At 46.2% G+C, this 127,375-nt stretch overlaps 7 protein-coding genes across 10 annotated transcripts in view; 6 read left to right on the top strand and 1 right to left on the bottom strand.

Moving 5' to 3' along the window:
• map3k13 (mitogen-activated protein kinase kinase kinase 13) overlaps nt 1-9,962 on the top strand; it is a 44,664-nt gene extending 34,702 nt beyond the window's left edge. For 2 of the 3 annotated variants that reach the window (XM_084457296.1, XM_084457297.1), the window contains exons 10-14: nt 3,163-3,330; nt 3,591-4,305; nt 4,488-4,558; nt 5,609-5,900; nt 6,287-9,962. In XM_084457296.1, the coding sequence (XP_084313422.1) occupies nt 3,163-3,330; nt 3,591-4,305; nt 4,488-4,558; nt 5,609-5,900; nt 6,287-6,388 (1,348 nt within the window). In that variant the 3' untranslated portion in view covers nt 6,389-9,962. The remainder of the gene's footprint in view (nt 1-3,162; nt 3,331-3,590; nt 4,306-4,487; nt 4,559-5,608; nt 5,901-6,286) is intronic. The other variant, XM_084457298.1, reaches the window with a different exon arrangement.
• Nucleotides 9,963-11,636: 1,674 nt separating this feature from the next.
• Nucleotides 11,637-19,591, top strand: LOC311324888 (histamine N-methyltransferase-like). The gene is made up of 7 exons (XM_084457485.1): nt 11,637-11,765; nt 12,053-12,208; nt 12,427-12,476; nt 13,095-13,202; nt 17,225-17,355; nt 17,467-17,560; nt 18,852-19,591. The coding sequence occupies exons 2-7, from the start codon at nt 12,072-12,074 to the stop codon at nt 19,205-19,207; spliced, it is 876 nt and encodes a 291-aa protein (XP_084313611.1). The 5' UTR covers nt 11,637-11,765; nt 12,053-12,071; the 3' UTR covers nt 19,208-19,591.
• Nucleotides 19,592-22,799: 3,208 nt separating this feature from the next.
• Nucleotides 22,800-33,905, top strand: LOC311324877 (histamine N-methyltransferase-like). Its single transcript, XM_084457474.1, has 7 exons — nt 22,800-25,005; nt 25,293-25,448; nt 25,694-25,743; nt 26,304-26,411; nt 31,354-31,484; nt 31,596-31,689; nt 32,985-33,905. The coding sequence occupies exons 2-7, from the start codon at nt 25,312-25,314 to the stop codon at nt 33,338-33,340; spliced, it is 876 nt and encodes a 291-aa protein (XP_084313600.1). The 5' UTR covers nt 22,800-25,005; nt 25,293-25,311; the 3' UTR covers nt 33,341-33,905.
• A 2,523-nt stretch (nt 33,906-36,428) lies between these two features.
• On the top strand, nt 36,429-39,404 carry LOC311324899 (histamine N-methyltransferase-like). The gene is made up of 7 exons (XM_084457496.1): nt 36,429-36,549; nt 36,789-36,938; nt 37,137-37,189; nt 37,355-37,462; nt 37,949-38,079; nt 38,457-38,550; nt 38,773-39,404. The coding sequence occupies exons 2-7, from the start codon at nt 36,805-36,807 to the stop codon at nt 39,123-39,125; spliced, it is 873 nt and encodes a 290-aa protein (XP_084313622.1). The 5' UTR covers nt 36,429-36,549; nt 36,789-36,804; the 3' UTR covers nt 39,126-39,404.
• Nucleotides 39,405-41,422: 2,018 nt separating this feature from the next.
• pfkla (phosphofructokinase, liver a) lies at nt 41,423-53,899 on the top strand. 2 transcript variants are annotated; one of them, XM_084457322.1, is made up of 23 exons: nt 41,423-41,536; nt 42,443-42,532; nt 43,174-43,247; nt 43,372-43,449; nt 44,456-44,645; nt 44,798-44,963; nt 45,558-45,602; nt 45,815-45,923; nt 46,021-46,116; nt 46,514-46,606; nt 46,809-46,934; nt 47,139-47,203; nt 47,376-47,439; nt 48,066-48,212; nt 48,581-48,651; nt 48,784-48,871; nt 48,986-49,138; nt 49,264-49,428; nt 49,663-49,724; nt 51,885-51,996; nt 52,109-52,208; nt 52,320-52,425; nt 52,542-53,899. In XM_084457322.1, exons 2-23 carry the CDS (start codon nt 42,448-42,450, stop codon nt 52,687-52,689), a joined length of 2,343 nt encoding a protein of 780 aa, XP_084313448.1. In that variant the 5' UTR covers nt 41,423-41,536; nt 42,443-42,447; the 3' UTR covers nt 52,690-53,899. The 2 variants fall into 2 exon arrangements, with proteins under 2 accessions (XP_084313448.1, XP_084313447.1); XM_084457321.1 differs by lacking the exon at nt 41,423-41,536 and having other exon boundaries at nt 42,357-42,532.
• Nucleotides 53,900-59,251: 5,352 nt separating this feature from the next.
• Nucleotides 59,252-113,653, top strand: rnf17 (ring finger protein 17; the record flags this gene model as incomplete). The annotated part of the gene is made up of 36 exons (XM_084461454.1): nt 59,252-59,312; nt 59,792-59,910; nt 64,005-64,102; nt 64,212-64,287; nt 64,447-64,533; nt 68,258-68,361; nt 71,612-71,783; nt 73,502-73,578; nt 74,185-74,259; nt 77,852-78,114; nt 81,272-81,373; nt 85,663-85,824; nt 86,257-86,428; nt 86,701-86,842; nt 88,237-88,427; nt 89,866-90,016; nt 90,197-90,362; nt 90,482-90,597; nt 92,612-92,732; nt 94,141-94,267; nt 97,576-97,779; nt 98,133-98,280; nt 98,532-98,644; nt 99,699-99,789; nt 99,949-100,070; nt 100,254-100,340; nt 100,443-100,588; nt 100,777-100,940; nt 103,421-103,540; nt 106,516-106,596; nt 106,730-106,852; nt 107,825-107,932; nt 108,168-108,285; nt 108,467-108,602; nt 113,197-113,383; nt 113,558-113,653. 36 exons carry the CDS (start codon nt 59,252-59,254, stop codon nt 113,651-113,653), a joined length of 4,626 nt encoding a protein of 1,541 aa, XP_084317580.1.
• Nucleotides 113,654-114,111: 458 nt separating this feature from the next.
• On the bottom strand, nt 114,112-126,976 carry cpap (centrosome assembly and centriole elongation protein). The gene is made up of 16 exons (XM_084461588.1): nt 126,900-126,976; nt 125,942-126,366; nt 125,616-125,745; nt 124,667-125,062; nt 124,443-124,581; nt 124,257-124,350; nt 120,779-122,363; nt 120,503-120,638; nt 119,995-120,160; nt 118,292-118,564; nt 117,852-118,076; nt 117,663-117,755; nt 116,543-116,683; nt 116,339-116,423; nt 114,640-114,760; nt 114,112-114,472 (listed from the first exon to the last, which is right to left on the bottom strand). Exons 2-16 carry the CDS (start codon nt 126,350-126,352, stop codon nt 114,280-114,282), a joined length of 4,188 nt encoding a protein of 1,395 aa, XP_084317714.1. The 5' UTR covers nt 126,353-126,366; nt 126,900-126,976; the 3' UTR covers nt 114,112-114,279.
• Between the last annotated feature and the right edge of the window lie 399 nt (nt 126,977-127,375).

Below are 127,375 nucleotides of genomic sequence, written 5' to 3'. Positions count from 1 at the left end.
CTAAGACCCCCACTAGCACAGCTAACTAAGACCCCCACTAGCACAGCTAACTAAGACCCCCACTAGCACAGCTAACTAAGACCCCCACTAGCACAGCTAACTAAGACCCCCTCTAGCACAGCTAACTAAGACCCCCACTAGCACAGCTAACTAAGACCCCCTCTAGCACAGCTAACTAAGACCCCCACTAGCACAGCTAACTAAGACCCCCTCTAGCACAGCTAACTAAGACCCCCACTAGCACAGCTAACTAAGACCCCCTCTAGCACAGCTAACTAAGACCCCCTCTAGCACAGCTAACTAAGACCCCCTCTAGCACAGCTAACTAAGACCCCCACTAGCACAGCTAACTAAGACCCCCTCTAGCACAGCTAACTAAGACCCCCTCTAGCACAGCTAACTAAGACCCCCTCTAGCACAGCTAACTAAGACCCCCTCTAGCACAGCTAACTAAGACCCCCACTAGCACAGCTAACTAAGACCCCCACTAGCACAGCTAACTAAGACCCCCTCTAGCACAGCTAACTAAGACCTCCTCTAGCACAGCTAACTAAGACCCCCTCTAGCACAGCTAACTAAGACCCCCTCTAGCACAGCTAACTAAGACCCCCTCTAGCACAGCTAACTAAGACCACCACTAGCACAGCTAACTAAGACCCCCTCTAGCACAGCTAACTAAGACCCCCACTAGCACAGCTAACTAAGACCCCCTCTAGCACAGCTAACTAAGACCCCCACTAGCACAGCTAACTAAGACCCCCACTAGCACAGCTAACTAAGACCCCCACTAGCACAGCTAACTAAGACCCCCTCTAGCACAGCTAACTAAGACCCCCACTAGCACAGCTAACTAAGACCCCCTCTAGCACAGCTAACTAAGACCCCCACTAGCACAGCTAACTAAGAACCCCACTAGCACAGCTAACTAAGACCCCCACTAGCACAGCTAACTAAGACTTCCTCTAGCACAGCTAACTAAGACCCCCACTAGCACAGCTAACTAAGACCCCCTCTAGCACAGCTAACTAAGACCCCCTCTAGCACAGCTAACTAAGACCCCCACTAGCACAGCTAACTAAGACCCCCTCTAGCACAGCTAACTAAGACCCCCACTAGCACAGCTAACTAAGACCCCCACTAGCACAGCTAACTAACTGACTAAGACCCCCTCTAGCACAGCTAACTAAGACCCCCTCTAGCACAGCTAACTAACTGACTAAGACCCCCTCTAGCACAGCTAACTAAGACCCCCACTAGCACAGCTAACTAAGACCCCCTCTAGCACAGCTAACTAAGACCCCCACTAGCACAGCTAACTAAGACCCCCACTAGCACAGCTAACTAAGACCCCCTCTAGCACAGCTAACTAAGACCCCCTCTAGCACAGCTAACTAAGACCCCCACTAGCACAGCTAACTAAGACCCCCTCTAGCACAGCTAACTAAGACCCCCACTAGCACAGCTAACTAAGACCCCCTCTAGCACAGCTAACTAAGACCCCCACTAGCACAGCTATAAGACCCCCTCTAGCACAGCTAAGACTCCCTCTAGCACAGCTAACTAAAACCCCACACTAGCACAGCTAACTAAGACCTACACTAGCACAGCTAACTAAGACCCCCACTAGCACAGCTAACTAAGACCCCCACTAGCACAGCTAACTAAGACTCCCTCTAGCACAGCTAACTAAGACCCCCTCTAGCACAACTAACTAAGACCCCCACTAGCACAGCTAACTAAGACTTCCTCTAGCACAGCTAACTAAGACCCCCTCTAGCACAGCTAACTACAGTAGCTTAAGTCCTGGACCATCGACTCCCTCCAGCAGGGCTAACAAGCTGTCGCATCAGGAAGTGTCCATCTGCGTCTTTCCACATTGGTTTGAATCTCATCATTCTACTACGTGCTTGAGTGTGTATGACTGCATGGTCATTTGGAGTTGGTTACAGCAGGGTGAGGTGAGCTCCCTGGTCTCCGCAATATCTTTCTTATATTTTAACACTGCAAATCAGACTCAGACCAAACTCCTGACATATTAAAGGGGTATCGTATCTATGACTTTGTAGCCTTGAGCACATGTCATTTGTCTATGTCTCTTGTTTACAATAAACTTTTTTTAAAATAGAAAATTGCATTATTAGCGACCAATAAGATGAAGAACCAATATTTAGAAAGACTCAGATAACCAGCATGCCTTGCATGACAGCTGACCATGCATATATGCACATAATCAAAATGAGGAGGCATCCAAGATATATTGTTTCCCGTTCAGTTGATAGCTGTCAATCATACACCTATATGTTGTAGTCTGACTTTTTTTCACGCCAGATTCACTAGACGCGTTATGATGTGACAAATCCCAGAAGTGCAGACTCTGCGAAAATGATTCTGTTTCCATAGAGCGAGTCTGGCCAAGGGAATCACCATCTACTATCCTACTATATCTTTATATGGGACTCTAGTTTTTGAGCCGGGTGTTGTTTTCGAGTGCTGTTCCCCTTTAAGGGAAAAGTAATGCCTTTCTGTTTCTGTCTAAGCCTCTAAGCCAGCGACCGTGGCCTGGTTCTGGGCTCTCAGACAGCTTTACACACTAGTCTGTATACAATAGCTCCCTCAGCCTCTCTGACCCATATCCACACCCAAAATATACACACTTCACCCCACTTTGTTATATTTTTAACACCATGGTCTGACTCAATGGTTCATGTGTTATGTCATCAAAAATCTGTGCTGGCTTAGAAACGTCATTTATGAATTCACAATAAAAAACGTTTTTCACTTTGGGTCAAGTTATTGTATTTAAATGCTTAAACGTTTCATGGCAACGTTACTGTACCTACACACTACTTCCCCTCTAATGTACCCCTAACTTCCCCTCTAATGTACCCCTAATTTACCCCTAACTTCCCCTCTAATGTACCCACAATTTACCCCTAACTTCCCCTCTAATGTACCCCCAATTTACCCCTAACTTCCCCTTTAATGTACCCCTAATTTACCCCTAACTTCCCCTCTAATGTACCTCTAATTTACCCCTAACTTCCCCTCTAATGTACCCCTAACTTCTCCTCTAATAAACCCCTAATTTACCCCTAACTTCCCCTCTAATGTAACCCTAATTTACCCCTAACTTCCCCTCTAACAACATGTCTGTGCTGCCAGGAGAGAGCAGGCAATGGAGAAGAAGTATCCCGGGAACTACAAGCGCAGCCTGGTCCGGCCCATCGTCCGGCCCAACGCTGTGGAGAAGCTCATCAAGAAGAAGAGCAGCGTGGCCCACAAACCTGGCCTGCCGCCCACCAAGAGGTCAGAACTCCTCTGCCTCAAACGGTATTTATTCACACAATAAAGTCAAAGACAAATAATGGCCAAATAGCAAAAAAGACTAAAGGTGCGCAAGTGTGAATGGAAGAAAAGGAAAAAAGATTTTTTTTCCAAGTCATGAAACATAAGTAATCTTGTACATACAGAACAAGCTACAGTAGCTTTGGCTTCAGGTAGAAGATAGCGGAAGTAATCCACAATCCACACATTAGTGCCTGCTAACGTATCTGGATATAAAAGCCTAAAGTATGTGCTATCCCCTCCAGGCCGGACCTGCTTCGTTCAGATGGCATCCCCAGTGGGGAGGTCTTCCCCTCCCCCTCGCCCCTCAGTGGCAGCCCCAGGGTGGCCACGCCTCCCGGCAAGACGCGCTACCGTAGCAAGCCTCGCCACCGCCGGGCCAACAGCAAGGGCAGCCACAGCGACTTCCCCGGGGCGCTAAAGCCCGGCGCGGGGGCAGCAGAGGAGCAGCAGCCCCTCCAGGACCACTTCCCCCACCACCACCACCTGCCCCCGGAGGGCGCCCTCCTGCCCCTGCAGGCCCGACAGAGTGCCGTGGCCACCTGTGCCAACAACCTTCGCTACTTCGGCCCGGCCGCAGCCCTGCGCAGCCCGCAGACCGACCACCTGCACCGCCGCATGTCCGACGTGTCCGGCCCCGACCTCATCTCTGCCGCCGTGGACGCCGCCTCCCGCCAGCGGAGCACGGCTGCCGTCTGCGCCGCTGTGGCTCCTGGTCCAGGTTCAGGCGCGGGGACCCTCTGCCCCTGCTGCCAGGCCCACCCCTTCCCTGGCTGCCTCCACTGTCAGGAGACCCCCCCGACCCCCAGCCACCCGGAGCTCCCCCACTACTCGCTGCTCAGAACCTGTGAGAGGACGCCCCCGGTCGCTCCCCGGGCGGCGGACCCAGCCCAGGAGAAGACCCAACCTCAGGACCCCCACCCCCCCGGCCTGCCCCGGACCCTCAGACCCCTCAGGAAGGTAAGCATGGGAAGAGCAGAGAAAAGATTTTGACTGTGTGTATGTGTGTGTGTGTGTGGGAGAGAGAGAGAGACAGAGAGAGTGTGTGTGTGTGTGTGTGTGTATTTGTATGTTTGTCAGCTGTTCAGGAGCACTGAGAGGCTAGTAACAGACTAACCGCTGTAAATGCTTCTCTCTCTCAGGGTGGAGATGAGTCTTCTGAAGAGGAGGAGGGGGAGGTGGACAGCGAGGTGGAGTTTCCAAGGAGACAGAGGTGAGTCATCACCGTCAGCGTCACTAACGTCCTGTGGTTCATCTGTGCGAGGGTTAGGGTGTGAGATGTTGGGCCTCAGAAATCACGCTGGGTCTGGTGGTTCATCTGTGCATGTGTGAGATGTTGGGCCTCAGAAATCACACTGGGTCTGGTGGTTCATCTGTGCATGTGTGAGATGTTGGGCCTCAGAAATCACGCTGGGTCTGGTGTCTAGCTGCGACCAGCAGCTCCAAACATGCAGCTCACTTTGCTGGTCGCTTGGTTGGTCGGTCGGTTGGTCCACAAAGCTTTTCCTGGATAATTCGAAAATGCTCTAAATTTGCATGTTGCAACTAGAGACCATGCCAGATAGAATTACCATGATTAGTTCATAGGTGGTGCTATAGTAACCGATTCAAAACGCAAATTTCAAAATCCTGGCATTTCCACACCATTTGACGAAAATATACAGTATGAAACTTGGTAGGTCCACCATGATGGATTTTTCCGCAGCTTGAAATTTTGGCAAAACCTATTAAAGGTAACTCGTCATAAACCGTAGGTCTGAAATTTCACATATATGTGTATGGTGCATGTCCCTCTATAAGTAAACAGCTAGGGGTTCCAATCCAAGATGGTGGACAAATTGGCATAAAAACTTGGGTACACTTTTCAAGTGCGTAGAACTTTTTACAATAATCTAGGGACTTGAAACGGACAGGGCATGGGTAGCCTACTACCATGTTGTACCATATCTCAGGCAGGCATTTGAAAGCAAATTGGGAAGCTTCAGTCACCATCGCACATATATTTTGGGGTATTCTCTCCATCAAGGGTGTATACAAATGAGTGGCATTATAAAATTAGCACTTTACGGTATGCTAATAATTGGACCATTTTGACCATAAACTCATCTCTCCCACTCTTCCTTTTTGCTGTAACTAGCAGCTCTATAGCTCATTCTGTCGGTTGGTTAGTTGGCCCACAAAAATTGGGTCTGGTTGAACATGCACGTATGTGGTCGCAGCTATTTGGAATTTGCAGTTGTTCCTCTTTGTTGTGCCCCCCAAGGCCTCACCGCTGCTTGAGCAGCTTCCAGTCCTACTCCACCTTCAGCTCTGAGAACCTCTCCGTGTCGGACGGCGAGGAGGGCAACACCAGCGACCACTCCCACAGCGGGCCGCTGGAGCGCCTCAGCGCCAGCCAGGAGGATCACCTGGACGAGCTGCTGTCCCACACACCCGACATCCCCATCGACATCTCCACCCAGTCCGACGGCCTCTCCGACAAGGAGTGCGCCGTGCGCCGGGTCAAGACCCAGATCTCCCTGGGAAAGCTCTGCTCGGATGAACACAGCTACGAGGTCAGGACACCGCTCTGGCCAGCTGGATCTAGCACTGGCCGCTGTTTACATTAGATTACATACTTTGTCTGCCAAGGCAGAAATTTGTTTTGCATCATGATGCTCCTCCACAAGTGTAAAAAGGCGCTGTGCCAAGCAACACACAACATGCTCCAAAACATAGTACGACAGATACAAAGTGCCACAATAGATACACAACAACATAGCACAACAATGACCCAGGATCAGCACAACATAGCACAACAATGACCCAGGATCACCACAACATGAGCTGTGTGACGTATTGTCATTTGTTGAATTTGATATGTATTTTTGCAGCAGTCTGCAAGGTAGACAGACTGGGTTTTCTGTTCTGTACCTAGTGATGCTCTTCTCTCTGCCCCCAGAACCCGCTGCAGTACGGGGACTCGGACTGTGACTCGTCGGAGGCAGAGTGCTCCGACGCCACCATCAGGAACAACAAGCCCTGCGCCCCCTCCACCTGGTGAGCCCCGCCCCCGGCTGGGCCACACCCCTTGAGCCTGGAGACCACTCCTCCGCCTGCAGGAACTAGGGCAATAAGAGGACCCCATCCCCACCATCCCCATAATAGCCCCCCACAATACCCCCCCATGCCCCTCCTCTTCTCAGCAGCCAGCCTAAGGCAGGGATCCCTATTGAATCACACTGTACAGTAGATAGTGTAACATCCATACTTTATTTTTGTCTGAATTTGAGGGGAAAATCAGGAACTCTAAGACTTCAAGATGAACAAAAGAAAAAAGAAACAAAAATCACAATAACAACATTGTTAGTGACAGGGAGACGGAACAGAGTTGGAATGACGGGCGAAGAAGAATGAGCTCAGCTGAGTGGGTGAATGTTGAGGCTCCATCGCTGGGATCAGTGTGGGCCGGTTGTTGGACTGTGAGAACTCTGCTCTGGGACAGAACAGGGCTGTAGGAACACGGGAGAACAGGGCTGTAGGAACACGGGAGAACAGGGCTGTAGGAACACGGGAGAACAGGGCTGTAGGAACACGGGAGCACGCAGCTGAACTGGAACTGGCAGAGCCCCACCAGCCATCACTGTCTCTGACCACTGGGACAACCTACCTGCTTTATTATTAGTTTACAGTCCCAACAAATGCCCCTGGCGTCTCCCTCCCCCAGGGTAATGGGGGTAACAAGGAGAAGAATCCAGTCTGAACACCAGCATGAACAGACAACCTCCAACCCCAACTCCTAACAACCGTGTGTCAGTGGAGCCCCCTGCTGTTCAGTCCCAGCATGCTGCTGTGTGGCTGACGACCGAGGAGAGCAGGCTGGAGGATTGCATAAGTCAGGAAGATGAGCTGGCAGGAAGGTGGGGAGAGACCGGCAGAGAGACTAACTTAGACACCTCTCCTCTCCTAGCCACCTCCTCTCTCAAGACGAGCCTACTCTCTACGCACATCATCAATCAGATCATACGAGCTACAAGTATCAAGCAAGTGTAAGTGTTCTATCTACAGACTACTAAAGACATGGCCGTGTGTCTGGCCTCAGAGAGGCTGTGAGAGATCAGACTGGACCAGCGACCAGAGGCTTGTGTTTGTGTGTTTTCTCCTGGGTCAGCATCACAGATCTGATCTTTAGTATCATCATCATCATCATCATCACCCACATCTTAGTTCCCAGAGGTCTTGTGTTCCCTAGTCAGCACTGAGGTGCAGTGTCCCTTTAGCAGATCCTTTATGTCTCATCAAGTCTCATGTGTACCATGTTCTTCAGTAAGGTTGTGTCAGGCAGTGTGTGTTAGTGTGTGGTGTGGTTCTAGACTAGTTGTGTGGTTCTAGACTAGTTGTGTGGTGAACAGTGTGAAACCACCGCAGAGATCCAGGTTACTACGTTGTGATATTGAATGAAACAGCAATAAAGCAGCTCAGTCTCAGGTGACGGCCGGCTGGTCGTTAGCTCAGGACCAGTGTGTGGCCGGCTGGTCGTTAGCTCAGGACCAGTGTGTGGCCGGCTGGTCGTTAGCTCAGGACCAGTGTGTGGCCGGCTGGTCGTTAGCTCAGGACCAGTGTGTGGCCGGCTGGTCGTTAGCTCAGGACCAGTGTGTGGCCGGCTGGTCGTTAGCTTAGGACCAGTGTGTGGCCGGCTGGTCGTTAGCTCAGGACCAGTGTGTGGCCAGCGGGCTGGACGGACACTGATGTTAGTGACAAACAGCTTTTTAGATACATATATTTTTAAACCTGTTCGTAGTAGTTGTAAATGGCGACATTTTGGTCAAGTATTTTGCCTTTGCTGGTTTGATGCTCAGGTTTTAGTTGATAGAGAATAGGAGCAATATGCATCGTCCACTAGATGGCGACAACGGGCCACTACGGGGTATTCTGCCTTGTGTTATGTCAGGTAGAGCTCATTCCTTTTGATATTATAAAAGGCCAGTTGTCAGATAATATCATCTTCCTCCTGCTCTTCGTTACTCCTAGTAATTGACCTGTGTCATCCTCTTAAAAAAGGGATACTGCACCTTGAAAACTATGATCACTTGGAAGTATTTAAAAGATAACCCACATGTTCCAATGTTTGTAGTGCTCATAATAATGAAGATAGACAGTCAGGTTTGACGTTCACACTATTAAACTCAGATCAGGGTTGACGTTCACACTATTAAACTCAGATCAGGGTTGACGTTCACACTATTAAACTCAGATCAGGGTTGATGTTCACACTATTAAACTCAGATCAGGGTTGTGGGGGGAGGGGGGATTAATAGCAAGGAATACAAGCCAGAGACAAGCCCACCACAGAGCCCAGAGGGGCTGCTCTGCTAGACACACTCCTCTTAGTATTAGCTACTTCCCATGTAGAAGCCATCTATGAACATGGTATGAGCCCTTATGACGCACCTCACCAGGTCAGAGCTACAGGCAGCTGCCACTGACCAGCTGACTTGGGGGGAACAGGACAGGAAATGATGTCAGTGTTGTGGGGGAGTGTCAAAAAGCTTCATAGCACTAAGTTCATCTTCTTAAGTCCATTGATGGACAGGGACCCAGTGTTACAAAGCCTTTGATAGACTCCCCTCTGATACAGTAGTTGACTAGTCAGTCCTAACTAGACCTCTGTTTACCTGTCAAATAATAACCATGTATGCTAATCGCTGGGGATCAGAACACGGCGTTATGAGTGAATAACGTCTTTCTAGCATATATCCTGTGAAGTATGATTGTTGTTGTCATATTTTAATTTCATGTAGATCTCTTTTTTTTTCTTTGTAGCTGGCCTACACAATTACTGAATTAATTTATTATGAATGACCTGGCGAGTTTAGAATTGTTTTAATTTCAGGCAGCTTTAGAAATGTTTGTCATGTCTTCTGGTTTCTCCTGGTGAGTATTATTGTCAGGAAGCACAACTAGTGGGTGTGGGAGAAGGAATCGCTTGTCAACAGGAGGTGGAGGGAGATATTGGCCTTCCATAGATGCTAGGGATCATGTGGTCCATCTATGGCACATTGACTAATTATCTTAATATCTTCCTTATCTCCTCTGAGACGCAATGGACGGCAAGGGCATTTTCATACTTCATGGTCTTTCATATATGACTGTCTGATGGTGATGGTTGCTCATCACCTGTCTATATCTATCCTCTGTTTGTGTCAAGGCTCAGCTATGTAAGTGAAGAGTATTTCTCAAGCAGTAAAATCAGAAAGTAAAATGCCGTCTAGCTTAAGAATGATTCTGAAGTCCGCCTTGGCCTCCACAACAGGTTTCATTGAGACAGAACATTTTAGGCATCAGGCAGTTGTTGTCAGTGCTCTCTCCCTCTCCACTCCTCCTCCACTCCCCTTAGATCCCAGTTACTAACACCTGAGTGTTTCTGCAGCTGTCTAACTGTAACCATACAGTATGTGTCCTCACCCAATGTACCTGACCATCTGGTTCTTTGTTCCTCTCATGTCTCCTCCTCCCTCTCCTCTTGAATGGCATTGTGATCAACCAATCCTGACAGTTTCCTGTGTTATTCAGTGTACAGTGCAATGGCTACCCGCCGGGAGAATAAAATCAAAGCAAACAACCGCATGGAATAAACACTGATGTCCTGTACCTATAAGCTGCTGTCCTGTGATTGTGTCACTGTGTGTCAGATTGAATGGGAATGACTGTTGAATGTATGTGTGCTCAGCTACAGGTAAAACATGAAACAGATTAATTACTGCACAATGAATCCATTCATTCATTAATGAGTTTATGATGTGTGTGTGTGTGGGGGGGGGGGGGGTGAGGGAGAGATTCAGGGAGAGTGGTAAAGAGTGAGAGGTTCAGTGTGTGGTGTGTATGGAGGGGGAGGAGAGGGGAAGAGGAACACATTCGGAGGCACTTCAAAGGGAGAGAGGGATGCGTCTAATTGAAGGAAGCCAGTCTGTTTGCCTACCAGAGCAATAATGGACAAAAGTGAAAACTATGCAAGGGATGCAACTAAAGAGCTCAGCAATGTGCTGTCCTGGCACGTGTGTTCTTAACCTAGCGCTTAAAACAGAAAGGCTTTCAAATCTTGATCGTTTGACCTTTGTCTTGGTAAGAAAGCAGTAAAGGCAATGATTATCTATAAACATCACAATGATTATCTATAAACATCACAATGATTATCTATAAACATCACAATGATTATCTATAAACATCACAATGATAATCTATAAACATCACAATGATTATCTATAAACATCACAATGAGCAATCTGTTAACCTTATCAGTGTAGCCTACATTCTCGTAGCAACTCATAATGTAATAAAGGCTCATAATGTAATAACGGCTCATAATGTAATAACTTATTACATTATAAACTAACTAAAAAGTTCATAATGTAATAATCAGCTCATAATGTAATAAAACCATGCGCTCATAACGTAATAACTGATTTGCGCATAATGTAATAATGTAATAACGTATTACATTATGAGCCTTACTCGGGCCGCTCATAATGTAATAACAGCTCATAATGTAATAATGGCTCATATAGTTAGAAAAGTGTTAATTATCATCATTTTTACCTCTGTCATTCCTGTGAGGGAGGAAGGTAATCTTTCACGGGGAGCGGGGGCAGGGTCATGCACACTGCTCGGGTCCCTGGACTGGAGGTGGTTGGTCCGCCCAGGGGTGGAGTCTGGAAGAGCTGGTGGTGGGACTTACACCAACGGTAGCCTACATACTGAATGGGGTGATGGTTTTTGTGCCATAGCTGTTCTAGGGTCCCAAGATCTATCAGTCGAAAAGGCACTAAGAAAACCAACTGGGTCAGGGCATAAGGGAAGGAAAAGAAGAGAAAGAATTGGGAGTTAGGTGTTTACGCGAATAAACCTTATGTCAATTTGTATGCAGCAAGTGCACATGTGGGCCAAATGCATGACCATCAGTTCAGGAGGCTAAAGAACCAGCAATCAGGATAATCAGATCTGACTGTAGCTCAGTCAAATGTAGGCTATGTTTTTAGTTTATTTTATATAGTGCGCTCGCATTCCCCATCAAAGCTCAAAACAAAAATACACCCTTGGCTTAAACCTACTTAAGTAGGCTGAACACATCATAACATGCACATTTATTCTGTGTCATACATTCTAAAGTGAACCGAGATCCTTTTTAGGGCAGGATTCGTTCACATGCTTTTCTCATCGTTCTGCTACAACGCAACAGTTGATTCAGATCTGAATCAGTAGGCAAGCCTAGAAAGATCCGAACTTGCACCCTACAGTCCACCCTTGCAACAGGAAGCCTACTGAAAGGGGAGGAATTCGCCGTCGCGGCTGCACTTTCGCAAAGAGGGAACAAGAATGTGTCGCCTAGCCTGACTGGACTGGGCTACGGAATCAAAATCGTGTCATTTCGTCTCGGACAGAGCGTAAGTAGCATACAACTGCACATGCCTACAAAAATATCCAAAGCGCAGCTATGACCATCTTAAATCTAATTTGCCGAGGAGTTTTGCGCACTTACAAATCGTCTATTTCTTCTAGATCCCTTAACTTTAGGCGTAGCTGAGGTTATGCATCTGTACAGCAGAGATAGGCACAACACGACCACTGAGAAATACAGAGGAAGCCACCATCCACGAGATATATAGGCCTACTTGATTTGTTTGCAAGAATTAGCCCGGGTATAGACTTAGCCTATCTGTGTCCTTTTAAGACCGGACAGAAAATTCTTCATGGCTTCTCTTCTACGGAGTCTGGTTGAAGATGATGGCAGGTACCAAAAGTCCTTCCAGCTCTTCTTGGACCGCTCCTCTGAGCACCAGTGCATGCAGGACTTCATTCATGGCGTCCTCCCAGACATCCTGGCCAGGTGACTGCAAAGGCTCAGACCCTTCTGGACACCAGTCCCGATAAGACATTTTCTAATTCAAAGTCAAATTATAATGGCGTATTGAAAAATAGAAATCAAGACCTGTATGTAAGCACTGTACATTATGATATACTGTACATTATAACATTATGATTACATTATTCAAAGAACTGTCATGGCATAACATTGTCCTCTAAGTGTGAGTCTCTCTGCTGTAGCGTTGGAGAAGGAAACCATCTGAATGTCATGGGAATCGGAAGTGGAGCAGGTGAGAAGACTCACCTTATTAGCATCGAATTATAACCATGGAGGACACAGCCTTTGATCTGCCTGTTATACATTTGGTATGGTCTAATTTATAACTGTGTTGATGACTTCTACAGCATGAGACCTTGCCCTGTGGAACACCTGTAATCATTCTGAAGGCTGTCCAGCTGCCTTTATCGGTCTCAGTGTTAATAATCTCAATGTAACATTTCTCCAGGTTCATGGCAGTGCTTTTTCACTGTCAGTGTTACCAGTGGTAGCCTGTAGGGGGCACTACAACTATTTTTATGCCAATGTTCCTACCAGGCTACCTTTAGGAAGCTACGTGCAAAAGTTCAGTTCATGATGATACAGTAACAGTTCTGAATATTAACTAAATTTTGTTATTAACATTTTAGTATTCTCAAATCCAGTTCCCTAAACTGGTCACAGGATATCATGATAGGACCTGTTGACATATGGGTTTGAATACAAGCTTCTGTTTTGGGTCTCATGACCCTGTAGTGGGCCTGTGGCTGGTGTTCCTAGTGTGTGTGTATGTGTGTGTGTGTGTGTGTGTGTGTGTGTGTGTGTGTGTGTGTGTGTGTGTGTGTGTGTGTGTGTGTGTGTGTGTCCGCAGGGCAGATTGACCTGGAGATGTGCTCCCAGCTGCGTCTGAAGCACCCAGGGGTAACCGTGGACAACCAGGTGGTGGAGCCCAGTGGCCAGCAGCTTCACAACTACAAGGGTGGGACTACAGGACACAACACTACAACACTATTATAACACTAGAACTGGACTACAGGACACAACACTATAACACTATTATAACACAGGACCACTAGAACACTATTATAACACTAGAACACTATTATAACACTAGAACACTATAACAATATTATAACACTAGAACACTATTACATTAGAACACTATTATAACACTAGAACACTATTAAACTAGAACACTATTATAACACTACAACACTAGAACACTATTACACTAGAACACTATTATAACACTAGAACACTCGAACACTATTATAACACTAGAACAGTATAACAATATTATAACACTAGAACACTATTACACTAGAACACTATTACACTAGAACACTATTATAACACTAGAACAGTATAACACTATTATAACACTAGAACACTATTATAACACTAGAACACTATTATAACACTACAACACTAGAACACTATTATAACAATACAACACTAGAACACTATTATAACACTAGAACACCATTACACTAGAACACTATTATAACACTAGAACACTAGAACACTATTATAACACTAGAACACTATAACACTATTATAACACAGGACCACTAGAACACTATTATAACACTAGAACACTATTATAACACTAGAACACTATAACAATATTATAACACTAGAACACTATTACATTAGAACACTATTATAACACTAGAACACTATTAAACTAGAACACTATTATAACACTACAACACTAGAACACTATTACACTAGAACACTATTATAACACTAGAACACTCGAACACTATTATAACACTAGAACAGTATAACACTATTATAACACTAGAACACTATTATAACACTAGAACACTATTATAACACTACAACACTAGAACACTATTATAACAATACAACACTAGAACACTATTATAACATTAGAACACCATTACACTAGAACACTATTATAACACTAGAACACTAGAACACTATTATAACACTAGAACACTAGAACACTATTATAACACTAGAACACTATTATAACACTAGAACACTATTACACTAGAACACTATTATAACACTAGAACACTATAACAATATTAGAACACTAGAACACTATTATAACACTACAACACTATTATAACACTAGAACACCTAGAACTGGCCTCAGGACACACTACACTATTATAACACTAAAACACTAGAACAACACTAAAACTGGCCTACAGGACACAACACTAGAACACTATTATAACACTAAAACACTACAACACTATTATAACACTAAAACACTACAACACTATTATAACACTAGAACACTACAACACTATTATAACACTAGAACACTACAACACCTAGAACTGGCCTACAGGACACTATAATGCTGTGTTCACACCGGGCGCAAATTTTTCCGGCCGCGCGGCGAGTTTACATAGAAAGTCAATACAATTCGTGCAAACTGGGCGGCGGGCGGCACGGGAATCAGGCGAACTCGGCGGCGCGGCAGCCAGGACATTTGCAAAAGTTAAATTTTTTGAACTTTCTGTGGCGGATTCAGGCGGCAACCCATTGATCCCGCGGCGAGATTGGGGCGAACTGGGCGGCGTGAATTTTCTCGCCGCGCCCGGTGTGAACACAGCATAACACTACAACACTACAAGACTACACTACAACACTACAAGACTACACTACAAGACTACACTACAAGACTACACTACAACACTAGTATAACACTATAACTCTACAACACCTAGAACTGACCTCCACTCTGCTCATGTCCTGGGGCCGGCTGCACCAGCTGGACGTAAAAAAAGTCAGGTGTGAGACCTGCGTCAGGCTTAGCACCGCCCAGCGCTGTGATGAACATCTACACCTGTTCCACCATCTGAAACTACGACGAGGCGCAGCTCCGCCAGGCGGGAGCAATGCGCGTTCACGGATACATTCTATCACTCCGTTATGATACCGCTCACAGGGATACATTCTATCACAGCGGTAACTAAGTAACAGTGTTTTTAGGTTGAAAGGGGTGAAAATGAAGACTAAAAAACACAAGATGAAAAACACAAGATGAACTACACAGACAGATATATGCAATATTATAGAACTTTATAGCAAATATAGGCCAATTCTCACATCTAAACATAACAACACAATCATCAACGACAAGAAACAAGCAGTGTGGGCTTCAATTACGGCAGCAGTGAATGATTGTGCAGGAGGAGTTGGCTGTCGGACAGAGGAAGAGGTGAAACAGAAATGGAAAGATCTTATCCAAGCAGCAAGACGGGATGCCAGGTCTGATAAAGAATCCCCCAACAGGCGGCGGCCCGTTGCCCAAAATATCTCCATACAGCCCTATAATAATGGATTTGTTTGGGGGGGGGATAATGCGCCCACCTTCAACGGGCTTAGGGGCCCAGACAGCACTGTGATGATGCTGTCCCAGCCTGAGACGGAGTCGGATGACGGTGTGCAGACTCCCAGCATTTCAGCGCCCAGTAGGCCTACAGCAGCGACAAACAGACACCGGCCAATCTCTCCTGTAAGGGCCAGACGCAGTCCGGACCGTCAACGCAAGTTGGTTGAGAAAGAAATCCTAAGAGTGGAGATGGAAACTGAAAAACTGCGGGTGGAGAAGATTGAACTGGAGAAGCGTGAACTGAACTTGGAAATTCAACTACTTGAGTGACGGCTCTCCTATGACTCCTACACTTTTGAGGATGACAGCATATTTCTGACTTTAGATTAGGTCATACAATTATAGCCTATAGCCTACATGTGTATGTGAAGTAGATTTATTTACATATTAAAGCATAGGCTATTATAAGCCAATAGTAATAATAAGAACAATAGGCCTATAATAATAAAGCTGCAAGCAGCATTGTGGGGGCCAAGCGATGCAAACAATGTTTCAAACTTGACTCAAAACGAGGAATCTGACGGTACAAGCATTTCAATAATCAGAGATATGGTCGAACGAGATTCGAACCCTGTACCTTCTGCTTGCAAGGTCGACGTGCTACGCCTGTTCTTGTAACCGCGAGTCGCCCTAGTCCACATCCCATGTCAGCCTTCGCTTGCTCAGTTGAGTGAGAGGGAGGTGTCGTTTTTTAAATTGGCACACGGCTGTCATATCATAATATATATAAACTTCACCTTTTAAAGATGTTGAAATCAGGCATGACAGTTTTAGCAGATTGTGTTAACGACCTTAAAGGAGTAGTAAAGGGAAAATGCATGTTTAGCCCTGTTTTAAGGTTACTTATGATCATATACAATGGTTCAGATCAAAACGCTGACAAAACTAGCACTTTCGAGAAAGTCTTATAATTGCTCTACCACCATTTAGGTCATACAATGGATGTGGGTGGGCACCTTGAAAAATCATTCAAAAACATGTTAAACTCTCGATTTCAAAGACAAGAAGCTCACCGAGGTGTTAGTTGGCATTCTGACATATAATTCACCATAAAGTAAGATTGTAGTTTATCTGGGAAGGATTTTTTAAATATTTAGCATAGAACTATTTAGAGAAAGTTCATCAGTTCATTCAAACAGATCAGCCCTACTGAAGCCACATCCTTCTCTTAGCTCTCTGTCTCCATGTATATCGAGAGGTGTATTTGTGCGATCTCTCTAAACCCTCTGCGTCTGAAAGCCCGCTGGTCGTGTAGACTGTATATTAAACGCGCCGTACCGAAGTTTGACTAATATTTTTCATAAAAATGTGTCACCATGGAAACTAGTCAGGTATTTCTATCTTACACCTACTCAGGGGGAGGCGTGAGATTTAAACCCAGACGCAGCCCTGCGACCAGGTGGGGCAACAGGTATACATTTTTACGTCCAGCCTAGTCTCACATCCAAGTTGCGCCCAGCTGGTGCAACCGGCCCCTGGTGTCAGCTCACACAATTTCATGCTTAAAAACATGAAACGTTTTGTTAATGCTTAGAATAAACCATATTTACTATAATTAATTATGTTTTGTGGGAATAACTTAGACTTTACAATTTTTTTTGACTGCATCTGGTTTTGCCTAGTGCTCGTGTCCAAGACACCAAACTTAGATTATATGAACTTCACCTGGAATAAGATGACTGCCTCCGAGTTTGAAAAGCACTGGACAGAGAAGAACATGACCAAGAAGATGGACTTCATTCACATGATACAGGTCATATCTGTTACAGTATGCTGTTTTCTTGTGGCCTGTACACCTGAATAGCAGATTATAGAGTATCTGGATTATAATATGTCTGCATGTTTGTAATCCGGTGTCTTCCAGATGCTGTACTATGTGAAGGATCCTGGTGCCACCATATCCTTCTTCCACAGCCTCCTGAACAAGAACGGCAAACTTCTCATCATCCTTGTATCAGGTCAGTTGATGTCATTGAGAGGTTTTTGATGTGGTGAAATGTCTTGTATTTGGACAGAATAGTTATTGTTATGAGTCCGACCCTGGGAGGCCAAAGAGACGGCACGGAGCGGGGAGTCCTTCAGCCCGGGGGCGTGTTTATTCAGGGGGTTAGGAATCCTCCAGCCCAGGGGGGTGTCTATTCAGGAGGTTAGGAGTCCTTCAGCCTGGGGGGGTGTTTATTCAGGGGGTTAGGAGTCCTTCAGCCTGGGGGGGTGTCTATTCAGGGGGTTAGGAGTTCTTCAGCCTGGGGGGGGGGTATTCAGGGGGTTAGGAGTCCTTCAGCCTGGGGGGGGTTATTCAGGGGGTTAGGAGTCCTTCAGCCCGGGGGCGTGTTTATTCAGGGGGTTAGGAGTCCTTCAGCCCGGGGGCGTGTTTATTCAGGGGGTTAGGAGTCCTTCAGCCCGGGGGCTTGTTTATTCAGGGGGAAGAACAGAGTGAGGCTGGGGAAGAACAGGGTGAGGCTGGGGAAGAACAGAGTGAGGCTGGGTTCCACAGAAAAGCAGGCTAGTATAGAGAACACTCAAGGAGCTTGACTGTACCGTAAACATTAGGCTACGATCTGGCGACGAACAGCAGGTCTGACTGACTCTTGTAGCAGAGGAGCTGATCAGTGTCAGGTGCGCTGATTGCCTAATGGAGACCGGCTGTGTCGTCGCCTAGCCAACGCTCTCTAAGAGCGCGCAGGTGGAGGTCTGGTCAGAGGTGGAGGGCTGGTCAGAGGTAGAGGTGGAGGTCTGGTCAGAGGTGGAGGTCTGGTCAGAGGTGGAGCGCTGGCCAGAGGTGGAGGGCTGGTCAGAGGTGGAGGGCTGGTCAGAGGTGGAGGTCTGGTCAGAGGTGGAGGTGGAGTGTTGGTCAGAGGTGGAGGTCTGGTCAGAGGTGGAGGGTTGGTCAGAGGTGGAGGTCTGGTCAGAGGTGGAGGGTTGGTCAGAGGTGGAGGTCTGGTCAGAGGTGGAGGTCTGGTCAGAGGTGGAGGTCTGGTCTGAGGTGGAGGGTTGGTCAGGTGTTGGAGAGGCAGACTGGGAACGCGCTCAGCGCACACCCCACGACAAGTTATGATGTGATGACGATGTGTTGATGTGTGATATTGCATGTTGGTGTGTGATGTCCAATGTCGGTGTGTTATATTGTGTTGGTGTGTGATGTCCAGTGTTGGTGTGTTATATTGTGTGTTGGTGTGTGATGTCCAGTGTTGGTGTGTGATGTCCAGTGTTGGTGTGTGATATTGTGTTGGTGCGTGTCTCTGGGGTCAGGGGAGAGTGGCTGGGGGAAGCTCTGGAGAACCTACAGGAGCCAGCTGTGCAACACTGAGATCAGCCAGTGTGTGACCACCGGCGACATCAAGAGCCTTCTGGACACCAAAGGCCTTCGCTACCAGAGCTACGAGCTGCCCTCTCAGATTGACATCACAGAGTGCTTCACCGAGGGCGACGAGGAGGGGGAGCTGCTGCTGGACTTCCTGACCGAGGTGCTGGACTTCAGTAAGACGGCTCCCCCAGAGCTGAGGGCCGGGGTGCTGGAGCTGCTGAGACATCCTGACTGCAGCCAGCAGGCCGATGGGAGAGTCATATTCAACAACAACCTTGGAGTGCTGGTGGTTGAACCTTAAGAAATGTGTTTCAAACTACTGGAGCATGAAGCAGTTTTAGGGCCTGATGCTTCAGTCTGTCTGGTAGGAAGGACTACGTCTGAAAACATCACAGCACATTCACAGTTCAGCCACTATCAATTGCTATTATAATTGGAGCGTGAATTACACATTAATCATAGTTTTTAGACCTTGATAAAGCTGCTCATGAAATGTCAAATGCACACTTTGTCACCATGTTATAATGTGTACAGAGCCCTTAGTAATTCCAGATTTTTCTGAATTTGTCAGAAGTATAATCCGATACTTTTGTAAATAATCAAAGTAAGAAGTAGAAGCGTTATTGTGACTGTGATATGCTGTACAGTAAAGAGAATTTACTACTGTAGATTGAACTGTAGCTTCCTGTGCAAATACTTGTTAATAAACGGTTTCTCAAATTATCTTTGAGAAATGGAGAACTGGGGGTCTGTGGTGTTGTAGCGGTCCAATGCGTCGTGTTCTGGTGCAGCTGCCAATCCTTAGTCGGGGGTATTTAGACACTAGGGTCAGGGTCAGTTGGCTATCAAATTGGGTGAAAACAGGATGATAAACCAGGCCAGGTCCAGCCTGGCTTATGTGTGTTGGCTGGCTTGTTTCTGTGCGGGACTGGTAGGACGGTAATGTCTGATAAATAAAGATGGGTCTTGTCACCTGGACACATCAGTTCCAATGCTTCCAATGCTAATCCAGCACAATAAGAGCGGGGTAGCCAGATAGCTCATGGGCTCACAACAACTAGCAGTAGCTTCCATAACATTAATGGTAGCGGTCAGTGGCTAAAGCAGTTACAATAATGATAACATAAAGTCATCCCCACCAAGAACCCCGGTCTCCTGGGTGGGAGTCCAATGCTCTCACCACTACTCTACTTGTGCAGTGGAGATTGGCAGGTGGGTTTTGGTGTCCTTCTTCCCGTCCCTAGTGTGGGTTGGGGTTAGAATATGGGTTGGGGTTGGGACAGGATCTGATCTGTAAGGCAAGGGGTAAAGGTTGGAGTGAAAGGATGAACATGTGGAGGTTTGGGGTATAGTCCCATAAAGTCATCCCCACCGGGTCTTCAACCCCAGTCTCCAGGGTGGGAGTCCAATGCTCTCACCACTACTCTACTTGTGCAGTGGAGATCGGTAGGTTGATTTTGGTGTCCTTCTTGATTTTGGTGTGCTGGGACTACTGCCTCTTGTGGTGCCAACATTGAAATGCAGGCCAATATTGTCCGCAGTAACGGAGGGAGGGAGGGCCATTCCTGTGGGGGAGGAAGGTAATCTTTCACTTCTCTGCCTGCCTGCCTGTCTGTCTGTCTTTCTTTCTTTCTGTGTCTTGTCTGTCTGTCTGTCTAGTCTGTGTGTCTGTCTGTCAGCATGTAGAAGTCAATAGCATAATAACTTCTACACTATGATCACACAATAAGACCAATTTCTACAAAACGTGGTGGAGGATTGACCACGGGGCTGACCAAGGCCATAGCATAAAGGTCACAACGGGTCCTACTAATCACCACAAAGTACCACAAAGAACCACAAAGTACCACAAACTACCCCAAAGTATACCCCAAAGTACCCTAAAATACCCCAAAGTACCACAAAATACCCCAAAGTGCCCCCAAATACCACAAAGAGCCCCAATGTATACCCCAAAGTACCATAAAATACCCCAAAGTGCCTGGAAATATACCACAAAGTACCAGCTCTGTGGCCTAGTGGTAGAGTGTCCTAAATGTCTGACTCTTGGAAGCCTGTGGGTGTGACAGACTGGGCCAGACTCAGGTTGAATATCGCTGTCAGTGCAGGTCTTCAGGACACGCCCCGTAATGCCCTCTGGTCCTGCTACCTTCCTGGGCTTCTCACAGCGTGCGCAGATACAAGTGATGGTTCTCTCCTCCTCCTCCTCCTGCTCCTCCTCCTCCCCTCTCCTGTTTAACTCAGATGTCTGCCGCTGCTGTTCTCAAAGCGTCCATAGAAGGTGTTGAGCTTGCGAGCTCCGTGTCAGCACTCACTCACCACCTGGGGGAGGTTCCTTTGTAATCTGTCTATCTATATAGATCTTATTCGTAGCTGGTGAATATTACTCTCTCCCTCTCCCTTACTATTGAACCCCGTGTGTGTGTGTGTGTGTGCGTGTGTATGTGTGTGTGTGTGTGTGTGGTCGAGTAGGAGAGTGAGTTGGGTTTATGGGTGTGTGCCCATGGGGGAGGGTGTCTGTGCACGTCACATTCATCAACAGCAACCTGGAGGCTTTCATAACTGACCGGCAGCAGAATGGATTGCTCTGTCGGTCGCCACGAGTGCCCTGCACCCAGATAACAGTCCTGTGAAGCTGCACTTACAGAATTACTACATTATGTTGTAATATTATATTGAATCCAAGGCTGATATCACTAAATATACGGTATAAATAGTATAAAGTATGAGTATAAAGTATGAATGAATAGGGCTGGGTTTAAAAAAAGCGATTCATCGATTCGGAATCAAATGATTCAGAATCGATTCATGAATCCCAAAATCGATCTTTTATTTAATGAATGAATGAATGAATAAATGAAGGTATGAATAGTTCATTAATTAATTAAATGATTCATTCAATGATTCATTCATTCATTTTTGGAAATCAGTATCGATATCCAGCCCTAGTATTGATGTGTTGCATAACTTGGCAGTCATGTAATTAAGGTTACAGCTAAAAAAAACAAACAGGTTTTAGTATAACTAACCGAATTGATATTGAATCGAATTGAATCGTGATAATCGATTCTGAACCTTGTGAATCGGAATCGAATCGATTCTTGAAACCTGTGCTCAATGAACTGGGACCAACTCTGAGGTGAGTTCACAGTGCGCAGGAGATGCACTGATAATGGGGGCAGAGGTTGGATGGTTACTAATTAGAGGGTTCATAGAGTCCATCCAATTGTAGCCACGAGATAGACTAGGTTCGTCCAATAGTATCCATGTCCAGCTTTGAATCCAAGCCATAAACAAAGTTCAAGTGAGTACAATAAACTGCACCATATCTCATGAGAATACCACTCTGTGCAGGCGAAGTGTTTTTTTGATCAAGAGTGATGTCATCAGGGATGGACATTGGCCAATAAAACAAGGGGAGGGTTCACATGCTGAACCAGGGAGGCTCTAGCCAGTCAGACTGAGGGAGGCAGCAGCTCATTTCTCACTCTGCACACATTCAAGGTGATTTCCAATACATATTTCTTTCTATTTTCATATATTTCTTACTATAGTTTCTCAGTGAAATGTGTTTGTAGAGTAGTATCTTGTGCTTGTATTTTGTCGTCTAATTGTGTCTTGATTAGATTGATGTACTGCAGTTACCTGCAACATCTGGTTGACTCATACAATGGTACACCCTACTCTATCTGTAACCCAATGCAATAATGACTGTAGTCTGTGTCTATGTCTTTGCTGTACAGGTCACAAGCTGTAGCCATGGCTACTGAGCCAAAGCAAGCAGGATATGAGGGCCGCTACGTCCAGGGCTTCCAGTTCTACTTGAAACACTCTGGGGAGCACAAGGCTATACTTAAAGTCCCAGTTAACCAAAATCAGAGATTTGCTTGAAAACACATTCTATGTGTTAGTGATGCATTGCTGATAACATGTAAAAATGGGATGAACCATGCGTAGTACTGAATTGTGAAGTTAGACCAGTTTTGTGTTTTTGACCAGTTTTGATTTCTGGATTTTCTGGGCGGGTTTAAAACGGTACCGGATGACGTAGAGCGGTGTTCTTAGCATATCCCCGCCCTAACACTATATAAAGCTAGAACGGATTTGAATCTTCGGTTCTCCTGCTCAATCTTGAGTCTAGAATTAGCTAGTTTTAACCAACAGTCTAGAATTAGCTAGTTTTTCTTAGTCAGCAATGCCTATGCATAGAACTAAACGAAAATGTATCCTTCCTGGATGCCAGCAGGAATGGGATGATAAGATCTCCTTCTTTCACTCCCGAGTAAAGCTGAAATGAGAAGCAAATGGTTAGCATTTTTGAAGAGCCATGGTGTTACAGAGGAGTCTGTCACCGCTAGCGCCCGCCTCTGCAGCAAACATTTCACTCCCGAAAGCTTCTGCAATTATAATATGAGGCTTTTGGGTTTCACAGACTCACGACTGGTCCTGGTGAATTCGGCAGAGCCAACCATCTCCCTCCCCGGCCTCCATTCTCCTCCTGTCGCATCAACCTTTGGTGCCTACACCGCTGCCTTGTGTGCTTATAGCTAATTAACGTTATAACGTTAGCTAGGTAACGTAAGCAATAGGAAAATACACTGCTACGTTAATCTACAAAATGTGTCTTGACATTTATGTGGTAATGTCAGCTATGATGAATTATATGTAATCTTAGGAGGAATTATAGCTAACATTAGCTAGCTTGTTGCAGATGGGAGTGTGTATATAACCTTAGTCTAGCTAACATAGCTAGCAGCACCGACCAGGCGACCACCCACCAAATAACGTTACGGATGATATATGACTATAAGCGTTAACTATACAGAAACTGCCTGCCATATTTGTGGCACCTGATGTACGTATGGGTTCACCGGTAATGGTTACAGACAGTATATTTGTCCAGCGGGAGACCGGGAGGCGGGAGCGAGGGGGATGGTTAGGTAGACCAGCTGCAGCTGGAGAAAGACGCACCCTCTCCCAGTGAAGCGGTGCTCGGCGGCTACTGGCTGAACATTCCAGTTCTGTTGGATATGTTGCGGGAAAGTTGAAGCCGAGTGCTCGTTATTCTCACACATAACATTGCCAACGAGAGTGGATGAGTCTGTCCCGATTATCAACTCCGGTAGTGTACGCTTCTTCGCGCTATCAGCGCTGTTCAAGCCAGTGACTAAAAGGTACATTTTAAACAACTTTTTCCATTGATCCCAAGGGACGACAGGATCGCCTGGGAGGGATAGGAATGGGTCCGGAGGTGGCAGGGAGAAAATAGGGACCGACTCATACATTCCTCGTTGCCTGTTTTTGTATTTTGCATCTAAGGGTAACACTGGCGCGTTGGTATAGAGTAGCTACAGTTTTACCTGTGTTTGTCAGGAGGTAGGTTAGGAAGAAGCATCTGTGCGTTTGACTCATTAGACAAGTGTAATTTCAACTCCTCTCTGTTTTCACAAAGCTGTGCCTTCCTACCACAAAAGAGACGGCGTGCCAGTGTGACAATATGCAGACCAGAGAACGGTACTATTTGACAGGTTCTTCCCTCCACACCCCCTCCCCACGCAATTGGGTGTGGCTTCGGTGCCTCCAGCAGACACGCCCCCACAGTCTCAGACCAGAGAATGCTGCTGATTTTTAACCGATTTTGAAGCCTTATTTTATATACTTAGCGACATTTTTAATCACTCAGATTTGGCTGGGTGGTTAATGACATGTTTCCCTGTGGTGTGTGAAGCTCATAACAAAAATTTGAACTGGGTTAACCTGGACTTTAAGTAGGCTGCACACACAAATCATAACATGCACATTTATTCTGTCATACATTCTAAAGTGAACCGAGATCCTTTTTAGGGCAGGATTCGTTCACATGCTTTTCTCATCGTTCTGCTACAACGCAACAGTTGATTCAGATCTGAATCAGTAGGCAAGCCTAGAAAGATCCGAACTTGCACCCCACAGTCCACCCTTGCAACAGGAAGCCTACTGAAAGGGGAGGAATTCGCCGTCGCGGCTGCACTTTCGCAAAGAGGGAACAAGAATGTGTCGCCTAGCCTGACTGGACTGGGCTACGGAATCAAAATCGTGTCATTTCGTCTCGGACAGAGCGTAAGTAGCATACAACTGCACATGCCTACAAAAATATCCAAAGCGCAGCTATGACCATCTTAAATCTAATTTGCCGGGGAGTTTTGCGCACTTACAAATCGTCTATTTCTTCTAGATCCCTTAACTTTAGGCGTAGCTGAGGTTATGCATCTGTACAGCAGAGATAGGCACAACACGACCACTGAGAAATACAGAGGAAGCCACCATCCACGAGATATATAGGCCTACTTGATTTGTTTGCAAGAATTAGCCCGGGTATAGACTTAGCCTATCTGTGTCCTTTTAAGACCGGGCAGAAAATTCTCCATGGCTTCTCTTCTACGGAGTCTGGTTGAAGATGATGGCAGGTACCAAAAGTCCTTCCAGCTCTTCTTGGACCGCTCCTCTGAGCACCAGTGCATGCAGGACTTCATTCATGGCGTCCTCCCAGACATCCTGGCCAGGTGACTGCAAAGGCTCAGACCCTTCTGGACATTCTGGACACCAGTCCCAATAAGACATTTTCTAATTCAAAGTCAAATTATAATGGCGTATTGAAAAATAGAAATCAAGACCTGTATGTAAGCACTGTACATTGTGATCTCACTGTACATTATGATATACTGTACATTATAACATTATGATTACATTATTCAAAGAACTGTCAGGGCATAACATTGTCCTCTAAGTGTGAGTCTCTCTGCTGTAGCGTTGGAGAAGGAAACCATCTGAATGTCATGGGAATCGGAAGTGGAGCAGGTGAGAAGACTCAACTTATTAGCATCGAATTATAACCATGGAGGACACAGCCTTTGATCTGCCTGTTATACATTTAGTATGGTCTAATTTATAACTGTGTTGATGACTTCTACAGCATGAGACCTTGCCCTGTGGAACACCTGTAATCATTCTGAAGGCTGTCCAGCTGCCTTTATTGGTCTCAGTGTTAATAATCTCAATGTAACATTTCTCCAGGTTCATGGCAGTGCTTTTTCACTGTCAGTGTTACCAGTGGTAGCCTGTAGGGGGCACTACAACTATTTTTATGCCAATGTTCCTACCAGGCTACCTTTAGGAAGCTACGTGCAAAAGTTCAGTTCATGATGATACAGTAACAGTTCTGAATATTAACTAAATTTTGTTATTAACATTTTAGTATTCTCAAATCCAGTTCCCTAAACTGGTCACAGGATATCATGATAGGACCTGTTGACATATGGGTTTGAATACAAGCTTTTGTTTTGGGTCTCATGACCCTGTAGTGGGCCTGTGGCTGGTGTTCCTAGTGTGTGTGTGTGTGTGTGTGTGTGTGTCCGCAGGGCAGATTGACCTGGAGATGTGCTCCCAGCTGCGTCTGAAGCACCCAGGGGTAACCGTGGACAACCAGGTGGTGGAGCCCAGTGGCCAGCAGCTTCACAACTACAAGGGTGGGACTACAGGACACAACACTACAACACTATTATAACACTAGAACTGGACTACAGGACACAACACTATAACACTATTATAACACAGGACCACTAGAACACTATTATAACACTAGAACACTATTATAACACTAGAACACTATAACAATATTATAACACTAGAACACTATTACATTAGAACACTATTATAACACTAGAACACTATTAAACTAGAACACTATTATAACACTACAACACTAGAACACTATTACACTAGAACACTATTATAACACTAGAACACTCGAACACTATTATAACACTAGAACACCATTACACTAGAACACTATTATAACACTAGAACACTAGAACACAATTATAACACTAGAACACTATTATAACACTAGAACACTATTATAACACTAGAACACTATTACACTAGAACACTATTATAACACTAGAACACTATAACAATATTAGAACACTAGAACACTATTATAACACTACAACACTATTAGAACACTAGAACACCTAGAACTGGCCTCAGGACACACTACACTATTATAACACTAAAACACTAGAACAACACTAAAACTGGCCTACAGGACACAACACTAGAACACTATTATAACACTAAAACACTACAACACTATTATAACACTAAAACACTACAACACTATTATAACACTAGAACACTACAACACTATTATAACACTAGAACACTACAACACCTAGAACTGGCCTACAGGACACTATAATGCTGTGTTCACACCGGGCGCAAATTTTTCCGGCCGCGCGGCGAGTTTACATAGAAAGTCAATACAATTCGTGCAAACTGGGCGGCGGGCGGCACGGGAATCAGGCGAACTCGGCGGCGCGGCAGCCAGGACATTTGCAAAAGTTACATTTTTTGAACTTTCTGTGGCGGATTCAGGCGGCAACCCATTGATCCCGCGGCGAGATTGGGGCGAACTGGGCGGCGTGAATTTTCTCGCCGCGCCCGGTGTGAACACAGCATAACACTACAACACTACAAGACTACACTACAACACTACAAGACTACACTACAAGACTACACTACAAGACTACACTACAAGACTACACTACAACACTAGTATAACACTATAACTCTACAACACCTAGAACCAAGCCCCCAGGATTCGAAATCTAAAGTGAAGGCCTATTGAACCGCGCCATCTTGGCTAGATTTGTAGTCATTTGGCTATTTCCGGTGACTTTTGTACTTGCGCAGTTGAGCTTTTCTGTCCGACGCGCGTCCACGAAAAAGTTCACCTTTATGTGAAATGTAGACGCACGTTCCCGGCTCTCTCGGCTCTCCCCGCTTTGATTTAGCAATGAAAACCGGCTTGCATATTAATAATTGCTGTCAAATGATCACTCCAGTTTATCACCGTATCCCACTACCATTTCAACTATGCACAGGAGGTTGTCTTGTGGTCATTTTCATTAAAAAATGATTAGCCTGATCAGTTTGTTGTATGTATTAAGCCCTTTTTGGGCGGTGTGCTTTGACTACTCTCCTTTTTTGTGGTCATTTTCATTAACACATTTGATTAAACATCCGCACTGGCCTATGAACGGCTAAAGATTCCCCAGGCAGAGCTGGTTGATGCTAGGGAAAGGGATGTCTGGGGCCCCCTGCTGGAACTGCTGCCTCCGCGACCCGACCCCGGATAAGCGGATGACGATGGATGGTATTAAAATACTTTAGCCGGGACCCCGTTGATGTTAGAATGAATAGGCTACCTTTATTTGTGGTACTTGAACTTGTATCTGCGTTTCTGGCTTGCCATCATGGATGTATTGTTCATAGGCTATGTTTATCGGATGAGATGCAGTTGTCCGGGCAGGTCAGCTAATGTGATTTACGAATGGAAATGCATGCTTGGGAATATTTAGACATTTCAAACTTCCTCTGTTAAGGTGGTGCTGGGGACAGCGCAGACGGCCTGCATGGCAGTAAATTATCAAAAATGAGGCAAAATCTATCTATGAAAATAACCTCAGATTGAAACATATTTTGTGGTGAATAAGGCGATATAGGCTTAATGTGTATTTATACGGAGATAAGATTCGATTGATCAAGGGCGAGTGTGAAATAGCAGCCACGAACTCAGCGGGTTATCCGAGATGCGGTAGCCGCGGCCAAAGCTCCTGCTGGCGGGGAGGGAAGCTTTTCAACTCGCCGGTCACTGGCTCCCTGGAGGAATTTAGCCTGGCTGCAATAACGTTATCGCGAACGGAATGAATACCATCTACTAGCAAACAAAACATGTTCAGTTATATTTAACCTGTTAAAACTAAGATGCCTGGATGAAAAAATAATGTCTCCAATGGATATATTTGACAAAAACAGGTTAATATGCAAGCCGGTTTTCATTGCTAAATCAAAGCGGGGAGAGCCGGGAACGTGCGTCTACATTTCATATAAAGGTGAACTTTTTCGTGGACGCGCGTCGGACAGAAAAGCTCAACTGCGCAAGTACAAAAGTCACCGGAAGGCCAGAAAAGCACAACTGGCCAAGTACAAAAGTCACCGGAAATAGTCAAATGACTACAAATTTGCCAAGATGGCGCGGTTCAATAGGGCTTCATTGTTGATATCGGTCAGTGGATGGAGTGGCTGTATCCAGTTCTATTAATACATCCATGCCTAGAACTGACCTCCACTCTGCTCATGTCCTGGGGCCGGCTGCACCAGCTGGACGTAAAAAAGTCAGGTGTGAGACCTGCGTCAGGCTTAGCACCGCCCAGCGCTGTGATGAACATCTACACCTGTTCCACCATCTGAAACTACGACGAGGCGCAGCTCCGCCAGGCGGGAGCAATGCGCGTTCACGGATACATTCTATCACTCCATTATGATACCGCTCACAGGGATACATTCTATCACAGCGGTTACTAAGTAACAGTGTTTTTAGGTTGAAAGGGGTGAAAATGAAGACTAAAAAACACAAGATGAAAAACACAAGATGAACTACACAGACAGAAATATGCAATATTACAGAACTTTATAGCAAATATAGGCCAATTCTCACATCTAAACATAACAACACAATCATCAACGACAAAAAACAAGCAGTGTGGGCTTCAATTACGGCAGCAGTGAATGATTGTGCAGGAGGAGTTGGCTGTCGGACAGAGGAAGAGGTGAAACAGAAATGGAAAGATCTTATCCAAGCAGCAAGACGGGATGCCAGGTCTGATAAAGAATCCCCCAACAGGCGGCGGCCCGTTGCCCAAAATATCTCCATACAGCCCTATAATAACGGATCTGTTTGGGGGGGGGGATAATGAGCCCACCTTCAACGGGCTTAGGGGCCCAGACAGCACTGTGATGTTGCTGTCCCAGCCTGAGACGGAGTCGGATGACGGTGTGCAGACTCCCAGCATTTCAGCGCCCAGTAGGCCTACAGCAGCGACAAACAGACACCGGCCAATCTCTCCTGTAAGGGCCAGACGCAGTCCGGACCGTCAACGCAAGTTGGTTGAGAAAGAAATCCTAAGAGTGGAGATGGAAACTGAAAAACTGCGGGTGGAGAAGATTGAACTGGAGAAGCGTGAACTGAACTTGGAAATTCAACTACTTAAGTGACGGCTCCTATGACTCCTACACTTTTGAGGATGACAGCATATTTCTGAATTTAGATTAGGTCATACAATTATAGCCTATAGCCTACATGTGTATGTGAAGTAGATTTATTTACATATTAAAGCATAGGCTATTATAAGCCAATAGTAATAATAAGAACAATAGGCCTATAACAATAAAGCTGCAAGCAGCATTGTGGGGGCCAAGCGATGCAAACAATGTTTCAAACTTGACTCAAAACGAGGAATCTGGCGGTACAAGCATTTCAATAATCAGACATATGGTCGAACGAGATTCGAACCCTGTATTTTCTGCTTGCAAGGTCGACGTGCTACGCCTGTTCTTGTAACCGCGAGTCGCCCTAGTCCACATCCCATGTCAGCCTTCGCTTGCTCAGTTGAGTGAGAGGGAGGTGTCGTTTTTTAAATTGGCACACGGCTGTCATATCATAATATATATAAACTTCACCTTTTAAAGATGTTGAAATCAGGCATGACAGTTTTAGCAGATTGTGTTAACAATGACCTTAAAGGAGTAGTAAAGGGAAAATGCATGTTTAGCCCTGTTTTAAGGTTACTTATGATCATATACAATGGTTCAGATCAAAACGTTGACAAAACTAGCACTTTTGAGAAAGTCTGATAATTGCTCTACCACCATTTAGGTCATACAATGGATGTGGGTGGGCACCTTGAAAAATCATTCAAAAACATGTTAAAATCTCGATTTCAAAGACAAGAAGCTCACCGAGGTGTTAGTTGGCATTCTGACATATAATTCGCCATAAAGTAAGATTCTAGTTTATCTGGGAAGGATTTTTTTAATATTTAGCATAGAACTATTTAGAGAAAGTTCATCAGTTCATTCAAACAGATCAGCCCTTCTGAAGCCACATCCTTCTCTTAGCTCTCTGTCTCCATGTATATCGAGAGGGTTTGTGCGATCTCTCTAAACCCTCTGCGTCTGAAAGCCCGCTGGTCATGTAGACGGTATATTAAACGCGCCGTACCGAAGTTTGACTAATATTTTTCATAAAAATGTGTCACCATGGAAACTAGTCAGGTATTTCTATCTTACACATACTCAGGGGGAGGCGTGAGATTTAAACCCAGATGCAGCCCTGCGACCAGGTGGGCCAACAGGTATACATTTTTACGTCCAGCCTAGTCTCACATCCAAGTTGCGCCCAGCTGGTGCAACCGGCCCCTGGTGTCAGCTCACACAATTTCATGCATAAAAACATGAAACGTTTTGTTAATGCTTAGAATAAACCATATTTACTATAATTCATTATGTTTTGTGGAAATAACTTAGACTTTACAAAATGTTTTGACTGCATCTGGTTTTGCCTAGTGCTCGTGTCCAAGACACCAAACTTAGATTATATGAACTTCACCTGGAATAAGATGACTGCCTCCGAGTTTGAAAAGCACTGGACAGAGAAGAACATGACCAAGAAGATGGACTTCATTCACATGATACAGGTCATATCTGTTACAGTATGCTGTTTTCTTGTGACCTGTACACCTGAATAGCAAATTATAGAGTATCTGGATTATAATATGTCTGCATGTTTGTAATCCGGTGTCTTCCAGATGCTGTACTATGTGAAGGATCCTGGTGCCACCATATCCTTCTTCCACAGCCTCCTGAACAAGAACGGCAAACTTCTCATCATCCTTGTATCAGGTCAGTTGATGTCATAGAGATGTTTTTGATGTGGTGAAATGTCTTGTATTTGGACAGAATAGTTATTGTTATGAGTCCGACCCTGGGAGGCCAAAGACGGCACGGAGCGGGGAGTCCTTCAGCCCGGGGGCGTGTTTATTCAGGGGGTTAGGAATCCTCCAGCCCAGGGGGGTGTCTATTCAGGAGGTTAGGAGTCCTTCAGCCTGGGGGGGTGTTTATTCAGGGGGTTAGGAGTCCTTCAGCCTGGGGGGGTGTCTATTCAGGGGGTTAGGAGTTCTTCAGCCTGGGGGGGGGGGTATTCAGGGGGTTAGGAGTCCTTCAGCCTGGGGGGGGTTATTCAGGGGGTTAGGAGTCCTTCAGCCCGGGGGCGTGTTTATTCAGGGGGTTAGGAGTCCTTCAGCCCGGGGGCTTGTTTATTCAGGGGGAAGAACAGAGTGAGGCTGGGGAAGAACAGGGTGAGGCTGGGGAAGAACAGAGTGAGGCTGGGTTCCACAGAAAAGCAGGCTAGTATAGAGAACACTCAAGGAGCTTGACTGTACCGTAAACATTAGGCTACGATCTGGCGACGAACAGCAGGTCTGACTGACTCTTGTAGCAGAGGAGCTGATCAGTGTCAGGTGCGCTGATTGCCTAATGGAGACCGGCTGTGTCGTCGCCTAGCCAACGCTCTCTAAGAGCGCGCAGGTGGAGGTCTGGTCAGAGGTGGAGGGCTGGTCAGAGGTAGAGGTGGAGGTCTGGTCAGAGGTGGAGGTCTGGTCAGAGGTGGAGGGTTGGTCAGAGGTGGAGGGCTGGTCAGAGGTGGAGGTCTGGTCAGAGGTGGAGGTGGAGTGTTGGTCAGAGGTGGAGGTCTGGTCAGAGGTGGAGGGTTGGTCAGAGGTGGAGGGCTGGTCAGGTGGAGGTCTGGTCAGAGGTGGAGGTCTGGTCAGAGGTGGAGGGTTGGTCAGGTGGAGGTCTGGTCAGAGGTGGAGGTCTGGTCAGAGGTGGAGGGTTGGTCAGGGGTGGAGGTCTGGTCAGAGGTGGAGGGCTGGTCAGAGGTGGAGGTCTGGTCAGAGGTGGAGGTCTGGTCAGAGGTGGAGGTCTGGTCTGAGGTGGAGGGTTGGTCAGGTGTTGGAGAGGCAGACTGGGACGCGCTCAGCGCACACCCCACGACAAGTTATGATGTGATGACGATGTGTTGATGTGTGATATTGCATGTTGGTGTGTGATGTCCAATGTCGGTGTGTTATATTGTGTTGGTGTGTGATGTCCAGTGTTGGTGTGTTATATTGTGTGTTGGTGTGTGTCTCTGGGGTCAGGGGAGAGTGGCTGGGGGAAGCTCTGGAGAACCTACAGGAGCCAGCTGTGCAACACTGAGATCAGCCAGTGTGTGAACACCGGCGACATCAAGAGCCTTCTGGACACCAAAGGCCTTCGCTACCAGAGCTACGAGCTGCCCTCTCAGATTGACATCACAGAGTGCTTCACCGAGGGCGACGAGGCGGGGGAGCTGCTGCTGGACTTCCTGACCCAGGTGCTGGACTTCAGTAAGACGGCTCCCCCAGAGCTGAGGGCCGGGGTGCTGGAGCTGCTGAGACATCCTGACTGCAGCCAGCAGGCCGATGGGAGAGTCATATTCAACAACAACCTTGGAGTGCTGGTGGTTGAACCTTAAGAAATGTGTTTCAAACTACTGGAGCATAAAGCAGTTTTAGGGCCTGATGCTTCAGTCTGTCTGGTAGGAAGGTCTACGTCTGAAAACATCACAGCACATTCACAGTTCAGCCACTATCAATTGCTATTATAATTGGAGCGTGAATTACACATTAATCATAGTTTTTAGACCTTGATAAAGCTGCTCATGAAATGTCAAATGCACACTTTGTCACCATGTTATAATGTGTACAGAGCCCTTAGTAATTCCTGATTTTTCTGAATTTGTCAGAAGTATAATCCAATACTTTTGTAAATAATCGAAGTAAGAAGTAGAAGCGTTATTGTGACTGTGATATGCTGTACAGTAAAGAGAATTTACTACTGTAGATTGAACTGTAGCTTCCTGTGCAAATACTTGTTAATAAACGGTACTCATGCATACTCAAATTATCTTTGAGAAATGGAGAACTGGGGGTCCGTGGTGTTGTAGCGGTCCAATGTGTCGTGTTCTGGTGCAGCTGCCAATCCTTAGTCGGGGGTATTTAGACACTAGGGTCAGGGTCAGTTGGCTATCAAATTGGGTGAAAACAGGATGATAAACCAGGCCAGGTCCAGCCTGGCTTATGTGTGTTGGCTGGTTTGTTTCTGTGCAGGACTGGTAGGACGGTAATGTCTGATAAATAAAGATTGGTCTTGTCACCTGGACACATCAGTTCCAATGCTTCCAATGCTAATCCAGCACAATAAGAGCGGGGTAGCCAGTTAGCTCATGGGCTCACAACAACTAGCAGCAGCTTCCATAACATTAATGGTAGCGGTCAGTGGCTAAAGCAGTTACACTAATGATAACATAAAGTCATCCCCACCAGGAACCCCGGTCTCCTGGGTGGGAGTCCAATGCTCTCACCACTACTCTACTTGTGCAGTGGAGATCGGCAAGTGGGTTTTGGTGTCCTTCTTCCCGTCCCTAGTGTGGGTTGGGGTTAGAATATGGGTTGGGGTTGGGACAGGATCTGATCTATAAGGCAAGGGGTAAAGGTTGGAGTGAAAGGATGAACATGTGGAGGTTTGGGGTATAGTCCCATAAAGTCATCCCCACTGGGTCTTCAACCCCAGTCTCCAGGGTGGGAGTCCAATGCTCTCACCACTACTCTACTTGTGCAGTGGAGATCGGCAGGTTGATTTTGGTGTCCTTCTTGATTTTGGTGTGTTGGGACTACTGCCTCTTGTGGTGCCAACATTGAAATGCAGGCCAACATTGTCCGCAGTAACGTAGGGAGGGAGGGCCATTCCTGTGGGGGAGGAAGGTAATCTTTCACTTCTCTGCCTGTCTGTCTGTCTGTCTTTCTTTCTGTGTCCTGTCTGTCTGTCAAGTCTGTCTGTGTGTCTGTCTGTCAGCATGTAGAAGTCAATAACATAATAACTTCTACATAATGATCACACAATAAGACCAATTTCTACAAAACGTGGTGGAGGATTGACCACGGGGCTGACCAAGGCCATAGCATAAAGGTCACAACGGGTCCTACTAATCACCACAAAGAACCACAAAGTACCACAAACTACCCCAAAGTATACCCCAAAGTACCCTAAAATACCCCAAAGTACCACAAAATACCCCAAAGTGCCCCCAAATACCACAAAGAGCCCCAATGTATACCCCAAAATACCCCAAAGTACCATAAAATACCCCAAAGTGCCTGGAAATATACCACAAGTAAAGGTACCCTAAAATACCTCAAAAGACCAGCTCTGTGGCCTAGTGGTAGAGTGTCCTAAATGTCTGACTCTTGGAAGCCTGTGGGTGTGACAGACTGGGCCAGACTCAGGTTGAATATCGCTGTCAGTGCAGGTCTTCAGGACACGCCCCGTAATGCCCTCTGGTCCTGCTACCTTCCTGGGCTTCTCACAGCGTGCGCAGATACAAGTGATGGTTCTCTCCTCCTCCTCCTCCTGCTCCTCCTCCTCCCCTCTCCTGTTTAACTCAGATGTCTGCCGCTGCTGTTCTCAAAGCGTCCATAGAAGGTGTTGAGCTTGCGAGCTCCGTGTCAGCACTCACCACCTGGGGGAGGTTCCTTTGTAATCTGTCTATCTATATAGATCTTATTCGTAGCTGGTGAATATTACTCTCTCCCTCTCCCTAACTATTGAACCCCGTGTGTGTGTGTGTGTGTGTATGTGTGTGTGTGTGTGGTCGAGTAGGAGAGTGAGTTGGGTTTATGGGTGTGTGCCCATGGGGGAGGGTGTCTGTGCACGTCACATTCATCAACAGCAACCTGGAGGCTTTCATAACTGACCGGCAGCAGAATGGATTGCTCTGTCGGTCGCCACGAGTGCCCTGCACCCAGATAACAGTCCTGTGAAGCTGCACTTACAGAATTACTACATTATGTTGTAATATTATATTGAATCCAAGGCTGATATCACTAAACATACGGTATAAATAGTATAAAGTATTAGTATAAAGTATGAATGAATAGGGCTGGGTTTAAAAAATCGATTCATCGATTCTGAATCAAATGATTCAGAATCGATTCATGAATCCCAAAATCGATCTTTTATTTAATGAATGAATGAATAAATGAAGGTATGAATAGTTCATTAATTAATTAAATGATTCATTCAATGATTCATTCATTCATTCATTTTTGGAAATCAGTATCGATACCCAGCCCTAGTATTGATGTGTTGCATAACTTGGCAGTCATGTAATTAAGGTTACAGCAAAAAAAACAAAACAGGTTTTAGTATAACTAACCGAATTGATATTGAATCGAATCGTGATAATCGATTCTGAACCTTGTGAATCGGAATCGAATCGATTCTTGAAACCTGTGCTCAATGAACTGGGACCAACTCTGAGGTGAGTTCACAGTGCGCAGGAGATGCACTGATAATGGGGGCAGAGGTTGGATGGTTACTAATTAGAGGGTTCATAGAGTCCATCCAATTGTAGCCACGAGATAGACTAGGTTCGTCCAATAGTATCCATGTCCAGCTTTGAATCCAAGCCATAAACAAAGTTCAAGTGAGTACAATAAACTGCACCATATCTCATGAGAATACCACTCCGTGCAGGCGAAGTGTTTTTTTGATCAAGAGTGATGTCATCAGGGATGGACATTGGCCAATAAAACAAGGGGAGGGTTCACATGCTGAACCAGGGAGGCTCTAGCCAGTCAGACTGAGGGAGGCAGCAGCTCATTTCTCACTCTGCACACATTCAAGGTGATTTCCAATACATATTTCTTTCTATTTTCATATATTTCTTACTATAGTTTCTCAGTGAAATGTGTTTGTAGAGTAGTATCTTGTGCTTGTATTTTGTCGTCTAATTGTGTCTTGATTAGATTGATGTACTGCAGTTACCTGCAACATCTGGTTGACTCATACAATGGTACACCCTACTCTATCTGTAACCCAATGCAATAATGACTGTTGTCTGTGTCTATGTCTTTGCTGTACAGGTCACAAGCTGTAGCCATGGCTACTGAGCCAAAGCAAGCAGGATATGAGGGCCGCTACGTCCAGGGCTTCCAGTTCTACTTGAAACACTCTGGGGAGCACAAGGCTATACTTAAGTTCATAGACCAGGTTCTGCCTGGGGAATTTGCAAGGTAGCGTCAAACATACATATTCATATTTCTCTGTACAGACATTAAGTTTGAAGATGCCCGTTGGTGTGACTCTATTGTTCTGTTTCATTGTTTAGATTCTTCACAGCTGCATGATCAAATAGGCCTACTGAAGTCTCTATTATGTAACATTTTTGATGGTAACATCAACTGCATCGTCTTTCTTCTCTTTTCATATAGAATCGCAGAGGGAAAAGTCAACATGGATGTTGTGGGTGTTGGAAGTGGGGGAGGTAGGTGCTCATCAGTGTGGCAGACTCAGCTATGCCCCCTGGTTGGGTTGTCTCCCGGTTGGCTTGTCTCCCGTGGGGGGCGGGGGGGTGTCTGTAGATACTCTGTAGGCTGTAGTCCTACATGTGGTCTCTGGCTCAGTGACTCAGGGAGTTCCTGTGTTTCAGGGGAGATGGACATCCATCTGCTGTCCGTCCTGCAGTCCCAGGTCCCAGCAGCCCCCATCACCGCTGCTGTCGTGGAACCCAGCAGTGAACTCACTGAACAATTCAAAGGTTGTGCTCATTCAAACAGACACGCACTTACTCACATTCACTTAAACACACACCGTAAGACTCACACCCTGGTCTCAGCAGGGCAGAATTGGGCCAGGTTCCACAGGGAGGGTCATATTGGGCTAGCCTCCTGAGACCATCCTGATCTAGGGAGATCACTGAAAGTGATCTTGTGAGATCAGGATGGTCTCACAAGGCTAATATTGATCCACCACTCCTGAGGGTGGTTTGTAATTTGAGTGCAAGGGTCCGCCACTCAACAGTGCCCCCCGACCACTGACCCTCGACAGCAGCTACAGGGTACTATTGGTCAATTAGATTGGGTGTGTGAACCAAATTGGGTGGAAATGAGAAAATCAAAAATAAATATGTAATAAAAATAAAAACACATTGTGGTTTTGATCATCACTCATTTGACAACGTCTATCGGTTTAATCTTTGGTCTCACTTGGAATTCCCCCTCTTTGTCTGGTAACTGATCTGCAGCTTTGGTGACAAAGACCGACAACCTGCAGAAGATCCCATTTGCCTGGCACATCATGACATGTGGGGACTATGAGAAGCAGGTCAAAGACAAAGGACACATCAAGAGATTTGATTTCATACACATGATTCAGGTAAATGTTTTGAATCAGTTCTGACTTTCAGATTTTAGGCTTCCAAGTGTATTTTAATGAGGTAGCACGGGCCTCCTATATGGATTCATATGGAGGGTGATCCATTAGTTTGAGCAAAAAATAACAAATACTTGTTTTGTAATATGTGTAGGATTTTTGAGGGAAGATGGGGTCAGAAGAGTTCAGGAGTTCGCCAATGTTAGGTCAGTGGAGGCCTAGTCTTCTGAGCCCTGTTCAGCCAGACAATGGGCTAGAGACTTGCAATGCCCCTGTACAAGATTTTGCATTTAGTTTTATAAAAACAAAGTTGTGCGTCTTACCCCATCCTCCCGTATTTACAAAGCACCATCTAATAACCATTTTGTTTCCCTGTGTAGATGCTCTACTATGTGACAGACTATGCAGCAACTATCAAGTTCTTCCACAGTCTCCTGAAGAAGAATGGCAAGCTGCTGATTGTTCACGAAGCAGGTTGATATTCTGCAGCATTGATACAAGGCCCAAGACCCATTTTGTCACAGCTAGGCTATAAAGTCTAATGGCTGACTAATCTTGTAGCTGTATTCATACTATAGATTGTCTCATCTCCCTCAGATTTGACTGGTGCAGATCTGTGATAATGCATTTACAAAATATAATATAGATATTTGAATGTATCTCACACTCTAACCTCCTCTCATGTCCCACCTCCAGCCAACAGCGGCTGGGACATCCTGTGGAAGACCTACAGACGGGAGCTGTGCACCAAAAGCATCTCTGACTACCAGTCTGCTGGGGACATCAAGGTCCACCTGGACCAGCTGGGTCTGAAGTATGAGGAGCACATGGCTCCAAACACTATCGACATCACTGACTGCTTCACCCAGGGGAGCGAGTTGGGTGAGCTCCTGCTGGACTTCATGACCGAGCAGAACCACTTCCACCGGTCCCTCTCTCCGGAGCTCAGGGCAGGGATCCTGGACCTGCTCCGGAACAAGTGCAGCACTCAGAGAGACGGCCGGGTTCTGTTTGACTGCAGCTTGAGCTGCCTGCTGGTTGGAGCATGAGAGACATGTTCTAGTCACTGAATGGGGCTGAATGGGGCACACCTACATTGATAGAGCTGTAGACATTTCCTCTAAAGGTTTAGGTTTTACTGTGACTTATCACTGCATGAAGTCATTGTGTGCTTAAATCTGCTTGTTGACTGCAAGATACTACACCAGGTTTAAACTAAACCACATGAGACTACGCTAATCTTCATCCTATGCAAGCCTAATTCCGGATGATTTGCAGGTCCTCTTCACTCATTGATTTCTAATAAAAGTTTTACAGTTTTAATCATTTCAGTTCTGTTTTGGTATTTTGTTATAGAATTCATGAATACAACTAGAGACTTCATGTCTCGAGGGTGAACTAAATCAAACTTGCACTGCAGTCAATAAGCACTGAGGGCAGATTTTTTTTTTTTTTTTTAAAACAACGGATTTCCTGGCAACTGCAGAGGTCATGTGATTTACTGTCAACTGCAGAGGCGCCTCTTGCGGAAGTCGGCCATTTTGTCTGCAGCCAGATGCATCTCGAAAAACTGGATAAAACAATACACTTTGGGAGAGCTAACGAGCGCAGCAAACTATAGAGATGAATGAAATGCTGCCTACATTGTCCACCTCTCAAATGAAGTGGCAGGCGGACAACGAAGATACCTTTGTAAATAAAAGGCTTTACTGATAATAACGTAAAGTAATATATAAGTATGTCCATGGACAATAAACAATACAGGGAACAATAACACAAACAATAACAGGGGGTTTAACAAACAAACCAATACAACTAAACCGGGGACTGACAGAGGCAGGGATGGAAGGGAGAAGGACCGTGCGAGTGGAGGTCAAAACAAACACCGCCCTACCTTCCCCTGCACTCTAAACCACCCTACCTATAAGAATACCGCTAGCTACCTAAACTGAGTGGAACACATCACTGTCTATCACATGCTAACTTCAACCGCTCCTCGCTATAGTCACACCTAAACCTGCCCAGCATAGCTGTTTGTATTTCAAATACCTCAGAACCAACGCTGATTGGCGAGATAATTTTCTGATCTGGGACAAACGGATATCTATGGAGAGTATCCAGACCAATGAGCTTACAAAATCAGGATGGTTTCACGAGGCTACTTGATACTGAGGTGTGAAGGAAAAAACATATCCAAACGGTCTCGTCAAGGTCCCTTGTAATGGCCGGTCTGAGATGCCCCGGGGAGAGGGGAATTGAATCATCTTGGCTTAAATGTGATGGCTCACTTGTGATCACTTGGGAGTGTGGCAATAAAGTAGATGAAGTGTCTCATATCATTCAGAGATGACATGTACGTTGAGAGTTTAATCCAACAGTCAAAGTAGAGGAATATATTATGAAGGTGGAAAAAGTATTACAGTGTCGTCGGATTGCTGTACGTGAAGTGTGTACCTGTGTCATCTGTCCAATCCCACCTAGATCCAAGAGAATATGTAGTCCAGGGAGTGGGAACTCCAATTGAGGAGGACTGAAGCTGCAGGCAGAGGTCTCCCGGTCTGGTCTCCCGGTCTGAGCTTCCAGTGGGAAATCCGTTGGGTCCTGCCTGGTCAGGAACACAGAGAGAGGGAGGATGTGTGCATGACCAGTTGGGGAACACAGAATTGAAAAAAAGAAAGAAATTACCATTATTATACAAAACCCTATGGAGTCCAGATAAGCCCTAGGTACCGTGTTCCAGAGTGACTGAGTAGGCTCTCTGTTGTAGGACATGTGCTGAAGTAGAGACCTCACAATGAGTGAGTGGATAATGTGCAGTTTGTGCGGGCAGAACTAAAATCATGTGTGTGAAGTATGAGTACCTGAGTTCCATGTTCATTGGATTATCCACTGTGGGAGTCTGATGAGGAAAAACACTTCCAAGGGGTCCAAATGGCTCCCAGGTTCTTAAATCTCTCATGAGCATTGTGAGAATCGCACCATGTGTGAGGTCAATGTCTTTGGTCATGTGACCAAAGGGCTCTACTGAGTGATTTTTTAATTCACGATCTTAGCACTGCTCCGGGATGGGTAGACAGACAACAGCCATCTCACCATATCTGTATTGAATTGAATTGAATCCCAGGACACAGCAAGTGTTCACACCAAAGAGACGCCGTCCCTGGGGACAGTATGACGAGCAGGTAGGACACAGGAGACATGCACACACACAGATGATCAATAGCCTCAGTCCCTAGCCCCTGCGGTTTTCCAAAATCCTCTACACCTGAATGAAACAAGAAATAAATGTTAAATACTACCAAAGAAGCTCTAGTATTGTGCCATGGAAGGCTCTCGCAGAGGTCCATTTTGTCCATATCAAAAGCGGGTCTCTGTTTTCAGCTCCAGTCTGGTCCAACCCCATGGTGAGGTTCCCTGGGCTGACCGGACGTCTCTCTCCCCAGGAATCATCTCCCAGCAGGTAGGTTCCTTTCTAAAATCTATAACCATCTCTACTGTCTTGAGAGCGTTGAGCTCCAGCTTGTTTTGACTGCACCAGGACAGCAGCTGGTCGATCTCCCACCTGTTGGCAGACTTGTCGCTCTCGGAGATGAGTCCGATGAGGGTGGTGTCGTCCGCAAACTTCAGGAGCTTGACAGACTTGTGGCTGGAGGTGCAGCTGTTTGTGTACAAGGAGAAGAGTAGAGGGGAAAGAACACATCCTTGGGGGGAGCCTGTGCTGATGGCCCTGGAGTCAGAGATGTACTTGCCCAGTTTCATGTGCTGCTTCCTGTCAGACGAGACTGTGATCCGCCTGCAGGTGGAGTCCATGGAGGTGCTGTATATGAGGTGGAATCAGGCACGTGCAGCTGGGAGAGCATGCTCGCCAGTATGTGCGGGACCCGGGAGGATGGTGTAGAGCTGAACAAACAAGATACTGGCGTAGGTGCCTGCCGACTCCAGTGCTGGAGAATGTTTCCATGTTTACTGCATCGTCCACTGACCTGTTTGCTCTGTAGACGAACTACAGGGGGTCCAGGAGACAAATTAAAATTGGGGTAAATTCTAAAAGCCTAGCTAACGTTCGCTAGCCAAAAAGCAAAACATTCATGATGTGTTAGCTAGAACTAACCTAGCTAGCTAGTAGCCTACATAACATTATGGTCCAAAACTGGGAACGATTATCGTTGGCGCCAACCCGTGGACACCAGACTCGGACAATCTGGAGCTTCAGCTCCCGTTACGCAATGTGAGACCGGGGTGGGTGTGACCAGAAACAAGCAGCAGTCAAGTCAACAAGGAAGCTCATTCCATTTTGAAGATAGGAGAGACAGTCATATTTATCCGATAATACAAGTCTGCAAGTGAGATTTCTCTTCCTCCGCAGCCAAAATGTCCTCGATGGATTTGGAAAGATTGAAGATGACGGGCGCTGGAAGAGCAATAGCCGTCCTGACAAGTGGCGGAGATGCACAAGGTACGTTCACATAACAGCATATGTAATCTAGTATGATCTCACAACAGATCGCCACTCTGCAATTAAAAAGTGCAGTTTTCTATATTGGTATCACCATAGCGAGTGTAGCTACGTGACATAGCTAGCTAGCTAACAACAGTTAGCTAATCTTATCTCAAAATGTGCGTGGAGAAGTCATTTAGCTATTCGTTAGTGCTAGCTAATCGGGGCTATGCAATCCCGAAAGGGGCTAACAGCCCACCTGTCCCCCCATTAACATTGAATTTTAAATGATTTGTTTTATCTTGCCAGTTGTCACTTGTTGGATTAGTTGTAACAATTGTTATAAGTTGTCTCATTTCCCGAAGCTACTGTACTAGCCCAAGTCAGTGGGCGTGTTCTAACTTACCACATACTGTACTACTCGCATGGATACGTGCTCTGTGTCACGATCAAGGTTACAGCTCCATGTTCAGGAGGAACAGCGTGCAATTACTATCGGGTGTGTACTGTACAACATCCGGTCCGATTAAGGACTGTCAAGGTTACCGTTGTCTACAGAACGGATAATTGCTCAATACCTTTCTGGATTGACTGTTTAATATGATTGACACTAAACTTGACTGAGGTCATGGGATGAATCTGACCTCTGACCTCCATAGGAATGAATGCAGCTGTCAGAGCTGTGACCCGGATGGGCATATATGTCGGAGCCAAGATGTATCTCATCTATGAGGTACTTCAGCTATCTACCCGCCCCAGACCCCCCCACACACAAACGTTGTATTTACATACTACCTCTTTTTGGTCCACTAACTGTAACTTATTGATCTGAAGTCTATGCCATTTATTTTTCTCAGGGCTATCAAGGGCTGGTAGATGGGGGAGACAACATCAAACTAGCCCACTGGCAAAGTGTGACTAACATCATTCAGCAGGTACTGTTCTGTAATAGGCCCGGTCCTTGGGAAAGTCTTGCAACGTTGCTGTTCACCACAGGGGCCACACCTGTTAAAACGTAGCGGGCCACCATCACCTCAATGATTTCATTTGTTCACCTCCCTATTTCAATCACTTTCTCTTCACCTTGTTTATTATTATTTTTTAAATCAAAGTTCTTTCTTCTCCCTCATCCTTCTCTCCATGTCTCCTCTCTCCCTGCCGGTCTAGATGTGGTTATAAGGTGGTAAGATGTTCTGCTGCATGTAGGCTAGCACTCATCAGTAGATTAACTGCGTAGTAAGCAGTGAATTGCATAGTTCCTGTGATAGTAGTATGTTCTGCATAGGCTTTCATGAATATAGGTTACTGTATATATCAATAATAAAGTCTGGTTTTGTATATTGTGTGTTGTTGGGTGTCTTAGAGTTGTATTAGTGCCATGTAAGGAAGAGCTTGTGATAACCATTCCTTGCCAAATGAAGTGTAGAGTGGACCTAAAGTAACAGTGATGTCATTGTAACCATTGCTATTTGCTAGCTACTCAGTAGCTAACCAAAACTTGGATACAGCCATCGCATGGGCCTCTCACTGTCATCCATAGCTTGTGTGATACTTCATGGTTGTACCTACCCTTTTTGACATAAAACATAGTGTGATGATAGCTAACACACTACTAAGGCCAACTTTTTAAAAGCATCTGATTCAGCCTTGCAAATATCATTATCATTCTGTGGGCTGCTTGTGAAATGCTTGCTTCTTCCTTTTAGCTAACTCTTTGATATCATGCCCCATGTTATTGATGTCTCATAGAGGAGGATTCTGGGAAATCCAGGGGACGACTGATCCCACAATCAGATAATCTGTCCAGATAATCTTAAGTCTTCCTGTTAGAGCCATCAGTCTGAACTATCCAATACCCCCACAGGATAGGAAGGCCTGTACTCAGTGGAAGGCAGCCAGGGTGGTTGGTTTTGATGTGTTTGCGTGTGTCTCCCCCTGCAGGGGGGGACGGTGATAGGCAGCGCTCGCTGCAAGGCTTTCACAACCCGCGAGGGCCGCCTGGCAGCCGCCTTCAACCTGGTCAAGCGGGGCATCACCAACCTGTGTGTGTGCGGAGGAGACGGCAGCCTCACCGGGGCCAACATCTTCCGCAGCGAGTGGAGTGGCCTGCTGGGCGAGCTGGTGGAGAAAGGTCTGAGAGACACTCTGCTGGGGCTGCTTTCTCTTGAACAGGACATCTTGAGAATATATAACAAGCACTTGGGTATATGTAGTTTTAATGATGGCACGCAACTGTCTCGTGTGTGTGCGTGTGTGTGCGCGCGCGTGCGTGTGTGTCTGCAGGGAGGATCACTGACACCCTAGCCGAGAAGCACAATCACCTGAACATTGTGGGGTTGGTGGGCTCTATAGACAACGACTTCTGTGGAACTGACATGACCATCGGAGCTGACTCCGCTCTGCACCGCATCATGGAGATCGTTGATGCCATCACCACCACTGCCCAGAGGTTACTTAGCAACACACTGTCAATCAATACACAGCAAGCGAGCTTCAAAAGATCAACACGCAGTGCTGGTGATCTGGGCGGTGTCCTGGGAGAGCTGAACTGTGTCAGGAGGGGGGGTCTGTGGAATGTCAGCAGTCACGCCCTCAGACCATTGTTGCTTGTCTCTTCATGATCAAACTTGTCTCCTCAAACACATGTTCCCCTGCAGCCTCAGCATAGGGAGCAAGCAAGGACACATGCTGTGCAAGGAAAATAGGGTAGTCTTAGAAGATCAATAAAGCACTAGGTTAGGCTTTTAAGGTTATGCACTTATGAGTTCTGGAGCAGTTATTGTAAGTCGCCTTGGATAAAAGGATCTGCTAAATTACAGTAATGTCATCTAATGTAATAAAAATGGCACTGGGTTGTAGTGAAGCACTATAATCTGCCATAAAACAATTGCTTGAGCCAGTCTGTCCGTAGTCTTGAGCCAGTCTGTCCGTAGTCTTGAGCCAGTCTGTCTGTAGTCTTGAGCCAGTCTGTCCGTAGTCTTGAACCAGTCTGTCCGTAGTCTTGAGCCAGTCTGTCTGTAGTAGTGACTCTTCTCTCTCTCAGCCACCAGCGAACGTTTGTTCTGGAAGTCATGGGGCGACACTGTGGGTGAGTTACCATGGTTTCGGCTTAGCCATTCTCCCTACTGTACAGAGACACTGCAGACTCATCCTCTATCAAACAGACTCATCCTCTATCAAACAGACTCATGCTCTATCAAACAGGCTGTTTACTGTGATGTGTGGACGATACCAAAAATACCCTCAGAAACATGATTGATTAGATTCTGTGTTGACAGCGTCTGTGCGCCATGTTCCCAGATATTTGGCGCTGGTGTCAGCTTTGGCGTCCGGGGCGGACTGGCTCTTCATCCCTGAGGCGCCCCCGGAGGAGGGCTGGGAGGACCGCATGTGTGACCGTCTGGAGGGGGTGAGGCTGGGGCGTGAGGATGGGGGTGGCAGGCTGGGGTAGATGCTGGTGGTTCAGGGCAGCAGACGTTTGTAACACACGTGGCGTTGTTGTGCAGAGCCGCAGTAAAGGGTCCAGACTCAACATTATCATCATCGCCGAAGGGGCTATCAACAAAAACGGCGATCCCATCTCTTCTAACTACGTCAAGGATGTAAGTCTCCCGGAAGTCCCTCCCTAATCCCATTGTGAAGCCTTACTTTGTGTTTTTCATCGATGTATCAGACTGTGACTTTGTTTGTTTGGGACAGGCTTAATTGATTTAATGCTACAGTAGAAAAGAGCAACACATTCTTCTTCCTGTATTGAGTAAATTTGCGATGGACGTACCCCAGGTAACAGACGGAATGTTAACACTGCAAGGGGAACTACTGCTACTGGGGAGTGAAGATAAAATACCAGAGAAGTGGCTCCAGTGTGAGATGTTCAGAGAAGTGGCTCCAGTGTGAGATGTTCAGAGAAGTGGCTCCAGTGTGAGATGTTCAGAGAAGTGGCTCCAGTGTGAGATGTTGTGTATCTGACGCGTCTTCTCCTGTGCGGTGTTCCTGTAGCTGGTGGTGGAGAGGCTGGGCTATGACACCAGGGTGACGGTTCTGGGTCACGTCCAGAGAGGAGGCGTTCCCTCTGCATTCGACCGGGTTCTGGTGAGTTGAGAACATCCTGAACAGGCTGTTATATGTTACAATATCCATACCAGCAAACCACCACATCGCTAGTATGAAAGTCACTTGATACTGTGCACTTGGTACAGTACATCCCTACACTTGTCCTAGGCAGTGTTTTATTTTTGTTTTATTTTTGAAACTCAGTGTCATTGTGTGTGGGTGTGTGTACGTGCGTCTACAGAGCAGTAAGCAGGGGGTGGAGGCGGTGGTGGCTCTTCTGGAAGCTTCTCCTGACACTCCAGCCTGCGTCATCGGCCTGTCTGGCAACCAGCCCGTACGCCTGCCTCTTATGGAGTGTGTGGACATGGTGAGTCCCCCTCTGGACTGGCAGAGCGACACAGTATCACAGTATCCGTACACAGTATCCGTACACAGTATCCGTACACAGTATCCATACACAGTATCCGTACACAGTATCCGTTGCCTCATTCAGCTTACATCCCTGAGTGGTTTTTCAACGGCTCTTTCTTACTGTGTGTGGTGAGCATCCTTCCCCCCCTCTCTGTCCCAGACTAAGGAGGTGCAGAGGGCCATGAATGAGCAGCGCTTCCACGAGGTCATCCAGCTGCGCGGCCGGTGAGAGCTGTGGTCAGGAGTGATGTGTGCTCCTGAGAGCTGTGGTCAGGAGGAATGTGTGCTCCTGAGAGCTGTGGTCAGGAGGGATGTGTGCTCCTGAGAGCTGTGGTCAGGGAGCAGAAATGTGTGCTCCTGCACTACATCTGGATCTCACACTTCTGTCCTTTTTTAGGAGTTTTGAGAACAACTGGAACATCTATAGGCTGCTTGCCTTCCAGAAGCCTGCCCAGTCCAAGGTACCAACTCTACACACTGTTAAAGGCAGAGTACGCAATTGAAAAGTAAATTTTGCATGGTTATTTTATCCTGGCGTCACCGGGCTTAGGTTATTTACCATACAACAGTGCCACCTAGGGTTTGGCCGTTCGCGCCATCGCAATTCATTATTGTCACATCAGTGTTTCCCCAATGGGCAGTTATTTTCCATAACAACACTTATCATCTCCAAACTGGCTAGGTAGATTCTGTAGGAAAAGAGGAATCCAATAACTGATTGATTGATTGATTTTATCGATCTATGTTTTTATTCCGGCATTTCCTCACGTTCCAATAGGAAGTTTTTTCCTTGTGCACCAACATCAAGCTGACCAAAACAAAAATCTATTTACTTTTCAAATGTGGACTGGGCTTTAACATGCGTTTTCCTTGGGGTCTGCCCACACTGTACTGTAACATACATGTATATTGGGACTGCTGGACATTGGATATTTATCTCGGGTCACATTGATTACTGAATGCTAGTGTTACTGCAGTGTGATTTATGTATATGTATCTGTGTATTCATACCTTGGTGTTGACTAACCCTGCCCCTAACTCTAACTCTAACCCTAACTCTAACCCTGACCCTAACCCTGACCCCCAGAGCAACTACTCCCTGGCGGTCATGAACGTGGGCGCGCCGGCGGCAGGGATGAACTCGGCCGTGAGGTCAGCCGTCAGAGTGGCCCTGGCGCACGGACACAAGGTCTACGGCGTCAGCGACGGCTTCGAAGGACTGGCCAGTGGAGCGGTAACACCTCTAGAACCTCTAGATGATAGTCTGCTGTCCCATTCTCTAGCCTCTGTCCAGAAGTGTGAACCCAGTTTATGTACTAAACCAGTTATCTATGACTGTCAGATAAGGATTCTATGAGGAAAAGTGTCGCAAACTCTGGGTCCTACTATTGATTCTGAAAAAGGCCAACAGGCCAAAATGTCATCAATAAAAGAACTGCATATGGAACCAGAGTGTGCAACACCTTTTTTCTTATGATCAGTTTTTATCAGGAACTCACAAGAATACTTTAGTGTGCGATACCTTGTAGTTCTATATATGTCAGATAAGGATGAACAGATTGATGTTGATTGGTTGGTTGACATGCGCTCCCCTCCCTCCAGCTGACGGAGATGATCTGGCACAATGTGGCAGGCTGGACGGGCCAGGGAGGGTCCCTGCTGGGAACCAAACGGTAACACAGCTACAGTACAGACATGTGCTTGAACCTTCTCTACCATCTCCCTGTGTGACTGAACATTAGGATGATAATGATGATGTTTAGAGTTTTTGTCTCTTTTAATGTGTGTGTTCTGTCCTCCCACAGGACTCTTCCCAGCACCTGCCTGGAGCAGATTGTGGACATCATCAACCAGTACAGCATCCAGGCCCTGCTGGTGGTGGGAGGGTTTGAGGTACCAGAGAAAACCCCAACCCAACGCTTAATGATCTAGACCAGAAGATGATATACCACTTGTGTAATAACCACTGATGAGTGAGCTTCTGTGTCTGTGTTGGGGCTATGACAGGCCTATCAGGGCGTGCTTGAGCTGTTTGAAGCCCGGGGTCGTTTCAATGAGCTGTGTATCCCCATGGTGGTCATCCCCGCCACCATCAGCAACAACGTTCCCGGCACCGACTTCAGCCTGGGCGCCGACACGGCTGTCAACGCCGCCATGGAGGTGAGTCAGTGATGTGTGTAGAAAAGTGTTTGTGTTATTCATATACTGTTGATTGATAGCAGGTGACTCATTGGTAATATATCATTGGTGTATATCCTCTCTCTGCACGTTGACTTCCTCCTCAGGGCTGTGACAAGATCAAGCAGTCTGCCACAGGAACCAAGAGGCGTGTGTTTGTGGTGGAGACCATGGGGGGTTACTGTGGATACCTGGCAACCACCACTGGCATCGCTGTGGGAGCAGACGCAGCGTACATATATGAGGACCCGTTCAACATCCACGACCTGAAGGTGAGGACAAGCTGAGTAAACGTTTGGAATGGTGTAAAGCAGGGGCGCCCAATATGTTGATCGTGATCGGCCAGTAGATTGCAGAGGCTATGCTGCTAGGGTCGCAGGATGAGATGGCTGATCGCTGTGCTCTTCGTCGCTGCTGGGGTTTGTGTGTTTGACCTATTTGAACAGCATGACATTTTCCCTCTGTAGCTCCCAACAGCTCTATCTAATGAACTTGCTCTTTCACAGACTAATGTGGAGCATTTGACAGAGAAGATGAGGAAAGATATCCAGCGTGGTCTGGTCCTGCGGTAAGACACTTGTTCAATCAATCAAAGCTTTATTTGTATAGCGCATTTCATACCCAGAGGCAACACAATGCGCTTTACAGAGAACAAGGGAGGTGGACATACGACCCACTCTCTACATATTCCAGAGGGAAGCAAAAAAACAGTAATCACCCGGGGGCCGGATAAGTGAGCTGTAAAAATTCTTCCCTGACACATCTCAACAAGGCGATCGAGCAAGCTCCTGGAGTATGTTTGTCTACCGGCTAAGAACATTTATAAAGCAATACATTACATTAAATTACATTTCAGAGTAAGAGAGGCCAAAAAAGCATCATAGGAGAGACATGGCAAATACTGGTGTGTGTTTGCTATGGCCCAGGCCTAAAGCCGGAAGTGGGCTGGTGTATGTCTGTGTGTACGTGTGTGTGTGTGTGTGTTAACTAAATGCTACGACATCCACAGCAGACACGGGGGTATCTATCAGACTCAGGGTGGTCTGCAGGTGACAGTGGGGCATCCACTGGACCTGGTTAGAAGATAGGAGGGAGAGAGAGAGGCACTAGGGAGAGGGAAGGCAGAACAGGGTTAGTAGCACACAGAGCCATAAAAGCAACACTGATATTTAAAACAGGCAACCTGGAGCAAGCTCCTGGAATATATTTGTCTAATGGCTAAGAACATTTATAGAGCAATAAATAACATTAAATTAAATTTTCAGAGCAAGAAAGGCTAAGAGCATCAGGTCCAGGCCTAAGCCGGATGTGGACTGATGTGTGTCTGTGTGTACGTGTGTGTGTGTGTGTACTAAATACTACGAAGTCCACAGCTGAGACGGGGGTATCTATCGGACTCAGGGTGGTCTGCGGGCGACAGTGAGGCATCCACTGGACCTGGTTAGAAGGTAGGAGGGAGAGAGAGAGGCACTAGGGGAGGCAGAAAACAGTTAGTAGCACACTGAGCCATTGAATCAACACAGCTGTCAGAACAGAACTAGCCTGTTTCAGGGTAACCAGCATCTGTACACTACTTGATATACATACAGTGCATAGCAGGATAAATACCAATGTATACAGAGGATTCACAGGTAGGTTTGAGGCTGCCTTTCTGTGTCTCAAGGTCCTGGCTAGTGATTGTAGGCTAGGTCGAAAAGGTATGTCTTGAGATCTCGCTTGAAGACCTCCGTTGTTTCGGCCCTTCTTAGGCACTCCGGTAGGGTGTTCCAGAGGTTGGGGGCATAGAAACTAAAAGCTGCCTCTCCGTGTTTCTTGGTCCTGGCTTTTGGAACTGTTAAAAGTTCAGTACCTGAGGATCTGAGTGGTCTGTTGGGCATGTACCTAACAAGCATGTCTGAAATATATTCTGGTGAGTGACTGTGGAGAGATTTATAGACTAGTAATAGTATTTTAAAGTCTATTCTAGAGTTGACAGGTACCCAGTGTAGTGATTTTAAGGTTGGTGTGATGTGTGCCCTTCGTCTAGTCTTAGTGAGGACTCGTGCTGCAGCATTCTGTATCATTTGTAGCTTAGAAATTGCTTTCTTTGGTAGGCCTGATAGTAGAGCATTGCAGTAGTCCAGCCGGCTTGTGATGAAAGCATGCATTAATCTTTCGGTGTCAGCCTGAGAGAGAAAGGGTTGCGATGGGATGGGATCCAGCAGGCATGTGGAGGATTTGAGTTTTGATACTACTTTTTCAACATTTCTGTGTCCATCAGTGTAAACAAGCTCATATGTCCATTACATGGAGGGAGAGGATCTGTGAATGGGATGCATGGCCTTTCCTGGGTGATATTCCTCCTAATATTCATAATCTTATCTCTGAAGTAACCTGCAAATTCCTCACATTTGGAGGTAGAGAGCAGGTTATCAGGTGTTTTTATGGCAGGGTTTATTAGGCTATCAATTGTTGAGAAGAGCACTCTTGAATTATTTCGGTTGATAGATATCAATTTTGAGAAGTGGTCTTTCCTTGCATTTCTTATTGCTTTATTAAAGGCAGAGAGATGTTCTTTGAGAATATCATGGTGGACCTGTAGCTTGGTTTTTCGCCATATACGCTCAGATCTTCTGCAGGTTCTCTTTAGTTGATTTGTTCAGCTGCATGTCAGTTAGAAAGCCAGTGTGTTCCAGTACGCTACGCTAACGCTAGCCCTCTTACTATGTCTCTGACTGTGTCTCCACAGGAATGAGAAGTGCCACAAACAGTACACCACAGACTTCATCCACAAGCTGTATTCCGCCGAGGGGGACGGCATCTTTGATTGCCGTGTCAATGTGCTCGGACATCTCCAGCAGGTACAGAATGACAGATTAATTACATATTTGCGTGGTGTTACCAAAATTGGTTAATGAACCGTGGGGTGATCAAGATATTCCAACCCTGTACATAACTGTGGATCTTTTTCAGGGAGGGGCACCATCACCCTTTGACAGAAACTTTGGCACCAAGTTGGGTGTGAAGGCTGTGCAGTGGCTAACTGAGAAGATGGTAGAAAACTACAGGCAAGGTACAGTATAGCACCTGAGATGAATCACCTCAGAGCTGTGGAAATAGAGTAGCAGTGAGAATATGGGGGAGGTCACTGTAATCTTAATACATCTCTGCTTTACCCCTTCAGGTCGTGTGTTTGCCAACACTCCGGACACAGCCTCTGTCATTGGCCTAAACAAGAAGGTCCTTTCCTTCAGCCCTGTGACTGAACTGAAAGCCATGACTGATTTTGCGTGAGTGACACAGCAATCATGGTCAAATCCTATTAACATCCACTCTTTCAGTTGAGACTTTGTTTCTTTTTTTTTAACCATGCAGTTACTAATTTATCACTGTCTCCATGTCCTAGGCACAGGATGCCCAATGATCAGTGGTGGCTCAAGCACCGTATGTTGCTGAAGATGCTGGCCAAGTACCAGACCAGCTTTAATGAGTATGTCCCCGGAGAGATCGAACACGTGACCCGCAGGTCCCTCAGCATAGATACTGGGTTCTAAACATTCCTGAACCCTGGAATGTCACAGCGGAACGTCTCTCCTCACTTCATCCACTCCATCCCTGATCATTGCTGTGTCTTAAGACACAAGGTCCTCATCTGTAATGTGTGCCTCAGTCTGACAGAACATACTAGAAACCAGCTTTAACCTCTGGTCTTTGTATTCTTACACAAAAAGATTAGCTAACCTACATTATGTGGGATGTAAATTAAGGAATTGAATGAAAATATATTGAATGAGGAGCTTGTTAACTGCAAATAATCACAACTGAAAAATTGAAAACCCTTAATTGCACCTCAAATTGTATAGATAATTTGTGCCATGTTCCGTTATATGTAAAAATGTTAAAACACCCCATTTTTGGTACTGTAAAAAGATCACCCACACATTATAGGCTAAAAGGATGTTTTTCAGTGAGTGGTTGAGCTTGGTCCTTGATCAGTCCAAAGGCTAATTCATTCTAAATGTTTATGTCCCCAAGCAAAACTATGTTGTGTAAAGTAATTGTGAGAAGCACCTTTAAGAGTCATGCACTAAGTTGGTATTATAACATGCTTTTATGATGACTCGTGAAGAGTAGTGATGTCTATGAATAACTTTTTAATTGTTGAGTACACTATTTTACACTTGTATTTACAGTAGATTTATTTTATTTACAGTACATCTTTTGGTTGTCTGTGCGATTGATAAAAGTAGCCCATTGGCCCCCAATAGGCCCATCTATTGTTTGATATTAAACAAATATATTATTTTTATGATCTCATGGGACCAACACTAAGAGACGTCCATTTCCTACTCTTATATTATTAAGATGACTGAAACACTGGTTATGTTTTTGCTAATAGCCACACTGAACATGAAATGCAATAGGCATGTCCATTTCCTACTCTTATATATTATTAAGATGACTGAAATTGAAACACTGGAATAATCCTTATGATCTGAATAGCAAACTGATATGAAATGCATTACTGTAGGTTTGTAGTCACCTTTAAAGTATTAAAAACTTGCTTTTGGAGTAGTGATTGTCCTCAAAGCATAAATGAAAATCAATGTTGTGAATTATTTTGATACCAATGCAATGGAAGGTTGTAGCATCAATATAAACACTGTTCAAAACCATTTTTATTGACATTTTTATAGATTTACAGTTCAGCTTACAGTATGTGTGAATTATAAGTACTGTATGAAACAACTACCGTATAGTCAACAAGTAAGCCATAAAATGCTTACAAATACAATACAAAGTTAAGTATCTGAAGGGGAATTTCCCTACAACAGTAGATATTCAGGTGATAACTTCAAGTTTTCAATGGTAAAACCCACGGTAATAAAATTATTTCTCTATTTAAAAATGTGATTTCTCTATTTTCAGTACTGGACCTATGTGATTTTATGGCTCAGATAACGTCAGCTTCCTAAAATGAGCGAAAAGGAAGTGGACTTGTAAAAGACCGGTTGTAAATTAATTGAACCAGAATTATTAGAATTTCCCAAAGTTGAAGGAGAAAGGGAAAGCATCACAGTCTCCTCCCTTCTCAGGGCTGGCAGAGGTCTTCTCAGGGCTGGTGGAGGTCTTCTTAGGGCTCTTGCCACCGAAGGAGAACTCAAAGTCATCTTCTGACCTCTCTGATTGGTCAAAAGGAAAGCCTGCAGGAACACAATTCACCCACGTGTATCCAACCAGACAGTGAATACATTACAGAACTTCAATAGCAAAAACAATACTACTTGCCACTTGGTGACTTGGATTCCAAGGGTTTCTGGAAAAACAGGACAAGCATACGGTCAGCTTGCCAACAAACTTGAGTTCTACACTTTAACAAGACAAACAGAAGCTTGTCACAACTTCCTACACTTGGAACTGTAAAGTACAGAAAATGTACTGTTACCTTTCCACTGAAGTAGGAGCTTGTGAAAGTAAAAGGAGAGTCCTGCAAGGAAAAGTTTAACATTACATTCTCATAGAGGGAATCAGATAGCCATTGTTACTTAGCATTGATGCTCTGTTGTTTTTTTTGTCTCACCTCTTGGGCTGATCCCATCTCAAAGCCAAAGTTGAACCCTGAGAAACCAGGAGTGCTGGGCGTAGAGTTCATGGCGAACAAGAACGCTGGACTTTTGTCATCAGAGGTCTCCCGGCGGCTGGGGGAGCTGCTGGGGCTGCTGCTGGAAGAGAGGACCAGGACACATTCACACTCATCACATCCTTCCTGAGCTAGGAAGAGAGGACCAGGACACATTCACACTCATCACATCCTTCCTGAGCTAGGAAGAGAGGACCAGGACACATTCACACTCATCACATCCATCCTCCTGAGCTAGGAAGAGAGGACCAGGACACATTCACACTCATCACATCCATCCTCCTGAGCTAGGAAGAGAGGACCAGGACTCATTCACACTCATCACATCCATCCTCCTGAGCTAGGGCTGGGTGGGCTCATACTCAAGCTTCAAGTGTGAGATAATGATCTTACTGGAGTGAGAAGGTCGGGGTAGTTGACACAGCTTTCATTCTTGAAGGGGAGGTCTGAGGAGGGTAGGATCTGGCTGGTGAAGACTGAGGACAGGTCCTTGAAGGCAGTGAGGACTGATTAAAGGCTGATACCCCCTCGTTCTCATCCTCATCATTAATGAATGCTGCCTGCTCCTCGTCCACGGCCCTTCTCTCCTCTTCCTCCTCCATCTCCACCGCTAGACTTGGCAGGACAGGATGCTCCTCCTACTCATAAAATACTGTGATTATGAGTGCTTCTGACCGAGACCTTATAGGTGGAAACCTTGTACTTGATTGAAACACCTTGGGAGCATAAAAACAGTGTGCAGATATCCTGCTTCTACAGTCTGCTTCTCAACCAGAATAGTTCTACTACATTATTAACATTTATATTAATAGTTATATGTAGTTAATATTATTCCTATATCAAGACAACAGTCATGTATAGACTACCTAAGCAGAAGCAGGAAGTGCTGTCCCATGGGATCTTATTTCGGAAAAAAATAGGTACGCTAGTCAACGGCGTTTATCAAATTAAAATAGAATTTTTAAGGTCTGCGTTTCCTGCTTCCACTTAGGCATAGGCCCAGATTTCAAAAAGACAGAACTTGTTAAGGCTGATTTTACAGTATGGCAATGACATATTGTTTAATATCATGGAGAAAATACCAAGAAAAAGACCTGCACTTGCAGCACACTCCCCTTGTCTTGATCTGCACTTGAAACCTCAACTGGCCTCTGTTGTTCTGAAAGACAAATCAAAACTCTGTGAAGGATTTGAACTACACACAAGATTGAAGATCTACTCCCGATCTGCAATGTTGTAAGTGTAACACAACTTCTTTTTTTTGTTTACGTACCCATTGACTCTGGGTTCGACCACAGTTCACCACAAGCGTCTCCTTGAGATGAAGGGTGAACAGGCGTATCCCTGCCAGTGCTCTCCTCACGATTCTCTCCACTCACACCCTCACCAAAGTTATCATGACTATCCTGTATAATCTGCAGGAGATGCTTAATCATGAGGGTTAATATTGACAAAACCACACAGATACTCTGTGATTGTAACTCTCCATGGCATGAACAAAATAAAGCTTCAATAAATTAAACATCCATTTTACACCCATCACCACTATTAAGGCCCCTGGATAGAGGATTGGTCAGAGAGTGTTTAAGAGTTTGATTTCGGGAAAGGTCACGCCCTGTTCTCGCCAGATCCAAGTATGGAGCCGGATCCCAGAGGGAGTGGCACATTGGGCTGCCACTCCCTGAGGGTGGTTAATTTAATCTCGGCTCGAGGGTTCGTTGCTCTACAGTAACCCTGTCTGATGTCGGAGTCACGGTCACGGTCTTGAGAGAGCAGGTAGCTGGCTCTCTTTCGGATAGCCATCTGCGAGGTTGTGCGACGAATCCTCCAGTAACAAGGGACAATTGGACAATATACTGTATGTTGGATGTGATTGGCTACCAAAATGGGTGAAAATGGGATAAAATCAGAAGAAAAAAAAGGTTTATTGAGAGGTTAATGTGAGCCTGGTACTGGTCTGACTAAGGGCAGATATGTATACAGTAGTGATGGGACATACGACACCGAAGCTTCGGGGCTTCGGTCCTCAATGTGAAGCGCACTGCGCCGAAACCATGTGCCGGAGCTTGTGTCGAAAAACGATGACCACGTGATTGATGACGTCTGAAGCTTGGTGCTGCTTCAAACGTCATTGATGTACCGGGAAAGCTTTCAAAGCTTTGAAAGTTTTGCCACAACCTATGACAACGTGGCACATCTGTTTGGAAGCAATTCTGCAATGATGGAGGCACCAAGTGTGCATATTCACATAACAGTATGTATTGATTGCAGCACTTTCAATCAGTGAACACGGTTCTCACAAGATCACAATGAAGATCACACAATGAAAATACGTAGTGTGCAGTAGTCTACTAGGCTACAGTTGCAATGGCTGCTATGATTTCAGCAAACCACCAGATGTCACTGTGCTCTCCGTTTTCAATGCATCGGAGCTTCTGCTCTTTTCCCGACACAATCAGGAAGAAGCCCCAAAGCTTCATAAGGCATCCTCCGCCCATCCCTAGTATACAGTACCTTTGGCAGGGTGAGATGAAGGGAGGAGATGTTTACATGAAGATGAAGGTCATCTGTGTGATGATCTGGCTCTTTCTCAGGCTCTTCTTCATTCAGACCATCAGAGACACTGCAGGGCAGCATGGAGTCAATCAGAGACAGACAACCTTAGATGGGTGTTTGGAAGGAGCTCCATGATTATCAATTGTCATTTAAAAAAATAAAAAAAATAAAAAAATAAAAACTGTCTTACTAAATTATTACCTTTCAATTGAGTTCACAATGGGAAATGTACTACCTGTGTGTCATGGGGAAAACATATGAAGGACTGTAAGTTGTAAACACTAAACCTACAAATGTTAGACACTAAGACAACAACTACAAAAGATAGCCTTGTTACCATACAGATCATCCAGCTCTTTCTGTTTCAGGATCATTTGTTTGTCACAAGCTTTGATACGACATTCAATCTCTTCCTTCTCAGATTGTATCAGGAGGAGCTTTTTGGCAAGGGGACTTTGGCAGTAGTGCTCTTTGTGTTTCTGGAACACCTGTTTGTAGCTTTCAATTCTCTCTTGGTACGCCTTCCTTCAGGGACAAAATGGGAGTTGGAGGTACAGTATCAACCACTACAGGATAATCATGATTCTTGAGGGTCACTTCATTTTGTATCTAGGCCTGCGTGAAACACAGTGGTGCTAGACTCACATGTCTTGATTGCAGTTATCTTCTCTCCTCTCTATTTCTGACTGCAGTGTTTTCTCATACTGATGAAGGAGGCTGTTAGTTGCCTTCATGCTAAAAATAGACCGCATATCATTGAACCATCTGGTTAGGCCTAGGCAAATAGCTTCATCAAAGTAAATAATTGTGGCTTACTTACTGTGTTACCTTTTTGTATTGGATTTGAAATGCTTTACAACATTCTGTTTCTGACAGATTTCCTCTTCACGTTTCCTTAGATTACTTTTGGTTGTTTCAATGCAAGACTTGCTCTCAGTAATGGTGGCTTTGGTCACTGATGGAATAAAAAAAACAGATTGAGATACAGAGTTTGTATAGATGGAACTAACTAAAGTGCTTATTGGTAATGTTGCCAACTGGCAAAAGTACAATAAGACTTACTTGTTATTTGTTGATTTATCTCATCTTTCTTTTGAGATAGTTCTCTTGTCTGCAAAACTACAAGTTAATGGCATTATGAAGAAAAGAGAAGTTAGCTAGTGCCTGTAAGATAGTGATAGCAGTTAGCCGGCTTACTAAATGAACTCACCCAGCTGAAGCAGGAGGCTGTCAAAATTCGCCAACGATTCTTGGCCCTCCATTTCTGTCTTAACAGATAAGAATAGAACTTTCGATAGCCACCTAACATTACCTATCTAGCCAAAGACAATGGTATAGTGGCTAGCTAGCGTAAGCTATGATAGTGCTAGCTAGCTGACTGTTTATACAGTACTATCACGTTACGTTACAATTAAACTAGCACTAACGTTAGCTAAAATTATTAGATTCTGTCTGAACCATATCTCCTTAGCCAGGTAACACAAGTTACTTAAAAGGCAATCGCGAATTACCATTAGCAAATAATTAACAAGGTAGCTAGCTAGCTATTACCGGTACCTAATGTAACTAACCGTTAGCTAGCTCGGGATTTCACTTTCAGAATCTCACCGACGACAGATGGCGCCAAAGTACAATGTTCCGACTCTCTCGCGCTCTCTTCCAACACGTACACGAGCTCGCGCCACATACTATTGTTGGTGCGTACATAATCTTTCTTAATTGAACTGGTAAAAGGAGCATTGTTGATTAAATAGTTAGATAGCTACAATGCAGTTCCTAAATAGTTAATCGCTAGATAGTATCCCAGGTGCACCAGCCACGGTTACAACATTCAAAACAGAATACCACGTGATATAATTGAGAGCGCACTGAATGGTGCTGTCTGTCCCAGACGTCATCTGCTGCTGGAAGATCGTAGAATGTCGGACAGAGGAGACAACCCAATTTGTAACAAATGCGGTATTGCTTACACCTTACCAGGTAAATTGTCATATTTTAATACTTTCCATTCCTCATATTTCAGAGCTGTCTAAATTGTTTAGGTAGGTTGGCTAGCTAACTGCCAAACCGAACACCTGGCTTCACCTTTGTTAGAAGATGCACGTGGTGCCCCCAGTTTGCTAGTTAGCTAACTTAGTCGATAAGTTACTTTGCTAGTTAGTCTAGCGTATTTTATTGGTACGGTATTTGTAAGGAGAGAATGGACTTTCGTTAGGAATGTCATACGGTACAGTTATTTAGTTAGTCAATTCACCTATGCTAGCAAACTCAGATAACCACTGAGCTTTCAGGCATATGTGGCATACATGCTTCTACCGCCACGGCACATTGACCGCTCTCGCGCTTGCCACCTGGGTTGCTAGATGCAGGTTCACGTTGTCTGTTTGTTCCTGTCCTTCTCTAGCCCCCCCCAACCATCATCATTGTTTGAATCTTTGCATGTGCAATATTTATTCCAGATGAGGATGATGAGGTTGTGGGTAATCTTCCCCACGTGCTGCTGTGCGGCCACATATTCTGCACCGACTGCCTGCACTCCCTGGAGTCCAACAACGTCATCATGTGTCCAGAATGCAAGGTAGTCCCTGAAGTTAATCCCAGTTGTATTTTACTACCAGCATTTCAAATAATTAGCGAGGCTCACATGAGGTCATATTCTGTTTCACGCCACTGATCAGTCTGGACATCCATTCGTTCAAACTGATTTCCACTGGTAGGACTGTACTAGCCTCACGTCACCAGTCTCCTCGGGGAGAAGTAAATAGTGTCTATTTACTAAACTGCCTTAAAGGAGTAGTAAAGGGAAAATGCATGTTTAGTCTCTTTTAAGGTTACTTATGATCATATACAATGGTTCAGATCAAAAAGTTGACAAAACTAGCACTTTTGAGAAAGTTTGATAATTGCTCTACCACCGTTTTGGTCATACAATGGATGTGGGTGGGCACCGTGAAAAATCATTCAAAAAACATGTTAAACTCTCGATTTCAAAGACAAGAAACTCACCGAGGTGTTAGTTGGCGTTCTGACATATAATTCGCCATAAAGTAAGATTCTAGTTCATCTGGAAAGGCTTCTTAAAATATTTAGTTACCGTATTGTTAATATTTAACAATAGTTACCGTAAGTAGTTCCGCTTCCTGAATCCCCTCTGCAGATTGATCTACACATCTACAACGGTCGCTTCAATACAAGTCAATGGATTTCATAAAATGATCAATAAAACACTACAGGATTCATACTTTGCGGCGAATTTGATGTCAGAACACCACCGGACACCAATTACCCCCTCGGTGAGCTTCTTGTCTTTGAAATCGAGAGTTTAACATGTTTTTGAAAGATTTTTCAAGGTGCCCACCCACTTCCATTGTATGACCAAAACGGTGGTAGAGCAATTATCAGACTTTCTCAAAAGTGCTAGTTTTGTCAACGTTTTGATCTGAACCATTGTATATGATCATAAGTAACCATAAAACAGGGCTAAACATGCATTTTCCCTTTACTACTTTAAGCCTGCCCCTTCTTCCGGCTCGAGCCTGTAGAGCCTGCCTCCTACTTCCGCTTGCTTTATTTTTCCTTAACCGGTAGTTTTCCTTGCATCTTCTTTTACAATTTTCATCGGTGTTATGCCTGGTGATGCCATCGCAAATGTTATCTACTCGAAATTTCGCCATGTGCAGCCTACAGTAAAACATTACAACAACTGTTCTTCTTCCGGTCCAGACCGGAAGATTATGCAATGCGTCATCGCGCTTCCGCTCTAGACTGGCGAAACAGCTGCGAACGAGACGGGGCCAGACTAGGACTGTACCCACTTGATACAATGATGACTAACCCCTGTTGCATTGCTCTGATTGGTTGTAGGTGACAATAGATCTTTCCGACCTGTCAATCGCGTAGAGAATACTAACCAATAAAGTTGCTTGATTTCTTAAGACCACGCCTCTGATGTCCCACAAACAAAGCTTGTCCGCATTGTTCATAGATAAGACATTAGTTTGAAGAAAATGGTTCGTGCCGAACCGTTGTGAGCACGCAGGGTAACCGTTCCGACGGTGTTTCCACATGGGACCGGTTGGGCCCAGAACCGTTCGCAGAACCGTTCCCATGGCACGGTTGTCTAACCGTACTGAGTGAAGCAGAACCGTTCTTTAGTAGAAATGTGAAAGTTAGTTCCGCAAACAACATTCCGTGGAACGCAACAGCCCGAGAGGTGGAAACAGACACTGTAACTGTTCCCACGGGTCCGGAGCGGCGCGGTTGGAGCACGGTATCGGTTCGGCACGACAGTGGAAATTAGGCTTTAATCACCCTACGGGGGTTTTAGGCCCTCCGCTATCGCGTCGGGCCCAACAACGCCCTGTAGCTGTGGTAAAATCCCCTGTAACCCACTGCCTCGAGTGGTCAATTGCTTAAAGGTCAATGCTCGTTTTTGACAACCTGGACCTTATTTACGACATATTATAAGAAGTTTGACTCACCGAGATCACTTTACATATTATAAGAAGTTTGACTCACCGAGATCACTTTGGTGTAGTTCGGAGGCCTGTAGAAGAAATTTAAAATCCAGCGCGAGCCAGTATATCCATGTAATGACGGTGATCGGGGCACCGAGAATGCAGTTTCTCAAAATCTATTTTCGGCCGCTAAACGGTTGTTTTCATCAATCAGATTGGATGAATCGACAGTTGAGATTCCTCAACGCGAGGCATTGTTGTCGTTTTCAAATACGGGGTCTTTAGCCTCTGTAATATGATCTTTACACGCCTTTCCCCACTTGCTCCAGCACGCATGCGCACAGGCCAGCGCGCAGACTGGCTATTCTCCGGCTCACATTCTCTGCGCTACGATCGTTGTTGGTGCCGAGAATATTGTCGTCGTCATTCGTCAGCAACAATCCGATCGTAGCGCAGAGAATGTGAGCCGTTGTAAATATGTCGTAAATAAGGTCCAGGTTGTCAAAAACGAGCATTGCCCTTTAAGTAACACACACCTGGGACCGCATATCATTCCGTTTTCAGTATTAATGCGCTTCCCAGTTGATCTAATGCATTGTAGGCCTATTATTATGTTTTTTCAAAACAACTGAACATTCCATCCAATGCATCTGTTGCTTTGCAACCCTTTTGTTAGGGGAACTATTTTGCTTGGCGGAATTGAGGGAATGATGTTTCGTTTTGAATAAATGTTAATATTTTACATTGCTGTGTGTTTATTTTATACTAATAGCTGTAGTAACCGTTGTATAAAAGCAATAAACCACTCCAGGCCGTGTGTTGTAGTGCTTCTTCGCGTCGTGCCTAACAACGCCCCCTAGCTGTTATAAAATCACTATAACACACAGCCTCGAGTGGTTTATTGCTTAAGTAGACATTTTATTAACTTAGCTTGTGGGGCATAGCAACAGTAACTGGCGGGGCAGAACTTGCCCCCTGAATAGAGCGTGTGAGTGAGGTTCCACCACATTAGCATCGCATGTTAATTTCCTATAGGCTTTTAAAAAAATCCTTATATTTAGAGAATTCAGTCATTAATCCAGCTAATAATTCATCAGACAAATTGTGACCAGAAGTCCTTTTGATAGAAGCCAAAAGTCCATATGATATCAAGCTTGTTTTTTAAAAATCGCTTCTTTTTTTAAAAAAATTTTTAAACACTACCCACAATCCTCAAGCGGTGTTGTTACCATGGAAATGTGTATACTGTCGACGGTTGGGTGCAGGTTACTGACTGACATTTTTCATTCATTCTTGATCTAAGGGTTCTGTTGTATGTTAGCTGCTTATCCTATGCAGCTCTGGCAACTCACGGAATAGCTTAACATTAGGTATGTGAATGTACCTGCATCACAAATTCATATTATTAAAATGAGTAATGCCTTATCAGTGTGATCCACCGCTTCCTCGCCGATGCCTTCTCTGGGAATGTGTAGAACATCCAAGCGGTGAACGCAGTCAGGAACGAAGCATAGCACCATGATTCTGATGGCTAACGCATTAGCTAGCAAACGTTACACGCACACACAACACAAACTAACACATTAATATTATTAACAATATGAACACATAACAATGGCAAAGATTACATTTATAAAGAGGCAAGTTGGAATTCTGAAGCAACTTTGAAACTGTTTGAGCGAGATACGAGTATCATTCGCAATGGTTTTTGGAATGCATAGTTTTATTCACTCTTACAATAGGCTAATTATGTACACAGTTTTGTACCATAACTTTTTTTTCGTTTTCCCCCCCCCAAAAAATTGTTTAAAGGTCATAATTCATCTGATGAATAATTAACTGGGTTCATGACGCAATTCTTGAAATATAAGGATTTTTTAAAAAGTCTATGGGAATTAACAAACAGGGGGGGTCACTGACACGGTCTATAGGAAAGTCTACTGCGTCCAGAGGCATTTTGCTCTGCAAAAAAATTAATATATAATTTCCAGACCCTTCACATTTTTGCGAAATTGGGTCTGGTGAAGCCAGGCTACCATATAGCTGCAATTGTCTTGTTTATTTTCATTTATGCAAATTGAAGAGATATGTACACAGAGCTCCAGATGCTGATTAATCTGAGTCTGCTCATTCATATTCATACACCAGCCTGGGGTTCTTCCCAAACAATGTTATAATGCTGCCTAGTTGTGTTGATGAGCCAGGTGTCCTGCAGGTGGAGTCCTCTCTCTCAGAGGGTGGGGTGGATGGGCTGCATGTAGACAGTAGGATCATCGGCCTCATCTACACAGCCAGGATGAACAAGATGAAGAGGTGAGCTGCACAGCTGCTAGCACTGTAGTATTTATTAATTCAGACAATGTGTGGCTAAAGATGCACTGATCAATGCACTGAATATATAACAATGTTCTGTGAGTTTCAGCTTTCGGACTGATAAACCGAGACATCGCAGACACCGTACATCACAGCATTCTCCAGTTCAGGAGAATATTAAACAGGTATGCAGGTACCCTCTTTCGCGGGCACTGAATGCTTGCAGACAATCTTCTCGTCTATTTATTATATTTTTAGGAAATGATGACTCGTCTATTTATTATATTTTTAGGAAATGATGACTCACTTGTACTGTGTGATTGTGTGTGTGTTTGCATTTGTAGGCCTCAGACATTGAGAAATTGCGAGCGGTGGAAGAGGCTCTCCCTCAGGCATCCGAGAACATGGTCCTCCTGAAGAACATCCACCAGGTGAGAGGGAAGGAGGGGCGCCACTCAGGACACGCTGTAGTCTGCAGGTTTCATGTTGCATGTCTAAGTGTTTGGATGAAAAAGCTAGCAGTAGGGATGCCGTTGTTTGCCGGGTGATGCTTTTTGAGCCATATCTGCTGATACTGATCTTTGTTGTTCTGTTATAGCAGCTGGTACAGCAGTACAGTTTCCACTTAAATACATTTCATCCATCAGATTGAGTCCAAAATAGACTTATCAACTCTTTTTTTTCCTACCTCAATATTTACTTGATCATTATGTTACCATGTATTAGGTCACACATTTTTAGCAAGATAACCGGAGTAGTGATCATTCTACACTATCCTGAGTCAGAGAAATTAGTTAATTTCCATTGATTGCTCTCCAGCGAACAAACTATATAGCGCGCTGCAACCTAACTGAACTTTAGTTGCAAGTGAATTGAAATCTCCATCTGGGAACACATTTCCCTCAGTCCAGCATCTATTTTTTTCCACCGCAAACTACCTTTCAGACCATTTGCAATGTGTTTGCAATAGTGTTGTCACCTGCCCAAAATGTCTCGATACCGATGCTGAAACGATACCACGGCAAAAATCTAAAACATAAGGAAAAGTAATGTAATAATAGATGACAGAACATGGAACTTTAAATTGTTGGCCTTCTTTAGTGCTCTGTTCGTCTTTTTGAATCATTTGAGTCTTTATCATATTTCCTGTAGCTTTCAAACACAGCTGGAAGGGAAGGCTGCCTCAACTGGGTGGTTTGGGATTGTGCTGGCTTCTGTTTGTTTGTCTGTGTGGGGAGATATCAATACATTATGCCTATGTTGTTGCAAACTGTGAGATAATCAGAACAACTTATTAAGAGCTTATTATTATTATTAATTAACCCAGGCCTATTGAAGCATTTTTGCTATTCCAAATTATCAGAAGAGATAATTGTCTCACGGTTAAGTTCTCTCGCTCTAGGAGGTCGGAGCAGGTAGGCTATTGATTTTTTTGTCACGTGTGCTAGGCAGAGAGCTACGCTTGCAGCCAGGCTGCAGCTATGCTAGCTAAAAGTCTCATGCTACGGATGAAATTAGCTTCTCTAGCCATCATCTGGTGCAATAAATGGCATACATTCAAACATAAGGTAGGCTAAATATCCTTTGGTTGTATTCAGTTACAGTACTGGTGTTGCTGCTGTGTGTATCTTATCTTCTATCACATTCGCTAACCTGTCGCTCTTTGAATTGTTTGTGTAAGTCGGCATGTCTGTCTGCAAGATGCTTTGCCAGGTTGGTCGTATTGGCTCCCTTGGTTTGTATAGATTTGTAGCATCGTTTACAGATGGGCTTTGTAATGTCCGTGGGCTTGCCCTCACTGTCGGCTCTGTAAGCAAAATAATGCCAGATTTCGCTGCGTGCATCAGCTTTATCGACAAGCTGTGGATGGTCAACATTTGAACTTGTAGCCATCTCAGGTTAGCTACCGTCCTCTCGAAGATGCTGCGCGCATATGAGGGGGAAAAAAACTGTTGCGCTGCTCGCTGCAGAGTGACAGAGCGAGGAGAGAGAGAGAGTGCGCGCACACACCCACACACACACACACACTGCCCCGCGACTCGGGGATCTTGGGAGAGAGAAGCAGAGCGCTATTAGCCTACAAACAAACACGGCTTCACTGTCACATGAACGCAACTCAATATATACAGCTCTTATTAAAACACTGTCTTTCTTAAGTATCGATACTTTAAAGTTGGGTATTGTACCGTTTTTGACGACAGAGTATCGCGGTACTTTTCTAGTATCGATACACCGTGCAACACTAGTTTGCAAACGTTATGTGTCCTGCCCCAGCGAGAGAATAAAGCTACACACACGCCAGGGACAGGACGAGAGAGAGTGTGTGGGAGAGACTGCACGTTGTGTGTGGGAGAGACTGTGTGCACGTTGTGTGTGGGAGAGACTGTGTGCACGTTGTGTGTGGGAGAGACTGTGTGCACGTTGTGTGTGGGAGAGACTATGTGCACGTTGTGTGTGGGAGAGACTGTGCATGTTGTGTGTGGGAGAGACTGTGCACGTTGTGTGTGGGAGAGACTGTGCACGTTGTGTGTGGGAGAGACTGTGCACGTTGTGTGTGGGAGAGACTGCACGTTGTGTGTGGGAGAGACTGCATGTTGTGTGTGGGAGAGACTGTGTGTAGTTGTGTGTGGGAGAGACTGTGCACGTTGTGTGTGGGAGAGACTGCACGTTGTGTGTGGGAGAGACTGCATGTTGTGTGTGGGAGAGACTGTGCACATTGTGTGTGGGAGAGACTGTGTGTAGTTGTGTGTGGGAGAGACTGTGCACGTTGTGTGTAGGAGAGACTGCACATTGTGTGTGGGAGAGACTGCATGTGTGTGGGAGAGACTGTGCACGTGTGTGGGAGAGACTGTGCACGTTGTGTGTGGGAGAGACTGTGCACGTTGTGTGTAGGAGAGACTGTGTGTAGTTGTGTGTAGGAGAGACTGTGCACGTTGTGTGTGGGAGAGACTGTGTGTAGTTGTGTGTGGGAGAGACTGTGCACGTTGTGTGTGGGAGAGACTGTGCACGTTGTGTTGAAACCTTTGTACCTTCCTCCCCCCATGAGGCAGTCTTGTTCAGGCCTTGCAGAAGGCCTTGCAGAAGGCATGTCTCTTGCAGAAGGCCTTGCAGAAGGCATGTCTCTGGAGCTTGGCTTCGCCAGACCCAATTTGCAAAAATGCGAAGGGGTCTGGAAACTCACAACTCCTTTTTGATTCCAAAGGTGCGTTACCAACGGGTGTACAGTAGATCAAATTACCAAATCCTGTCGGAAGTACTGCAAACACATCTTTCTTATCAACAAAAGCTTTAAGTGCAGTTAGTTCTTTTAGAGAAAACGGACCGTTCGGTTTAATACAGTCGCGATGGAGGATTCTGCTGCATCTTAGTTAGAGATTCTGATGCCTGAATTTGGATATCTGCCGATAGCGATACAGATATATTAATATACACTTTGTACACTTTGCACACACCATATTCTTACTGTATTGCTAATGTACTGCATTGAACTGTTTTTATTAGGATGTCAGATGTTTTAATAGGATATCTTGTTGTTGAGGAGCCAAAACATAATCATTTTACTCATCAATTTTACCCAACATATGGCTAATTGTATATTGGATGTAGGCCTATCAATGAAAGAATCCTTGAATACTATTCATTTTCGCATATCAGCGCCCACTTTAATCAAATAAAAATAGCTAATAATTAGTCAAATAGAAACTTGAGATGAGACCCCCTGTCTGCTCTGCTCTCCTGTCACTCACTCTGGTCATGCTACAGAGGGGCTCAGCCCCAGTAGGGAGCAATGGTGTCTTATTTCACTCTGACACGACAAGAATAAGGAAAGGGAGAAATTACTCTAGTTTACAGATTGCCTCATTAATGTTATCAGGTCCCCTATTAGCATTGAGTTTAAATCTGAAATATTGCCATATAGGCACATTTGCTCCGGGAGGGCGCCACCGTCTACTGTAACCAACTCGAGCAACGCATGCAACTCAAGACTTTCACTCTGAAATGTTCTTTGCAAACTATTTTTACAGCTTAACATTTGCAAATATAAGCGACTGGTCTGAGAAGCTAGGCTAGGATGATGGATCTGGGCTCCCCTAGCTGGCAGTGCTCTACGTAACTACCTGTGTGTGAGTGTGAGGTCTGTGCTGCCTCCCTTAGGATCTGGTGAAGGGGCTGGAGGTGCAGAGGAGGAGGGAGAAGGACCGGTTAATTATGGAGGTAGATGAGGCCGTGGACGGGGCCCACAGAATCCTCAATCACAGGTAACACAGCCGCATCACAGTGTACAGGTAACAGCAGACTGCAATCTCAGCTCAGTCTACAGATAACACCACATTCCAGCCTCAACTCAGTCTACAGATAACACCACACTTTAGTCTCAACTCAGTCTACAGATAACACCACACTTTAGTCTCAACTCAGTCTACAGATAACACCACACTTTAGCCTCAACTCAGTCTACAGATAACACCACAGTCCAGCCTCAACTCAGTCTACAGATAACACCACACTTAAACCTCAACTCAGTCTACAGATAACACCACACTTTAGCCTCAACTCAGTCTACAGATAACACCACACTTTAGTCTCAACTCAGTCTACAGATAACACCACACTTTAGCCTCAACTCAGTCTACAGATAACACCACAGTCCAGCCTCAACTCAGTCTACAGATAACACCACACTTTAGTCTCAACTCAGTCTACAGATAACACCACAGTCCAGCCTCAACTCAGTCTACAGATAACACCACACTTTAGTCTCAACTCAGTCTACAGATAACACCACACTTTAGTCTCAACTCAGTCTACAGATAACACCACACTTTAGCCTCAACTCAGTCTACAGATAACACCACAGTCCAGCCTCAACTCAGTCTACAGATAACACCACACTTTAGTCTCAACTCAGTCTACAGATAACACCACACTTTAGTCTCAACTCAGTCTACAGATAACACCACACTTTAGTCTCAACTCAGTCTACAGATAACACCACACTTAAACCTCAACTCAGTCTACAGATAACACCACACTTTAGCCTCAACTCAGTCTACAGATAACACCACACTTTAGTCTCAACTCAGTCTACAGATAACACCACACTTTAGCCTCAACTCAGTCTACAGATAACACCACACTTTAGTCTCAACTCAGTCTACAGATAACACCACACTTAAACCTCAACTCAGTCTACAGATAACACCACACTTTAGCCTCAACTCAGTCTACAGATAACACCACACTTTAGCCTCAACTCAGTCTACAGATAACACCACACTTTAGCCTTAACTCAGTCTACAGATAACACCACACTTAAGCCTCAACTCAGTCTACAGATAACACCACACTTTAGCCTCAGCTTAGTCTACAGATAACACCACACTTTAGCCTCAACTCAGTCTACAGATAACACCACACTTTAGCCTCAACTCAGTCTACAGATAACACCACACTTTAGCCTCAGCTCAGTCTACAGATGACACCACACTTTAGCCTCAGCTCAGTCTACAGATAACACCACACTTTAGCCTCAGCTCAGTCTACAGATAACACCACACTTTAGCCTCAGTGTAGCCTTTGATTGAGGCGTGTGCACTAGGGATGGGAATTTCGACTAATTTTAAAACCGAGTAACCTAACCTGATCCTACTCGAGTAACCGATTACTCAAAAAAAAAAAGATTACTCAAAAAAAGATACCGTCCAGACAGAGCGCATTTAACCCCGGCCCCTCGGAGGGGAAAACGTTTTTTTCCGCCGTCATTACCGTGGAGGTGCTTTCATGCCTCTTCCATGTCCTTGCAAATAAACATCTTTAAAAGCTGATGTGTGGTTGGATGCATTACTTACCATCAGATTGAATAACCCACAACCAGGTTTTCATGAAGCTATCGGAATCGAAAAATGCAGCCTTTTAATGTGAATGCACTGCCCAGCTCATAGCCTATAAGCCTATCGTTAGGCTACTCTGAAAACAATATGCAACCAGACCTCTAATTTACTAATCAAAATTAAGTATTAAACCAACCCTTTACTGCCGATGCCGGATAACAAGTGAATGAATTTTTAGCGTTATCTAAAAAGCAGAAGAACCGCGGCACTCACTGCCTATTTCCAATTTATTGGACAATAATGGATGTTTCGGCGTCAAGCCTTCATCAGAGAAATGTCCGTGCAAAACTAAATAGATTTATTGAACAACAGGCTTATTCATTCAATATTTATTTATAGCAGGCTGGAAAACTATAGGAGTAGGCCTAGGATATACGCGCATGGGCCTGTGCTGGTACTCGCTGTCTTTTTCAGCACCACCTCAGGGCTCATTACCAACATGAGTAGCCTACCGCAAAATTATGGGAGTGCTGCGTGGAGCCAGAGTACAATTTAAGTTCACTCACACCACTGCCTACTATGCACAGTATGCAGATAAACAAAACCAGAGACCCGGTACCAGCGTTTAATTGCCACAACAAAACAAATGAAGTGGCATATATAGGCTATACTCACTGGTTCTCTCATAGGCTACCTACGCTGTAACAGGTTTGAAAGTCCGAGGCTCGATCCATAAAATGCTTTAACACTAAAACCATGGTGTAGTTTGATCCGAAAATGCTTAACAGTATGGAAAACCGAACCATGGACAGCTAGCATTAGCAAGCCCATGGGCTAATTATTGCTAGTTTTCGTGACCACGTAACTGCACCCAAGAACTGTGTCCATGTAAATAAATATAGCTTTTAAAACGTAACCAGTTAGCTGGCTACACAGTAGTCAACTAGTAATCAGTCATCACTGCCCCTGACAGCTGTCTGCATTTATTATTTTTACGATCGGTGCACTTTCAGATATTCCGTTTAATAGCCAGGCAGGGGGGTCCCCCGGGATCCCCAGACAGCTGACGAGTCATGCCCTATCTAATATCTGATCATTGGTTGCCTGAAAGAGCCGCAGTGACGTTGGCAGCGCCTTTCTGAAAAGTTGAGATGGCAATGTTTTCAAAAAGGCCGGAGCGCTCAAAAAAAGACTCCGTATTCAGCGCTTTTCTCCAGGCAGCCGCCAACGCTCCATCCTCATTGGTAACAATTGAAAAAGGGCACAGGCGCTCAGAAATGTGCGCTTTCACAGCCAAACATGCCATATTGTATAACCTTTAGATTAACCGAGTAGTGTTTATTTTCCGACTAGCAGATCGCCTTCTCGGGTACTCGAGTACTCGGTTAACCGTGCACATCCCTAGTGTGCACAATCATTTAGTCGCATCATGTGATGGGGCCTATGCTAATTCAGGAGAACTGGCACATGCTTTCACTTTATGAAACTATGGGATTCATCGATATGACAAGACGGGTGCGAACAAATTCTGCTGTGTACGAACACGTCATGAATCAGATGGAGGCTTTTCTTAGGAGCATTCTTAGGAACAAATTTACAAAGGGAACTTTGGAGGACTGGTGAATGAGGCCCAGACGTGAGCTCTAAGGCTCCATTGAGGTGTGATCCACCCCCACAGGAAGGGGGCGCTGCTGGGAGAACTGACCCACATGGAGCAGCACTTCCCGTCCAGCCGGCGTGTGCTCGTCAGCGTGGAGGAGAGGATGGATGCCCTAGAGAAGGCCATGCAGCAGGCCAGGCAGGTCCGTCAGGTGCCCTCTGTGGAGAGCTACGCTAACCTGGATCCTAAGGTACGCACACACACACACACACACATATATATATGTGTGTGTATATACACATACACACACACATTAAATCTCATTTTTAAAACCAAGTTTGTATCTAAATTTGAGAATTTGAATATTAATATTAAAGGTATAATATGTTATATGTGGATTAAAATAAACATATTTTCAAAAATAATACATCTGAGCCCCGGCGAACCGTGCGATACGAATCTCAAAAGCTCAGTGACCGAAGAAGGAGCAAAAGTCGGATAAATATTGGGCCAGCCTTTGCTCGTTGGACGGAGTTTATGGAGTTTCATGGGATAAAGTCGCATGGTGACATGGCTACTTTTCTACTAGACCGGTAAGCTAGCTAACTAGCTATCGTTATCTTTCTTGGAATCTGCATAGCCAGACCTAACGTTATCTCCACACTACAGCATCTAACATTACTTAATACATGGCACACTGAAATACTTGATTGTGATTACTGATTAGTGTAACGTTATGTTCCTCTCGGAGTGAAGATCTTATCACAGTATGACTGAAACCGTGCATTCTCTGGCATTTTGGCAACCAATACGTTGTGTTGTTGCAGTTCTTATCTTTAGACACTAGATGGGGGAAATAATCCACATACTACATATTATACCTTTAATAATATTAATACAGTATATTATTAATATTAATATAGGCATTCCATTTCATTTCCTGTATGCTAACTTCAAAAGTGAAAATGGCAGCAGCATCAGAAGAGTTCAGTCCATGGTTCCGTCCCATTAACCAGTAGTAGTAGAAGCCCTGTTTGGTTACCATGAGCAATCTAGCACTGTCTCACCGGCAGGAGTGAGAGAAGATGAACGAGCCACTGGCTAAACAATCCTAAACATTCTGCAAGAGGCTATAACAAATAAACTATATGAGTTTATCTACTAGTATGTGTCCTAAGTGTTGTTGATGGTGAGGGACTTTATTTATGTCACGAAATCGAACCAGAAAGAGAGGCAGGCAAACGGCTACGACATGGTGCCACAACCGTTTCCACGGTCAAATCGAGTCATATTGACATTTTGTAAATTAAAACTTTGACGGGATTTTCTATGTATGCGCCCCACAGTTGATCATTAATACGTTTTATAAATGAGGCCGCAAATGTAGTAACCTAACCTAACCTTAGCCTGATATCAGAAAGAACTCAACTCGTTACACTCTTCAGATCTTCAGTCAACTCGCGGGCGGAACTAGTGGGCAGAATACCTCCATGATTCAAAGGCAGCATGAAAGCTCACCGATGTCCTGCACCCTACTGGGCCCTTGTGTTCACCCATGTCCTGCACCCTACTGGGCCCTTGTGTTCACCCATGTCCTGCACCCTACTGGGCCCTTGTGTTCACCCATGTCCTGCACCCTACTGGGCCCTTGTGTTCACCCATGTCCTGCACCCTACTGGGCCCTTGTGGGAAATAACATGCAGGCCAGTTTAGAGGGGGCGTCATGTATTGCGGTTATTTTTGTGAATTATAGACAAAAATTATCTTCATTTTTGGGTATTTGAATATTATTTGAACCCTAACTAATTAAGTTTGAATATATTCGAACTCAATTTCTTAGCACTTTTGACAGCCCTAGTGCACACATCCAAACACATAATGTTACACATTCCTCTCTTCCTGTGTGTGTGTGCGTGCGTGCGTGCGTGTGTGTGTGTGTGTGTGCGTGTGCGTGTGTGTTATGAGCAGGTGGTGGAGACCCTGCGGGCCCCAGTAGATGTCCTGTCCTTTGACCTCAGCTGTCTGACCCTGGGTTCTGGACTGAGGTGGGACAGGGAAGTCCAAGTCGCCCTGTGTTCACACCAGTGTTAATTTTTATTTAGTTTTAGTCATTGACTAAAATGCTATTTAGTTTTAGTCATCTGAATTGTTTTAGTCTAGTTTTAGTTGACTAATAACATTAATATTTTAGTTGACTAAAATCGAACGTATTTAGTTGAAGCATTACTTAACCATTTCTCTGGAATTTCCAAACTCATACTCCTTGAGGAAACATTTATTATACTGAGGGACAAAGCTACTGAATTACATTTCTATGTGCCCTCCTTGCCTGTGTTCAAGTTTATTCAGTGTGAGCTACAACTTTCACGTTAATCTCAGCATTCTGATTGCATCTCTTCCCAAATCATCCCTCCCTAATATTTTTCTTGTTTTTATTAGTTGACGAAAATGTAAATGGACTTTGTTATAGTTTTTATCATGAATTTGTTTTGTTTTTATTTAGTTTGCATCTTGTGACGATAACTAAAAGGTTGTTGACGAATGATTTTCGTCAACAAAATTCACTGGCTCACACATTCAGTGTATGTTGGTGGACCGTCGTACTGCAGGGGTGTTGTGAACTCTACATCTCACTTGGGTGTGTGTTCCAGCTGTGTCCTGCATCCGGAGCAACTGGGCCAGAGTCTGAAGGCGTGTCTGAAGATTGTCACAGGAAACGTCAAGATGTGAGTTCTGAAGGGGACATCAGGGTTTGTCTCGCCCCCTTATCTATCAATCTATTAATCGATATATCTATCCAATCTATCTGCTCCATAGTGACAAACTGACTGGGGTTTGAAATGTTTTTGGCTTGTCTTGCTTGATCGCATATAAGAGTGCAGGTGTGCTCAATCAGACACTGCTGGTTCCAATTTGGCCGCTTGTAGTCCTAGGATCGGCCATTTTGGGCAGGGTTACCAACAGCAACGTGTAGATTGCTGCTACCATGAAATTAGTTGCACTGTTGCACTAAAGACTGTGGGTAGTGTTTTTCTTGTCCATTGTTATCAATAGCTTACATGGTGAAGGTAAATGGACTGCACTTAGGTATATAGTGTTTGGGTGAAGGGAAAAAAAGTTAATTTCGGGCCCTGTAGATGATGCGTCCGTATGGATTTGGCCAATCTCGCCAATGCGAGCTATAAAGTTTTAGCTTTCAAAAATCTTTCGCCCGCATTCTGCACATTCTATACAAGTTATAACAGACAGTGAACACGTTCTTCTCGTTTTCTATCTGTTCTGACTGACCTGTGTGGCCAGGGCTAGTGTGTCTGTGTTAATGCTGGCCAGGACTCCAGGGCTAGTGTGTCTGTGTTAATGCTGGCCAGGACCCCAGGGTTAGTGTGTCTGTCATACCTGCAAACTAGTCGCCTTTCGGCTACAATCTGCGTTTTTTTTGTCAATTGGGTCATTCATATGAATCGTGCAGATTCGGGGAGTTTTCCAAAAGGGGTGGGGGGGTGAGGGGAGAGTGACTGCGTTTGATGTTCAGGCTAGAATAAACCTTATTGGATAATACTAACTGGTTAGCTTGGCATAGATATAAGTAAAAACTTCGATGCTACAAGCTAAATGTTATAGAGTGGTGGGTCAATTCAGAACGTGAAATAGTGACTAACCACAGCAGACGAGGGTATAAATACAGATCCTGTTGTTGGATGTAACGTTGCTTGATCTCCAGTTGAATAACGTAAACGTCATGTCAACAGCGTCCAACATCCATTCAACATCCGGAGTTTTCTCCCAGGATCTCCTCATACAGCGTTTTTTCATACAGCCCAAATATCTCCAAAGCTGCTGCTGCTAATCACTTGTTAACGAAATCTCTGATCAGCTGTAGTTTGGATATTTTTGCAGTTTAAAATTAGGATAGAGGACACTACTGAAGCCCCTCAAGCAGAAACGATACGTATGTCCGGTAGCTTTCTTTCAGGGAATTCCAAAATAAAAGTCACGGAAAACAATTACACAACAAAAAACACAACTTTTTTTTTTTTTTTACTCACTTGGCATTGGTCCGAATGGTATACTGTATACTGAAGTATGAAGTCTACTGAATCTGATATATACAGAATAATATTTGGAGAGCCTATTCATCAGTTAATAAGTGATAATAATGGGCAACCTTAATCTAAAAATATGCAAGCAAAGACAGTGTCATCATATCGATACAATAATATGGGTAAGACCATTCTAAGAGGAGAAGTCGTTTTTTGTGTGTGTTTTTTTTATAAATCGGTATCGGTATCGGCTGAGCCTGAGGAAAATAATCGGTGATCGGTATCGACCCAAAAAAATTAGATCGGAGCATCCCTAAAAGCTACAGTATCATGTCTCCCTGTCTCATTCTTTCCTGCATTTCAGGCAATGGAGGTTGGTTGTCTTTTTTTGAGAGGCAACAGGGAGAATAATGTGTAAAAAAAGTAATTGTTTGGTTGCTTAAATAAATAACTCACTTTTAATGAGATCTGTTCTCTCTTTTTAGGGAAAAAGAAACATTGAAATTCTGATAAAAATGTTTCAACTGTGAATCTGGACATCTACATAATTGTATTTGGGGTTGTAATTGGGATGGATATACTATGCGCCTCGCAAGAGCCATGTATCTACTCGCACACAGAAATTCTAGTTTCAAAACGCTCCAAAAAGCATCATTTGCATATTAAATCACAAAACATTTATTCCGGGGACGATGCCCCCGGACCCCCCTACCATAACTTGGTTTCGGATCTGTCACCTTCTTCACTCTCGGGAGTTTGCAGGTCTGGTCTGTGTTAAAGCTGGCCAGGGCCCCAGGGCTAATGAGTCTGTGTTAAAGCTGGCCAGGGCCCCAGGGCTAGTGAGTCTGTGTTAATGCTGGCCAGGGCCCCAGGGCTAATGAGTCTGTGTTAAAGCTGGCCAGGGCCCCAGGGCTAGTGAGTGTGTTAAAGCTGGCCAGGGCCCCAGGGCTAGTGCGTCTGTGTTAATGCTGGCCAGGGGCCCAGGGCTAGTGAGTCTGTGTTAAAGCTGGCCAGGGCCCCAGGGCTAGTGAGTCTGTGTTAATGCTGGCCAGGGGCCCAGGGCTAGTGAGTCTGTGTTAAAGCTGGCCAGGGCCCCAGGGCTAGTGAGTCTGTGTTAAAGCTGGCCAGGGCCCCAGGGCTAGTGCGTCTGTGTTAAAGCTGGCCAGGGCCCCAGGGCTAGTTCGTCTGTGTTAATGCTGGCCAGGGCCCCAGGGCTAGTTCGTCTGTGTTAATGCTGGCCAGGGCCCCAGGGCTAGTGCGTCTGTGTTAAAGCTGGCCAGGGCCCCAGGGCTAGTGAGTGTGTTAATGCTGGCCAGGGCCCCAGGGCTAGTGCGTCTGTGTTAATGCTGGCCAGGGGCCCAGGGCTAGTGAGTCTGTGTTAATGCTGGCCAGGGCCCCAGGGCTAGTTCGTCTGTGTTAATGCTGGCCAGGGGCCCAGGGCTAGTGAGTGTGTTAAAGCTGGCCAGGGCCCCAGGGCTAGTGAGTGTGTTAAAGCTGGCCAGGGCCCCAGGGCTAGTTCGTCTGTGTTAATGCTGGCCAGGGCCCCAGGGCTAGTGAGTCTGTGTTAATGCTGGCCAGGGCCCCAGGGCTAGTGAGTCTGTGTTAATGCTGGCCAGGGGCCCAGGGCTAGTGCGTCTGTGTTAATGCTGGCCAGGGCCCCAGGGCTAGTGAGTCTGTGTTAATGCTGGCCAGGGCCCCAGGGCTAGTTCGTCTGTGTTAATGCTGGCCAGGGCCCCAGGGCTAGTGCGTCTGTGTTAATGCTGGCCAGGGGCCCAGGGCTAGTGCGTCTGTGTTAATGCTGGCCAGGGGCCCAGGGCTAGTTCGTCTGTGTTAATGCTGGCCAGGGCCCCAGGGCTAGTTCGTCTGTGTTAATGCTGGCCAGGGCCCCAGGGCTAGTGAGTCTGTGTTAATGCTGGCCAGGGCCCCAGGGCTAGTGAGTCTGTGTTAATGCTGGCCAGGGGCCCAGGGCTAGTGAGTCTGTGTTAATGCTGGCCAGGGCCCCAGGGCTAGTGCGTCTGTGTTAATGCTGGCCAGGGCCCCAGGGCTAGTGCGTCTGTGTTAATGCTGGCCAGGGCCCCAGGGCTAGTGCGTCTGTGTTAAAGCGGGCCAGGGCCCCAGGGCTAGTGAGTCTGTGTTAAAGCTGGCCAGGGCCCCAGGGCCCCAGGGCTAGTGCGTCTGTGTTAATGCTGGCCAGGGCCCCAGGGCTAGTTCGTCTGTGTTAATGCTGGCCAGGGCCCCAGGGCTAGTGCGTCTGTGTTAAAGCTGCGTCTCTCCCCAGTCTGACTGAGGACCCGGCCCCCAGGCCCCAGCAGCAGGGGGGGCCCAACAGAAGGTCTCCCTGGCGCAGCTGCACCCCCCCAGGGGGGGGGAGGAGAACCAGCCACGGAGAGCCCCCAGCCCTCCAGCACAAGCCAGACAGCCCCATGAGGATGAGGCCTTCCCGGGGAGCCACCCCCGACCCGGCTTCGGACTCCAGCCCCAACGTCATCATAGAGGAGGTCATAGAGGACGGGGAGGACACAGAGACTGAAGGAGAACAAGGTAATGTCCAATTCACACCTCGTCAAGGGCCGCTATGAGATTTAGATGGTATGATAACCTTAGGCAAAAGTACCATGGTATCACAGTAAAAAAAATAATTAAAAATAATTAAAAACCAGGCCAGGTCCAGCCTGGCTTATGTGCGTGGCTGGCTTATTTCTGTTCAGGGGCCTCATTTATAAAACCTTGCTCAGGATTCGCGTACTAAGGGTTGCGGACATCTGCAAGTTCCAAAAGGTACGCACAACAATTTTCTGATTTATAACGAAGTGCGCAAGCACGTCCCCATTATAAATCTCAATCAACTCTTAACTTGGCGCATGTGAGCGCACGTGTTGTCCTCTTAAAGCCCATAAATGGCCAGTGAAACACCTCCAATTCACAGAAATCGATACAGCCTAAATCTAACGTGACGGCAAACGTGACGGCAAAAACGCGGAAGCGGCTCATGAGCCACTTGTCGTCATTGGCCAGTAGGTCTCGCCGGTCCCTGTGACTCGGTCTCTCCAAATTCCTTCATCCACATCATCCAACAGTAGTACATATAAAGCAGCCATTGTGCGTCATTACGCATTGGAATTACATGCCTTTATATACCCACCCACGGACATGATTATATGGAACAGGTGCGATTGTCAGTGACAATATATGAACCACGCACGTGATTGTTTGATTTAATTTCTGGGTATAGGAGACGACACAGGGATGACATGTAGAGGTGAGGGCACGTATTACCGACAATGCTGGATGTCATGAAAACAGGACAGCCGATGACACATAACATCTAAGACAATTAACAGCACTCTTATCTGCCCGACTGAGGCATCGAACACGGGATCAGTTTAGCCTACAGTATTTCATTCATCAAATAGGCTATGCATGGCGATTTCTAAATAGCTTATAATAATGGGCGCCCTATGAATGTGGATTCCCGAGTCAAACAATGAGGCAATGAAACACCACCAACAAATGCAGCCTATTTCAGTGTAACACAGCTTACAGTGAATCATATTATCCTTATAATATATGAGCCTACACATTGCCTGAGTAAATATGTCATGCGCAACAGTGCACACTTATTTCTTGTTGCGGAAGGCTAGGCTGCGTGTTGGCACTGTCACTTACCCCGCAGTGAGAGGGCCTTCTCTACGACTAGAGTGATTGTTGTTGTTGCTCTACCAACATTGGGATTCACAGCAGTGTAAATATGAAGGCGTTCACAAGTCATTCACAACAGTATTTGAATTATAGTGATTGCTTTGAGCACTTAGCCTACACTGTCCACATGATTATTTATGAGATTAAATAAATAAAGGACTCATTTATGAGAATAAATAAATGAATCAATTGTTTAGCGATGACAGATCCAGTTGATTATGATTCCCGGTTGGACTGTACAACATATTCGAGGTGTTATTTAGCAATATCGGATATATTTATTGTTCACAATGGTGTCAATTTCAAAGCATTTCTCGGGTTTCACCTCTATGCCATTAGGATCGCAGTTTCTCATTTTGCCAGAAATGTGCGTACGCATGGGTCAGTGTGCTTGGAGGTGAGCACATTCTCCGCCATGTTTGTTTTTTATAAATCCCAAAGTTTGCTCAGGAGTGGCGTACGCAAGCTTTATAAATGAGGCCCCAGGACTGGTAGAACGGAAGCTAGTCATGCCACTGAAATAGCTGTGAATTGAAATGACATGAAATAATGTCTGATAAATTAAGGTAGGTCTTGTCGCCTGGACATATGTTTCAATGCTTCCAATGCTAATCCAGCACAATAAGAGCAGGATAGCCAGTTAGCTCATGAGCTCGCAACAACTAGCAGCAGCTTCGATAACATTAATGGTAGCAGTCAGTGGCTAAGGCAGTTACACTGATGATTCCTGTAATGTTAGCTATTTTGCTGCAATTGGTTCAACTTCTGTTTCTGGAGGGGGGTTAGGGAAACAAATGTTCAAGTGTACAGAAGAGTTCAGTTGTGGTAGATGGGGTGTCTTACTATAATTTACTGTCCAAAAATCATAGCCTACTCAAATAATTTGGACAACAACTGAGCAATCAATTCATATGCCGTTTAGTCGCTTACGCTCAACACTCCTTTACGCGCGGTAACCACATCTGTCCCTAGAGCATTTTATTCCCTTGCCAGTCAGGCTCACTGGGCAACCGTTGCTGTCCATAATCAGTTGCACGTTTGGACACTTTACGAGTCAAATGCCATTGGAAACCTACTGTAGTGCGCACAGCTCAACAGCGCAACAGGGATGTTTTCAACCAGTCATGACTAGACATTTCAGAACGAAAGAGGCTACTTCGCTTTTGAACTTCTATTCCACTCAGTTGATTTTTAGCCATTTATTCGCCAGGTGAAAACACAAGGAACATTTTGGTAACCAAGCTGTGGAGTTGAATCTACATGGTTCTCATGATGCATATCAGAAATAGGGCTTAATGTCCAAAATAGCACACTAGTTTGGAGTAGTGAGGGGAGAGGATACAGTATGTTCACTGGAATGTTTTCATAGTCAAATCACATTTGTTTTGCATGACCTTTTTTTTTTTGAAATTCCTGGCAAGCATGCAACCGAGATTAGTTTTGTTAGGCTAGGCTCGCTTTGCTGATGTTTTGTTAGCACACTTTGTCATGTATCCCTTACATGTTAGCTGACGGATGACGGGTTGTGCACAAAGTCACTGCTGCACCACGTTTTGGGGGATTGGTACTGGGAACTCAAAATTCCTAATTTGAAGTTATGGAATGTATACCGTTGGCGCATACCATCAGAACTTGTGGTTTTGGAACCGTGACTTTTTCAAACCGAGGTATACCTTCCAATGGGTAAACGGCACATGCCTATTCACACCAGCTCTACAGTTAGCCGAGTGCTTCCGACTGCTCCTGACCACTCGTTTACCAGTGTCACAGAAATTAACATCGTCATAATCAATTAACAAATCATTGTGAATCACATTTTAATTTAGTGTAAACCAGTCATTTAAAAGCGTACACAAATATCCTTATTCCCTTAAATTCACATGTGCTTTCTGCCCAAGGTAACAGTGACGGCAAACTTGTGCACCCTGAGTTTAAATGCAACATTAATGCCAATGTAAGACTTTAAAGCTTGATAAATAAGTTTGTTTGATGTTGATAGTGGTCCTGCCCCCCGAAGAGCCGCAGCTGGCCAACGACAGACAGGGGGCTTGGGGGAAGAGGAAGATCCCACTGGACACCAGACCTGTCAATCAGAGACAAGGTAGGAGAGCACAGCCAGAGGGCTGAGACCATCCCGATCTGGTGAGTTTACTCTCTGCAGATGAGTCTGGACATCCAGCTCTCCAAACGATTTTCTCAGATTACTGTACATTGTGACCGGCCAATCGGGGACTGTGTTCTGACTGCTGACTAAATGATGAACCAAATGGCTACGCAGACCCGTCACTGGTCATGGAACTGAATACTACCTGATATTTCAACCTGCTCCCATCAGTGATCAGGTTGTTTACATGATTTTGGGCGCAACTGCTTGCTTGCATCCATGAATATCCGACGCAATGACGTTCCATAGAATCCGGAAACTGTTTAAAGTCGCACAGAAACGTTTGAGATAATCTAACTTCCGTAGTTTGGCGTATTTCCGACGCAAACAAGCTATGAGGGTGAGACGTATGTTTAGAGGAATTTGATTGGAACATTGACAAGTGGACGGGTTTTAAGAACTTTAGACAGATTCGATAGAAGGATAGCGTTGATTGATGGGTGGATGTCGTGAGATTATTTGCCTAAAATCTAAGGTACCTGTTGTCGTCATTGCACGTGACCTACTGTTTTCCAGGAAGCAGGGCTCTAAGCTAACATTTTTCACTAGGAGCACAGAAAGAAATTTAGGAGCGCAACGGAAAATTTTAAATAACTGATTTTTATTAGCAACACACTATACAATAATAACCTGCTCACCATAGGAGCTCTCATCCTCTCCTACTATACTATTCCCACACACTTCATCAGGTGCATTGGTCCTAATGAAGACTACTATTCCCACACACTTCATCAGGTGCATTGGTCCTAATGAAGACTGCAACGTTATGCCAGAAAACCGAACCCAAGTGACCAGACGGGAGGCAGAAGATATAAAAGAAAACCCAGAGGGTTCTTTAATCTACAAAGGTACAAGTCCAGAATCCAAACTCAAAATGATAATCAAGCAGGGGTCAGGCGATCGGCAAACACAGTCCAGTAATCCATAATCCAAGTCCGCAGTCAAAATCCAGAAGTGGGGGGGTCGAGGAATCCGAGTGTCAGTCCAGAGGTAATGGCTGGCAATCCGCCGCACAGCACAACAGGTCTGGAGGGGAGAAACAACGGAAAACTGGTGAGTCCCAAACAGGGAACAAACACAAAACAACAAAGCGCTCCTGAACAATGGTAGACTAAACAGCTAGGTACTTGCCACAGTAAACTGAGAGAAGATCTGGCGAAGCCCGTCGAGATGACCAGGGTTCTTATAGGGAGCTGAGTAGGAGTTAATTGGTGTCAGCTGTGAAGATCCCTCAGAGCCAGCCATCAGTCAGATTGCCATCAGCTGTGACGGGCGAGAGCGCGACGGGATGTGCAGAGGTGGATGGTCGCGCCGGTGAGGGCGAGTGAGAACGCGCCCCAGCCTCCACCGAGACCGGAGGGAACTCAGGGGAGGCGGAGCACTGGAAAGCCGTCCACGCCGAGCCGCGCGCAACGTCGGAACGACGCACGGATGGTGAGGGTGGAGGCACGGGACCCCGAGCCGTAACAGAAGACTACTATTCCCACACACTTTATCATGTGCATTGGTCCTAATGAAGACTATAGCCTACTATTCCCACACACTTCATCATAAGCATTGGTCCTAATGAAGACTATAGCCTACTATTCCCACAAACTTCATAAAGTGCATTGGTCCCAATGAAGACTATACTATTCCCACACTTCATCATGTGCATTGGTCCTAATGAAGACCATACTATTCCCCCACACTTCATCATATTCATTGGTTCTAATGAAGACTATGGCCCAATCCCCATACCCCCCCTTAGCCCTAACCCTTGGCCCTACCCCTACATTTTGCGTGTTCACGCGTAGGGTAGTGTGTCCCATTCCTTTTAGCTTCTAGGGCTAGGGAGCATATCGAGGGCTAGTGGACGTTTAAACAGCCCTCCAAAAACGAGGGTTTTCAGATGCTGACTTGAAACCGAGGGGTAGATGAAAATTCACACAGTGCTCTGCGAACTTAGGCAGGGATATAAAACATAGCTGCTGGTGCCGTGAAAAAACGTGGGAAGAAAGCCCAATATCTTCGCAAATAATCATTCAAAAATGTTAAAATCCGTGGAAAAGCTTAGTTTAATGTAGATGCAAAGGAACATGTCATTGGATCGTTATGACACGCATTTCAGGAAAACGCTTTTTACGATGTCGGCATTTCATTGCGTTTTGATGTGGATCCAGTAAGTTACTGGTAGGCTACGGTGCAATGTTGAATCTAATCGAATCAATAGATTTTTGAGTTACAGTTGATTCGACTCCCCCGGGCCTCACCGAATTCCTCTCTCTCCTTGGTTCCACTTTGCCTGGCAAAATACGATTGAATGGGCTTCATTTTGTAAACGTTACTGGCAGGGGCATTCGGCGCCTGCACAGTCGTTTTTGAGTGAGGGCAGCTGAGCTGTCATCACGAGGTTGCAGTCGTGGGACTTGTAATAAAAAATAAAATAAAAAAAAGTTGTGGGACTTGTAGTTTTGTATACGGGTGCGCGAAACTTTGACTAGTTTGATCCAATTTGCATGGATATATTTTAGGCAAAAAATGCGAGTGAAATAGTTGAAAACAGTAGGCCTACTCGCACAGTGTGCTCCTAAATAATTTTTCCTGATCGCACAAAACTATTTTTAGTCGCAAATGCGAGTAAAATGGTCACACCTTAGAGCCCTGGGAAGTAAGAAATTATATACTTTGATATAATATTACAACAAAAGTAGAATTTTCTAATTTTTTGGGCATACATCGTTGAATAGGTGAACACTGACCAATTATGTGAACCAAAATGGGACAGAATGCTTTTTTCATTTCTGTGCGACTTTAATCATTCCCTTTGTACTGTAGTTCACTATGGGTAACACTACATAGGGAATAGGGAGTGAGTGAACCATTTCAAACACGTCTCTAGTCAGCTCCGTTAGCTAGCTTACTCGTCCTGATGCCATGTTCCATATAAGAACACACTGCTAGCTAGCTAGTTAGCCTACTGTATTAAATCTCTACTTGTCCCGATACCTTGTTCCATGAGTTAACAGATATAGACCCAACGTCGGTTACAAAGATAGATCTCGGTGCCCGGTCCGCCACCATTACATGGATATACTTGGCTCACGCTGGATTTAAAATTTCTTCTACAGGCCTCCAAATTACACCAAAGTTATCTTATGAGTTAAACATCTTATAATATGCCGTAAATAAGGTCCTGGTTGTCGAAAAAGAGCATTCTACTTTAAGCAATCAAGGGTTGCATGTAGATGCCACAGGTGTATGTAACATGGAGGTTTCAGCAGTTTCCACAAAATGTTAAAGGCATCACGAGGGGTAAAAACCAAAGACTAAACAATAAGACCAAGGTACACACGCAACAAGTGGAGAACAAAAGACAAAACAAAACAAACATCTTTATTGATCACACAGTGAAACACATCACACGTGGTGCAGGGAGGCGGCAAAACCGAAACACACATGAATGTCTGGAGCATCTACTGATATGCAATAGGCAGCGTGCATGGGACACGCCCAGGGGGCAAACTAAGTGCTCCTGTCCGTCATCGCCCAGGACGGACAGTGTTAGCCATCTGTTCTTCTGCATGTTCGTAGTATTGGGTTCTTTACGGGGGAAATCCTTGCGAACACAGGCAGAACATGCAAACTCTGCACAGAAAGGCCCAGAGACCTTGCTGTGAGGTGACAGAACTAGGTACTGCCCTGCCATGCCACACACAAGCGATTTTGTTTTGTCTTGCTCAAGGACACTTGGGCACACTCCGGAAGCTGGGATCGAACCGGGGACCTTGTGGTCCCCAGTCGGCTACTCTATCTTCTGAATTACATGCCAAAGCTTACAAACCTACATGATGGCACAGGAAACACAAGGGACAACACATAGCTACAGCAAATAATGAACTGGTCTGGGGGAACTATGTGTAGGCTATATATACACAGACTAACAAGACAGGTGCAAACCAATCAGACAATCAGTGGCACAGGTCTCCTTTCAGAGTCAATTAAGTCTGTCAAGGCAAGTACTCCCGCGCGCCCACTGAACTCGCTCTAGATGGAGGGAAGGCCCCGTTGATCTGCAGAGAAACTGAAAGTGAGCTTGCTACTGTAGATGAGGATGGTCTCCCAAGTCCGATGAATGACACCTGGATGTTTTTTAAGAACCTGGATTTTTTTGAAGATCATTGTGTGTCCATGTGTTTGTGCTTGGGAACGTGTGTGTGTGTGTGTGTGTGTGTGTTTGTTAGTAGTGCTCCAGGAGTGGGTGCTGCTGACCCATGTGGTGAACCCTAATCACTTCTACGTCCGCTACTGTACTGAGAGGAAGGCCAGTGTGCAGCTGTCCAGCAAGATCAACTCACTCTGCTCTGGAGAGAGGTGCCTCTTCACTCACAATGACATCCTGAAGACTGGTACGCTCACACGTGTGTGTGTGTGTGTGTGTGTGTGTGTGTGGGGGGAGGGGGTGGGGTAGGGGGGACTGAAGTGACTGGAGGATTCTGACAGGCCGTCCCCACTGAGCATTTGTGTTGTGCGGAAAATCACGCCTCCAATTCAAAACCAATGGAGAGCGGCGCTGGAAGGCTGGGTGAATGATCTTCAGGTGGCGGGCAGAGCGTGCTGGCTAGGCGGCGCGTTGTCTCGAGGAAATTAGCATAAAATGGACCTAGATCCTATTATATGGTAATTCCTGCGCGCAACGTCCAATCAGGAGAGGGTATTACACGTTCATGTGGATTTTGCTCTCCCCGCTGTATTGCGTGTCCCTGCATTAGCATTGTGAAGTACCTGTGATTGGACCTCTCGGTTGTGCATGTTCATATCTGCCGTGTGTGTGTGTCCAGGTTGCATGGTGTTTGTGAGGTGGAAGGAGGGTTTGTGGTGCCGGGCCATGGTTAGGGAGGTGTTCCAGAAAGGTCACCCGGATGCTGTCCCATGCTGCCCCGCCCCCCAGTTGGCTTGCATCAGGGTGTTCTTCCAGGACTACGGCTTCACCAAGGGACTCACCCTGCAGGGGTACTCGGACATACACACACACACACACACACACACATGTATGCACATAATATGCACACATGCACACACTTGACCCATCATTGATTTCTTCCTGTCCCATCCATGGTATTTACCATATGCTTATCCAGAGAGAAATACAGAACGTTTACAAGTATGGTAGCTCAGATGGATACAATATCTTGACAAAGAGACAACTGAACTTCACCTGTTTCATACATCCCTCCATTCTTCTCTCCTCCCTTCCTTCCAACACAACTCCTCCCCTCTCTCAGGCAGGAGGACAGCCCTGACTTGTTCATCCACGGACTGAACCAGAGTCTGCGTAAGGTCAATGTGGCCGTCCAGTCAGAGATGAGTCGCTGGTCCCCCCAGGCCATCAAGTGCTCACTCAAGGACATAGTTCCCATAGACTTGGTAAAATTTGTTTGTTTGTTTGTGTGCGCCCTAAGTAAGGGATAATACACGATGAGGTGTGCTGTTGTTATCGGAAATTTTTTAAATGGCAGCTATTTTAGATTGTCTTAATCTTAAGACAAAAATGCTTGTTAGTTTTAGTCAATCTATCCTTAGTTTTACTCTAGTTTTCATCGATGATAACTGAACATTTTAGTTGTTTTAGTCTCATTTATGAGTCCATCTTAGAGCCACATTAAACTCCTTCCTTTCTGTTTTTCTCGGGCCCAGGGACCCCATGTCTACTAGCTTCAGTACTTAGGTTGTCCCTTCAAGCCAGCTGATTACATTGCCCTTATAGTATATTGAGAATATACACTAAGTAATACGGCTGTGAGCTCATATATATTACAGTGTACATCTGTATACAGATCGCTCCATCCTTCAAAGGACTGCCAGTCTCCTCTTATATACCCTTGTGTGCTGGATATAAAGAGTTGTACCAGCCCTAGTCTCAGACGGTCCGTCCACTGTGCACCCTAACCCTGTACTAAATCATTCATTCTCTATGGGAGTCGGACCATCACTGGCAAAACATTACTCCCTCCCATCATAAATTAACTGTTAGCTAGCTGGCAATGGTAATAACAAGGACAATGTATCTTGATTAATGTCAGGTGTGCTATTTCCTATAGTCTACAATGAGTTTACTAGCTAGCTAGAAGAGCTAACTAGCTAGCTAGAAGAGCTAACTTAACGCTAGCTAGCTCAAGTTCAAGCACTTGTTACTGTCTGGAAGAAGAACAAGAACAGACATCTGCCAAGCCAGCCATCGATGGCCAACGCTTTTTCTCCACATTATGGCATATCACTGTCAGTATAGCTTAAAGCACATTCATTGCGAGTTGAATTGCGAGGACGGTATCATTAGTGAAGGGACAAGGTATTAAAATCCAGGAATTGGCTCTTCATATACTGTACCAATCTGCATTACTATATCTGTCTTTGAAAAAGAATAATCACATGTTTGATACAAGCGCACTCAGCTGAAGTGGACCGGACAGGCTCAGACTCTGGCAGACGGGGGAAAAAAGTTGCAGCATATAATTACAAACAAACCACATATTGGGAATCTACATGGTTACTTTCTCACCTGAAAAAATATTAAAACGTAATAAAGTGGCATATATATATTTATAGTTAGAGTCAGGACTAAAAGGCTGTTTCATTGTAATGCTGAGATGTGAAACAAGCACATACATTTGAGATTTGTGAAAACTGATGAGGCTCTAGCCGTGCATCTGTCGAGAAATAATGCACACCCCTCCAGCCAATCAGAATCGAGTATTTACCCAGGCCATGGTATAACCGGAAATAATTCTACTGCATTTAGTCTGTTGTGTATGTGTGTCTAGGTGAAAGGATGGAGTTCCGAGGCCCAGGAAGATTTCCAGCGTGTGGTTGGCTCAGCAGCAGTGGAGATGCATGTGTTTGGCGAGGAGAGAGACATGCTGCTGGTGGACTTGAAGAAGTCCCAAATGGACCGCAGCTCCAGCAACATGCCCGTATCCCTCCGAGAGTACCTGGTATTCGTGGACCTGGCCAGGTACTAACCCTAACCCACTCACACGCCGCCAGTCAAGATTCGCTGTCGGGCGTATTGGCAAGGACGTCACGATACGTATCATGAATCATGATACATGGGTCACGATACAATTGTATCATGATACGTTGCAATACGATACAATACATATTGCGATACATTGCGATACTCCACATAATTTACTATAATGAGTGATATAGACAAATAACATGAATAATGTATTGATGATTGAATTCTATCCTTCATTTTATATATTATATTCTAGGGCTGTGCGATACAACAATATATATTGTGGAACGATAGAGAAATGGTTATAAATAGATCTATCGCTATTTTCACACAGAAGCTGTGTCATCCGGTTTTAGGTTATTCTGCCTCACTGTTCTGTATAAAAGGCACCACACCGACACGGAATGGGGGATTATTTTGCTTCACCTTTATGTCCTGAGATCAGAGCTAAGGGCTCCAGATAGAGACCCAGTTTGCAAAACGCGAGGCACTGCACTGCCAGCTTGCAAACATGATGCAGGGATGTCCAAAACTACAACGCAGTCTATTCTAGCTGGCTAGCTTGACATGGATACAAGCGCAAACTTGGATGCTACAAGCCAAATGTTATAAGGAATAATTGGTCAATTCAATTTAGAACATGAAATCGTGAATCTAATCACAGCAGATCAGGGTATAAATATACCTTTTCGATGTAGCTTGATCTCCGGCCTGGAGTAGAACACAACCAAACATGGGCATAGGGATGGAGCCAGCGCCTACCTTTCAAATCCGGCTGCATTTAAACATAATGTCATCGGAAGCATATAGTCAGGGCTAAATGAAAAACTCGTCCAGCCCAGAAAAGAAGAAACCTGTAGCTAGGCAACTCCATGAAGTGAGTTAATGTGGAAGAAAGTCCAAGCAATCTAAATTGCACTTTGTGCCAGATATGCTACTGACAGCTCAACTCTTAAGCAATATTGAACAGTGGAAAGCTGCGGTCAGTGACAGAACATTCAAAAAAAAAAGTGAACATAAAATCACATGAGCTGTTTGGAACACATTTAATTGGTCATAGGGCTGAGAGGTGTTCAGAGGTTGTAAAGGGTAGTCCCAGCTTTCAGTTGAGGGGGAAAAAATCTCCAAAATGGTGTTTTCACCTAACAGCAACAATATTTTCCTTGTGCTACAGTACAGTGTAAAATCAATACAGTATCACAGAAAAAAAATATTGTGATGTATTGTATAGATTTTATTGCACAGCCCTAATTCACTAGTTGAAAAGTATTGGCCCTATCAGAAGGAACGTTGTGGTGCTATAGGAACATTGTAACCATGCTGTTAGTATGGGGCCACACTGCTGTAGTACCGGAACACAGTAGACCATCATCAGCTGGATTTAGAGGCACACAATAGCTTTTACGTCTTACGTCTCTTGCTGTCTTTCCAGGTTTTACTCCCCGGTGGCGTGGAATGCTAAGACGGTTCCGTGTAGACAGCGGCCGCTGCAGTTCTATCCTCCAGTTTACCCTCGCACCGACCTGGAGCTCAACGCTGTGGTCTCCCATATCAACACCCCCGCACACTTCTACATCCAGCTGGTACTGTATACCACATGCTATGAACCCTTCCTCAGTCATATATAGATGCGCAGCTTAAAGGACACGCACACATACTCAGCGCAAGCCTATACATGTATACACACATAGACCTGATCACTCTGTTCTGGCTGTTAACTTCCTGGCTGTGCATCTTTCTCTTCGGTCCCTGGTGAAACGCAGGTGGACAACATGGAGTACCTGCTGCTGACAGCCAAGCTGCAGGAGTGCTACAGCGAGGCTGGGTCGGCGGGAGTGGGGGCCGACCTGCAGGTGTACTGCCCCGTCCTGGAGCAGGCCTGCGTGGCCCTGTTAAATCACAAAGAATGGCACCGGGCGCAGGTCGTAGGTCAGTCACATAGCCCACGTGTGTCCCATACCTGCGTGTGTGCTGAAATACAAGAACTGTTTATGTACAAGTGTGCTTTTACTCTATGTTGAACCATTCATGTGTGCGCGCTCGTGCAGGTCTTCCCGGGGGCCGGCAGGTGGCGGTGCGCTACGTGGACTTTGGAAACGAGCAGATTGTGCCAGTGACTGACCTGAGGAAGATCAAGGACGAGTTCTTCTCCCTGCCTGCCATGGTGAGCTCACACCATGCCAACCAATCAGATGGCCAGCTGAACACTCCATCAGGATAACCTGTCCTGTAGGAGTAGAGGACCGACTGTTCAGATATACAGTAGGAGGTCTGGAGCGCTGATCTCTGCTGTAAATGGTCAAATGTATCAACAGGGAGCTCTCTGCAGAACAAGTCATAGGCAGGCTAAGATTCCCGCTGCTTTACAGGGGTGCAAACTTGTCACCTTTCGGCGAAATTCTCTGTTTTGAATCCAAAATTGGTCATTTGTGTACATCCAGTGAGTTTCTGTAATGGGGGGGGGGGGTCTGGGTCCGTGAGAACAGGAATGATTAAGAGGATGTCTTCTGAGTTGTCAAAAGAAAGGCTTCTGTGCTTGGGACCTGTACTCGTCTAGCTATGCTAGTTATAGCTGTCTTGCTACAGTGGCTAGCACTTATAGCCAGCTAGCCTAACATTTAGCCCATTTAGCTAGACATGGCATGGGCAACTTTAACTAGATGGTAAAAAGACAGTGGACGGGGTTTTGTAAGGTAGTGCAGTTAAGCTTGTGTACGGTTTGTATAGTGCTGTAACAACGAGACGCAAACTTACTCTCACGTTCAAATTGGTGTTCTACATTCACTATAAACTATACAGCAGGGCTGATAGTAGCTTGCCAAAATCAATCACAAACTCAAAATAGATTAAAAAACATTTTTGGCTGTTTCTACCTAACAGCCTAGTCCACAGTGATGTTAGCCTGCATCAGACAGAATGTCAGTTAACGTTGAGATGTCAGTGGGATGGGCAGATTTGAATGTGTGGACCCAGGCTACAAGGATGTCTCACACAAGCGCACTACTACTCACACAAGCGCACTAATGCTCACACAAGCGCACTACTGCTCACACAAGCGCACTACTGCTCACTCAAAGCGCACTACTGCTCACTTAAAGCGCACTACTGCTCACACAAGCGCACTACTGCTCACTTAAAGCGCACTACTGCTCACTTAAAAGACAATGCTCGTTTTTGACAACCTGGACCTTATTTACGACATATTATAAGACGTTTGACTCACCGAGATCACTTTGGTGTAGTTCGGAGGCATGTAGAAGAAATTTAAAATCCAGCGCGAGCCAGTATATCCATGTAATGGCGGTGGCCGGGGCACTTAGAATGCAGTTTCTAAAAATCTATTTTCTGCCGCGAAACGGTTGTTTTCATCAATCTGTCTTGATGAATCGCTAGTTGTGCTTACATAGAGAGCATAGGCCTGTTGTGGTATTTCACATGCCTCTATAATATGATCTTTAGAAACGTCTTTAGACACGAAATAGCTTCCTCACTTGCTCCAGCTCGCATGCGCACAGCGTGCTGGAGCAACGATTGCGTGCTGTGCGCATTAGTGCTGGAGCAAGTGAGGAAGCTCTTTCGTTTCGAAAGACGTTTCTAAAGATCATGGCATGTGAAAACCACAACAGTTATGCTCTATGTAAGTTCTCTATTCACTGTCAAAGAAATAGGCTACTTCCAGGAACAAGGATTTAAGAAGTTTTGGAAGATTGACATGGGACCGCGCATCGCTCCAAGCCTCGACCAGATCATACTCTCGTTTAGTACGACTTACCTCTCAGAAACGGCCTTCAGCGTACTTGTTATAGGAATGAAATAAATAGGTTATGATAAATGCATAGCATTGCAAGTTGTGTGCTATAACGGCTAATAAAGGCATAAAAAGACAAATGTATATATTTTTTCCATAGCCTATGGAAAGGGGGTGGGGGGTTCAAATTCTATTATGTGTAAGTTAGGGGGGCTCTGGGGAAGAAAGATTGGGAACCCCTGCTGTAGCCTATCCTTTATAATGTTATAGGCTATTTTATTAAAATATACAGTGGAGGTTAAAAAAACGAATATGACTTTACCTGAAAACCCTGTTTTAACTCAAAGGGGAAGGCATGAAAAGAAACGCCTTTGTCGTAATAATTGGTTTTCTTCAGGTAAGTAGATTACTGTAACCCCCCCTTCCCCAGGCCATCGAGTGCTGTCTGGCAGACCTGGTTCCTCTGGAGGGAGAGGACACCTGGAACGAGGCGTGCACACAGAGGTTCAAGACCCTGGCCAACAAGAGACTGGTCACTGCTGTGGCCACTGGTGAGTGTGCGTGTGACCTGGCCTGACATGAAGACCATGGTATCCTTATTAGAATACTGGAAAACTGTGTAGGCCTCTTCGGACCTGTCCTTGACTGCCCCGAAAATAATTCTACCCCCTCCGGCCATCATGGCTTTAATGCCCCATCTAAATCTCGAGGTTGCTTTAAAAGCATCAATGGTCTCCTATCGTTTTCTTAATGTGCCGAAATCAATTCAATTGAGGCTACATTGATATCAATTAAACGTTACACCGGTAGTACAGTATACAACTGCAACCTGCTAGTGGCTTTGATGCGATGTGAAACTGGCACGCTCAACCAGCTGCAAGGACTGCTGCTGCATTGTGGTTCGTTGAGCGCAAGCAACCAAACAAGGTCTGAATTGACTATATCGATAGCTAATAAATTATGACACGGTTCAAAATGCCTTAGCTATCTGGCCATTGCCCAACTATAGATAGAAGCTGATCACACTGGCTATTGATAGCTAGCTACCCTAATTACAGTATTTTGCACTATATTGCCTTTCTAGAATAATGCTGTGACTAAAGAGACTACATCAACTGAAACGGATTGTGCTGCTAAGTGCATGGATGATTGTCAGTCGGCTTGGCTATACTATAGTGCTACATAGCATTTCCAGTGAAGGGGCATAATGCTGGCTCGGCTCCGTATGATTCAACCAAGATTGCATTATGATAACATTATGGAGGCATCATTTTCATACAAAAAAATTATAAAGTAGGCTATTTATGTTTTTCATGTCATTCATGTTTCTTATTTATTGGACATAGAGAACAGTAATTAATTATTAAAGTTAATTCAGTAGACCATTCAGTTAAACCAGGACAAAACTGAAATATTGATCATTGGTGAAAAGGATGAAAGAGAGAGGCTCTCAGTGTACTTAACACTATCATTACATAATAAAGCACCTAAATACATATCAGATATGCTTTTAAAATATACACCTAGTAGGTCCCTCAAGTCCTCTGGCACTGAGCTTTTAATGGTTCCTAGAGCCAGGACTAAGAGGCATAGAGAGGCAGCCTTCAGTTCTTCTGCCCCCAGCCTTTGGAACACCCTGCCAGAGGACCTGAGAATGTCTGGGACCATGGAAACCTTTAAGCGAGATCTTAAAAACATACATTTTTAACATTGATTTTACCACATAGCTTTACTTTTCTTAATATCCTAGTGTTTCTAAATTTGATTTCTTTTCTATTTTTTTCTATTTTACATTATCTTTTTTATTATTTTTAATTGTTTCTTTTTAATCTGTTCTGTGTTTTTCTGATTTATGTTTATCCATCTCTTTTTATGGAAAGCACTATGTTCTACATGAATTTGTATGAATGGTGCTTTATGAATAAAATTAAATTGACATGTCTATGTTTCTATCATCAGAGAGGGTGCTGGTGCCAGCGAGCAGGGCTCTTCCAGTGCGTCTGTTTGACACCAGTGAGTCCAGTGAGCAGACGACCAACATGGCCGAGCTGCTGGTCAGAGAGGAGCTGGCCTGCTTCAAGAGTGGGTGAGACATCACCTTCATTTGGACAGGGACAGTAAACTACTATTACCACCTCATTTCTCCTGTTCTCTTGGTCCTAGCTGTTTCATTGTTTGCATCTCTTGTCTGTTTGGTCTCGCTCTCTGCTTTTTAACACACTCCCTGTTTGCATCGTACCTGACGTGCCGCTCCTACCAGGTGACATGGAGAGGGTCGATGTTGTCACCGCGTAGTCTGACTACGGGGGTTCCACAAGGGTCTGTCCTGGGTCCTCTCCTGTTTTCCCTCTACACTACACATCACTGGGCTCTGTCATTCGCTCGCATGGCTTCTCCTATCACTGCTGTGCCGATGACACCCAACTGGTCCTGTCATTTCTCCCTTCTGATACACAAGTGGAGACATGCAAGCTGGGTGCTTGGCTGACATCTCGGAGTGGATGACAACACATCACCTCAAGCTCAATCTGGACTGAGCTGCTGTTCCTCCCAGGGAAGGACTTTTCGCACCGGGACCTCGCCATCACCATTGAAGACACAGTGGTGACGCCGACTGCGAGGAATCTGGGTGTGACCCATGATGACCAACTGTCATTCTCCACACATCGCATCCGTCACACGCTCCTGCAGATTCATGCTCTACAACATCAGGAGGATTTGCCCTTTCCTCACTGATGACATGGCGCAAGTGCTCATCCAGGCCATGGTCATCTCCCGCCTGGACTACTGTAACTCCCTCCTGGATGGGGCCCCAGCATCAGCCATTAAACCCCTGGAACTTGTCCAGAAAGCTGCTGCTCGCCTGGTGTTCAACCACCCCAAGTTTTCCAACACAACTTCCCTTCTCCATTCCCTACACTGGCTCCCTGTAGCGGCACGCATCCAGTTTTAAACTCTGGCGCTAGCCTACAGGGCAATGAAAGGAACAGCCCCCTCCTACCTCCAGGCCATGGTCAAACCCTACACCCCCTCCTGACCGCTACGCTCTGCTACCTTGGGGCGTCTGGTTGCCCCGTCACTCCGAGGCCCCTGAGACGTGGCTCTTCTCTGTCCTGGCCCCGCAGTGGTGGAACAAACTGCCCACTGATGTCAGGACAGCAGAGTCACTGAAATCTTGGGTCATCTTGCTGTAATCACAGTATTTATTTGTCACATAGTTCTTTGACGTGAAAGGCATTTGTGCGTCAAGCACTGGTTAAATGGAAGTTAAAGATAAAATAGCCTGTCTGTTGGCTGAATGACTTTCATTGTGAAAAGATAGGGCCTATATTTTTATGATAGGATTGATTTTTGACTTGAATATTATATAATTATTTAGATAAGCAAAAAATGCAATGAAACGAATGAATTACATATTTTGGAATTACATTGGTCTCTGACATTGCAGGGTTATTTTGACGGTAGTGAATTATTGATTGGCTCTCAAGGTTAGGATTCTAGCTGGCTAGGTTGTCAGAGAGAGTTTGATTGATATATCTTATCCATGGCTTGACTAGCTCGCCACTCGCCAGCAACAAACCTGGACAAGACTATTGCATCACCCCTCCCCCTGCTACAAATTATTTTATATTAAAATAAACTGGATGGACGTGTTTCCTAGCCCCACCAATCTTCAGTGGGCTAATGGATTGTGGAGGAGGGGGTGCTTCTAACGTTAGCGGGTGCTTTGTGGCCATGACCGCTTAATTCCATTTACATTTTCCGGTCTGCCGCAGGTGTTGGGCTGAATTTGCTAGTTTGATTCATAGATTGATTTAACATCCAAAGTATTGTGCAAGTATTGTGTAGGCCTTTGTGTAAGAGATCAATGGTTGTAACCATGAGCTCAGATTATCAGCATTTATCACCTGCCTCAATTGATGCTTGCTTGAGGACTTTCCTCTACATGTTGTCATTAATTTAAACCACCATCTCATCTACGCCACTTCATGTTGCTGCATTTTTACCTTTATGCTTTCATGTTTTTAGAGCGCAATCAGCATTTTCCAGGATTCCAATATAAGTCCATCCATTCATCCAACTTTGTCCTGAGCGCAGCGCAGCTCTCCAATGCACAGCGGTCCATGTAGCCTTCTGTAACCAACAAATACATTTCCATCTCCGTTTGCGTTACATGGCTGTTGCGCATTCCCCTTATGTTAATACTAGCCAGCAAGTTCCCAAGCAGGACTGGCTTTATCCAAAGCGACTGTAGTACCACTCTACTCGCCAGAATAGCACAAGTGCACCTCCTTTCGTTCCATATGAGAACATTCCTGGGTCCAATTTCATACAGTAGCCTAGATCAGCCTGTGTCCACGTAGTTGGTAGCTAACTGGTTCAGTAGGAAGCTAGCTAGCTGACCCATGACCCCTGACGTAGGCACTCCACTATACCACAATGCAACGGTGTCATGCGTTACCGAAGGAGAAGTGAAGAAGACGGTAGCCATCAGTGGCTAAAGCATTTGATAATTCCTGTAGCCGTTTTGCTGCTAATGCGAGTTTGAGTTAAAGGTATAATATGTTATGTGGATTAAAATAAACATTTTTTCCAAAAGAATACATCCATAGGGCTTTGTGAAGGCTGCAGATTAAAAGTATTGCTTTTCCATAAAAAAATTATATTTTGTCTGAAATTATTACATTATGAAATTTTGACGGACCGACAATGACACGATATCTTACCAGCCAATAGTATTACAGCGTTGGTACTGCACGCTGGGTTGCCAGGTACTATTCTAGCTTCACCACTGTGAGATTAGCACTAGCCAGCTAACTTTATACTTCCATGAATTGGTAGCATTATAGATGTTGGTTAGCATCAAGTGTGTGTGCGACTATAAAACGGCAGCTTTTCCGTCCACTTCCGCTCACTCTTTTCAGATAAACGTTTGGTAAAATGTTTTTTTTAGTTTCGTCATGTTTTTGAATGATTTTTCACAGTGCCCACCCACATCCATTGTATGACCTAAACGGTGGTAGAGCAATTATCAACTTTCTCAAAAGTGCTAGTTTTGTCAACGTTTTGATCTGAACCATTGTATATGATCATAAGTAACCTTAAAACAGGGCTAAACATGATTTTTCCCTTTACTACTCCTTCAATGGCCAAAGACAAATCGCTTCATAAGTCTCACACAAGGTTTGTGTTTTTCCTCTAAATGCAGAGGACCAATTTCTTCGGCGACCAGTACTGCGTGTGTGTGTGTGTGTGTGCGTGCGTGTGTATGTCCTCTTAGCCGCCGCCCACTGATCACGTGTTAGGTTTCATCTGCTGCTAGACAATAATAAACGACTTTGAAGTCTTATCATCATTGTCTCTCTTGGTCTGGTCTCCCTCTCCTCTGGTCAGAGTGAAGCCCCAGGACTCCCAGGTGTCGGGGGCGGACCTGGCCGTGTGGGACCCTCCGTTGGAGGGGGAGCGGAGTCCCCCCGACCTGGAGCCCTGCTTGCTGCTGCCCAGCAGTCTGAAAGACCTGCGGGTCAAGGTCACGCACGTGGCCTCGCCCGGGAGATTCCACGTGCAGCTGGCGCACACCGACGGGCAGCTGAAGAGGTCAGTCGGGTCAGTTAGGAGCAGCTGAAGAGGTCAGTCAGGGGTCAGTTAGGAGCAGCTGAAGAGGTCAGTCAGGAGAAACAGGAGAGCAGCTCAGTGAGACGCACAGTAACAGGTGTGGCAAAGCTGTCACTGGAAGTCAACAAATGTATAAAGGACACAAAACAGGATCCAAAGTACCCTTACATAAATGATAAGATTAAGAAATGGATACATAAATGTACATCAACAAAATATTGTGTATGTGTGTGTTTCCCAGGGTGTGTGAGCTGCTAAAGCAGGAGTATGATTGTTTTAATGGTGTGTGCGTGCGTGCGTGTGTGCGCGCGGGCGCGCGTTTCCTTCCTTCCCAGGGTGTGTGAGCTGCTGAAGCAGGAGTATGCTCGTTCAGAGCCTGAGGAGGTGGAGTGGAGCGCTGACATGTTCTGTGCTGCCTACATCAACGGGGTCTGGGAGAGAGGACAGATCTGCTCCACGGTCCCCTCCAGCAGCATCGCAGAGGTGGACGCGCACACACACACACACACACACACATTCACGGACATGCATGCTCACATGTGTTTCAACAGTGACCAATGCAAAAACCTATACGATATTACGTCAACGAGACATGCAGAATAAGGCATGGATGGTATCGGCTATAGTCATGACATTCAACAGCAGCATCAAATACCAACAATGAATGCAGTCACTGATGATCACCTGCTGTCCCAGCTCTGACCTGCTCACTCTCCCTCTGGTGGTGGGGTCAGGTGGTGCGCTGTGACTTTGGTAACAAGGTGAAGCTGCACGTGAGCAGCCTGAGAGCCCTGCTGCCCTCTCTGGTGGGCTCACTGGCACTGGAGTGCGCCCTCAGCGACATCAGGTGAGACTCACTCACCTGGCAACATGGATGTTCATGGTTTAAGGGGGGGGAGTTATCTGTAGCTGTCACTCTGATTTCCCACTCTCTCTATCTCTCTCTCTCTCTCCCTCTCTCGCTCTCTCTCAAATTGCCAAAGCAGTACATAAAATCAACATTCAAAAAATCAACATTCAGATTATGTATAATTAAATAAATAAAAAGTGAGTGTGAGGGTGTGTTATCTCTGACAGTGAGGGGTCTGGGTTGCTGCGAGTTCAGCTCCCATACCCAGCCCCGCAGAGTGAGTATCAGTGATTATGTGATGGTAATTGTGTTTGTGTATAAAAACATAACATACACAACAAAACATGAAGCTATATATCAACAATACAATCAAAAGCATTTAACAACAATTCAATTTATAATATAATAACATGGGGAGCTGGCAATATCCTTCAGATGTAATCACTGAGATGTTTGCTATACAGTAGAACTTGTTTCCCTTAACGTATGACAACCATAGACATATACACTAGACGGCACATCTTTGTCCGGTACGGAGCTCCGCGAGTAAACTAGTGATGGGTCGGTCGCGAACGATACGGCTCTATGTGCCAGCTCTTTTAAGTGAACGATGATGGATACAACTAAAACTGTTGTATGCTGCTGTTTTGCACTTTGTAATTTTTATTTGTATTTATTTATTATTTATGTTATTTGACTGTTATGGATAGTTCAAAGACAAAAATATTTCTTTCTACATCTCTTGATGCAGGGTTACTTTTACGGACTGAAACTGCTGAGGAGAGCGGTTGTCACGTGACAGCGGTACCGGACCAATATGGCGGCTGTATTTTGCGCCGCTCAATCCATTACGAGTCATCACGTGTTCATATCTATGATGACAACAGTCAACATATTTAGCAGCTAATACTGCACACTGACTTTTCTCTCCACATAAATATGGCAGTTTCTCGGGATCAGGGAGGTGAATAAACTCAGGATATATTATTTATTTTATTTTCTCTCTCTTTCCCTCTCTCTCTCTCTCTCTCTCTCTCTCTCTCTCTCTCAGGCCAGCAGGCGGTCGCTCCACCTGGACAGCCACAGCCTGCGACTTCATCTCCTGCTACCTGACGGGCGCCACCGGCATCATGACCATCAAGGTGAGGAGAACGGCGTGACCTCGGGGGGTTCAGCTGAGCCAGGCCTGTAGTCTAGGTCCACTCAGGTACAGGGAGGCCAGGCCTGTAGTCCAGGTCCACTCAGGTACAGGGAGGCTTCCCTGCTCTTCTATCTGACCAGACCACTGTGTTTTCCAGCAGGAGAACACCGACCGGCGACCGGTGCCCGTGTCTCTGTTCTGTTCCAACCGGGTGGGGCAGAGCGTGAGCATGGCAGACTTCCTGGTCAGCGAGGGGCTGGCCCTGAAGGAGAGGAGACCCAGGTGGGCCTGGGGACTAGAAGGGACTGGGCAACGGAGACAGACGGAGGAGTAGATGAGGATAGATCTCCATTCGCCATCATATCCCTCTCTCTCTCACACTCTCTCCCCCCCTCTCTCTCTCTCTCTCTCTCACACTCTCTCTCTCTCTCTCTCACACACTCTCCCTGTCCCTCTCCCCCCCAGAGAGTCTTCCATGCCCAGGCTGGAGGAGGAGCTGGCGGATCCCCAGGTCACCAGCACCCCTCAGCTGGACGGCGCCGACCCGGAGCTGCTTGCCTCCCCCCTGCCCTCTGACCCCCCCGCTCCCTCCCCCCTGCTCTCTGACCCCCCCGCTCCCTCCCCCCTGCTCTCTGACCCCCCCGCTCCCCACAGGCCGCTCCCCCGCTGCGACTACTCCGAGGAGCAGGTGAAGACCCTGCTGTACAGCCCCCCCAAGCCGCCCCCCTACGGACGCTCCCAGATGATGGTGTCTGCCGTGGGGGAGGACGGCCTCATCTACGCCAGGACGCAGCACGCCGGTACAGGGGGCAGGGCTTGGGACTCGGCTTGCCCTGCTTTGAGTAAATGTTACATTTAAAATAACAAAAATATCTCATCTCTCTCGCATGCTCACAAACCGTTCGTTCTGTGTGTGTGTGTGTGTGTGTGTGTGTGTGTGTGTGTGTGTGTGTGTGTGTGTGTGTGTGTGTGTGTGTGTGTGTGTCAGAGCTCCAGTTCGAGCAGCTGCGGGAGCGCCTGCAGCAGCACATGAAGACGCTGCCCAGGCAGAAGCCCTACACCTGGAAGACGGTGCTGGGCTGCGTGGTCATGGGCTCAGACATGCTCTGGTACCGGGGGGAGGTCCTAGACGTCCTGGGAGGACACGTCAAGGTCACACACACACACAGACCACACACACACACACCCAGACACACACACACACACACACCCAGACCACACACCCAGACCACACACACACACACCCAGACCACACACACACACACCCAGACCACACACCCAGACCACACACACACACACCCAGACCACACACACACACACCCAGACCACACACCCAGACCACACACCCAGACCACACACCCAGACCACACACACAGACCACACACACACAGACCACACTCACACACACACACACACACACACACACACACACACACACACACACCCAGACCACACACACACAGACCACACACCCAGACACACACAGACACAGACCACACACACACACACACCCAGACCACACACACACAGACCACACACACACACACACACCCAGACCACAAACACACACAGACCACACACACACACCCAGACCACACACACACACACCCAGACCACACACACACACACCCAGACCACATACACACACCCAGACCACACACACACACACAGACCACACACACACACACCCAGACCACACACACACACACCCAGACCACACACACACACACACCCAGACCACACACACAGACCACACACACACACACACACACACACACACACAGACCACACACAGATCACACACCCAGACCACACACACACCCAGACCAGACACATACACCCAGGTCAGACACACACACCCAGACCACACACACACACAGACCAGACCACACACACACACACACACCCAGACCACACACACAGATCACACACACCGACCACACACACACACACCCAGACCACACCCACACACACACACACACACACAGACCACACACACACACACACACCCAGACCACACACACACACACAGACCACACACCCAGACACACACAGACACAGACCACACACACACACACACCCAGACCACACACACACAGACCACACACACCCAGACCACACACACACACACACACCCAGACCACAAACACACACACAGACCACACACACACACAGACCACACACCCAGACCACACACACACACCCAGACCACACACACACACACCCAGACCACATACACACACCCAGACCACACACACACCCAGACCACACACACACACACACACAGACCACACACACACACACACACCCAGACCACACACACACACACACCCAGACCACAGACACAGACCACACACACACACACACACAGATCACACACCCAGACCACACACACACCCAGACCACACACACACCCAGACCAGACCACACACACACACACACAGACCACACACACACCCAGACCACACACACAGATCACACACACCGACCACACACACACCCAGACCACACACACAGATCACACACACCGACCACACACACACACCCAGACCACACACACACACCCACACACACACACACACACACACAGACCACACACACAGACCACACACACAGACCACACACACACACACCCAGATCACACACACACACCCAGACCACACACACACACACCCAGACCAGACACATACACCCAGGTCACACACACACACACCCAGGTCACACACACACACACCCAGGTCAGACACACCCTGACCAGACACACACAGGTCAGACACACACTCAGACACACACCCAGACCAGACACACACACCCAGGTCAGACACACACACACCCAGGTCAGACACACACCCAGACCACACACCCAGACCAGACGCACACATCCAGGTCAGACACACACCCAGATCACACACCCAGACCAGACACACACACCCAGGTCAGACACACACACACACACGGGGTCACCCCGGTACGTACACACACACACACACACACACCCAGGTCAGACACACACACACACACGGGGTCACCCCGGTACGTACACACACACACACACACACAGGGTCAGCCCGGTACGTACACACACACACACGGGGCCCCGGTACGTACACACACACACACACACACACACGGGGTCATCCCTGTACTTACACACACACACACACGGGGTCACCCCGGTACGTACACACACATACACACGGGGTCATCCCTGTACACACACACACACCCAGGTCAGACACACCCAGACCAGACACACACACACCCAGGTCAGACACACACACACCCAGGTCAGACACACACACACCCAGGTCAGACACACACACAGGTCAGACACACAGTCAGACCAGACACACACACCCAGGTCAGACACACACACACCCAGGTCAGACACACACACAGGTCAGACACACAGTCAGACCAGACACACACCCCCAGGTCTTTTGAAATGCCCTTATGCATCCCCACTACAGGGCAGGATAAAGTGGTATTCTCCTGGCATGTGACAGGATCTCTAGATCTTTTTCATGTTGACAGACAAATGACTTTGGCTGAAGTGTGAATCGGCGTAGAGCTATTGCGTGACGAAGCCAACGTGTCCGTGTGTGTGTGTGTGTCCGTGTGTGTGTGCGCAGGTGCGCTACGTGGATCAGGGTCTCGTGGAGAACATCCCGGTGTGTCACGTCTACCCCACCGTGCTGTGTGAGGACGTGCCCCAGCTGTGTGTGCCCTGCCAGCTGCACGCGGTCACCCCGGTACGTACACACACACACACACACACACACACACAGGGTCACCCCGGTACGTATACACACACACACGGGGTCACCCCGGTACCTACACACACACACACACACAGGGTCATCCCTGTACCGTATGTACACTAGGCTTGTCACGGTACCAGAAATTCAGTAGTCGGTACCAGTACCAGTAAATTTCCACAGTACTCGGTACAACGTGCATGAGTACCGCAAGCAGCAATTCAACTGAACTGTGTAGCGTTCTTGCTCGCTCATCACACAGCTTCGACCGAATGACGACGCGTTTATTTAGACAAACCACGTGACAAGTGTCAACAGTGCTACACGCTAGTGCTATCGCTAACTTGCTAGCAAGAGGCTAGCGCAGGTCATAAAAAGGAACAGAGATCCCCATCACGGTTCTTCCCCAAATGGCATCTCCCCAAACTTGGGTCTACTAGCACCGAAACATAAAACATAACATGTTACACGCTGTCACTCGTGTCAATACACAGTGCCCTACACAATGTCAATCACTTATATTTTCACATTATCATCTACATGAATTATCCTTACCAAATGGCTAATAGATGGCTTCTCCTACTCGCGTGCTTACCTGTTTCTAGCCGAACTCAGTCGTCATCGTAGTGTTTTGTAGTGACAGTCTTAAGTAATCAACGAGTAACGTAACGTTATTGAGTTGAACTAGCGGTCAGTTGCGTCGAGCTCTGGCGGGATCGACAAGGCATGGGGGTTGTAGCCTAGATGACTGCAACTTGTAATATTCCCCCTATTTCTTTCTTACTTATTATTGTTCTCCACAGTTTTTTGGCCCTTAACTACTTCTTCATACTTTGTGCTAGAAACTTCATTCAAACTTTAAAATGTTCATCGTCTTTAGCTGTTTCCCGGATGTATTCAGATTTTTGATATTTTTAATAGTTTTTTATATAAGCTGTAACATTTATAGTATTCGCGATAGAGCTGTCTGAAGCGGACCATGTCTAGGATCAGAGTGTCAGTTGGGATTAGAGTGGTGGCAGCTGTTGCTTTTTTTGAATTTGTGTGCATGTGCAGCCTCTCTTAAAGGTACAGGCACCCTTTTATAACTAATGTGGTAGCACAGAACTCAGCCAAAGTGGAATAGAGACACATGATCTGCACTGGTGGGGGCCAGTGGGTAGCCCGGAGAGGAGTACACCGTCCCTGACTGGCTATGACCAAAAGGGGCGGAGCCTCGCAACCACGCCACTATTTACGCCACAGAACCCACTTTTCAGCCCCTGAGTGGGCTAGAGACACACAGTCTTCAATGGTGGATGCATGGAAATTGCCCGGAGGTCACTGTACTGTCCCAGACGAGCTGTGACCCAAGGGGGTGGAGCCTAACCAGCACGCCACTATCCACGCTTTGGGCCCCACAACTCAGCCCCTGAGTGGGCTAGAGACACACAGTCTTCACCGGTGGAGTCAGGTAGGTGGCCCGGAGAGGGGTACACTATCCCCGACCAGCTCTGACCTGAGGGGGTGGAGTCTCACCACCACGCCACGGACCCCACAATTCAGCCCCTGAGTGGGCTAGAGACGCACGGTCTTCGCCGGTGGGTGCATGGAGATTGCCCGGTCCGTAGTAGTTCTAGTAGTAGCTGTTACATACAGCTGCAGCAGCTAGCCCACCTTACATTTTCTCCAGGAAATGTACTTTCTAGTTATTATTATTCTCCTTCTCCTGCCTTCTTCTTCTCCCCAAACAAGCCTTTTTGGCGGCCTAAACATCGATGAAAATCAGGAAACTTTGCAGATACGTCAGTCCTGGTGAAAAATGTGATATTTCATGGGTGACGGAAATGGGCGTGGCAAAACGTCTCGAGCGCCCCCTGGAAAATTAAAAATGGCGAGCCCCACCTTTCAGTTTGATGTTGGCGAACGAAATTCGGTGGGCATATGTACTTCATCGAGCCACACTAAAAGGTTGCGTCCTGAACAAATCTGTAGGTCAGTATTGAGTCATACTTATAGCGCCGCCTACAGGTCAAGCAGGAAGTCATCATAACTCCTATATACATTGTCCGATTTACCCAACATTTCTCACGCTTCATCAAGGTACCGTCCTGAACACATCTATGCGTCGGTATTGAGTCACGCTTAGAGCGCCACCTACTGTTGACAGGAAGTTTCTCTCAGTAATGGACACCGAAATAACACACATTTAACGGCTCGGCACCCCGACATGCGTGGGGTGCGAGGGCCCGCTCACTGCTGCTTGCAGCCCTAGTTCCACTTAAGTCTTGCAGCACCTAAACTAGGTAGCCCCTCACACAACTTCTAACCTGATGGACTAGCAGTCCCTTAAACCCCCATTAGCGAAATCAGGTTCAACAGTCACTCCGCCTGGTTCTGGGATCAAAACTACTCGATAAAGTATTGCAGAGAAATGTCAAAGGTACTCACAGAAGCAAGAGGGTTGCGTCTTCAAAAATGCATGGTTTTGAAAGAAATGCGCTGCTAATAAACATGTTCAACCTTATGCTCAAAAACAGCTCATATTTTCACAAAATGAATCACCGGCAAGCGCTTGTCTTCTTCTACGCTGCTGTCATGGGTGGTGTGCTGTGATTGGACGGCAGCACGCAGCAGCGTAGAAGAAGACAAGCGGCAAATTAAATAGAAAACCTTCGGTACCATGGAAAAACGGGTACCGTAGCAATGTAAGTACCGAATTAGTACCGAAGTACCAAGTACCGTAATAAGCCTAATGTACACACACACACAGAGGGTTAGCCGTGTGTACACACACACAGACTCTCTGTCTCTCCTCCCTCTCATGTGCTGTGTGGTCAGGTGGTCTCTCCTCCCTCTCATGCTGTGCTGTGTGGTCAGGTGTTCTCCTCCTCTCATGCTGTGCTGTGTGGTCAGGTGGTCTCTCCTCTCATGCTGTGCTGTGTGGTCAGGTGGTCTCTCCTCCCTCTCATGCTGTGCTGTGTGGTCAGGTGGGCGGGAGCTGGCAGTGGGACGCTGTGTCTCTCCTGAAGGAGCTGCTGCTCAGCCGCTGGGTGGACGTGCAGGTCAAGGTGCTGTGAGCCCTGCGCACACACACACACACACACACACTCACACACACTCACACACACTCCACCTGCTGTTTCTCAGCTCACTGACCTGTTGAAACACGTGTGTGTGTGTGTGTGTGTGTGTGTGTGTCAGGAGCTGCCCGGGGACCCGCGGGGCATTGTGACACTGCAGGTGTTTCTGGACGGTCTGATGCTGAGCAGGGTCATGGTGCACCACCAGCACGCCACCATGGACCCGGCCGCCGCCATGGGCCAGGTGGGAACTGTCTGTGTGTGTGTGTCCTGTCTGCGTGTATATGTGTGTTTGTCCTGTTTGTGTGTGTGGCATGTGTGTGTCCTGTGTGTGTGTGTCCTGTGTGTGTGTGTCCTGTTTGTGTGTGTGACCTGTCTGCATGCGTGTGTGTGTGTCCGTCTGTCCTCTCCTGACCTACGCTTCTTCAAACAAAGGGTCCCGCAGGTTTAAAGCTCTTAGTGGCCGTGGCTTTAGAAATGTCACATCAGTTTTCATGTGCTTGTGGCTCCAGTATTGATAAGGGTCACAGTTTGTAAATGGTTGAATGTGAGATGACATTTTACTACCTGTATTTACCTGTGTGTGTGTGATGACATTTTACTACCTGTATTTACCTGTGTGTGTGTGTGTGTGTGTGTGTGTGTGTGTGTGTGTGTGTGTGTGTGTGTGTGTGTGTGTGTGTGTGTGTGTGTGTGTGTGTGTGTGTGTGTGTGTGTGTGTGTGTGTGTGTGTGTGTGTGTGTGTGTAGGAACATGTCATGTCCCGCGCCCCACACCTGGACGGCTGGGATATAGACACAAAGGTACAACACCTGAACATTTCAAGGAGGCTTTTTGTCATTATGTACAAGACACAGATAGCATGTATAATGAAAAGCTCATCCAGCTACCCAGTCAGCAGACCGCACACAACAGGGATGGAAGGGTTTAGATTTGATTGGTCAGGCTCTCATCACCTGAGATAAACATGTTGTCATCTAAGGATTAGATACGAGTCTGTCTTCACTCTTCTGTCGAGGTAGGGCCTGGAGGAGTTGGTGCCTGGGTTAGGGTTAGTGTTGGGTATGAGGTTGTCTGTGTGTGTGTGTGTGTGTGTGTGTGTGTGTGTGTGTGTGTGTGTGTGTGTGTGTGTGTGTGTGTGTGTGTGTGTGTGTGTGTGTGTGTGTGTGTGTGTGTGTGTGTGTGTGTGTGTGTGTGTGTGTGTGTGTGTGTGCAGGGTGTCGGGGATCAGGAGATGGTGTTGGAGGTGTTCTCCTACCCCCGCCTGCCTGAGAAGGGAGAACGCTTCCGGGTCCAGATCACACACCTGCGCACCCCCAACGAGGTACGACCAGCCCAGCGCCAGCCTGGTCACGTCTGGTCATCAGCAGACTGCTCACCCTCCCGGCTGGTTCAGGCATCATCTGTCCCATCCCTAGTTTCATATAAGGTTTCTCATGATCACTGTGCAGAGAGATCACATTATTCACAGGAGTTGGTCTTTCTGTGTGTGTGTGTGTGTGTGTGTGCGCGTGTGTGTGTGTGTGTGTGTGTGCGTGCGTGTGTGTGTGTGTTTCCAGGTGTTCCTGTCCCCTCTGGAGGTGGATGTTGACGAGGGGGAGGAGAGCCTTGAGGAGGTTCTGAACCGGGTCAATGACCACATCACGGACCTGCCAGAGCTCTCTGACTTCCCCAGAGGTAGATCCTCTAACAATAATGCAGCTACACTCATTTCTGGTCTGAGATTATATTATACTTTGGATGATCATTGTCATTCCCAGGTTGATAAATACTTGGCTTCAAATTAGGATCAAGTGATCAGATTGATTGATCCTAGTGCATGTGTGTAGTTTTCACTGAGTGCCTGCGTGCTCCCCAGAGGGTCCGTGTCTGGCGCAGTACAGCGATGGGAAGTTCTACCGGGCCAAGCTGCTGGGCTTCGCTGGCCTCAACCCGGTCCAGCTTCTGATCCGACATGTGGACTTCGGGTCTGACGACACCCTTCCCACCAACAAGTAAGACTCCCCAATGTAGAAACCATCATTACATGTCTGCTTTCTTTTTTTCTTTCCCTCAGCACAACCACAAGAGAAAACATACAGAAATGTACATACATTCTCACAGCCATACACAAAAAAAAAAAAAAAAAAAAAAAACACAAAACGTCAAACAAACATTAAAGGTGTCCTATTATGCTGATTTGAACAATTCAATAAGTCTTTAGGGTCCCCAAAACATGTCTGAGTATTTTTGCTGAAAATACCACTCTAGAATAAGTGTTCTAGCATGCCTCTATACCCTTCTGTTGACCACGAGATCAGATTGAGTGCTTTTTTTATATGCAAATGAGCTGAGCTAAGAGCAAGTCGGCAGGGTAGAGAACGAGGGCTGTTGACGGCGCTATGCTACCTCAAATATAGCTGGCTAGCCTGGACCATCCACACTCGATGCCACTGTGACACATTTCATTGTCCTCTCTCCCTGGGTAAACATGATAGCGTTAGTGCCCATGTTATTATCTCCACGGTTGCACGCTGTTACCTCTAGCTACATTCGCTAGCTAGACACCACCAGGCTATATGACACCATTCGACTACAAACAATAAAAAGCTAGATTCTGTAGGCCGAGGAGAATCCAATGATGTCCACTTCTTAACATTTGATCATTTTTAATGACTGCTCGATGAACTAGAAATCTACCAATTTCATTCCACTAACGTTACTCTAACATATGATGAGACGAGCATCCGGGTTGAGGCAAAAGGGGAGTTTGTTTGTGTTAGCTAGCTAGCGTTAGTACTATATGCAAACAAACACTGCATAATTACTTACAGTTTCTGCATAATTTCCACGTACAGTTGGTATTGCTTGATTATTCAGAAAGAGTTTATCTGAAAATCCTGCATTGTACTGACCCAGGTTGGAAAAGCAATCGGGCAAAAAATGGTTAGCACACACTGCCAGTGTTTTGCCAATTTCAACGAGAATGTTGCCATCAAAAATAATGTATCCACTCGGCTCTGCTGTCCTTTAAGGTTAGGAGACGATCTGTGCTGCTTAGTTCATCCAAGAACAGAGCGCTTTCTGTGCAAAGATATATGCTAGCTAGCGGGACCTGCAAATAATGTCTCTATAGCCAGGTAAACAAACGCAGGTGATTGGAGGTATTCAGATGGGGGTGGAATTGTTATAATAGGTCCCCCGACTGTGACGTAGAGTGACACGGGAGATTTGAACAGCTTGCTGGGACTTTTTTTTCTAGTGTTTTCATTTCGGCTGACCGCAACAAAATGACTGGGTTGTTTCACTTACGAGGCCCATCAGAGACTCAAATCTACATGCAAAAACAATGAAAAAGTTAGTTTTGCAAACGTGGACCCTTTTAATCAAACTCCCATGAAGTCCTCCATTTCTCTCTCCCATCCCCCTCCCATCCAGGAGCCCCATGATCAGATATAACTTGTTTTATTTCTCAAGCACCTTTCATTGTGAGACACTCAGTGATGATAAAAAATACCAAATATAGATAACAAATCAGTGAGTAACTTTTAACATAGGTAGTCAGTCTACTGTACCACTATTCGCCAGAACTCACAAGTGCATCTCCTTTAACAACAAGTGACTAAGTATATATGTACTGTACACCAGAGGAGGCTCGTCCATTGAGGTAGGGGAGGACAGTCCTCCTCAGTTTTTGGAGAGAAGAGAGGGATTAAAATATAAATATATTAATTTATTTATTTATAATTAATATTTAATATCTCAGTTTTGTTCATAAAGCAGGTTTTCCCTATGGATAAAAACCCATTATTGAAATTCTAAAGCTCCAACAGTGACATCTATAACATGCAGCTGGAGGACCCATAGATATCTATGGAAGGGAGGAATGCCTCCCTTGGGCGTGTCCCTTAGAGGTCTATCAATAAATGCCATTTTTTCATGCTAATTTGTGATTGGCCAAAACGCTGAAAATTTACCGCAAGGGAAGACGGTACTCTGAACAGGATTTAATGATTGACATTGTGTTAGTCCAATTACATTCCAGATTCCTGATTTACCACAGTGAAGGCTGATTGAGTCGGCGTTGATGTCTGTGTTTCTCTTCCCTGTGCCATTGGAGACTTTTTGTGTGTTCGTAGCTCCATAATATAATACATCCGAAAGTATTATGGGACATAATACATCAAACTGTTCGTCTATTTGTCTTGATTCTAGCCATCTAAATATCTAAGATGACATAAATACTTTTTGAGCTAGAGCTGCCTGAACATGACAGTTCCACTGGCTGGCTATAGCCGGTAACGTTAGCTACGAGGTGCACGTCAGGCTACGGCATAGGCAGGCGCACAGATTGGCTGGAGGCGCAAACTGTCGGCAACTCGTCCAAAACATTTCTAGAGACTGGGTCGCAACACCGGATCGGAGAAATGCACTGAACAGCCTGGCTCCTGCTTGTGTGAGAATTGATCACTTTGCAGTGCTTATTCCTCATCCAGTGATGGATGGGTGGATGGAAAACTTTCAACTGAATGTTCATATTGTTCTGATAATTGTAGGCTATAGCCAGGGTTGGGGAGTAACGGATTACATGTAACGCCGTTACGTAATCAGATTACAAAAAAACTAACTGTAATCCGTTACAGTACAATTTAAAATATGTAATCTAGATTACAGTTACATTTGCTTATTAGCGGGGATTACAGGCGTGATTACAATCACCCCTCGCCTCATCAGTTTTACAAAATAGCTTTAAAAAAGAAAAAGAAGTAGTAGCAGGCTAAAACCAATTGCACGCAGCGCGCCAACAAGTTTCCCACTGATGTGCTCGTTGGACCACAGCTGCCAGACAGACAGCGAGCAGCACGGGCATCATGGCAGAAATACCGCAATGTGCATTAAAATCCTGGAAATACCAGCATTATTTTTATTTACCTGTCACAGAACAACAACAATATTACAGCACAGTGTAAACTATGCCTCCCAGCCAACAAAACCCTCTCGACGGCCAAGGACTCAACGTCCAACCTGAAAGAGCATTTGCAGGTAAGTTAACGTTAGCTAATGTCAAACGTTAGGGTAGCTAACGTTAACCTTACTTCCACTGACAGCTAAATTAGTTAGCAGTAGGCTTCTACGGTAAAACACTAATGTTCAACCAGAAAACCAGACCTAAGCGCCCATTCAGATTATTTTCACTCAATAGTGCCTGTCGGCGTTATTCAAGAGCTATAACTAACTGCCTGGGAAAACTGGTCAGTGGGTGCTTTATCCAAAATATATAAGGCTGTGTGTCCACTGGCAAGCTGTATAGCTGAATAGCGTCAATCACAGCTGCTTAGAATGCTTAAGAGCTGGCTCCGATGTTTACACCTAACATTAGCTACAACAAGTGTCGTGTTTTGCAGACTGCAATTAACTAGCCAAGGCAAGATGACACGCACCCTAACCTCTTGGCATTAACCCTTGCTCTAACTGGGCGGGCGCTGGGCAACTGCTGTTTAGCTATGTTGTCAGCTCTATAACACAGAAAAATAATAAATAATGTAGGATTTCTGGTGAAATACACAGTACATTTTATATCTGGTGAAATACACAGTACATTTTATTTAAAGTAATCCAAAAGTAACAAAGTAATCCCTTACTTTACTTTTAAATTGTGGTAATCGGATTACGTTACTGACTACAATTTTTCACAACTAACTTGTAACTGTAAGGGATTGCTTTTTAAAAGTAACCTTCCCAACCCTGGCTATAGCAACATAAGAGTGGCAGCTTTGACAGCAACCCAAATGAGCTAATCCCATAGCTGTACCATTGCTAGCTAGCCATGAGCGAACTGTTGGATACTGCATTTGCTGTGCAACGTATTCCATTGTCCAGTTGTCGAATCTATTTGCCAACAAACTGTTTGAGAGCCAGCACACCTCAGTGTCCCCAAATCAAAAAAAAAAATCATATATCATCTAACCTCTCCAGCACCTCACCAATATCAATTATTTTCTCTCTTTAGAGAACAACTATTGCTTACAATGTTTTGTTTTGTAATATTTTATCATGAATATGATAAATAAATGCTGCATGTAAAGAAAGTGTTATTCAGTTTTTCATATGCGAAAATTGACTGTAAATCCACTTTAAAGCTGATATTTCAAATAATAACTGACTGAGGGAAAGTGCCCCCCGGCGCCCATGGGCGGTTCGCCTCTTCCTCCTGTCCTCAGTTTTTTGAGTCACCAGTCGCCACTGATGTCTACTGTATGAAATGACCAAAGAATGTACATACTATACATTTAATATTCCAAGTAACTTGGACCAGCAGGTAATATTTTTGTGCTTTGGCATAATGTAATCTTGCAGTAGAAAGCTTCAGCTGTACAGTATCTGGGTAAGAAGAAAGCCTGCGACAAACTGGTTTTGCAAAAAGGGCGCACAACAAAAAGTGACGAGCTCCAGGTGCTGGACAGAAGAACAAGTAGATTATAAACACAATCCTCGCACTAGATGCTCCCATGAGACAAACTACCATGTTTTAGCAGCTGTGAGGCTAGTTAATCAGAAGCATGGATAGCCCCATAGACGTGTCCTATCATGTGTGCCCCCCCCTCCCAGGCTGCGTCAGATCCCGCCCCCCCTGCTGGGGTTCCCGTGTCAGGCCATCAAGGTGCGCGTGGCCGGGCTCCGCCCCCCCCAGAGGGACCAGGAGGAGGAGCGGCTGTCCTACCGCCCAGAGTGGAGCATGAGGGCGGTTCTGGAGATGACCGACCTTCTGCACAGAGACATCACCGCCTCTGTGACGGTCCGTCCTACCCGTCGCCATGGTTACACTGACACATACCACACAAATTAATGACCACAGCAACTGAACCACCGTGGTCATTCCAGCTCTGTTTAGATTGATTTGATTTCTCCACAGCATTTCCATCAGGCAGACCTGATAATTAATAGCCATCTGTGTTGTTCCCTGTCCCAGGCCACGGAGCCGGAGCTGTCCATGTACTTGTATGACGCAGGCGGGGCGTTGGTGCAGCTCCCCCTGCTGTACAAAGGCCTGGCAGACGTGGACTGAGGCCAGACTCCATCGCCTGGACAGATGGAAGGCGCTTTGTTTTTTGCTGCTTTTGATGACGTGTAGCATTATCTGGCTTTGGTTCCTCTAGAGTTCAACCAGACCTGCTGAGGTCTCTGTTCTGCTTTCCATCCCTGTTTACTTTCATGTTCAAGAGGTTTGTATTTTGGTTATTCTTTCCCTGAACAGGCTCATCTTTGCTTTGTACTTTATCTTTATTATGTTAAATCCTTCGGGTACTGCGTTTATTAAACTGGTCCAGTTGACGTACACCTGCTGGTCTGTGATTACATCACTTCACATTTACAAGACACCCTCACAAACACAGTACATCAGACAATTAGATGATTTATTTTACAAGAACATGTACAAAATGTACAATCGGCAATAAATGTACAATCGGCAATAAAAAGAAAATAAATATGTATTGGACATTTATACAAATAAAAATGGCTACACAGTCACTGCATTCAACTCCCACTCTTGAAACCCACACACAAATTGAGGGCCAGTCCCACTCTTGAAAACCACACACAAATTGAGGGCCAGTCCCAGCAGACATGTCTTGTGACGAGCAGCGCAGCGTAGTTGGGGGTTACCGCGCGGTCAGCAGGCGCGTAGCGGTCCTAGGCTCCGCTGTCCTGGACCACGTTGCCGTCCTTGTCCTTCACTCTGATTCGTCCAGTGGGGTAGCGGGTCTCCTGGCGGCCGTCGGTGTAGACGGTCTTGACCGTGCCGTCGGGGTACTCCCTCCTCTTGTAGCCGGCCGTGTGGACCTCCCTCTGGCCCGTGTTGAACTGGATCTCCTTACTGCCGTCCCTGGGGACCAGGAAGGACAGGGTCAACATCCCTGATACAGTTAACAGCATTGACTACACGGCTTATTTAATAAAGTTGACCAAAAGAGGTTCTCTTAAGCATCAACACTTGTGATATCCTCATGTTGGTATGAGCCCTACGTGTTGAGCAGGGCTGTCTGGACCTACGTGTTGAGCAGGACGATGGTGCCGTCCGTCAGCACCGTCTCCTCCCTGCCGTCGGGGAACAGGTTCTTCAGCGTCTGGTCCGGGAACGTGATCTCCTTCCCACCGTCGGGGAAATGCTTCTCTGCAGAGGAAACAACCTCCCATCAGTGATTCAATACAGTCATGATGACATTTCTAAACATAACCGCTCCATATCTCCAGTCCCTCGCTTCAGGGAGGCGGGACTGAGTTTCTCTCACTCACCCACGTTAGCCAATCAAATACTTTTGAGAAAGTCTGATAATTGCTCTACCACCGTTTTGGTCATACAATGGATGTGGATGGGCATCTTGAAAAATCATTCAAAAACATGTTAAACTCTCGATTTCAAAGACAAGAAACACACCTAGGTGTTAGTTGGCGTTCTGACGTATAATTTGCCATAAAGTAAGATTCTAGTTCATCTGGAAAGGCTTTTTTAAATATTTAGCATAGAACTATTTAGTCGCAGCACATACGTGTGTAAACTTCCGCAAACTAGGTAGCCTAGCAACATAAACAATAGCTACCGTAAGTAGTTCCACTTCCTGAATCCCCTCTGCGGATTGATCTACACATCTACAACGGTCGCGTCAATACAAGTCAATGGATTTCATAAAATGATCAATAAAACCCTACAGGATTCATACTTTGCGGCAAATTTGATGTCAGAACTCTAACGGACACCAATTACCCCCTTGGTGAGCTTCTTGTCTTTGAAATAGAGTTTAACATGTTTTCGAATGATTTTTCAAGATGCCCATCCACATCCATTGTATGACCAAAACGGTGGTAGAGCAATTATCAACTTTCTCGAAAATGTTTCAACGTTTTGATCTGAACCATTGTATATGATCATAAGTAACCTTAAAACAGGGCTAAACATGCATTTTCCCTTTACTACTCCTTTAACCTTAGCGCTCGAAGAATGCAATTTTCTGATTTATTTTAAGTTAATTGTAAACGAGACACATTACATTGTATTTAGAGGCTACAAAGTTCATTATTCATTAGGTCGTACTCAGACGAGCTTGACAGCGAAGTAATGGAATTGTCCTTTAATAAACCAGGCTCTGACCCTGGTGTTCAGGGTGAGTGACGAGGCAGGTCTCTCCTTTAATAAACCAGGCTCTGACACTGGTGTTCAGGGTGAGTGACGAGGCAGGTCTCTCCTTTAACAAACCAGGCTCTGACCTTGGTGTTCAGGGTGAGTGACGAGGCAGGTCTCTCCTTTAATAAACCAGGCTCTGACCCTGGTGTTCAGGGTGAGTGACGAGGCAGGTCTCTCCTTTAACAAACCAGGCTCTGACCCTGGTGTTCAGGGTGAGTGACGAGGCAGGTCTCTCCTTTAATAAACCAGGCTCTGACCCTGGTGTTCAGGGTGAGTGACGAGGCAGGTCTCTCCTTTAATAAACCAGGCTCTGACCCTGGTGTTCAGGGTGAGTGACGAGGCAGGTCTCTCCTTTAACAAACCAGGCTCTGACCCTGGTGTTCAGGGTGAGTGACGAGGCAGGTCTCTCCTTTAATAAACCAGGCTCTGACACTGGTATTCAGGGTGAGTGACGAGGCAGGTCTCTCCTTTAATAAACCAGGCTCTGACCCTGGTGTTCAGGGTGAGTGACGAGGCAGGTCTCTCCTTTAATAAACCAGGCTCTGACACTGGTGTTCAGGCAGCCCTCACCAGTCTGGTTGTTGGGGAACTGCAGGACCTGAATGCCGTCAGGATACGTGGTGTGGGTGGTCTGGGCGTCGGCATAGTAGTAGATCTGTCAGAGGAGATGACGCTACTGAAGAAAACATTCACTCGACTAATCACTTGTCTGATCAACATTGTGGACATTAGATGTTTTGTAAAAAAAAAATAAGCATGTTGTTCATCTCTCACCACCCTCTGGTCGGCCATGACCTGCTTGATGTCCCCATTGAAGAAGGAGACTTTGGCCGTCTGGCCGTCAGCTGACACTTCCTTCCTGGTGCCGTTGGGGAAGACGATGAGTCGACCGCCACATGCTAGCACCCTCTCTGTCTGAGAGAACACACGCCACACATGCCCCCAGTCAAAACAAGGACACTTTCTATGTAAATGTCCACAATAAAAGGGAGACCCCAGTCTCAATGAACCCTCTGCAAAAGTTAAATGAATGATGGATAGTAGGCAATGTTTTGAACCTCTGGCCTTTCAAAACATACTACCCTGACTACATATCTAATGTGTAAGGCCTCATGACATAATACCCTGACTACATATCTAATGTGTAAGGCCTCATAACATACTACCCTTAATACATATCTAATGTGTAAGGCCTCATAACATAATACCCTGACTACATATCTAATGTGTAAGGCCTCATAACATACTACCCTGACTACATATCTAATGTGTAAGGCCTCATAACATACTACCCTGACTACATATCTAATGTGTAAGGCCTCATAACATACTACCCTGACTACATGTCTAATGTGTAAGGCCTCATACTACCCTGACTACATATCTAATGTGTAAGGCCTCATAATACCCTGACTACATGTCTAATGTGTAAGGCCTCATAAGGCACTATGGGACTGCGCTCTAGATCTCTGGCCAGAACTACACCCTACACAATATTGAAACCGCGTTCTACCAGTCTGTTGTTCTACCAGTCTGTTCTACCAGTCTGTTGTTCTACCAGTCTGTTCTACCAGTCAGGTGCTCAGTCCCAGTCTGAACCTGCTCCGGTGCTCAGTCCCAGAGCGCTGCGGTGCTCAGTCCCAGAGCGCTGCCGGAGGTTCTTCGCACCGCGCTGCTGACTGTCCAGTGCATCCCTGACCGGCTGGACACTACGGACCTGAGCTAGCTGGGAGGGGCACTGCTAAGGGTGCTTGGACAGGATTTGTTCATCTATTGTATTGGAACATTTATATCTAGTCTGAATTGTGTTACTTTGTTGTCCTTTGATGCTGTAACAGTGCATTTTCCCCCCTGGCATCAATAACATACCTACTACTACTACAATGCTTCTCACCTTTCCATCAGGGTGTGTGATGACCTCCTGACTGGACTCCTGCTGCTGGGCCTTTCTTAGCTCCGCCTCCGTCTTCACACCTCCAGCCCTCTGCTGATTAAGACACCGACCTCTTTCACTTGACTGCAGTATTTGATGTGGTATGCTCAGCGAGCATTCTTAGGAGGCATGTCTGTGTGTGTTACTCACAGGGGATGGGTTGTGAGAGTGCTCCTGGCTGGGCAGTGAGTCCTGACCCCTGCTCCCAGTCTGTGGTCTCTCCTCGGGGGTTATGGTTGGGGTTGGGCCTGGTACTGGAGATGGGCCCGACCCCTTCAGACTGCTGGTACCTGTAGTGAGTGGACTGCCCCCCGTAGGGCTCCCTCTAGTGGACGTGCAGCTCAGAGGCCGGCTCCTCTCCATCTCAGGTGGACTCTGAACACAGAACAGAAGACAGACGACAACCATGATCTATGGAGCTCAACTATAACAGTAACTCACTATGGCACCCTGGTCAGTGGTCAGTTGAGGAGGAGGAGGGAGGAAAGAAAAAAAAGGAGTGACTGAATTCAAGACCCTGAAAGCTGGGGTCGATTTCAGCTCCACACTTGATGGAACCGAGCTGAAGAACCGAGCTGAAGAACACTCACAGAAAACGTGACCACTCTGGTCCTGAGAGCAGCGCCGCCGGGTCCCCCGGACTCCCTGCCCCTCCTCTCCTTCTCCTCCTTCTCTCCGTCCGGCTGGCTCCTCCTCCAGGTGCTGAGGCGGAGCTTCTCCAGGGTGCGGACCTCGTCCCTGAGGGCGGTGTTGTCGGCGCTGAGCGCGTCCATCTGCTGGCGCAGCCGGCTGATTGAGGAGGACCAGCGGCTCTCCCTGCTCCGCAGCTCCTCCTGCAGGGAGCTCAGCTGCTGCTTCAGAGACTGGGGAGAAGGGGAGGTGCTCATTACTCCTGCCATCAGAGGGGGAGGTGCTCATTACTCCTGCCATCAGAGGGGGAGGTGCTCATTACTCCTGCCATCAGAGGGGGAGGTGCTCATTACTCCTGCCATCAGAGGGGGAGGTGCTCATTACTCCTATCAGAGGGGGAGGTGCTCATTACTCCTACCAGAGAGGGAGGTGCTCATTACTCCTATCAGAGGGGGAGGTGCTCATTACTCCTATCAGAGGGGGAGGTGCTCATTACTCCTGCCATCACTCTCAGGTCTGCCCTGTCCAGGTAGTGAAAGATTCATGTTGTACTGACTCCGTGTACAAGAAGGCACAACAACGCCTGTTCCTGCTGAGGAAAATCAGGAGCTTTGATGTCAGGAAGGACATTTTGAAGCAATACATCGCGTTTTCTCGGAACTGCGCCCCCACAGGCTCTGCGAGTAAGTGCACTGTCGTAAAGTTATACGATTGTCTTTTTCTGGCTTCCTCTGTGATGTTTCACTTTGGTTTTCTTACCTCCACCATATCATTGAGCTAAAAAACGCATGATATCCATAGACGCCGGAATAGTTAGTTACTACTGTGTTGTTTAAGCACAACGTTGTGCATGCGCACTTCGACTGAATGCTGCGTCCCGGGGGCGCGAGTTTTAAAAGGTAATAAATGTCAATGTATTATCTTTCTGAGTAGACTATTTGGACGATTCAGCTTACTTTTAGTAAATCTAATTGGAGAATTAGCACCACACATGTTTGTAAAGGTCCAAATATCGCGATGTATTGCTTTAACAGCTGTGTACAAATCACTCATTGAATCTGTACTTACCTTCAACATCACATCCTGGTTCAACTCCACCTCTGTTAAGAACAAATCCAAGCTTTCCCGGATCATCAACCAAGCAAGTAAAATAACCGGCAATACCCAAACTCAACTATCAGTACCCCATACCCAAGCAGTCAGAAGGAAAGCTAACATTACAGGATCCCACTCACCCCCTGCACAAGTCATTCCAGCTATTGCCATCAGGCCGCCGCTATAGAGTCCCCCTGGCCAAGAAAACCTTTACCAAAACTCCTTTATTCCCACTGCCATTAACATTTTAAACAATGAGAAAGGACAATGACACACGCACTATGCCACTTTGCACATGATAGTAGTCTAGTATCATGCTCTATTTGTAATGATTCTCTGTGCTGGTTTTAGGGATGTACTGAATGTTCTTGAGTCGTGTTGTGTTCGTGTTGATTGTTGAGCCTAAGATGTCCAAGACGATTTTCTGTCACGACAGACTACGTTTTCTGAATCTGAATCACTGCATATTTATCTCTCTTTGTACATTCACTCTGGTTGTGTGTGATGGCGCAAGATTATTTAACGCATGTGTTGCACACGTACGTGTGTGTGTGTGTGATGTTATTACCTGGATCTCCTGGCGCTCCCTCTTGTCCGGGAGGGCTCTGGCTGCGGAGGCGTGCTTCTCAAACACCTTGCGTTCCCTCTGCAGCTTTCTGGTCTCCTCCTTCTTCAGCTCCTCCAACTGGCTCAGCTCCTCCCCCCTTCTCTGCTCAAACTCCGCCCTCTCCTTCCTGACAACATCATCACGTCAACTCTGATGCATTTCTGATGTAGAGACTTTTTATTATTATTATTATTATTACACTGTGCCTCTTTTTGGAGAATGGCCCAGTCAGGCACTGTCTACATATTTAATTGATCAAACATTTCAATCAACTCTTTAGAAAGTACAATATTTCCCTCAGATGTCTGACAGCACTATATGAGGCCAGATCCTCACACCAGACCCATCAGACCAGAATAGACGAGGCCAGATCCTCACACCAGACCCATCAGACCAGAATAGACGAGGCCAGATCCTCAGAGTTCTGTAGGACTATATGTGGCCGGACAGGACCAGGCCAGATTGTTACCGGAGGCTCTCCTGGTTCCTCTCGTTGTCCTGTCTGAGTTTGGTCAGGGCGGCGTTCTCCTTCCTGAAGCGCTCGATCTCCATCTCCAGCTCCACCAAGCGCTCCCTCAGCTGCCGGGACTGCTGCGCCTGCCGGCCTGCAGGGGGCAGTACGACCCACACACACAACTTAACAATGATGTGCTAGCTACAACTTTCTACGTTTAGTGCTCTCTGGTCTCTTTCTACGTTTAGTGCTCTCTGGTCTCTCGTTAGTGCTCATCTAGTTAGTGCTCACCTGATGCCTCCTCTGTCCTCTGGTCCATTGGAGGAGGGGGAGCAGCTGGTTGGGCTTTGGGCTTCAGCGAGGGGAACAGCCTGGCCATGAGCTGGGAGGTGGGGGGAGGGTCTTGCTCCTGGTTGGCTGCACTGACAGCTCCACCCTTATCCAGCTGCGTCCCTTTGGCTGCAGCCACTTTCCTCTTCAGAGTTCTCTCCGTCGGGGTGAGGTCATCTGCTCTCGCCATAGGAGCCAAGCTTCCCCTCCTGCTGTCATCGTGGACGCCGCCAGCCTCTTCCAGATCATTCCACGTGTCGTCGTCATCAAACACCAGTTGACCCTGGCGCTGCTCGTCACCCTCCATCAGGGTGGAGTCGTCAGGGCTGGAGTCCCCGGCCTGCTCTGCCCCAGAGCCCTCCTCTCCGTCTCCGTCCTGATACGGCCGCCTGTCGTAGGGGGGGTTGGATGTGGAGAAGCAGAGGCTGCTGGGGAACGCCTGATTGCCCTCAGCCCCGAATTCTGAGCTGCTTTGAAACGAGATGTCAAAGGCGTCTGGCCTGCTTTCTCTCTCGTTGTCTGGCCTGCTTTCTCTCTCCTCATCGTCTCCCTCATCTTCGTGGTCATCACGGTCTTTGCCTCTCCTCTTCAGCAGGTCCTCCCTGGCCTCAGAGGAACCCCTCTGGTTCACCCCCCCAGCCGGAGCTGGTTCAGGGGGCGAGGGTCTGGGGGATTTGATGGGTGTGGAGGAGAGCCTCCGTGGATGTCGCCCCCCGCTGCCCAGGAGGGGGCTGTGTTGCTGCTTGTCGAGCTGCAGCACCTTCTGGACGAACGAGCTGTTGGAGGAGAAGGAGAGCTCGTCGGCCGCCTGCTCCAGCAGCTCGAACTCGCCCAGCTCCATGCTCTCCTTCTGCCGATCGCTGTCCCAGCGCTGCAGCTTCTCCTGAAACGACAGCTCAAAGGAATATGCCGGAATTCCCCCCAAAACTGGTTTCCCCCCTGACACATCTCTTCTTGAAGAACCCTCCGCTCTCTTCTGAGCTCCGTTGACACCGTTCAGCCCTGCCTGCTTGGCTCCAGCCCTGGGGGGCATGTTCCCTGTCCTGGTTATAGTCACAGCTTGAGTGGACTGGCCTGTCTTCCTGCTACTGGGCTCCTTCAACAGTCCATGTTGATGTTGTCTGACTGCTGGGTCAGCCTGCTCAGCATCAGCGCCCTCAATGTTCTGTTTCTGGTGACTGCCCAGAACTCTGGTGAGCGCTGCCGCCGGCTGAGCAGCCCTGTTCTCTGGCCGGCTGCCCAGAGGAGGAGAGCAGGGGCCTCTGGGACAGTTCTCCTTGTTGAGCACGGCAGTCTTCCTCTGCACTGTGGGACGCTGGCTGACAGTGGTCTTCTGGCTGGTCTTCTGGCTGGTCTTCTGGCTGGTCCTGGCCTCCCTCATCCGGCGGGAGTTGATCTGGATCTGTGGTTGGGGCTTGGGGTCTGTTTGACCCCCTCTGTTGGGTGAGGAGGCTCTGCCTCTGTTGGTGAATCTGGACAGACCCTCCCCTCGCTTCAGAAATGCCCTTTTTGGATTGGTTTTCTTCCCCTCCGTTGATTCTTGGCTCTGCTGGGAAAGAAATGGTTTCTCCATGTTAATATTAGAATGAGGCAGAGAGCTTCACTATAACATTGCTCATTGCCTTTTTCCTTTGCTCGTTTGTTTGGGTTTTTCTCTATGATCTGAACAAGGAACCAGTGTTTCCTGTGGAATTGATCTCTTGGTGTGTTGGTGCCAAACCGAAGACAGACAAAATAAGGAGGATTTCTATACCAAAGCGGGGGTCTGGGCGTCCTTCCCCCCAAAAGTTTCAGACCTAGTTTCCTGTATTCTGGTAACTTTTAAAGAATGAAAATAACAAAATCGTGAGACATATATAATTGAAAAGTATACTGAAACAGCAATGTTTAGCCTGTCCCCTTCCTTCTCCTCTCTCTTCTCCTGCTCTCCTCTCAACAACCTCTATCCTCTCCTCTCTCAACTGTCCCTCAACTCTGTGCTGGTCCTGTCTTCTACCACAATCACTGACTTTTTTACATGGTTTACATAAATAATAGGCTAGATTAGGCTACGCTTAACTGATATTTCGTTGCATTTGCTGTTGCTTTGACTGGCACTTTTAGGTGGCTGGAGGAACATTAACGCAAGCTAGCGTCGTTAAACTTTCGGTTCAGCCAGCCAAAAAGACGGTCGCTCAATCAGTCAGTCAGGGCAGCGCCTCTGATTCGCATGTTGTAGTCTACTCGCGCTTATGGTGTGGGCGTCTCCTTGACAAATGATGCTTGCTGACTGACAGCAGCGCGTAAGAGGCTCCACTTCGGCTCCACTTCGGCTCAAACATAGGCTAGGCTACTGGGTGTAGCTCCACGTCGTGTTTCTAGACTGTATTTTTTAGATAACGTTACATATTTATCACACTTCAACTATAGGCTTTTTTTTACTTGTCCAATCAGACAACTGCATGAGGCACTTGCCTGAACAGAGTTTCAGTCCCTCGAGAAAAATGTGATGATGCGATCGCATAATTCATTCTGTTAATCAGGCAAAAGGCAGATTAAAAGGCAGATTATGCAAGGGTCACAATTTTAGAAAGAGCGCATTTTCACCGCGATAATCACTGAACTCCGTGCAAAAAACGTGGAATATGCGGGGCTCGCTTGATTTCATACTTCCCGCATTTTTCTGCTTTAAGTTTTAATGTTTTTCACCTCGTTTGTAGGGTTGCCACCTTCAATGGGGAAAAATAAGGGACACCTTGCCAGCAGTCCCATGCTCACGGAACACAAATCAAGCAGGGGTCTGGTGGTCCTCCCCCATGAGATTATGAGTGTCAGACATCTCATTCCCTGCATTCTAGTGAATTGCACCAATTTATGTTTAATGCATCAAAGTTCTCTGCTATTCTCATCATGAATGAAGGAAATAAATAGCCAATAAGAGTAGGCTAAAGCACAGCTGCATTGATTAGGCTATATTAAGGCAAATCAATAAACATCAGATCATAGACATGGGCAAAATGTTTGGTCTGATAAACTTGGAAATAGCAAATGACCTGGATGAATGCAGAGACCAGACATTGGCATAGGCTAATGGTTGTTTATAAGTTTCATCATCACTAAGTTTTAAGGCTGCCTTCAATCATGACGCTTGTCTATTACCGTACCTGGTCTAGGCACGCTCGCATAGGCTATGGTTTTGTTATTTCTCGTATCATTCCAAGCATGTGAAGACGTAGTAGTGTAGGCTATATGCATTAGAGTGGGGTGTGCACGAAAATACAGGACAGGTTCTCGCATATTCTCGCAAGTTCGCGCAACTTCAGAAAATCCCCGCATTTTCAACACATAAAATCACATAAAACCCCTGCATATTCCATTGCATAATCATGGATTTTTGCCCGCATAATCAAGGATTTTTGCCTGCGTTTATGTACAGCCCTGACTCTGGAGCAGTGCTGACCTGATGCTGCTGCCTCTGCTCCTCCTGCCTCAGCTGCTCCTCCAGGAGCTCCTCAAACGTCTGCTTCTGACCTCCGACCCCTGGGTGGATGGGCCTGGAGGGGATCAGCACAACCACGTCAGCCAAGCTTGTCTGTGCTGAGCATTCACTCAAAACACCTGAGGAGTGCGTGGTTGGTGTGTTTACCTGTCCTCTGAGTCTAGCTGAGTCTCATCTCCTCCATATGCTGAGGGATCCTCAGTCATAGAGCCAGCAGCCTGGGGAGACAGCGTGATGTCACCACCATGCCGGGCCTCTCCTCCTGGGCTCCACTCTCCTGTCCCTGCTGGGTCACATCAGCACTCACTCCTCCTGCATCTAAAACACAGCCGTTTTCCACTCATAGCAGTTCATTCATACTCTCTTGTTACCTGGTGTGTCCTGCCAGCCCTGCTCCTCTGCGTGGTTGCTGGACCTCGGCACCATCTTGAGGCCGTTCCCCTGCCTCCCCTCCTGGGGGGCGACAGACCCCGACGTGGGGCCCAGGGGGGCGCTCTGCAGGGCTGGGTGTGTGAGTGTGCTCTGCAGGGCTGGGTGTGTGAGTGTGCTCTGGAGGGCTGGGTGTGTGAGTGTGCTCCGGGGGGCTAGGTGTGTGAGTGTGCTCTGGGGGGCTGGGTGTGTGTGTGCGCTCTGCAGGGCTGGGTGTGTGAGTGTGCTCTGCAGGGCTGGGTATGTGTGTGTAGTGGGGCTGTGGGGGAGGGGGGAGCCCCCCTGGAGCGTGCTCTCCCCCCAGTCTGCTCCCGTCATCCTGGGACTCCCAGGGGAATCTGGGGGATATCAGAATCACATTCAAACAAGCCTCAGCCCGAAACTGATATACATTTATTTTAATGAAAAGGGGTGTGGTACATGGTAAATGGATGGCACGTATTTAGTGCTTTTATCCAAAGCGCTTTACAATGGCCTCTCATTCGCCCATTCACACACACATTCACACACCAATGGTGGCAGCGGCAATGCAAGGTGCCAGCCTGCTCATTGGGAGCAATTTGGGGTTCAGTGTCTTTGCCCAAGGGCACTTCGACATATGGACAGGAGGAGGAGGGATTCGAACCGCCGACCCTACGATCACTGGGACGACCCGCTCTACTGAGTCACAGCCACCCCCAATAGATCAACAAACATTGTAATCATTAGCAATGATGTATTACTGATATATTACTGATAAACAGCCAAACAGGCATCCAAATAGACTTCATTCTCAAGCTCATGTACATTAAAGGTACTGTATCAATCTGCTTTCCAGACCACTGGTGACGGATAGCTCAATGCACAAGACATGAGGTACTGGGACAGATGAGTTAGTGTGAGTAGTAGTACCTGGCTGGTTGCCATGCTGGTTGCCATGCACCATCCCCAGCAGACTCTGCTGTTCCTCCTGCAGACGCAGCAGCTCCTCCAGCTGGTGCGCCTTCAACTGCTCCTGCATGTGCTGCTGCCACTGCCTCAGCTGCAACACCAGGGGGCGGTATGATCACAGATACACAGCCACAGTTAGAATTCATGAATGAATACTGCATCATCAAGTTACAGCCTGGTTTAACGGCAGCAACATTTATTAGTTGAGACTATTAGCTGCAGGAAGCTATGTTCTCTCACCTGTAATGCATCATAATCTACACACCCAAACCACTCCAACTTCTCACCTGTTCAAGTTTGAGCATCAGGGGTATATCCTGAGACTGGTTGATTATCTCGTCCATACTGTCCATCTCTCCAAAGAGCCCCAGACGCTGACCAGACGATGGTTTGTCTGACAATATCCTTTCTTCTGAACGCTGGTTCAAGTCATTCCCAATCTCTGCTTGGACGAGGGCATGGACACTGCGGCAGCTGCTGCTGGATGTAGAAGCGGGGAGGGGAACGAACTGCGAGCCGAAGGAGTCGTCGGTGTCCCGCGACCCCCAGTTAGAGCTGTTCCTGAGAGACCCGACCAGGTCCGGGGAAGGGTTCAGGATCACTCCGGCGCGGGAGCTGGTGGGTATCCATCGGGCGAGGAAGTCTGGCTGGGACTGGGACTGGGACTGGGACTGCTGCAGCCCAGCTGGAGATGACATGACGGTCCTCTGGGCTAATACGGATTAGACAGATTTTAGAGCCATGTCAAGAAAGTCATAGTGTACCATTCTCTATCATTGTAATTGTTTTAAAGCAGCTACGAGTCATGACACACTGCTGCTCGACGGTTTAAAAGGACTGTTTGTTGGTGACAACACAGCACATTAGCAGTTAAGACTAGCTAAAGTTAACGGAACAGTTGGCTAACTTTAGCTGGGTAAACGTTAACGGTATTATTAGCTAGCTAATGTTAGCTTCCGCTGGAGCAGTACGACAAGAGTTTTTCGTAACTTGATCCTCTTTTGCACAACAAAAAGCTTGCTTGCTGGCAAGTCAACATCGACGCAAATGTTATCCATCCAGCTAGTTAGTAGTAACTGTGGGTCTTTGCCATGCTAGCTAGCTTTCTTACTGAGTGACTGCAGTGCATGTCTTGGGTGTGTAAACGCCCAAAACAAAGTTTTGATTCAAGTTGTTGGCAAAATAGAAAAAGTCGTTCTAATGTCATAATATCAATGTAAAAAATATCGAATACAAATTAGTTACCTTGTTTGGCGTCGACAAATCCAAGTATTCAGGGTATTTCAGGTTAATGTTTGACGAAAGACAAGTGGAAGTTTCGAAGCATACCGCCATATCAAAACAAAGCCCGCGAGAGAAGAAAATGCGTGATTTTTTTTACCAACCAACTTCTGCCATAACCACGCCCCCGCGAGTTTTCATTGGCTTAGGGTTAGGTTTAGGGTTAGGGTTAGGGTGTCCAATGAAAACTCGCGGGGGCGTGGTTATGGCAGAAGTTTGTTGGTAAAAAAAAGCACGCGAAGAAAATAGACAAATGTGCATTTTGGGTAACGTAGTTTTATCAAGTGTTGTAGTTGTATTTAATTAGTTATTGTCGCAGTAGATCGTACAATTTTGCATATAAATTATAATCGTATGGTTAGTCGCATTGTATATAATATTCTGGTAATATATTAATTACCGCAAACACTTTCAATTTTACATTAAAATAAAATTGAGCC

This window comes from Borostomias antarcticus (assembly GCF_949987555.1).
Source record: "Borostomias antarcticus genome assembly, chromosome: 2".
Taxonomy (NCBI): Eukaryota; Metazoa; Chordata; class Actinopteri; order Stomiiformes; family Stomiidae; genus Borostomias; species Borostomias antarcticus.
This window is presented reverse-complemented; position numbering and strand designations above follow the sequence as displayed.

What these genes read in the sequence shown, in the direction of transcription:
- pfkla (XM_084457322.1), top strand. Translation starts at nt 42,448, where the DNA reads ATGTCCTCGATGGATTTGGAAAGATTGAAGATGACGGGCGCTGGAAGA. An exon ending in TCAACATCCACGACCTGAAG is followed by an intron (nt 49,429 to 49,662) that starts GTGAGGACAAGC and finishes GCTCTTTCACAG; the next exon opens with ACTAATGTGGAGCATTTGAC. An exon ending in GGTAGAAAACTACAGGCAAG is followed by an intron (nt 52,209 to 52,319) that starts GTACAGTATAGC and finishes TTACCCCTTCAG; the next exon opens with GTCGTGTGTTTGCCAACACT.
- LOC311324888 (XM_084457485.1), top strand. Translation starts at nt 12,072, where the DNA reads ATGGCTTCTCTTCTACGGAGTCTGGTTGAAGATGATGGCAGGTACCAA. An exon ending in GCAGCTTCACAACTACAAGG is followed by an intron (nt 13,203 to 17,224) that starts GTGGGACTACAG and finishes GGTTTTGCCTAG; the next exon opens with TGCTCGTGTCCAAGACACCA. An exon ending in TCTCATCATCCTTGTATCAG is followed by an intron (nt 17,561 to 18,851) that starts GTCAGTTGATGT and finishes CTCTGGGGTCAG; the next exon opens with GGGAGAGTGGCTGGGGGAAG.
- LOC311324899 (XM_084457496.1), top strand. Translation starts at nt 36,805, where the DNA reads ATGGCTACTGAGCCAAAGCAAGCAGGATATGAGGGCCGCTACGTCCAG. An exon ending in GGGTGTTGGAAGTGGGGGAG is followed by an intron (nt 37,190 to 37,354) that starts GTAGGTGCTCAT and finishes CCTGTGTTTCAG; the next exon opens with GGGAGATGGACATCCATCTG. An exon ending in ATTTCATACACATGATTCAG is followed by an intron (nt 38,080 to 38,456) that starts GTAAATGTTTTG and finishes TTCCCTGTGTAG; the next exon opens with ATGCTCTACTATGTGACAGA.
- LOC311324877 (XM_084457474.1), top strand. Translation starts at nt 25,312, where the DNA reads ATGGCTTCTCTTCTACGGAGTCTGGTTGAAGATGATGGCAGGTACCAA. An exon ending in CTCCCAGACATCCTGGCCAG is followed by an intron (nt 25,449 to 25,693) that starts GTGACTGCAAAG and finishes TCTCTGCTGTAG; the next exon opens with CGTTGGAGAAGGAAACCATC. An exon ending in TCTCATCATCCTTGTATCAG is followed by an intron (nt 31,690 to 32,984) that starts GTCAGTTGATGT and finishes CTCTGGGGTCAG; the next exon opens with GGGAGAGTGGCTGGGGGAAG.
- cpap (XM_084461588.1), bottom strand. Translation starts at nt 126,352, where the DNA reads ATGTCATCTCCAGCTGGGCTGCAGCAGTCCCAGTCCCAGTCCCAGTCC. An exon ending in CCAGAGTGGTCACGTTTTCT is followed by an intron (nt 118,077 to 118,291) that starts GTGAGTGTTCTT and finishes TTCTGTGTTCAG; the next exon opens with AGTCCACCTGAGATGGAGAG. An exon ending in ACCATCGTCCTGCTCAACAC is followed by an intron (nt 114,473 to 114,639) that starts GTAGGTCCAGAC and finishes CCTGGTCCCCAG; the next exon opens with GGACGGCAGTAAGGAGATCC.